Below are 107,773 nucleotides of genomic sequence, written 5' to 3'. Positions count from 1 at the left end.
AAAGGGAAAAAAAGAAATGAACTGGCTTTCCATTACTTGCTTAATTAAAGAATGACTAGTTCTTGCTTTTCTTCTTTTATCTCCATATCCTTTTGATCATGGTTATTTCATTGTTCCAGAAAGCTTGGTACAATCTTCCAGACTGACTTAAACTGCAAAGCTCATATCTATAGCATTTAGCTTAATTTTTGAGCTACTGCTCTTAATGTCTTTTCACCCTAATTTGTTTTCACATCACATGATGAAGAGTTATAGGCAATTCCAAGTATTACACACATGCCTTTGTGAAATTTTGGTTAGTTTGATTAAGATACCAAATAGACATTCTATGTTTGAGATTGTCCATTTGAGGGAGAAATTCCACTATATTGGTAGAATGCAAGATATGTCACCGCCATGTTTATCACTTGCAAAACATTACAGCAAAATCGTTTGCTGTAATTATTGTTTCTCCAGATTAGATCTTCCATCAGAATATCCAGAAATATGGATGGAGGCAGCAGCGCAATAGAGGAGCTGATTTTCATTGCATCTTGTATTTCTCCATAGTCCCATTAAAATATATTTTCATAGCAGCCTCAGAACTGGCATGAAACGTTTTCTTCCCATGAACTTCAATGGAAAGATATTTTTTAAAATCCATATATTAATGGATAGTTAGTCCATTTTCTGTATAACAGAACATAGAGAAAATATATACGACAAAGCAGCCAATGATAATGTACAAGCTATAATACATACATATCTTTGAGGAAAGTCCTGCTGAATTTTTGAATTTAGATCATGTGTCTGGCCAGGGAAGACCTCTTTGTAACCTGGAACCAAGGCTGAGTTTCTGACAGAAGGCAAGAGTGAGACAGATGCTATCCAGTATTCAGGATCCCTGAGGTAGTTGAGCCAAAGTACAATCACGAAACAGAATCAAAAAGTCAGCATGTGAGGATATTTGAGAATATGAGGAGATAACTAAACTCAAAGAGTCTTTGCTCAAGCAAGGCTCAACTGAATGAGAAAACCTTATACATTTTTACTCCCTGAAGGGTCCTTTTGCCAATCTTGATGAGAGGGATCAATCCAAAAGTAGATACTTTGGGGAGAACCTACTTTTGCAGGATCCAATCTGGGTTGGCCACTGGGACCAGAGGTTTAGTCTTCCAAGCTTTCAGACTTGTGTTGGAGCTCATCCTCAGGGAATATCTCTCTAGTAGAGTGTGTACTTTGGGCTGTTCTCTGTGTGGCATTTATATGGTGCCTGGTTGTATGTAGCTTTTTAGTTGTTGACTGGGGTGTTAATGTCTGGCTAGTAAGTCATTGGCTGTTGTTTTCTTGTGCTGTCAAGCCCTCACCTCCTAAATACTTGTTAAGCTGGTGGTAAATCAGCACTCCTGTTGACTGAGGAGGGATCCATTTCCCAGGCTTTCCCAGGATTTACTGTCTGAACATCAGATGGATGTTCCACCATAGATGGAAGCTGAACCTAGAGTCAACGTAATTGATTCAAGCGCTCTTGTGAGAATAAGTACCCTTTTGGGTAAGCCTCCACCTGTATCTAGTTCTAGGACTAGCACAACAGCCATCTTCTTTCTTCAGATGTCACATCTTGAATCTGATATCACAACTATGATCAGCAACACAAGACCAGCTAAACTAGCCGGCTGGAGCTTTTTACAGGATGAGACAAGTTCCACCTCTACAGGATAATGATCACTGATCTCTAAGGCCTGGAAAGTGAAGAGAGAGAAAAAAGGATCAGACATGGAAATGTTCCTATTTTCTGCTCTGCACCCAAGGGAAGAAATGCCTTCAATCACCAATTCATCACTTTAGCCCAATCTTTCCCACACCAGTGCTTTTCAGAGATGTAGGATTATAGCTTCCTTCATCCCAAATCAGCCTAATCATTGAGAAAGGTCTTGCAAGTGGAACTTAAATGAAGAAGAAAAAATAAGAGAAGAAACAGATAATCTCTCAGACATTATATGATTTAATTATGGGGGTCATGTAGCATATCTTGACGTTTTATAGAAATAATGTTCAGGGATTGATTTTGCAACCCCTGTGGCTTGAACATTTCTCTTTAAATATCTTTCTCCTATCGTAGTACAGAGAACCAGCGCCTTAACTACAAAATTTTTGGACCAATGCAAAAAAGTCACGTGGGGATTTTTACCTTTATTTTGTGGATAAAAGGTTTGCACAACAAACTTAAGCCAAAATTTAATTGGCCACACTGTGGCTTAATGTGTTGCCATTTATGCTCTTTTCTCCACTAAACTGATCTCTTAAAGCATCACACATTGTTTCTGAGCTCTATTCAAAGCACCATTTCCGTACTGCCGGTAAGTAGTTTCAGATCAAGGTATTTGAAAAAAATTACATCTTATGTATGATTTTCCTGTCTATTGTGCTGAGGATTGGCAGCCCAGAGTCATTGTGAGTCCAGCAGCATACACTTTAAGAAATGATGATGATATATCTCACCATCTTTAAACATACATTTGATATATAAAGATTTTCCTCTTTTTTAGAAAAAAATCACTGTACTTTCAATATAATTAAAATTTGTATTTTGGGGCTGCACCATTTTATCCTGCTCCTTTATTTATTGCACTTACGTAATCTTACTAGCATGAATTAACCTTGTTATGTTTTCTATACTTATTGGCTTTTTGGAAAGTTACTTTTCATGCCCTTTTTAGAGACAAAACTGACTAGACAAAGAAACAAACAGCTTTTTCTTCTTAAATGTAGTTACATCATTTCTGTCTCCCTTCCAAAAGTGACTGGTACCTCTTCCTCAGAAAGTCCAAATTCCTTGGGGAAATGAAATGGCCGAGCTGATCCAGGCACAACAGCACCTAGGCAGCGTTCACCATGAATCACAACCCTGTTGGGAAGAAGAAATGGATTATTAGCAGGATGGATCTTGCAACAAGTTCCCCTGACACAAGCCTAGGATGCTGGATCCTGCTGGTGATCCAATGAAATAATAACTCTAAAAAGTCAGGATGTTATAAGCTCCTGTTTTTTTTTCATGATAAGGGAACCCTACTGCATTTGGGCCCTCCTGATGAGCAGCACCCTGCCCATCAGAGCCAAAGTCCTGCACCCAAGCAGCCCTGATCTCACCTGTCATACGCACAGTGGGTCTTCTCTCGAACAGTGGTGTCAGCTTGGTCCCCAATGAGCCAATGAAAGCCAGGTTTCTGACGCAGGCGGATGTCTTTCCAACGTTTCTTGGCCACATATCCACAGTCTGCATTGAAATCACCCAAGAAAATCATGTCCTGTGTGGGAAGGAAGAGAAGTAACATCCTATCTTTCAAAAATTAGTTAAGTTACTAGTAGAATTAGCGACTTGGCATTATCTCAGCTGCAGCTATTACTGGCAGATCTTCACCTAGCAATGTCATGATGTTTTACGAGAATAATATGTAGCATTTGATATCAGCAAGTGGCAGCACATGGCTGACCTTGAAAAAATAATCAGGGTGGGGCCTCATTAGAATATGGATGGAAGACCACCAGGAAATCTTAAGATCGTAGGCTAAACTGGGAAGTGGGAAAAAATATCTACAAAAAGACAACAACAAAACACTTTTATATTGAGAACCAGATTGGAGTGACAGTTAAAAGGCTGAAATGGCATGGAAGCCAGCTGGGTGACTTTGAGCCAGTCTATCTCTCTCAGTCCACCCACCTACAGGGTTGTTGTGATGGGGAAAATAGGAGAAGGGGGCATAATGTATGCTACCTTGATTCGTACAAATAAAAGTGAGATATAAATCAATTAATAGATGCCAAGAAATATATTGTTTCACTGACATAGAAATATGTTATTTCACTGACATACCTCTGTGGCCCAGCGTTCCTGAACATTCAGGAAAACATCATAGAGAGCATCGATTTCAGCTTCTGCCTTGGATGGCATCGTGTGTTGTGGGATCAGCACCAGCTCTGGAAGCTCTTGAGAGAAGCGCAAATAGAAAAAGAGAAGTATAAGGATTAGCCACTCAATTTGGAAATGAAACCCAACACATTATTGTTATGAACTACTGAGGTACCTGGGCAGTCAGTACAGGATAAATTTTAAAAAGTAAAGAAACACATTCAGCCACAACAGCGAGAACAAGCTAAGCTTTGGAACCTCTGTTCGCTCTCCCCTGGTTATTCTGCTCAGACTTGAAACAAATCTCTGAATGCAGGTATCATGGAAAACTTTGAAACTCTTCTTTTAAAAAAACCTCTGGCCAGAGGTGCTGGAAAGCAAAGGGGCCCCACCACTGATCTACATGGCCCAGGAAAATTCTTGGGAAAGGAAAGAAAGAAGATGAGGCAGCAGGAAGAGCCAACTCACCTTCTAGCATGCTAGGTCTCCTAATCAAATTATATTGTATTAAAAAAGGAAACAAACATTGCAATTTGTGTATAAATGGAAAAAACAATTGACTGGTGGCATTAGGTGCCAGCAGAAGTTCTTGTTCTTCTTTCCATTATTGTTATCGTGTGGTGTGTTTTGCCTGGGGGAGTTAAGGATAAGGGAAATATTTGCCAAGGATGATTAGTTTTCCTTCTCCGAAATAAATATGATAATTATGTTGTGCTTTGTGAAGATGTATATACAAGTTAACAGTGCAGGATTAGATCCAATTGTACTCAATAAGCTTCTAGGCTAAATATCTTGTCTGCCACCTGAAATTAGTATTCTAGTAAACTGATGTTTTGTTATTTCTGGGAGTGGGAGGGCAGATATCTCATTAGGCATTTGAGGTCCCGACTTACTCAACCAATATCTTGTATATTGCTTGTAGAGCAGTCATTTCTCTACCATTTTATGAGAACCCCTGCTATTGACTCATTTCCTAAATTTGTCCCTGGATCCAATTAGACTGGACAATAGAGATTTCTGGGACAGAACATCTTGGTGGCTATAATCCTCTAGGACAGCAAGAGTCTTTGAAGTGGGACTTAAGAAAAAAAGGGATCATTCTCCTCCAGAGATCTGGATTATTTTTGTTGGAAATGAAACCTCATTTATAATATAGCACCATGATGGTGAACCTATGGCACGGGTGCCACAGGTGGCATGCAGCGACCCTCTATGGGCACACAAGCCGTCACCCCAGTTCAGCTCCGCCGTGCATGCGCATGCGCCTCCCACTGGCCAGTTTGTCATCAGGTCTCTGCTGTGATGCATGGGGGAGGGGGGGCAGCGGGGCACGTGCGGGGGGCCGAGCGCACATGCATGAGGGTGGTGGGAATGTGGGGGGCTGTGCACTCATGTGCAGGGGCAGGGTGTATGTTGGGGACTGCATATGCATTACATTTTGGGAGTTCAGGTGCAAACCTGCGCGCGCACAAATGGTCCGGAAAAGGTTAGCCATCACTGATATAGGATTTCACCTTTGTTTGCCATGCTGAAACGGGCAATAAAGGGTTCACGAGCAAAGACATCAGGTCGGTCTGGATGCATGTCTTCATATGTATAGTAATCCAGTATCTGAGTCTTCTGATTCCTACAGGAAGTGGAAAACACAGGAAAACAGGCTTGGTCCCAGGAAAGAGATGAAAGTTAGTGTTAAAGACCCAACAATAGATTTCTCTCCAAGCTGGATTTCTCTCCCAAGCTCCAAAAGAATTTTCCTTGGTCATGCAATGGAGGAAGGATTCAGTTTCTCTTTGCCATACCTTTTGTGTTCTCATTGATTTTTCTGGCTTTCCATTCCTCCACCTACCTTGGATGGACCACTGCATGTTTACAAGTAAAGAAGGGATTAATTTGGTAGCTCTGCTGATTTGGTCACTTTTATTTTTTTGACCCATATTTTAGATCTTATAAATATAAGATCTATGGGTATATTGTGTGCTCTGCTTAATGGATTATGCATTATGAAGGGGGAATTGGTGAGGTTATAAATTATAAGGCATAACTTGCTGACAAGTCCTAGCACACTGTTTTGTCCTTTATCCTTCTACCAATAAAAGCAGATTATTTGAAGACAAGGATAGGTCACATGGGGTCTATAAGCAACCCTGTTCCGCAAGATCTCCCTCGTGGGCTTATGCTAGCCAGGCCCATAAATCCAAATTATTTTCACATCCCGCAACTTACATTGTGAGACCTTGCTAGACGTGCAGTTTCTGGAACCTTACAGTTTCTTAATCTTGGGTTCCTCCAACTTTAAGGCCACGGGTGACTCTTAATGTGTCTGAAGGATGATAGTTGGGAAATAGCAGATGTATGACTCGGAAGGCATTTATTAATGTTTGGAAGTGAATCATGGTGGTGGATGGATCTGCTTACTAATCCATGTCTGCAGGTGACAGAGGATACAATGAAATGTGGATGGATGGATGCAGGGATAAAGATAGATGATAGATAGATAGATAGATAGATAGATAGATAGATAGATAGATAGATAGATAGATAGATAGATAGATAGATAGATAGATGATAGCTGCACAGATAGCTAGACAGACATAATAGTTTGATAGATAGATAAGACATGGATAGAGAATAGATTACAAGTGTGTATGTTGAGGTGGAGTATACATTGGATGAAAACAAAAAAATAAATGGATTCAGAATGCTTGTATGTGAGCATACCCGTGTGTGTTGGCCAAGGTCATCTCAAAGGCCTCATCTGGTTCCCACAAGAAATAACCCAGTTTTAGGAATTCAGAATTAGAATGGATCTGACATAGATGTTATAAAAATATGGCAACATCATTATTATCCTTATGTTCAATAACACATGTAGACCCAATCATAAATATGGCCACAAGTAGTTGGACTAGGTGAATATACCTGTATATGTATACATATCGTTCTTGATAATTTCCACGCCCCAGCAAAGGGCTGGTGAGGTAACTGTAGCTGTGTAGGTCATCAAACCTGGGAAAAGAAAACCCCATAGGATTTAAGCATGCTATATTTGCTGAACAAAGAGTACATGGCTATGGAAAGGTGGGAGAATTTTTACCCTTAGATAATCTCCTGATCTTGCCAAACTAAAGCAACTATTTGAATATGTCTATAATGATATTGTTGCAATTGCTAGGGAGGAGCTGTTTTAACTTTAAAAGGGTAATGAAAAGGAGGACTGGGGAGACAGGATACCAGTGCTCCAATATCTCAGGGGCTGCCACAAAGAAGAGAGGGGTCAATCTTTTCTCCAAAGCACCTGAGAGTAGAACAAGAAGCAATGGGTGGAAACTAATCAAGGAGAGAAGCAATTTAGAACTAAGGAGAAATGTCCTGACAGTGAGAACAATTAATCAATGGAACAACTTGCCTGCAGAAGCTGAGGGTGCTCCAACTCTGGAGGTTTTTAAGAAGAAATTGGGCAACCATTTGTCTGAAATGGTATTGGCTTTCCTCCTTGAGCAGGGGGTCCCTTCCAACTCCTGACCAGATTTTCCATGCTTCCGCCCCCCCCCCCTTCCTGGCAATCCAGACTACATTACACCATAAAGAGAAAGGCAACTCTTTGACTTTGTATATAATATACAAATGGATGAAGACTATTGCTTGACAAGTGTAAGCCGCCCTGAGTCTTTGGAGAAGGGCGGGATATAAATGCAAATAAAATTTTTTTTGCTACTTATCTTCTTCAAATATCTGGACTACCTTTCCTGCCTAAATGGGTCCTTTCTGCTTTCCTTTCTTGCATCTGATCACTCCAAATTCTCGGTCGCCCCTGACTACTCATCTATTTATGTCCCTCTGATCTTTTGGATCATGTTTCTTGTGCAGCCCTCAGACTCACTGGTGCAAGGCATTCATCAAAGCAGGCACTGCCTTTCCTTTTGCATCCATCACTTCTTGTAAGACTGAGATATCACAGCGAGCCAAGATCTGTAGACATTAAAAAAAAACAGGAATAGAGCAGAGGAATAGAATTAATCCCTTTGGATCCCTTGAATTTTCTTTGGGGAAAGCTTGCTGTGACTGAGTTAGCTCTGTAGGGCCCAGCTGATCTGACTGCAGCTTGTCCTGAAAGTTGGAATTCAGAAAAAGCAACAAAATGAGTTCATGTATCAGGCGAGAAGGATGGAGAGGAACATTGCTGCCAGCTGCTCCCATTGCTTTTTTCTTAGCTTGACTCAAATTAGAAATAAGCCCAACTTAGCAAAACACAATTTTGAGAAGGAATTGTATATGAGTACAATTCAACAAGGGAATCAAGAGGTTTGCATTGTTATGTATCCAACTCTTCTTCATTTAAAAGGGATTTCTAGCATTGGTATATGAGTATCCAGAGCTCTGGGGGAAGTGGCATCGGGCACATTATGTCATCATTGCACATATGATGCAAATTATGCACTGAGGGTGATTCATGCCACGAGGCAATTAATGCCAACTACATAAGACATGTCATTTGAGGGGTGATGTCATGGCCTCACTGGGATTTTCACAGGATGCATAGGATGAAATAACTTTTCCCAAGCTTTGTTTCCAGATGCTAGACTAGGCTAGAGCATGGTAGAAGGGTTGTGGTTTGGCATTTCACAGGAGCCTAGTTGACTTGGCATGTTGGGTAAACCAGGCCATCACATTCAACCACAAAGTGACTTATTTGTTTGGGTTTTGTATCATATGAGAATACAGAAATTATATTTGGCTAGCCCAGCTTAAGAGTTTAATTTATCATGTGGATACCTCTACCATGATGTATTCACATGACATATTTTTAAGGCAGAAGTCTTCTCCTATTCTAGAACATCTCTTTTAGGCAACATATGCACAAACAAGTGGCCTGGCTTGTTTTTGAAGTGCTTCTTTTCATTTTCGTTTTACAGGTAGGAGTTGGCATGGTCAACACTATGTTTCCAGTTCAAAACAAATTCCTTGCCCATATAAAATAATGATATTGTGAATTTAGTAAGATCGAAAATCTGTGTCAAGCCTATACTGCTTTAGATTGTAATTTTCCATAATCATTAATATACATATAAATCATAAAAAACTAGATGTGAAATAGTAGTCTTTGGCCCTGAAATCTACTTGGTGTTGTGTGTTTTTAGTCAAAACATTAATTTTTCATGTGAGCCCATGTCTGCTATTGTTTGCCACCCAAATACAAGCAGACTACCTTCCTATAGCTAGTCTATGATAACATTTTAAGCCTACCTCTTTTAGACCATTTTAATTTAAAAAGTGTGTATATGCTTGTAAACAGCATTCAAATATACAAGCCTTGTTGCGTAACATAATTAATTCTTGTGAAGGTGAAACAAAATAATTCCAAGACTCCTAATTTTGCAGCCTTTACCATTTTATGCTAATTAAACCAGTTTTCACTTGTTTTATATTTGGAGAGTTGATTTGCTTCTGATAGACATGAGAAGTCAGTCCCATTGTACTGATCTCAAGCTCTGAACGGATATTTCAGACTTTACCAATACCTTCATAAGGGCTAGAAATTTTATTTTTTAAAAAAGCAAAATAAATCACTTTTTCCATATTTTTTCTTATCAAGGGCTGCAAAGAGAAAGGGGAAGGAAACAGCTAGGGGACTCATGTGCTACCTTGCCACCTACCTTGACAAGTATGTCCACGACTCTTGGTTTGTTCACCTTTCCTTGAGCAAAGCGTTGAGCATTGAAGGCACATATCCGGAAGGCAGCTGCTCCTGAGCACAGCAGCAGGAGCAGCATGGCAGGCAGAGAGCTTGGCGGTTCCATCCTTAGGAATCTAACTCTGTATGTGAAAGAATGAAGGAGAGAAGAAAAGCAGCCTGCTTGAGAAACTGGAAGGGATAAGAGGAAGGGGAGGAGAATTATCTTTCCCAACAAACCTAAGCTAAAAATGGGAAGGAGGGCTACGAAGCAGAGACCAATCCAGACACTGGAAGTACGTCAATGCTTCCTGGGCCAATATAGTTTTTGGGCTTGGCCTGGATCTAAGTGACAGCCAGGATGGTGTAGTGGTTAAAGCAGGGGTGAATTCCAGCAGGTTCTGAGAGGTTCTGGAGAACCGGCAGTGGAAATTTTGAACAGTTTGGAGAATCAATAGTGGAAATTTTGAATAGTTGGAGAACCAGTAGTGGAAATTTTGAGTAATGTGGAGAACTGGCAAATACCACCTCTGGCTGGCCCCAGGAGTGGAGAGGGAATGGGGATTTTGCAGTATCCTACCCCTGGAGTGGGGTGGGAATGGAGATTTTGCAGTATCCTTCCCCTGCCAGGCCCACCAAGCCACGCCCACCAAGCCACGCCCACAGAACCGGTAATAAAAAATTTGGATTTCATCACTGGGTTAAAGGAACTGAAGAAATCCAAGAGATTGTGAACTAGGTCCAAATGGCAGTGGAATAATTTGGGGCCAGTCCCTTTCACTCAGCCCCTGGAAGAACGTAAGGGTAAACAAACCACTTCTAAAAGCGCTGCCAGCAAACTGCATAGACTTGTCCATTTAGTCCTCAGGAGTTAAGACTGACTCACAGGCACATATACACAAAAGTAAGAACCTGAGGATTGTTATCAGAGCCATGGCACGTGTTGTATCCCTTCTATATCATAGCCTTAATCTTGACAGAATGTCCATCCAGTTAATTATAATTGAACCCTGGATATATAATTTGTTTTATCGCTAAACTCTGGGGCTTGTCCTCAGACTAACTTGTTTGCACTCTTGCAAACGGCTAATGAGAGAGTGGAGAAGCCAAGAGTAGCCTTATGAATTAATAAATAATCCAAAACCCTTCCTTCCCGTTCCTGTTCACGGCATTTTAGGAAAAAAAAAAGCAGTTTCAGTACCGAAAGCGTACTACGGAAGGCAAGCACAAATGACGCGCTATCCAAAGTTGCCCAAAGTCTATCCGACGCGGACCCGCACGTTAATGGCTTGATAAAATCTACTGACTAGACTAGAGCAACCGAAGCAAAACATTCTTTGCGTGCCGGTTCTAATAAGGTTTACTACCAAGTAAGGCCACTGGAGAACCATAAATCCGAACTTGGAAATTGGGGCCGGCATTTGGTTTGACAGCAGCAGCAGCTCTTGCTGTACAGTAAAAGGGGAAGTAGAACAGGGCTGTTATTGAACCGGCTTGGGAGGGGACTGGGACGGATCTTGCGAGATTCCAGAGGGGATCCATAGGTCGCCGCATCTCGGACACCCGCATTTCAACCCTTAAAAGAGCAGGCTTGATCGCTCGGGCTGAACCTCGTCTGCCGTGACACGGACACCACAAATAGGAAGGGCGCCGGACATAAGGAGCGTGCATAAGCGCACTTGCGTGCCTACCGTCCCTGTCCTAATATTCCTTTTTACTTACTCTTTTCATGTATCTAAATTATGTTTATACTTTTACCTGGTATCTTATATATGATTGACAAGTAAATAAAATAAAAAATAAAACATTGCTCCAGCTGCGATTCCTCCCTCCCTCCCTTCACCGCAACTTTGTGCTTCGTACACCCGGCCCTCTCTTCCTCGCCCACGCACCCACCCACCCTCGATCGCCAAGCGCTTTACTTGCCACATTGAGTTCGGCGACCGCCAGCGCCGAGTCAATCCCACTTCTCGCCGCCGTCCCATCCAGGGCTGCAGCAGGCGGGGCGGGGGCTCGACGAATCCTCGAAACCGGGCGCCAACCCAGAGAGGGCGGGCGCTCGTGGACTCATCCCGGCGGCTTCGCCTCTTTTTGGAGGCCTTCTCATCTGTGCGCGCGCGCGCCCGGTCCCCTTTCTGGGTCGCTTTCTCTCGGAAATTCCCCCAGTTTTCCATGGCTTGCGAAGATGCAAGTTGGTATCAAAAGGGAGAGAGAGTCTTGTTTACCAAGGGTGCGTCAACGGAATCTACCCAAGCAAAGATAACCGTTTTTCTTGCCACAGTTTCTGTCTCTCCACCCGCCCCCTTTTCTAGCTTATCTGAGTTGCTTCCTTAGCACTTTTCATCTCAAACAGAACAATGGCGCTTCCGCAGGACTTTTTGTTGTTTCCTCCTGTACCCCTGTGCTCCTAGTTAGCCTGTGAAGTATTTCCACCCTTACGGAAAGGTATGCCAGGAGCCAAAAGACGTGTCCTAGCAAGAACAGGAATCTCTGGGCCTTGCTGAACTGGTTGCAAAGTGGTCCACTGCTTCTCGGCCATGGGTTTCAACAAACCATCCTTTTGAGGAGAATGGCAATGGGTGCTGTCCTGGGCTCAGCTCCCACCACCAGCTGCCAGGCACCAGTAGCTCTACCCTATCCACGCCAACTCTTGGGGGAATGGGGAAATGAGAAGTGGCTAGAGAACTTCAGGATGACAAGGAAGACAGTCTTTGACATGGCCAGTCAGTTGATCATTATGCGAAAGCCAATTTCTGTGAAGAAGTGAGTAGCCATTGCTGTGCGGTGGCTGGCAACCATGGCTTCCTACAGGGAGGTTGCCCAACACTTTGGTGTTTGGGAGATCAACAGTGGGCACGATTGTTCTCAAGGTATGCTTTGCCATAGAGCATGTTCTTCCAAAGGATATCATTTGCTTGGGTGAATACCAGAAGCTATGTTTCCAATGCACCCAATGAATGATCAAGGTTGACAAAGTTGGTTGGTTGGCCAGACAGGGGAGGAATATCCTTCTTCTGCAAGTGTCCTTGAAGCAAAACTGAACCTAACATATTCCTGCCTGCCTAAAGGTGCCAGTGTGGCAACTCTCAGTCGTCCTTTCCCATTTTTGATATTGTCTTCAGTGTCCTTAAGTTCCTAAAGTTGCATCTTCCAAATGTCTCAGATCATGTTGTGGTCCGCCAGCAGCCTGCAGACCTGGCAGCGGAGTCAGACAGTGAGGAGGCTGGGAAGGACAATGGGCCAGTCCTGGAGTCAGGGGAAGGCCCAGACGAGGGCTTTGCATCAGAGGCAGAGATGGGTCCGGGGCCATCTGGGAACGATGCGTGGACTCTAGAGCTTCCAGAGGCAGACAGCAGAGAGGCAGAGAAACAGGAGGACCCTGTTCCTAGTGCACACATGCGAAGAGCTGCCAGAAGGCAAGAGCAGCTGAAGCAAAAAGGACAACTCGGGAGTAAGGCCAGAAGATGATTGGCCCCTCCCATAAGGCTTAAAAGAGCAGCAACAAAAGCAATTCCAGTGCTTCTTATCAGAGTCTCTTGAACTTTGTGGGGGGTTTGCCAAGAAAAGTCTTTGGCAAGTTTTCAAAGACAACAAAGGTTGGTGGCGGAAGAATTTGTTTTGGACTAAAGCGAAGAATGAATTAATTCTCAGCTGTTGTAATAAACTAAGTTTGTTCAGGACTGAATTGTGTTTGGTAATCACTACTTGGGCCTCGGTCACAACAGATCATCACTGAGTGCATCTTTGCTAATCTTCCCTCCCTAATACTTCAGCTAGTCTCTCTTTTCTTTCCTAGATCATGGATGGCTTTGGACTGATGGGCTTTCCACCCTGTTATAGCAATGGATGATTGCCGCATACCAGTTTGTGCCCCCACTGGACAAGGGTACGAGTATACAAACCACAAGGAAGTGTTATAGTTCTTCCTTCAAGGGATCATGGATCCTTCTGGTTGCTTCACAAACATCAAAGTGAACTGGAATGATAAGAACCATGAAGACGTAACCTTAGTCCTTCTGTGAGGCAATGGATTCAGCTGATTTTGTGCCATCTAATCCAACTATTATACTTCATCTCCCACTTGTGTTGGCAGATGAAGCTTATCCAATTCATGCCTGGCTTATGAAATCTTCTGAAGGTTCAGGCCTAGTCTTCTAAAGATTAATTGCATTCTGATACACTTCAAAGACCAAGGGTGTCAAACCTGATTTCATTGAGGGCTGCATCAGGGTTGTGTTTGATCTCGGAGGGCTGGGGGAGGTGCATGGGCGTGGCCAGGGTGTGTGGCCATGGTAAGTGTGAGTTGGGATTCATGTCTGGGGCACCTGTGGTGGCCAAGTGCTAATGCAGGACTTCCCTGAGACCCTTCCTCATTCTCATTATAATCTTCCTTCCTTCCTTCCTTCCTCATCCTTCTTCCGTCCCCTCTTTCCTTATTTTTCCTTCCTTGCTCTCTTCCCATCTTCTTACTTTTTCTTTGTCTTTCCTCTTTCCCTTTCTCCTTTCCTGTCCCTTCTTGCATGCTCAAATGCAAAAGGGGAAACATTTCTCCTTTTGTTTTGCAAGATTGAAGGCCCACAGGCAGTGCTTAACAGCATGGTTGCCAGCTAGAGAGAAAAATGTAGTTCTGTGTTTAGTGTCTGTGCTGTTTTGCACCATATTTATGAAACACAATGGCATGAACCCAGTTGCAACCTTCTAGCACAGGAATACCTTGTCATTCCACATCAAAAAATCATTGTTGAACCAAAGGATGATCAAATTTTACTGGAAGGAAGGCATGTCTAGGATGCAATTGCTGATTTTCTGCTTGAGGTTCATTGACACAGCATTTCGGTTTACTGATGCATGCTGATTTTTGATATGATAATTCTCCTGCTTGTGTGTGATCACCCAGGCAGCTAACAAAATGTCTATTCCAGTGGATCAACTCTTATTCTTCCATTCCTTTGTGTTAGGACAGAGTTGTTAGAGGAAAAGAGCAGATTTCAGCAGAAGGATCTGGTTCATTTTACTGGACCCAACAACCAATTGGCAAAGTGAAAGAAACTCTGGGTTGCTGCAAAAGAGTCATAATGGAAGAGGAGACGGCATGAGTGCTAAAATCTTAACCGCAAGATGGCAAAATTACAAAGCCTACATCATGATGTCACACAAGCAAAGCTCCACCCTTTTGCACTTCTGTTACAGCTCATGTTTCCTGACTTCCTCTCTTTTGCCCTCCAAAAGATAGAAGGACTAAAATTAATATCATCTCAGCATGTATTAGAGAGCCAGTTTGGGGTAGTGGTTAAGACATCAGGCTAGAAATTTGGAGATCATGAGCTCTAGTCTTGTTTTGACCTTGGGCCAGTCTCTCAGCCCTAGGAAGGATGCAGTGGCAAACTGCTTCCAAAATCTTGCCAAGAAAATGGTAGGAAACCAGTCATAAAGAGTCAACATTGACTCAAAGGTGTACATACACACAATAGCATGTGCTGGTTATTCATGAAGTTAAGCAACATTATCTTGAGGTGTTTGGAGGTTTGAAGCTAGAACTTTTTAACTAAAGCCAGAAAAAGACCAATACTCACTGATAAAAACACAGGTAAAAAAAGGATCAATAATCCTGCTAATTATGCAATTTTATGCTAATCAAATGCAATTTCCAACTTGCTCCCAATTGAACAGTAGCAGTCATCTTTAAAAGTTGTAACTGAAATCCTACTGAGTTTCAGTAAATCTAACTCGCCGGGTCTCCTTGGGCAGAAAAAAGACCTGTAACAATGTGAAGACAGGCATATGCAGATGATATCATTTACAAAGGTAACATAAAAACACATCTTGTCTTTTCAACTTGAACCCACAACAATATGCTACGAGTTGACCAGCCTTCCCCAACCTGATACCCTTTAAAAATACTAGGTGAGGATTCTGTCCTGTTGCCATGTTGTCTAAAAATTCAAGCATCACTAAGTCTAAGGAACCAGGAAAAACAGTTTTAGTTGCGATTAGACTTAATTCTGCCATCATTATGTATTCTTTTCATACTGTGTACATTTGTCATTAAAGCATAATTCCCCCAGGAAGTCTGTAACTGAGTTCACTCACACATCTTGACAGCATTGCCTCAGGCTCATTAAATAGATGGAGAGCTCACACCTTGATATGTCATATTAAATTAATATAGGTATTAAACATGGTATGTATAATTGTATCTAACAAAGATGTGAATAGGACATCCAATAACAATGTTAGCCTGAAGTACATAGCAGGGCCTTCTCTTTTATTTGCAATATCCTTAAACTTCCTACCAAGTAAAACCCACCTCATAATAATTTTTCATAATTTAAGTAAAACACAGCTGCTTAAAAAAACAAACAAACAAACTCCCAACTGATCCTAGGATTGAAAAGCAATCCCCCCTCCGCCCCCCCCAAGCTGTTTTTTGTCTGGGAAGGCAGAGATATCAATGTTATTTTATTTGATTGTTTAATGCTTGGTGTCAAGTATAAATACATTTGAAGAAATAAAATCACCTTAGGTACTATAAAATTGGATTTTTAAATAATACGTGCTCCATTATTTATTTATTTTATTTTTATTTAATTAGATTTTTATACCGCCTTTCTCCCGAAGGACTCAGGGCGGTTTACAGCCAGATAAAAAAAATAACAACAATATAAATACAAGATAAAATACTATTTAAAAAACTTATTCAATTTGGCCCAGATTAAGATAAATTTAAAACAATAAAACCCATTAAAATTAAAATTAATTTAATTTAAATTAATTTAAAATTTAGTCAATGATATAGTTTTTATATAGTACTTTACACCTGAGAGGTGGGATGTGGTGGCTCAGTGGCTAAAATGCTGAGCTTGTCGATCAGAATGGTCAGCAGTTTAGCAGTTCGAATCCCTAATGCCAGGTAACGGGGTGAGCTCCCGTTACTTCTGCCAACTAGCAGTTCAAAGGCATATAAAAAAATGCAAGTAGAAAAATAGGGACCACCTGTGGTGGGAAGGTAACAGCGTTCAGTGCACCTTTGGCCTTTAGTCATGCCGGCCACATGACAATGGAGATGTTTTCAGACAGCCCTGGCTCTTCGGTTTTGAAACAGAGCACCACCCACTAGAGTCAGGAATGACTAGCACATATGTGTGAGGGGAACCTTTACCTTTACCTTTACGAACACGATAAATTCTTTATCATTTTATCTCAATGGCATGAACATACTGAAACATACGCAACACTGCATGCTGAACCAACTGATCAGATTAAAAGAGGACAGATATATTCTTTTTGAGAGCAAATCAAGTGGGAGGGAGGAATGCTCAACTTATCTTTTATAATCATCTCAAATTCATCATCCTGAAGAGCTGCCGCAGGGTCTCTATTACTACAGAATAACTTCTTTATGGATTCGTTTTGCATCAGGGTGTTAAAATTGTATAGAAACTTTTGCAATGGCTGGCCAGCTTTTCATTTGTTCCAGATTGTGTGATAGACTGTTCCCGAACTGTATCCAGTGTGTTTCTCAAGGTAGATCTAGTTCGTGCCATCCCCTAATCATCAAAACCATAGAAATTAGTAATATTTTATCCTGGCTGGTGAACATTTGCATATTGTCACTACAGAATCCTATCCTATATTTAAGAAACTATCCTATATTTAAAAAGAACTTGCGGTTTTGCAGCTAATGAGCTTGAGGAATGCAGCACAGAAATTGTATTTGATGGCTTAATATTTTACCCCATGCAGTTGAGTCAAAAATCACATGCATTTTCAACATATCCTTTTCAACTCACTTGAAAGATTTAAAAAAAGAGTACAGGTAGTCACTAAGATGAGGTAGCTCATCTTAGTGACTGTTCAGAGTTACAACAGCACTGAAAAGAGTGACTTGCGAACATTTTTCACACTTACAATCATTGTCATGTGACCAAAATTCAGATGCTTGGCAACTGGTTCATATTTAGACGGTTGCAGTGTCCTGGGGTCATGTGATCACTTTTTGTGATCTTCTGATAAGCAGTCAATGGGGAAGTCAGATTCATTTAACAACCGGGATACTAATTTAATAACTGCAATGATTCACTTAATAACTCTAGTATGAAAGCTCATAAAATGGGGCAAAATTCACTTAATAAATTTGTCACTTACCAGCAAAAATTTTGGGCTCAACTGTGGTCGTAAGTCGAGGACTACTGTATTTTGTCGTCTCTGACTGAAGTCATCCATTTGATACACATACCATAGTTAGAATAGCACCCCAAAAGGACTCCATAGTCTCCTTTCCTAGAAGATGTCAATTGTTCTAGCATCAGAAGAATATCACCTCCAATCTTTCACTTAGAAATTTCAATAAATGAATAATGAAAAAATTCAGAAACTGATGTCATCATAATAATTTTAACAGTGCCATTTCCTGCAGAGGTAAGTTTTGGGATTGACTTTCTAAGGGTGAAACTGACAAGCTCTGAATGTTTTAATCAGTAACGCTTTCTAAAGCTACAAAAGTGTTTTTGTCTCTGTCTATGAAGAACTGTGACCAAAACTGGAAATAGTGGTCACTGATAAAGTTGAACACATAAAAAAACAAGTGACAAATGGTGTCAGTTAAAGGCACAGTAAAAATCAGGTGTATCATTTGATAGGGTACTGTAGACACATGCATATCTCGGCATGTCCCCCTTTGAGAAATACATTTACTCCTCAGAGTTCTGCAGAACCTTCTCCATAGTCCAAGTTATTCTTTAGGATTGAGAACTGCCAAAAGGCTTACTGGAAATTGTTTGTGTCTGTGACAACATGGATCTCAGGCAACAGAGAAACAAGCTCATCGTATGAACTTGGCTCAAAAAACTCGAGATAGCAGATTCTCCCGTCAAGTGAATGGAATTGGTCCAGTGACATGGAACTTTCAGGGAACTTGATGTGTCCCCAACAGAGGTGGGTTTCAGCAGATTCTGACCAGTTCTGGAGAACCGGTAGCGGAAATTTTGAGTAGTTCGGAGAACCGGTAGTAAAAATTATGACTGGCCCTGCCCCCATCTATTTTCTGCCTCCCAAGTCCCAGCTGATCGTGAGGAAATGGGGATATTGCAGTAACCTTCCCCTGGATTGGGGAGGGAATGGAGATTTTACAGTATCCTTCCCCTGCCACGCCCACCCAGCCATACCCACAGAACCGGTAGTAAAAAATTTTGAAACCTACCACTGGTCCACAAATCTGCAATTATGTAACAATAAGAAGCAAAGATCAATCTCCTTTTCGGTCTGTATCACTTTACTAATTTATTCAAAAATTTGTGAGAAATAAAAGGAACGACAAAAACTTTAATATGACTGGAATCTGCTTCCTTACTGATGACAAAACAAAGAGTTAATTAATCCAGATTTCTTTGGTTATTGATCTGTTGCAGAGTTGCAGCTATGGAAAAGACTCTTGTGAGCCTCATAGTATTTGGAAACTTTCCATTCATTTGTAGCATGTCACCAGGCCGTTTGCAATATTTTCCTTCTTATCCGGCATCTTCACGCATTTTTTTCCATGGATTTTCTGCCATAGGAGAAACATTTCAACTAGCACTATATTCCTACATCTTCCTACTAATACATAAAGGTTTTAAAAAGCTAATGCAGCATGCAAAGAACCTATTAATTCTGTGTAGCCTATAATAAAAAAATTTGTATAAAATCTTGATTTAAAAAAAGTTCTAGGCCACAAGACTACACTGTAAAATATGAAAGCATGCTGACAAATTTGCTAATAAAAAAAAGAAACACAAAAAATGAAATATTTTAGCAATATTGGCTCTAATCCTGGTCTTCCTGGTTGAATTAGAGGTTCAGTTATTAAGTAGAATTGTGTGCTAAAAGTCCGTCTTTAAACTCCATATATATTACTTTTCCAAAACAGTCAAGATTGTTGAGTATGTTCATAGTGCTTTTGAATAGACCTTGTACAGTACTTTTGGATGGATTCTCTGCGTAGCTCAAGTGAAACTGAAATCAAATTGTGTTGGCAGGTTTATAGATATTTGGCAAATATAGTTAGTGGAAAACTTGGACAGTAAGGTGAATACACTCGCTTATACATGTGATTCAAAACAACTTTAATTATATTTAAAGAAATGGTTAAGGGATAGCAATTCCTCATTCTTAACCTGTAAATCAGGTGATTATAGAAAAAAAAATTACGAAAGATTCAAGTTAAACAAACATAAAAGCCGAGTTGTATTTAATGTTGAGGTTCCACCAGTTTCTTCTTCTTGTGCCATATCTGTCATCGGACACTGGCGATCATGTTGGCGATCCTATTTTTATCAACAGGCACGCGAAAAAAGTGCTGTTGAGTTTTGTCCAAACGAGTCCCTTAGATTTTGAAGCCATGATTTTCTTCTTCTGCCTGGACCTTGTTTGCCTAGTTCAATCTTACCTTAGAAGATTATGCCATATAATCGCGTGAGAGTATCCCACGGCAAGAGAGGTTTGTTTAACAGGCAAACAGTGGATACAATCAGCAGCATATGAGTCAGCCCTCAAAGGCGGAGAATTTTGAATAACTTTACCGTGATAAAGCTTTTTTATTTATTTATTTATTTATTTTGTCACAACATCATACAAAAAGATTATATAGTATATACACATATAAACATATATAGGAAGAAGAAAAGAAAAACAATAGGACAGGAACGGTAGGCACGTTTGTGCGCTTATGCACGCCCCTTATGTTCCTAGTGGTCCCGAGTAGATGCCTCGCTGCTTTGGCAGAAAGACGGGGGTTCCTGATCCCTGTCCTATCTGTATAAATCAGGGGTGTCCAAACTTGGCAACTTTAAGACTTGGCAACTTTAAGCAAAGCTGGCTGAGGAATTCTGGGAGTTGAAGTCCACAAGTCTTAAAGTTGCCAAGTTTGGACACCTCTGCTATAAATGGACGGACTCCCATTCAAACTAGTTACACATGACAAGAAGGGCCCCAGTGCTAGGGGTGATGGCTTACGCGGCAGCCTACACGCGAGTCACGGTGCTGCGTTAGATGTATCCACGAAGCCTTCTTCCTTGCCTGCATAGGTTGGGGAAATTGGGATGAGACCCGACACCCCACTTGAGCTACAAATGGCTTTAAGAAGCTCCTCTCATTTTCAGCAACGCGGAGAAACACGCCGTCTCAGCAATAGATTGCATTCTGATTTTCACCTCCCGCCCCTAAGGTCCCGCTATCCAAATGACAAAAACACCCACAGCTGTTTCCCAGATCAAGACCTGATCTCACCCCGTGGGAATGGAGATGCCGGCTGACAAGGCTACTGGGAAATGTAGTTTATTGAATACATGGCATGCTTATTTCTCGCGATAGTGCGCTTTTGGACTCATCACCCTAGATCTGTGTTTCTTAAAGTTGGCAGCTGGGGAATTCTGGACCCAACACGTCTTAAAATTGCTAATTTGGGGAAACACGGCCTTAGATTCTCACAACCAGTGTCCAAATGCATGCCTATTTACTGAAAGGCAAGCCTCTTGAATTCATTCTACTTCCTTCCCAATGTATAGATAACAGTAGAGCTTGTAACGAATAAGGTGTAAGTTCGATCATTGTTACAAAGGCGATATCCACTGATTTCACTCGATGTCCTTCTAAATAAGTATATATATATAATATTGAAGCTTGAAGTCACATAGACCAGAGGTCTCCAACCTTGGCCCCTTTAAGACTTGTGGACTTCAACTCCCAGAGTCCCTCAGCCAGCAAAGCAAGGTTGGAGACCCCTGAAATAGACATACCGAATCGGATGCAATGTTGGGCGACCTGAAAGACCAGTTTAGGGACAGATCCTCCTGAAGAATAATCTATGTGATCGCAAGGAGCCGAGAACGACTTGACGTTAAGTAGTCAAATGCTCCAATCGGAAAAGGGGAAAATTAAATAGCTGGGTAAGAATTACCTAGAGATCTTTTTTATTTATTAAATTTATTTCTATCCCGCCTTTATTATTATTATTATTATTTTTACAAATAACTCAAGTTCTTCATGCATTTATTTTATTTATTTATTTTTTATTTATTTTATTTATTTATTCAAAATGTATGTTGGACTCCCCGGCTCTTCAGTCATAAAACTAAACCCTTTATCGTTCCTCTTCCCCTGAAAACTGATCTGACGTTTACCAAGTCACCGCTCCCGAAGACAGTCCTTGGGGCGCTTACCATAGAGACGAGGAAAGCTAGAGCGAAACCCTTTCCTGCTCGCCTGGAGAGAACCGTGAAGCGAGGACCTTTTATAAAAACAAAACCATTACATATTGGACCGGAAACTCAGACTTTCTACCCCTCTATCCTTTTCCTCTATCTCCGCGGGCTCCTTCGAAAGTGCGTCACTTGGGAAAGCCTTTTCCATCAGCAGCCCGGGGGGCGGGATCGTGCGGGAATGTTTGATGGGGTTCCCTCCTTGGAAGTCCTATTGGGAAGAGACCGACGCGTGAAGAGAGGCTGCAAAACGGAGGCGCGCTGAGGTTGCGCGTGTCTTCCTTCTTCACCGCCGGAGAAAGAAGAGAGGAGGCTGACATCGGGGAAGCGGAGGTGAGTGAATGGGATTTGACGGGTTATCCAGGAGGAAGGAAAGAACGGACGATCCGATTAGAAGGCGTTTTCAGTAACCTGGGAGTGGTCTTTTGGACAGAGGTATCGTCTATGGGAATGGGGTGGGGGGGGGCTTGTATTGTGTTTCGGTGGTTGTAATCCTTGCATAGCAGATGGAGGTTCAATGGGAGAGGTGGACTCTTTGAATTTGTGGCGGGCAGCTGATGCATCGACACACAGATACAAGGTGGCAATCACCCCCGAGGAGGGTTGGTAGAATGGGAGAAGCAGGTAGAGCGTGTGTGTGTGTTTATGTGTGTGTGTATGAATAGAATAGAATAGAACAGAACAGAACAGCAGAACAGAACAGAATTTTTTATTGGGCAAGTGTGATTGGACACACAAGGAATTTGTCTTGGTGCATACGCTCTCCGTGTACATAAAAGAAAAGAAAAGATATATGTAGAAATTGGATGCTCTTTGTGATTCATTGCAAAATGATGAAAAGAGAGGGCTAGGCTTAAGCAGCTGGATAAGACAGGAGTTGAAGGGGGGGGGGAAAGCAAATGGAATTTGGTTAGGGGTGGGTGGGTGGCTGCCTGGCAACCTGGAGATGCAAGCTTTTTTTAAAAAAATCATATTGCAGAAGAAAATGGAGTTGCTCTCTACTGCAGTACTTTACTGTATCCTTGTTATGAAATGTGGGAAAGAAGGGTGACCAAAAAGCTTTATATTTCAGTACGTGAAGATGCTGCTGATGTTGAATGGCATCTGGGTGGAAAAATCTATTGTGGCTTCAGCTGGTTGATTCAGAAGGGCAGGAAGCGACAGGTTTACTGGGAAAAAAATCAGGATTGTCTCTGGGTGTGTGTGTGTGTGTGTGTGTGTGGGACAAAGCAGTAGTATGATTTCAACATTCTCTTTCCCCTGTCATACAGTATACAGTATTTAGCTTTACAAGGGATTTACAATCTTTAAAGGTTGCTGCTGTCAAAATTCCAAACTGATGCTCAGATAAAGTATTATTTATTTATTTGCATTTATATCCCGCCCTTCTCCGAAGACTCAGGGCGGCTTACACTATGTCAGCAATAGTCTTCATCCATTTGTATATTATATACAAAGTCAACTTATTGCCCCCAACAATCTGGGTCCTCATTTTACCTACCTTATAAAGGATGGAAGGCTGAGTCAACCTTGGGCCTGGTGGGACTTGAACCTGCAGTAATTGCAAGCAGCTGCTGTTAATAACAGACTGTCTTAACAATCTGAGCCACCAGAGGCCCTGGTGGCTGATTCTCTTCTGCAAAAACCCTACCATCAGCTTCTATTTATAGTTATGCATCTCTTCATTTTTCTTCTCCTGTAGCTCAAAACAATATTTTGGGCTGTGGGTATTTTCCTATGGAATGAATTGCATGCAAGCAACCAGAGTAAAAGTTGCAATGATACCTTTTTGCTTGGCTTGCTGCTCCAGCCAAATACTGAAGAAGTTGCCTGATTTCTCTGCTATCTTGAAAACATGCTTATTAACTCAGTTCCCAAAAAGGAAATGCTAAATAATGATGCTAAAAGTATGAAGTTAAAAAAATCTACTGGCAGGCTATGTATCTATCAACATTTTTGAAACATCTGAGACCCATATTTGGTACACTGAGGAGAGAGCTATGATAATGTAGAAAGAAAATGAGATTGGGAGTGTCTTGTTGCACCTGAAATTATTGAATACCAGACCTCTAAAGCTGTGGAGAACCAATCTAAAGATGAATGAATACATGTGGGCTTACTCCAGAGTGTAGTCTGTTGTACCTCCAATTATTTCCTATTTATGCCACATTTTATTCTTGATAAAATTTCATGTGATGTGCATCTCAAAATCTTTATTTCCCTAACAATAGTATATGTTCCTCATTTCATCCCCCAAACTGGTTTTTCTGGAGTTGGGGTGGATGGATCTATGACACTGACATGCTTTGTTAATAGTTTGCTTGGAGGTGTAATTATAATTAATATCAGCTTCTAAATGCCATGTATCTGTAATGTGTCATATAGTATCACCAATAAGCATGCCATTATATTTCAGTTGCATCTTTCAATTACATGGTTTGGCTTAATTCTGATGACTAATTTTAAATAAAATTAGCAAACGAGGTCCAGGCAGAAGAAGAACATCATAGCTTCAAAACCTAAGGGACTGGTTTGGACAAAACTCAGCAGCACTTTTTCATGTGGCTGTTGACAAAAATAGGATTGCCAACATGATCACCAATGTCTGATGATGGACATGGCACAAGAAGAAGAATTTTGAATAGAAAAAAGAACAATAATCTGCGGTGTTATAATTGTGGAACAGGGTTTTGGAGAGATGGCTTTGATGATGTTGGTCCAGCTTTCTGTTCTGTGGCTGTAGCACTTCTTGCAAAATATAGGGCAAGTTTTTTTAATGTTGTGTGGCGGTTCTTAGGCAAGATGATCCTGTAGGGGTGTGGTGCCAGTAGCAAGTTGAGACTGAAACATCTGAGCAGAGCAAGGATTCGGCACACATCTGTCAGCTGAGAAATATAATGAAAATCATTGGCTGATAAATAGTCTGCTGTCTCTCCATTCACAGGGACAGCTGACAGCATTGTCTTTAGAGGATCACCAGGGATGGGAAGATGCCCTTGGAGGTGAAATGGCCGTTTCCTCAGGCCCCAAATCTGCCATGGAATTTGGCCAGCAGGGTGATCATGGGATTGGTGGGTACCTATAGCTGCTTCTGGACCAGTGAGTATTTATTACCTCTCCTGTGTTTTGGCTGATTGAAAGATGCTTGACTGATCAAGCAAATCTGTGACTTGGGGCTTCCTTGGCTACATTATCAGGGAGGGTACCTGGAATGTTAGGAGCAGCAAAAAGCTCATGTTGTCACATGTCTTGGTTCTTCTATGTACAATGCAGATTTTGGAGAAGAGGTCCCATTTTTCTGAGTTCTGGAAATTGATTAGCAACCCCAGGAGATCAGGGGGCAAAAACATGAGGGTGGATACTAGCTCATGAATGGATTGATCAACATGTTCAATAGGTTTATGTACTTTGCCTTTTCCAATGGCCACTTTTGCCTGAGGACAAGAGCCACCAAAATTCTTGATTTGAGTCTCCTCATATCAAGTTCAACTCCAGGACATTTGTTTCCAGTTTTCTTGGCAACGGTGAAGAGATAATTTTCATTCCTTTCTTTTGGAATGTTTTTATAACATTTCTCTTATGACCTTGGGTCTCCTTCATAGACCTGTATAAATTCGTTGAACATCCAAAACATTCAGAAGTCTAAATTTCTGATTCTGTCTACCCTGTTCCAATCTGAATTAGTTCCTGGGAACTCTATAAGTGGAATTAATAAATAGAATCCATTTAAGTATTTTATCTAAAGTGTTGTAGTTGCTGCTTTTCACATTGTTGCTTTGTTGTACTTTGTTCAGGATATGTAAACAAGCTGAATATCCATAATGAAGAAGTTCTTTACGAGCTTATTGAGAAGCGCCAACCAGGAACCCCACTCTTGACTGTCTGCAACCATCAGTCCTGCATGGATGACCCACATCTTTGGGGTATGCTATGAGAAAGGAAGGGCTCCTATTTGAGACATTGGATCATTATTTTTTTAGGATTTGGAGTCAAACAAGCAAAATGGGATACTTCTCCCATTTCACAGATCTTCCATTAAGGTCTTTTAATTTGCTGTTATTAAGGGCTAAAAACATAAGCCTGTAGTCTTAAAATTATAATGCAAATAATATTGCTATGATGATAATTAATCATATATAGATGATTATATATAGATGATTATATTTCATGTATAGTAGCAATAACAGCAACAATAGCGACATAATACAGGCAAGGATGATTTGTGAATGCACTGAAATAGATGGGATGAGGGATGCATTGTTTTACATAAAAAAAGAAAGAGAAAGGAAATGAGGGAATTGCAGAGATCTGGAGCTTACATTGTTAATTTTTTTAGAAACAGGTGGTTTGGCCATAAGCAAATGAGAAAGGAAGCAGTATGGTATTTAATGGATCTTGTTTGGTCAAATATTTAATCATTTTCAAATTTTGAGTAAATTGATTGCTCTGTCTGGCTAATTTTGCTGCAAAAAGGCAGTTGAGGATTTCCAGTGCAGATAATCTTGAATCAAGCAATGCTAGCAAGGGCTGTGAAACAAAAGCACATCTAAAGAGTTTATTTGATTTCAGTTATTTCTGTCTTTCAAAATTTTCTCTGATACTTTTCCTAACACATCAAAAACTTGTTTGGTAAAAACACCATAATAGATTTCATATTTAAGTCTCTGAATCAATTGTTATTGTTTCTGTCAGCCCTTCAAGTTGAGCCAGGTCAGGAAACATGGACTACTGAAACTCTAGGGTATCTTGAAAGCTTGGCACAATATCCTTCTTCCCCATTTTATACCGAACAGAATCAAAGCAGATTTACCATAAATTTCTTTCTCAAGAGTTTTTTTTAACTTTCCCAGGAAAGTTGACATGGCTCTTGAATTCCTTTCTAAAGAATATCTTCACACTCCTGTTCATTGCCTCAAACAATATCTAGCAGTATTCAAATATATCTGTATTTATCTTTATCTACTACTCTGCTTTTTACAAATCATGATCAAATTGATGAGTCTATGGTACTTGTTTAATTTGTTACTACTTGTAATAAGTTCAGATCCACCTTGAACAAGAGTTTCCATCGTAGATTATTCACAGAAATATTTTTTCTTTCAAGAAAGTTTAGTGTGGTCAAACTTCTCTGCTTTCAACATTCCAACCTGTTTGAATGAGACAACTTGTACATCTCTAAAGTGGACAATCACCTAGGACCGTGATGGCGAACCTATGGCACACGTGTGCCACAGGTGGCACGCGGAGCCATATTGGTGGGCACGCGAGTGTTGCTCTAGCTTAGCTCCGGTGCGCATGTGCACACCGGGCAGCTGATTTTCAGCCCTTCTGGGCCCACTGGAAATCTGGAAACTGGCCGTTTACGGCCTCCAGGTGGGTGGGGCAGCCTGTTTTCGCCCTCCCCAGGCTCCAAGAAAGCCTCTAGAGCCTGGGGAGGGCAAAAAATCGGCCTACAGGGCCCACTATGCCATTGCGTGCCAAAAGCAGGGGGAGTGTTGGGGGGGTTGCATGCACAGCTCAGGGGGGACGGGGCATATTGAATTATGGGTGTGGGTACACGTGTGCATGACCGCTCTGCATTCCCCCCGCTTCTGGCACGCGATGGCAAAAAGGTTAGCCATCACTGACCTAGAAGTTAAAAATGGAATCTCAGTGAGGGTATTTTTTTTATTACAAGTTCACTTTTGAAAATTAAATACTAACAATGCTGCAATACCACCAAATGGGAGGCATAAGAGAGCCTCTTGGGGTGCTAGCCTAGAAACCAAGAAATTGTGAGTTCTAGTTTTCCCTTAGATATGAAAGTTGGCTGTGTAAGCTTCAGGCAAGTCACGGGATTGTTGCTGCGGGCAAATTACAATGCCAAAGTATTAGGGTGTGCATACTTTCTTGAATTACATATAGAATAACAGAGTTGGAAGGGAACTTGGAGGTCTTCTAGTCCAACCTCCTGCTTAGGCAGGAAACCCTACACACTTTAGACAAATGGTTATCCAACATCATCTTAACAATTTCCGGTGTTGGAGCATTCACAACTTCTGGAGGCAAGTTGTTCCACTGATTAATTGTTCTAACTGTCAGGAAATGTCTCCTTAGTTCTAAGTTGCTTCTCTCCTTGATTAGTTTCCAGCCATTGCTTCTTCCCCTACTCTTAGGTGCTTTGGAGAATAGCAGGACTCCTTCTTCTTTGTGGCAGCCCCTGAGATATTGGAACACAACTATCATGTCTCCCCTAGTCCTTCTTTTCATTAAACTAGACATACCCAGTTCCTGCAACCGTTCTTCATATGTTTTAGCCTCCAGTCCCCTAATCATCTTTGTTGCTCTTCTCTGCACTCTTTTCTAGCGTCTCAACATCTTTTTTACATCGTGGCGACCAAAACTGAATGCAATATTCCAAGTGTGGCCTTACCAAGGCATTATAAAGTGGTATTAACACTTCACGTGATCTTGATTCTATCCCTCTGTTTATGCAGCCCAGAACTGTGTTGGGTTTTTTGGCAGCTGCTGCACACTGCTGGCTTATATCTAAATGGTTGTCCACTAGGACTCCAAGATCCCTCTCACAGTTATTACTATTGAGCAAGGTCCCACATATGCTGTACCTGTGTATTTGGTTCATAACAAAATAATATAAAAAGGTGGATCAGACTATAGTACACTACACAACATTGCACTCAAAAGTAGTGAGAGGAAAAATTCATTCCTGTTTTAAAAACAGGAATTTACCCACCTTTTCATGTTAAATCAAACTGGCTCTCCCCTGAATCACATTCCAAATAGTGATATGTATAAAAAAAAATTCCATTCTTAACTGCAAAACTACTTCAACAACTTTCCAACATCACCTATTTTTTATGATTCCATTTATTTTTATGTTTGGTAGAAATAGGTTTGGATTGGTCCCATTAATGTTGTGTCTCCTACAGGTATCCTGAGATTACGACACGTCTGGAACTTGCAGAAGATGCGGTGGTAAATCATGAGGAAGAGTGGCTTTCCCTGGAAAAAGAAGGGGCCCCATTCAGTCCCTGTTATGTGGGTTTGGTGAACATATGTCCGTACTGTGACATTTTTTTTATGGCTCTCTTAGGACTCCAACAGCTGCAGATATCTGCTTCACCAAGGAGCTGCATTCCCATTTCTTTAGCCTTGGGCGATGTGTTCCTGTCTGTCGGGGTATGTAGCTGGTTTACTTGATAGAGGAATATAGACAGTGTGAGTTCAAAAAATGCAATATTCCGTTTAGTGCTAATTGTAAAATTGAATGCAGATCATGTTTAATGCCACCCAAAATTCAGCTAATGGAAGACTAGGGTGTCTGCTATTGAAGGTAATACATGCACAGCTGCAATTGGGATTTTAGACACGGCTACTCTTCATGCGTGCAAAATGGAAAAAAATGAAGATTCCATCAGAGGAAAACAGTACAAGTTCAGAAAAGATGATTCTCATTATTACATTGGAGCAAAAATTTCATCTAACTGAAATGGCAGAAACGTGGCTAAAAATAGGACAAGATGTTGGAATGGCTGAATTTTCAGTGTGCAATATTATAAAAGACACAGAGGGAATAAAAGAATAAAGTAAAATTGTACCAGCCTTTTATGGTTTGCAAACATCTACAACATCTTCTGTGTTACAACCATAGAAACAAAACATGGATGTATGGATTAAGGATTGCAATCGATGTATGGATTAAAGTTTGCAATAAAAAAAGCACTCCTCTTGGCAGAGTAGCTATTCAGAACAAAATTTTAAGTTTTTTTAAGAGAGTAAAAGAAAAAAAATAATGAAATAGAACAAAGGTTTAATGAAGGTGTTGCTTGATTTGATTGATTTAAAAATCAAATCTAACACATGTTAAAATTACTGTAATATTTACATATACATATAAACCTTTATGAATATAAACATTTCAAGCTGGAACCAATTACCCTATTTTCCATAGAAATATCACTTCAAATAGTATGAATTAGAATAATGGGACTCTTTTGTGGGATTCATTAACCAAGGCAAGCAGCTCTTGGGATACAATTGGAGAGATGATATCAGGACCAAGGACAGAAGTGCCTGAAAAAACTGCAAAGTAATTTTCCATCTTGAGATCCTCGCTAAATATTGAGGCAGCAAGAGGTCTTTGGACCTTTATTTCCCAGTGTCATATTTATTTATTTATTTATTTATTTTGTCACAACATCATACAAAAAGATTATACAGTATATAAACATATATATGAGTAAATGTTAGGAGGTATAAGCATATATATATATATAGGAAGAAGAAAAGAAAAACAATAGGACAGGAACGGTAGGCACGTTTGTGCGCTTATGCACGCCCCTTATGGTCCTCTTAGGAATGGGGTGAGGTCCATAGTTGAAAGTTTTTGGTTAAAGCTTTTAGGATTATGGGAAGAGACCACAGAGTCAGGTAAAGTATTCCAAGCACTGATGATTCTGTTACAGAAGTCATATTTTCTGCAATCTAGATTAAAGCGGTTAACATTAAGTTTAAATCTATTGGTTGCCCTTGTATTATTGCAATTAAAGCTGAAGTAGTCTTTGACAGGAAGGACATTACAATAGATGATTCTGTGAGTTAAACTTAGGTCTTGTCGAAGGCGACAGAGTTCCAAGTTTTCTAAGCCTAGGATTTCAAGTCTGGTGGGATAAGGTATTTTGTTGTTTTCAGAGGAATGGAGAACTCTTCTTGTAAAATATTTCTGGACACGTTCAATTGTATTGATGTCAGAGATGTGGTGAGGGTTCCAAACAGGTGAGCTGTATTCTAGAATTGGTCTAGCAAATGTTTTATATGCTCTGGTTAGTAGTGTGGTGTTTTTGGAAAAGAAGCTACGCAAAATTAGGTTTACAACTCTTAGAGCTTTTTTTGCTATGTAGTTGCAGTGGGCTTTGGTACTTAGATCATTTGACATGAAAACTCCAAGGTTTTTAACGGGATGGGGGTCATCTGTAAGGTAATGTCCATCTAGTATGTACTTAGTTTTTGGGTTCTTTTTTCCTATATGTAAGACTGAGCATTTGCTGGTTGAAATTTGGAGCTGCCAATTTTTAGACCAAGCGGATAGATGATCAAGGTCATTTTGAATGATAGAAGTATTGTCTGTGGTGTTAAATAGTTTGACATCATCAGCAAAGAGAACACAATTACTTGAGATGTGGTCACAAAGATCATTAATGTATAGTATAAAGAGTGTTGGTCCAAGGACGCTGCCTTGAGGAACGCCACTCTTGACAGGAACAGGATTTGATAAAGCATTGCCAATATTTCTATAAAAATAATAGTGACCAATAATGTTTTTAATACTATATTAAAATTACAACTACAATAAAAATACCAATTAAAAAATAGGTACAAAAAAGAAAAATAAAAGAAAAATAAAATTATACTGTAGAGTCGTACATGAAGAAATGACTCCCTAACTTCATATACGTCTATATGTAGTTATATATAGTATACCGTATATACTCGAGTATAAGCCGAGTTTTTCAGCACGTTTTTTGTGCTGAAAAACGTCCCCTCGGCTTATACTCGAGTATATACGGCTTATACTCGAGTGTTTTTCTTTTCACATTATACCGGATGGTGCAAACTTGGCGGGCTTTTGCATTAGCGCGGGGAAGCCCTGCCGGTGCAGTGAGAGGGCGGGGCGGGGGAGCCGCCAGCCTTCTCAGCTGAGGGAGGGAGGCTTTCCCTGACCGGTAGCTGCCTCATTTCCCTCCCTCGGCTTATACTCGAGTCCCCAGTTTACCCCAGTTTTTTGGGGTAAAATTGGGGACCTCGGCTTATACTCGGATCGGCTTATATTCGAGTATATACGGTAACTCCTTTTAGAAACTTATCTCTCTCTTAAAAATATACTTTTGCAGAGTAAATTTGTCATTTCCCTCCAAAAGCTTACCTATCTTACTGTTGCTGAGTAGATCCACTAAAAATTGCCATTGCTTTACAGATGGAAAAAGGGTCTCTAAATAAAAATCTTACAGATAGATACTTATGTCTTTTTTTCCCTAGGGAGGGATGACAAGTAGTATGGCTGGGATATATGCTTTAGGAACCCTCTAAGTGTGTAGGTAAGAAGTTTGCATGTGAGATGAAAGAGTTTGACAGTGTTCCTTCTTTTCACAGGAGACGGGGTCTACCAGAAAGGCATGGACTATATATTAGAGAAGCTCAACCGTGGTGACTGGGTGCACATGTTCCCAGAAGGTAGCAGTAGCTGAAAGCTGTTCTGGGAGGTTGCTGGGGGTTAGAAGGCATGGATGCATTTCATAGCATCTTGCTGTCATACCTGGACTGTCAGATTCCCTGGGGGACTTGCAGTGCACCCAATTGCTCCACATATTCTCCCATCTTTCTTTTGCAGGCAAAGTGAACATGACCCAGGAGTTCATGCGCTTCAAATGGGGTAGGTATTTTCCTAAAAACGGAGATGCATTCTGGGGTAACTCTGTCGCCTTTAATTCTGCTTCTTTTTCTTTCTCCCAGGTATTGGGCGTCTTCTGGCTGAGTGCCGTCTGCACCCCATTATACTGCCACTCTGGCATGTAGGTGAGGCCTCAATCAAAAATGTGGGGTGAGGTGGAGAGAAGGGGAAGTAAAATTTGCACAGTGGCTACAAATTACAGTTGCCAGAACAAATGTGAGACAGGTCTCTATGACCTAATTTATCCTCTAACACTTACACAAGAAGAAGAATATGAGAAGAGGTGGCTCTTCTCATTCAGGACCATAATAGTCTTGAAAGCGAAACAGATGTGCTCAAGGAAGCTGGCAGGAACTCACAAGTCAGTTAACCATCTGATGAAGTAATTTGTGATAGCTTAGAGGATAATAAATAGTTTGAAGGTGCCACAAGATCTTTTCTGCAATAGAGTAACATGACCACGAGAACCTTTTCCTTATTGATTGACACTTTCCTTTTTGGAAATAGTTTTCTCAGAATGAGTCCAAGAGGATGATTTTAAAAGGTAAAGTGGCAAACCACCGTAGCAGGACCTTCTTGAACCTGCGAGCTCCTTCCGTGAGCAGGCAAGAAAGCACTGCAGCTGGAACAAACTCTTCCCTATCTACACATACAAGCTGAACTTCGAGAATTTTGTTCTTTGTCCAAGTGCCTTGGATGAATGCAGCTCTAGTACGGATCTGTTTCCTCAAAGCACATCCGCTCAGCTCCCATTTCCAGCTTGAGGATTCCTCATTATCTCATTTTCAGGACATATCCCCCGATGCAGCTTAAAGTTTGTTTTGTATTTTGTATTTATCTGATCTGATGTAAGAGTCGTATTTTCTGTTTTCTCCCACGTCTCCCTGATGTGTAAGATCTGCACAATGCCTGAAGCTGCTGGGGCTATAGAGCTGGTGATGTAGGAAGGCCTGGGATCTGTCCAGTTCCCGTTAGCCACTTTTGACTACCTCCCCTTCTCTCTCCCTCCCCTTCCTCCTGGTTTCCTGGTTCCCTTCCAATCATGCAAGAGTCCAATACTAGCCCTGCTGCATGTCAGATAAGATCCCAGAATATGTGTGTGTGTGTGTGTGTGTGATAATTAACACTGATTGAAGTGGGCCCACCATCATCCTCATACAAATTGCCAAGATGCCACAGGAGAATAGGGTGACCTCAAAGTCAGCATTATTACTGGGCTGCCGGCAGGTCATAAGAGAGCTAGTGCTGGCTGAAGCAGTCGGATTCTTTCTAAAGTCACTTTCCCTTCCCGGAGCCTGAGCAGCATAACAGCACGGGCTGAAACAAGAGAATTCGCTCTTGGAGCTTTCCCCTCCCAGATCTTCTCTGTGATCTGCCCACAATCCTTCTAGGAGGCTTGCACTTTAGCCAATGCTGCCCTCCCCTCCTCATGTGATCTGCCAACATGCTTGTCAGCAGACTGCAGAGAAGATGTCAGATGGGAAGGTAAATAAGACTGTGAAAATATATTTGCTAGAAAAAAATTTACTGTCACAAATACGCAGTACTACCTGTCTGCCCCTCCCACCTCCAACTGCATGTATCACCTGCAGTACCTGTTTCATGGGATGGAATGATGCTGTGTACTCGCTGTCTGCCCAGTGTGAATTAGGTGCTACAAGTGACCTTTGTTGTGGATAGGAGCAAGAGAGAACAGGAAGCAATAAAAAAAATTGTCAGTGTGGAATCCTGCCCCTCTTACCTAAAGGATAGTACTTGGTGCTTGTTTTTCCACATCCAGCAAATGGAAGTGAGAATCTTGGTGGGAGGGAAAATGCAGTCATAAATTGTTGCATCTAAAACTTGCTCCACAGTAAACTCTGAGGTCACTGCCACTTTCTGGCCTCATTACCCAAGCAGAAGGGAAATCAGCTTTCAGGACAGAGCAAGATATGATAGCAGGAAAGCACATTAAAACATCTAAATGGGTGTGTCCTCAGGTCCCAATTTCACGATAACAATGAAGTACGTTTTTACCTTTCTGTATTTTCTTTTGACTAGGTTTAGGCAATCAGTACGGAGAACAAAATAGTATATGTTTAATGTTGCTGCTGATGTCATAATTATTCTATCCTGTAGAATAGGCAGTAGCATCCATGGAAAGAATATCCAAATCAGCAGGATGGAGGATCATAATGGAAGCCTCACCCTTTTTTGAATGTGCAGGTTCAAATAGGGCAGGGCTTGCACTGCAGTGCTCCCCTCTTACCTTCTTGCCAATTTCCTCCTTCCCACCTCTCTAGATTGAGAATAGAATAGGAATAAGCATTGCAAAAGATCCCAGATATCAAAGGTCATGACAAAAATACTGGAAGCTGATCTCAACAAAATCTAGAGCAGGGGTCTCCAACCTTGGCAACTTTAAGACTTGTGGACTTCAACTCCCAGAAGTCCAGTGGAGTTCAACTCCCAGAAGCTTTGCTGACTGAGGAACTCTGGGAGTTGAAGTCCACAAGTCTTAAAGTTGTCAAGGTTGGAGACTCCTGATCTAGAGGACTGCACCATTCCCCAAGCTCCTGATTAGAATTCGCACAGTAAGGCCCAACCTGTGTGAAGATGAGAGAAACTGGTTTGCAGTGATCCTATTTAAATAGAATAACATTAAGAAAAACTTCTAAGAACTTCTGCATAATTAGTTGAGCACAGAGATATATAGCTATGTAAACTAGTTGCATTAAAAACATGGAATATAGGTAATCCTCAACTTACAACAGTTCATTTAGTGACCATTCAAAGTTACAACAGTACTGAAAAAAATTGACTTATGATTGTTTTTCACATTACCATTGCGGCATCCCCACAGTCATGTGATCAAAACTCAAAAGCTTGGCAACTGACTCATATTTATAACTGTTGCTGTGTCTCAAAGTCATGTTACCCCTTTTGTGACAAGCAAAGTCAATGGGAAAGCCAAATTCATTTAACAACCATGTTACTATCTTAACAACTGCAATGATTTCCTTAATAACTATGACAAGGGAGGTCATAAAATTGGACAAAACTCACTTAACAAATTTCTCACTTAGCAACATAAATTTTGGGCTCAATTATGGTTGTAAGTCAAGGACTACCCTGTTTGCCCGAAAATAAGACATCCCCTGATAATAAGCCCAAGCGGGCTTTTGAGTGCATGTCTTAAAATAAGCCCCCCTGAAAATAAGCCCTCCCCGAAAATATTTAAACTCATGCTCAGCCAGTCCCCACCATTTCCTCTGGTTTCCTCCACGCACCCCAAAACAATACGTCCTCCCTGAAAATAAGGCCAAGCGCTTATTTCGGGGTTCAAAAAAATATAAGACAGGGTCTTATTTTCGGGGAAACACGGTACCTGTACTGGGGGTTTAGAATTGCAGGTTCTTTCAGATTATATGTATGTATATATGTATATGTGTAGGAATCCTTTTTAATGTTGTCATTTGACGTCCCTGCAAGGTTCAGGGCTTGGATCAAAATTAAATATTCTGTCTTTCAATATCCCTAGGATTGAATGATGTACTCCCCAATGCACCCCCTTACGTGCCCCGAGTTGGACAGGTAAGGGGTTTGGGGTTGCAGGATGGAGGTAGGGTGAAGGGGTTCCAATTAGCATGGAAATTGTGAAAATGGAAAGCACTGAATCTAGCTATCCTCATTAGAAAAGTGTCATGACAGGGTATTTTCTTCCATACAGAAAATTACTGTGTTAATTGGGAAGCCATTCAGCGTCCGTCCATTGCTAGAACGGCTGCGGGCAGAAAACAAGTCGGCGGTGAGTGCAGAGAGAAAATCCTGGGGGAACTGCACTCCATGGGTGGTGATAGGACAAGTATTAAACGGCAGAGATTGAAAGCATGGGTGTCCACAGGCAACAACCACAAAAGCTCAAGACATTTCATGAACAAAATTATCTTTAAATCTTAATGCCAGTTGCTGAAGGGATTGCTAAAGCTGACTTTATTGTGGTCTCCTTAGCATGATTCACATTGGACTCTTGACAATACAATGAACATGCTAGATGGGCATGTTTAGATTTGTACCCTTTATCTGGCAAGCACCAGATTGGGAAAAGTTGTGCACTATGGCTGTAGCAAAACAGACTTGATGTGGCAAGGCATTAGCTGGATTCACACCCCTATATGGAGCCATAATGTAGTCTGTGTACTTTGGGCTCCGCAAAATGTGTGTACACAGCCAAACTAAAGCCAAAGTCTTGTTTATGACTTAACATGGTGTGCTGACCCAATCATTATAAGTATGCTTGCATTGCTTTGTTGATTTTGGCTCTTTCTGGTTGTAGATGGAGATGCGCAAAGCCCTGACTGATTTCATTCAGGAGGAGATCCAGACCCTAAAGGAACAGGCCGAGAGACTGCATCAGACTTTCAAGCTACAGGGCTAGTGTTGACTAGACTAAGCAGAAGCTCTGTTACTGAAACATGGATTATCCAATCGTGGTCTATGGCAAGACATGTAGTCTTTGCACGGACTACTTTTAACTCGTCGTTTTTAAGTTACATTTTCTCATTTCTCCACCTACCATCCACACCCTGCTACAGATGGAGTGTCATGGCATGCAGAAGATTGGATGAAAGCTCCAGTACCCCGTGTTGACCTTCATGCTCTCCTGACTGTACTGGCTTTGGTGTCTGCCTCCCAAAGGGAGGGACTTGCAATGGCTACTGTATGTAGTTCCCTCTTGTTAGAACCTAGAGGTGCTGGGACAACTGCTGGTAGTGCAAGAACAGGAAGAGGAGGGGATTGGAGGGGAAAATCCGTCTCCATCCTGTTCTTCCAAATATCTCCATTCATTGGAGGAATACATAATGCATTTTGAATATTTCCTCTTTTTGTAGACTATTGGTTTGCAAATGGTTTTATACTTGAAAACTTCCCCCTTCCCCAATAAATGATTCAGATCTGTTGCAGCCTGGGTTAATCTCTGAAGTGCCAGGGATTAAGGCTTTCTGCACATTTATTTATTTATGTATTTACTTATTTGTCAAACACAACAATATATATAAGTATAAGCATGAAATAACCATACGAATTGGATACAACCAAAGGGAACATTAGGACAGGAACGGTAGGCACGCTGGTGCTCTTATGCATGCCCCTTACAGACCTCTTAGGAATGGGGTGAGGTCAAGAGTAGATAGTCTTTGGTTAAAGCTTTGGGGATTTTGGGAAGAGACCACGGAGTCAGGTAGTGCATATTTCAAGTTTCTTCAGAAAAGAATGTGTTTCACATTAAAGTACCTAGGAAAAGGCCCTCCATTTGCTAACAGGTAAACCAAATACTGTAGCTTGTGACATAAACTTATCTGGATTAAATTTCATCAGTTATATGAATGTAACCCTGTACATACACTACAAGTACCATTACTATGGAGAAAGAGTGGATTTTAGACACTGAAGACAAAAAAACCCAAAATAAAATTAGAGACTTCTTTTTTCCCCCATTTAGTTGTGTCTGGTTTTGGGAAACTGTTTGGACAAGTCCCTTCAGTTTTCTTGGCATGGTTTTTCAGAAGCAGTTTGCTGTTGTTTCCTTCTTAGAGCTAGACTAGCGCAAGGTTACCTGTACCACAATATACAATACAATAATATAATTCTTTATTGGCCAAGTGTGATTGGACACACAAGGAATTTGTCTTTGGTGTATATGCTGTCAGTGTACATGAAAAGATATCAAACTGACTCTAATTATCCATTAATAATAGATATTCATAAAATCCTGAATAGTCACAGATGTTACAGTAATCTGCCAGTTTACATAAAATGTAATTAAAAACTTCAACTGTTAACCCGATTAAACCATAAAAGATGGAGTTAGATCAATACAATACTTTAGGGAACATTCAATAGAGCACTGTAAAGAACATTGTGTCTTCCTGTCTGATACTCAGCAATGCAAGAACAGCTTCTGGCAATTAAGAACAATCTTAAAAGCTAACTGTTACTTCTGCTTAAAAGCACAACCCTGTGAAAAGACACCTTAAGCAGCAGATGTTGTGTGTGGTTAGAGTGACAGAGTGAGAGTCAATGTACTGGTAGTAGAGAAAATTTATCCAGAGTAAGGCCTCTGAATATAATGAATTTATATAAGGGGAGTAGGGTTTCTTATCAGATTCTATTAATTAGGGACAGTGGGAAGAAAATGTCCCCTTCCCCCTTTCTTTGTAATGGCTGTTGAAGGTTTCTATCGTACTGGTTAATTACTGTTATTCCATTTACAAGTGCAGTCTCTTCATAACTGACATCAAGCATTGAGTATTTTGTAAATCTATTATTAGTGCAAATATAATATCAGGAATTCAGCATCACTGAGGTGTATGTTATGACCTGTGATTCTTCACATTTCAGCTCACAACTTGATACGTCTGGGTAAATCAACCGTTAAGCTTTTGGTAACTGCAGAAAAAAAAGAGACCATTTCCCCCCTCTCACCCCCATCCAGAGCTTGTCCATCTGTGTACTAATTTTAATAGGATTTACAAAAGATCTTTTGGGCTGGGAATTAAGTTCAGAAAAGCATGGTATATTGAAAAATCATTGGTGGTTCCTAGAGTAGACATGTAAATGAGTTAAGACATAATGGAATTAAGAGTACCTTCCAATGTATGCCAAAAGGATTAAAATCTTAGTGGCAGCTAAAAAGCAACACTTCTGAATTTTCTTATTTTTTTCTTTTGAAGGCGTTTTGCTTCTCATCCAAGAAGCTTCTTCAGCTCTTCTTCTTGGATGAGAAGCAAAAATGTCTTCAAAGAAAAAAAAAGAAAAGCACCTTTGGGTCTGCGTTCTTAATAAATGTCCAATATATAGGACGTTACAATGTTGTTTAAAGATTCCAGCACAGATGCTGATTCATTACAATCCTAACTTTCCTGCTTGGATCTTTCCATTACAACAATCTTTTGAGATATGTTGCCACAAGATACATGTAGTCCACAACTTATGACCACAATTGAGCCTAACATTTCTGTTGCTAAGCAAGACAGTTGAGTTTTGCCCCAATTTATGACCTTTCGTGCTGTTGTTAAGTGAACCACTGCAGTTGTTAAATTAGTAACAGGGTTGTTAAGTGAATCTGGCTTCCCCATTATCTTTGCTTGTCAGAAAGTGGCAAAATGTACCATGACAAATTCCTTGTGTGTCCAATCACATTTGGCCAATAAAGAATTCTATTCTATTCTATTCTATTCTATTCTATTCTATTCTATTCTATTCTATTCTATTCTATTCTATTCTATTCTAAAAGAGGATCACATGACCCCAGGACACTGCAACCATCATAGCTAGAGCCAATTGCCAAGTGTCTGAATTTTGATACTGTGACCCTGGGGATGCAGTAATGGTTGTATAAGTGTGAAAAACAGTCATGTCACTTTTTTTCAGTGCCATTGTAACTAAATGAAGTCTTTTAAGTCGAGGACTATCTTTAAAGTAAGTTACAAGCGCAAAACCTTTCAGTGAGTTTCTTGGTCAAAGGGAAATGTAAACCTAGCTCTCTCTTTTCACTCAGTCTAGGATTCTTAAATCAAGGCACCCCCTCAATGGTTAATGACTGGAGGCTTTGGGGATTATAGATAAAATATCCACACTAACAAATTACTTGTTACCTATATACAAATATATAGTTTATATATACAAATATTTAATTTCTGCATAATGTGATTTCCTCCACATACAGGGGAATGCACTCTGAACATGTTTAAAGTATATTCCTCGGAACCGGTAAAATTTAAGCAGAGAACAAGGTTACATTTTGCTTCTTCTCACTTCCCTCCAAAAGCCCCTTCTTTTTCCACCGAGGGCAGGGACTTCTAAAGGCCAATGACACTTTTTTTTATATAAGTATAAAATTCACATGTCCTGCTGCCTGGCCAGAAGACCATGTTGTATATTTTACGTGGTGTTTTATTCAGGAGGAAGACCCAGAGTCAAGTCTTTTGAGTGGGAGCCATTTCTGTGCCGCTGGTTGTATTTTTTAAATTAATTAATTAATAACAATAACAATAACAATAACAATAATAATAATAATAATAATACAAATGCTGGTACCAGTCAGCATCAGTCAATTATATTTGTGATAGATTTTTAAATGTTCAGTTGACTGAGATTCATGGTTAATGAGTAAGAGATAATATAATTATCATCATCATCCTCGAAGTGTACAATTTATTGATATTGCTGTACCAGGAGTCGCCAGTTGAAGAAAAAGAACTGGAAATGCCACCAGACTTGAAATCCTGAGTTTAGAAAATTTAGAACTCTGCCGCCTTCGGCATGACCTGAGTATAACTCATAAAATTATCTGCTATAATGTCCTTCCTGTGGAAGACTACTTCAGCTTCAATTGCAACAATACACGAGCACACAATAGATTTAAACTTAAAGTGAACCACTCCAGTCTTGATTGTAGAAAATATGACTTCAGTAACAGAATTGTTAATGCCTGGAATGCACTACCTGACTCTATGATCTCTTCCCAAAATCCCCAAAGCTTTAACCAAAGGCTATCTACTATTGACCTCACCCCATTCCTAAGAGGTCTGTAAGGGGCGTGCATAAGAGCACCAGCATGTCTACCGTTCCTGTCCTAATGTTCCCTTTGACTGTATACAATTTCATATAGTTATTACATACTTATGGTTATATATATGCTTATATATCGTATAGTTATTTCATGCTTATGCTTATATATAATGTTGCGACAAATAAAATAAATAAAAATAAAAAATCAACCATCAGCGCCCGTCAATGGTATTTGTGATAGATTTTTAAATGTTCAGTTGACTGAGTTTCACGTTTAATGAGTAAGAGATCATCATCATTATCATCATCAACCCGGCTGACCCAAAGTCTTCTTCAAAGAGATTACGGACTTTAATATAAACAGTCAAAATCGAATTTGGCTGAACTGGGAAGAGACTCCCAACCCCGCGAAAGGAAGTATCAGGCGGCCTAACGAAAATCCCCATTGGCTCTTGAAGGTCCCGCCTCTTCCTCTAAATGGATGTTCCCCTAATCCCGGTAACAGCCTTCCGGGTTCTGATTGGCTGCAGCGACGCCGGGAAAGCCGGAGAAGAACCATCCGTGAAGGGAACAGGAAGGAAGATGGCGTTGCGGTGGGTTGCTGGGGTTTTGCTGCTGAGCCTGGGGCTGGTGGCCGCACATACGGGACAGGTGCCCTTGCTCGCTTGGTCGAGTCACAGGTATGCGGGACTCTGAAATAGTCTACGCGGGTAATTGAGGTCATGGGGATTAGAGTCACGGGGGATCGAAGCCGGCGAAGGGATGGACTTGAGATTGCTTTGCGTGGATAGCCACCCGAGTCTTTTATTTTTGTTTTGTTCCTCCGCATAGAATAGAATAGAATAGAATTTTTATTGGCCAAGTGTGATTGGACACACAAGGAATTTGTCTTGGTGCATATGTTAACTTAATGTTAACCGCTTTAATCTAGATTGCAGAAAATATGACTTCTGTAACAGAGTTATCAGTGCTTGGAACACATTACCTGACTCTGTGGTCTCTTCCCATAATCCCAAAAGCTTTAACCAAAAACTTTCTACTATTGACCTCACCCCATTCCTAAAAGGACTATAAGGGGCGTGTATAAGAGCACCTGCCTACCGTTCCTGTCCTATTGTTTGCTTGTTTCTTTTTTTCTTCTTATATATATATGCTTATACTTCCTTATATTACCTCATATATATGTTTATATACTATATAATCTTTTTATGTGATGCTTATATATATTGTTGTGACAAAATAAATAAATAAATAAATAAAATAAAAATATGCTTTCAGTGTACATAAAAGAAAAGATACCTTCATCAAGGTACAACATTTACAACACAAATGATGGTCATAGGGTACAAATGTAACACTTAATGATACAACACTTAATGATAAGCATAGGGTACAAATAAGCAATCAGGAATAATCAATATCAATATAAACCATAAGGATTACCAGAACAAAGTTACAGTCATACAGTCATAAGTGGAAAGAGATGGGTGATGGGAATGACAAGAAGATTAATAGTGCAGATTTAGTAAATAGTTTGACAGTGTTGAGGGAATTATTTGTTTAACAGAGTGATGGCCTTCGGGAAAAAACTGTTCTTGTGTCTAGTTGTTCTGGTGTGCAATGCTCTATAGCATAGTTTTGAGGGCAGGAGTTGAAACAGTTTATGTCCTGGATGTGAGGGATCGTTCCCTTTATCTACACCTTACGAATATTTTAAACCATTAAAGTTCCCGAGATGCAAAACACCCATGCTGCAAACGCATGTATTTATTCGTATCCCCCTTGAGCATTGTCTGGAGACGAGTCTTGATTTGCTGCAGTTCTGGGAAACGTATGAGAGGGTCTCCTGCATGCGAGCAATTCTGGGAAATGTATGAGAGGTCTCACTCCAGATGCGTGCAATTCTGGGAAATGCATGAGAGGGTCTCACTCCTGCATGTGTGCAATTCTGGGAAACGTATGAGAGGGTATCACGATCGCAGATGATTCAGTACTTAGTTACTGTGGCTCAGGATTGTGAGTGAAATGGGTCCCTGAGTGTAATTTTGTGTTTCCTCAATGCAAAGCGGGGATTACTATTTGTGGGAACAATAAGAAATCCCCCCTTTTGCTATATAGCCCTGGAAGAATATTTTGAAATACAATAGTCTGCTTTGAACTGCAGTGTGCTTCAGATTTTGGAACTCTTGAGATGTGTGTTTTTAGTATAGGGTGAAAAATGGTTCTAAAGGTGCTATGGGGTTAAGGGGAACTGAGGTAATGAATAGCTTAATTTTTGTGGTATTAATCGTTTCTACCAAGGAGACTGTAACTTTGGCAAAAGTATTGTTTACAACTTATGTCTTAGTTCCAAGGTGCCAATGTGACATTTCTGATACCACATGGGCAGAGTATTTGACTTACATATAATGGCTTTTTTACTAAAGTAATCAGTAAAGTTTGATTCTTCAAGGAGGACTTCAAGAGCTATAGGGTTTTTTCCATCTGTATTGCAATGTACAGAAAAAGAATATTCCACACCCTTAGAAGAATTTATTTCCATCAGTTTTTAGGTATAGGAGAAGACTTTCCACATTGGTTTTTCCATTCTCCTTTCCATAATTTTCATTTTGATATATCAATCAGAATCTACATTCTTCATAATTTCCTCTCCTTTTTTAAAAAACACATTGCCCCCATTTGATTATATTTCCTTTTGTGTTATTGTTGTCCTTGCCTTGTGTGATATAATTGTATTGTGACCAATTGCAATTAGTAAAGGGGCATATTTAAAAAAAGCTAATGCAAAAATAAACAAATAAACCGGGTGATGTGATGGGGTTTCTACTTACACCTCTACTTAAATACTTAATATTTTTGAGACTTTGACAAATTAGGTGCCATTATATTTTAAAAATTCTGTGTGAATGTGTTGACATGAGATTTTTTTTCTCCCCTCAAAAAGACTTACTTTTTAGAATAAAACATGGCTGTACATAAAAGATACAGTAACCTATTATTTTGGTCTTTTATCATGGCTGCTAAACATTCTCATCTTACTGTTGCTGCAACTCAAACTAGAGGAATTTTCTAAATGAGCAGATGGGATTAAGCCAGTTGATATGCAATACTTGTACAAACTGAGCAGGTTGCCAAATATTGAACCTAAAAGCTCACAGAGCCTTTCTTTTTGGCTTGTGGTGGGCGAAATGCTAATTTTAATCATGCATTTTCTATCTGTGTCAGCCTCATTCCCTAAACTGGTGTCGTGTTGACCGTCAGTGCTTATAACGTCCTACCAGTAGGCAGTCTGAGATTTGTTTGGGTGTTGAAGTCCAGTACACAGCAGGCTGGAAAAAGACTGTGATACTGTAAGAGAAAGATAAAAGTCCCTGTGAAAGAAAAGTGTAGCTTTTCTGACTTTTTTCCCCTCTGTCTTGTGAGCACAGCTCCTTATGGTCCCCTTTGGCAGCTCCACATGAGGGTCATGTGGTGACAGAAGCTCAGCTCGCATCTTTACTGGACTCAGCAGTAGACGGTGGCCCTCACAATGTATTGCTGTTCCTTCAGGAGAAAGTAAGTTATGGAGACAGGCTTCTTCGTTGTATTTATGTCACTTCTTGCCAGTGGTTGCATGCTGGCCTGTTCTTGTAGACTCCTAAATCCTTCCTATTATAACCTATGGGAGTAGAAAAGTCTTTTGGAAATAACCATTTTACAAATAGTTAATTAATACTGTGGTATGGGTTTCATTGTCTGTATACTGATTTTGGTTCTTTTGGGGATTCAGAGTATGTGTGTGGTGGGGAAAGCTTCCTGTTTCTTGAGAGTGCACATGGCAATAAAAGGAAGCTTCTTTAGCTTAGTCATGTTTAATGGGAACCTTGTGATTGTGACATTTGATTACTTCTTCACTACGTTTATCAGGATCTTTGTTGGCCAGTGCTGTAGGGTGGGGTATTTCTCTTCTCCTTCCCATATTAACATGCTAAGAAAATAATAATGTGGGTTCTCCCTAAACTGGAGCAGCAGCAGCAGCATCTGTTGAAAGCTCCTTTTGCCCTTTTTTTCTTCTGATCTGTTCTGTAGGTTTGAACTAAAATCAAGATGACCTTGTCAGAATATAAAATGTTAAAAGTGCTGCTCACAAAGCCCTGTTGTTCACAGGGAGGTTTAAAACCATTTGTCTTCCCTTACAGCTTAGCATTGAGGATTTCACAGCGTATGGTGGAGTATTTGGAAATAAGCCAGATAGCGCCTTCCCCAATCTGGAGGTGAGCGAGAATAATTGAGAGTTATAAATTATGCTGCATCACCTATTTCTCTTACTGTGCATGTATTTGTGTACATCAACATATATCTCTGTGTATGTATATGCATAATTGTATACGGAGAGAGAGAGAAATCTTATTTAAGGTACTGATTGGGAGAAGGGGGATCCATTGCTCCTGAATGTCTGTTAAAGCTTAAATTATGTCAAGTTATGTTAATTATTCCAATTGTGTAGTGTCATAAAACTCATGAGTGAGATAAAATCAACTTGAAAATTAACATATATTTGACAGCATTAGCTGGACTTCCTCAGATACAATGCACTTGTTTAATTATTTCAGGATGGATGTTTAGCCTTTGCATCTGAAGTCTGAGTGGAGCTCCTTGAATTGAGTTTCATTATGAGTGTTTTTCCATTGCTGCTTCCAAGAAGTAGTAAAAAGAGGATCTTAAAAATACAGTCATAGAATTAACATTTCCATTGTGTCCAGTTACAATTTTTTTTCTTTTCCTTTTGGGTTTGTACTATATGCTGGAATGGTTTCTTGTTTCTTAAACATGTGGCAGCAAGGGACTGGAAGCCAGAAAAATAGGTCATTCCACTGTATTAAATAAAACGAAAAAGGAAGAGAAACCGTTTGGGGGTTTTGTTTAATAAAAAAGTAGCAGGACCGCTGGTGTGTTTTATTTTAAGTATGTTTGATCAGGATCTCCTGAGAGCTGCATTTATATTCTCTCTAAATTGTATAGCTTGCAAACCCTCCCCAGGCTAATCTTGTAACAAATTATGTGTGAGAGAAAATGTTAATTGGGGAGAGAGAAAACTTTTCCTAGCAGTCTTGAGCTTTTTAAGAAGGAAAAGAAATAACATGCAGATTTGATTTGAATTCTAGCTATAGTCTTAAAATCTAATTACCGTATATACTCGAGTATAAGCCGAGTTTTTCAGCACGTTTTTTGTGCTGAAAAACGTCCCCTCGGCTTATACTCGGATCGGCTTATACTCAGTTTTTTTCTTCTTTTTTTCACATTATACCGGATGGTGCAAACTTGGCGGGCTTTTGCATTAGCGCGGGGAAGCCCTGCCGGTGCAGTGAGAGGGCGGGGCGGGGAAGCCGCCAGCCTTCTCGGCTGAGGGAGGGAGGCTTTCCCTGACCGGTAGCTGCCTCATTTCCCTCCCTCGGCTTATACTCGAGTCCCCAGTTTACCCCAGTTTTTTGGGGTAAAATTGGGGACCTCGGCTTATACTCGGATCGGCTTATATTCGAGTATATACGGTACTTATTCAGCCTAGTGAACGGGTAAAGGTCTCTTAAAATGGGGAGATACTCAGATTTAGGCCCAATAAGGAGCTGTTTCCTATCTACTGTTCAGTTTTCCTATGTATGAAATTCAAAATCATGTAAAAGTAATCAACAATTTTCCACGTATGTGTTTGTATAAATAAGCTGGAATATATACAAGGACAAATGAAAGCCTTGTACTTTAATACCAATGCTATTTATTTCAGACTGTAAATTACAAATGGAAGCTTTAAAAGGTCCTAAATGTTTTGTTTATCCCTTCTTTTCCTAACCTTAACCCTTTCATGCAACAATAGGCTGTTTATAGACAGTCACTGAAAATTGTTGATGTGATTTCTTGCCAGATCCTGGTAATAAATGAAAAATGGGCTGTGGTAACTATTGAATTTGGGGGAGGATGCATTTGGCCTCTGACCATTAATCTACATTTAATTCTTAAATTCTAGGAAAAATATGTAATTTTAGAATTATCTATGATACACAAAGTCCTTGAGTTACGACCGCAATGGAGCCTGCCCATGGTGACTTAACCAACCTAATTTTATGACCTTTTATGTGGCAGTCATAAACATGGTCATTAAGTGAATCCATTATTTGCTATGGTGCAGTTTTGATAAAACCCAGAAGTAATTGCCACTTTTGGGGAAAAACGCCATAAAATGTGATCATGTGACCATGGGATGCTGCAGACAACCATAAATGCAGTCCTGTTGCCAAGTTCCCAAAGTTTGGTCATGTGACCATGGAGGTGTCTTGACTTTGAATCCAGGTCATGGGTTTTTTTTATGGGTCCATTTTAACTTCAAATGGCCACTAAGCCACCAGTTGTAAGTCAAGGTCTACCTGTAATGCTGAAATATTAGACTAGAATGCTGAATATTCAAGTAAACTCTGGCCATGGCTTGGATTGAAATCAGGTCAGTAGCTGTTGAAAAGCAAAATATTATAGCACTAAAAGATGCACTGTGGCAGCTCAAAATAATGAAAAAGTACCCATCCTTTTATTAACAACGTAAGAACATACACTGTTGGGCATAGAACCGACTATTTCATTCCTTCCCATCAGAATGCCTTAGGAACAGCTCCCGCTTCCTTGGTGCTTCCTTCTGTCGATTGGTTTGCAGCTGGTGCTGTGCCTGCCTTTTTGAAGGCCAAACTGGGCGTTTCACCTCTTCACGTGGACCAGAACACCTTGCAGGAGCTGCGACTCAATGCCAGCCTTCCTGCCTTACTGATGGTGCGATTGCCTTATACCACTGGGTAGGTATTCAGTCTTGTAGTCCTTTTTTTTGGTTACTGTAATATCCTCCCTCTTGCGCAAATGCGCACACAGATATTGCAGGGTGCAGGTGATAAAGGAATGCATTGACCTCTTTGGGGAAGGCATGAGAGAATAAGAATAAGGTTACCCAGTCCTGAAAAAAAAAGAAAGCAGGAGAAATGACCTCAAAATAACCCCACCTTGATTTTGTTTGGTATGAAATTGGAAAGAGCTTTCAGGAGTTTGCCTTGCCTATTTCTTGACTTGGCCTACTCCAAAGGGCTGACAACAATCTTGAAAGCTTGTTCAAGTTTTTCTCTGTTCCATCTTATACTAACCCAAGCCTAAGTTATTTCGAATTTCTTTCACATCCTTCCCTCTATCTCAGGGCTGTGAATGGCTCTCTCATATCTTTTCCCCAGTCAGTTTTCCAATCCTTTATATGAGCAGCAACTTCCTATTGATCATTACATGTTACTGTTTCTTGCTCTTGTGGATCCAGCGCATAGTATTCATTTCCCCCAAAGTCAACTTCTCCCAACTTACTTTGCAGTTCCTATTTCCCCTCTGTGTAGCTTATCTTGGTATTTCACCTTTTGTACTTTCCCCTTTGCCTTCTTCCCCATACCTATCAGGACACATGCATGTCATACTTCCTTCACATTTTTCAGTTGTTCTCCACTGCACAGTCTCAGAAGGCTGATCTGGACTCTATATGAGGTAGTGAGAAGAATGCGGCTACTGGAAATCTAGGCTAAACTTTTTCTTTCCAACTACATTGATAACTACAGGTAGTCCTTGACTTACGACCACAACCGAGCCCAAAGTTTATGTTGCTAAGTGAGACATTTGTTAAGTGAGTTTTGCCCCATTTTACAACTTTTTTGCCACATTGTTAAGTGAATCAGTGCAGTTGTTAAATTAGTAACACCATTGTTAAGTGAATCCGGCTTTCCCATTGATTTTGCTTGTCAGAAGTTCACAAAAGATGATCACATGACCCGGGATACTGCAACCCTCATAAATATGAGTCAGTGGTCAAGCATCCAAATGTAAATCACATGACCATGGGGATGCTTCAATGATCAGAAGTATGCAAAATGGTCCCTAAGTCACTTTTTTTTAGGGCCATAGTAACTTTGAACGGTCACTAAATGAAATGTTCTAAGTCGAGAACTATCTGTCAAATGAAAGAATCTAGATTCACAGAAAGGGAGACTGGAGACTTTTCTGTTAACAAGCTGTAATCTTTTTCTTCCTCTCTCCCCCTCCTTTCTTCTCCAGCTCTAGTCTTATGGCCCCAAAGGAAGTTTTGACCAGCAATGGTAAGCAACACCTTGAAAATCTCACTGGGGAAGAATGGCTTCTGATGGCATTTCAGGCAGACCTACAAAGCTAATCTGCTTGAAATGTCCTTGATTCTGGTTTTAGGATCAGCTCGTACAGGTATTCTTGACCTACAGCCATTTGTTTAGCGACCATTCAAAGTTACGATGATGCTGAAGAAAGTGACTTGGGACCAATCCTCCTGCTTATGACCGTCACAACATCCCCCACAGTACATGATCAAAATTCAGGTGCTTGGCAACCAGCAAGCATATACAATGGTTGCAGCATCTTGGGGTCATGTGATCACAATTTGCGATTTCTCAGCTGGCTTCCAACAAGTAGAGTCAGTGGGGAAGCCAGATTCGCTTAACAAGCATGTGATTCACATAGCAGCTGCAGTGATTTGCTTACCAACTGTGGCACAACGTATTGTAAAATGGGACATGACTCACTTAACAACCATCTTGCTTAGCAACAGAAATTGTGGTCCTAGTTATGGTTGTAAGTCAAGGACTACCAGTGTTTAGTTTACAGCAGCCAGCTTTGTGGAACTCTTAACAGCCGTTTGCTTTTTGCTCTATAGACTAGCTTATGCATAAGTTAGTCTCAAGGCAAATTCTCACTGACAAGGGACAGCAGCAGCTATATGTGAAGCAGGGAAGTAAAGAGCAGGCATGCAGGTTGAGCCAGATTCAAAGAAGGCAAAAAGTGCTGCTTGCTTTTCTGGGGCGGGTGGGGTGGTATTTACAGTGGGGTAAAAAAGTATTTAGTCAGCCACCAGTTGTGCAAGTTTTCCCACTGAAAAAGATGAGAGAGGCCTGTAATTGTCATCATAGGTATACCTCAACTAGGAGAGACAACATGAGAAAACACATCCAGAAAATCACATTGTCTGATTTGTAACGAATTTATTTGCAAATTATGGTGGAAAATAAGTATTTGGTCACCAACAAACAAGCAAGATTTCTGGCTCTCACAGACCTGTAACTTCTACTTTAAGAGGCTCCTCTGTTCTCCACTCATTACCTGTATTAATGGTACCTGTTTGAACTTGTTATCAGTATAAAAGACACCTGTCCACAACCTCAAACAGTCACACTCCAAACTCCACTATGGTGAAGACCAAAGAGCTGTCGAAGGACACCAGAAACAAAATTGTAGACCTGCACCAGGCTGGGAAGACTGAATCTGCAACAGGCAAGCAGCTTGGTGTGAAGAAATCAACTGTGGGAGGAATAATTAGAAAATGGAAGACATACAAGACCACTCATAATCTCCCTCGATCTGGGGCTCCATGCAAGATCTCACCCCGTGGGGTCAAAATGATCACAAGAACGGTGAGCAAATATCCCAGAACCACACATGGGGACCTAGTGAATGACCTGCAGAGAGCTGGGACCAACGTAACAAAGGCTACCATCAGTAACACACTACACCGCCAGGGACTCAGATCCTGCAGTGCCAGACATGTCCCCCTGCTTAAGCCAGTACATGTCCGGGCCCATCTGAAGTTTGCTAGAGAGCATTTGGATGATGCAGAAGAGGATTGGGAGAATGTCATATGGTCAGATGAAACCAAAGTAGAACTGTTTGGTAGAAACTCAACTCGTCGTGTTTGGAGGAGAGAGAATGCTGAGTTGCATCCAAAGAACACCATACCTATTGTGAAGCATGGGGTTGGCAACATCATGCTGTGGGGCTGTTTCTCTGCAAAGGGACCAGGACGACTAATCCATGTAAAGGAAAGAATGAATGGGGCCATGTATCGTGAGATTTTGAGTGCAAACCTCCTTCCATCAGCAAGGGCATTGAAGATGAAACCTGGCTGGGTCTTTCAGCATGACAATGATCCTAAACACACCGCCTGGGCAACGAAGGAGTGGCTCCGTAAGAAGCATTTCAAGGTCCTGGAGTGGCCTAGCCAGTCACCAGATCTCAACCCCATAGAAAACCTTTGGAGGGAGTTGAAAGTCCGTGTTGCCCAGCGACAGCCCCAAAACATCACTGCTCTAGAGGAGATCTGCATGGAGGAATGGGCCAACATACCAGCAACAGTGTGTGAAAACCTTGTGAAGACGTACAGAAAACGTTTGACCTCTGTAATTGCCAACAAAGGATATATAACAAAGTATTGAGATGAACTTTTGATATTGACCAAATACTTATTTTCCACCATAATTTGCAAATAAATTTGTTACAAATCAGACAATGTGATTTTCTGGATGTGTTTTCTCATGTTGTCTCTCCTAGTTGAGGTATACCTATGATAACAATTACAGGCCCCTCTCATCTTTTTCAGTGGGAGAACTTGCACAACTGGTGGCTGACTAAATACTTTTTTACCCCACTGTATGCCTGGGCTTTAGCCTTCAGGTTTTTTTTTTCCTTCTAACAAAATGTCTTCTTGCAGATGAGATCCTGGGGCAGGTTTTGAGCGCTCTTCATTCAGAGGATATTCCCTACACAGCCATCCTGACTGCTCTGCGGCCTTCCAGGGTACACGGTCCTTCTGATTGCCCTGTAGTTGCTCTTCTTGCTCTCCTCCCCAGTTCCTGGGAATATATTGTTGTCTTTAATCACATCAATTGGCTGCCTTTGATTCTGAGACAGCTTGATAATAATAGGCGCACGGTTCACATTACAAATGTTAAAGAAAAGTAAAACATAGTGATAATTAAATTATACACAAAGGTACGGTGAAATGAGGAAGACAACAAAAAGGGTTTCAGGACTCTTTTTAAAATATTAGACTTTTTGTCTAAAAGAACTATAGCAGTAAGAGAAGCTGAGTTAAATTGGATTCTGCCAAAGCAAAATTTTCCAAAGAATCCAATCCAAATTGGATTCTGCCAAAGAAAATGGATCCCTGTGTGGATATCTGGGAGAATTTATTTACCTGCTTACCAGCTTTATATTGTGCCTTCATTATATACAGTTCATGCTACATAATACTCCCTCTTGCTTTCCTTACACTAATAACTCTGTGACGTAGGTTGAACTCAGAGAAAGCAGCTGATCCAAAGTCATCTGTGCTTAAGACCGGAAGAGAACATGGTCTCCTGTTTCTAGCCCGGCTCCTAAACCATTGCACTAATCTGGTTCTCTAAAGCAATTGTTTCTGAGGTACCGGAGAGCTCCCCGTGACCTCTTCAACCTCTTCTAGAACCTGTGCTATAAGGAGTGAGTGAGCCAAGCAACATCAATTTAAACATTCATTTACATTCAGTAGCAGGAATGTGATTACTCCTTTAATACTTGATAATTTGTTCCTTGCCATTGCTATAAAATTTATACTTTGTGTTGTGTCCCACTCCTCCGCTGACGGCCGGGTCAGGGAAATCCGAATCAGGCTTGCCTCTGCAGCTCTGCCCAAAGTCCTAGCAAAGTCCTCAGTGCAGGCAGGAGACCAGTAAGTGACTTCAGCAAGATAAGTTCGACTTTGCCTGACTCAGAGACTGCCAGAAAGCAGATCCTTTATATAGGCCATGGGGTGTGGCTCCATGACTCAGCACTCATTAAGGCCTGCCCCTCCCTTCCTTCTGTTGCCTCCGCCTATCCAATCTTCTGATGCGAGGGTCACTCCAATCAGCTGTTGGAAGTAAACTTTCCTCAGGCTCACATGCTGAGGGGGAGGGGGAGGGGTCTAGCTGCTCCGTTTGCCTGGGCATGGAGCCAGGGCTGGGGCCGGGGGATGCTCCCTCCTCTGCAGCCTGCTTGGGCATGGAGCCAGGGCTGGGACCGGGAGGTGCCCCCTCCTCTGCAGCTTGTCTGGGCATGGAGCCAGGACTGGGGCCGGGAGGCATACATTCCTCCGTGTTCGGGAGCAGATAAGCAGACCCCGGCTGCGGTGAGAGCGGACAAGACACAACACTTTGATAGCAACTTTTGGAGGGCTAATATTGGCGAGCAGAGGGAGCTATATCCTTGTCTGCAAACCTTGTCTTTTCTGCCCCATTGCATTCTCTCCACCTTTATTTTTTCCTCTCCACTCTTTGATAAAGTGACTTTTGGTGGGGTTTTTTATATATAGTATTATAATTCTGTTTGTAAACTGTCTTGGGAAACACTGGTTGTATTATATAGCATATGAAGAAGGGAAAATTCCCCTGTAGGTTCTCCGGGATGTTTCTGACGTGGCTCCAGAGAAGCTAGGGAGACAGCTGCTTCAGAAAGAGACAGCATTTGCACCTGTTCGTTACCCCACAAATGGGACCGCAAATATACTCTTTTGGGCCAGCAATTTATCGGTGACCATCAACAACACACTGTTTGACCTAACCAATTTAACCTTTGGGCCTAATGCTGTGGTTAATGTGCAAGATTCTGAATGGAATTCCAGTGCTTCTAAGTAAGTTGGGGCAAGGGCTGTGAGGATGGTGTGTGTGTGGGGGGGGTCTAATGATGGGATAATATGAGCTGTTGAGGAAAATATGTATAGGTGGGGTGGAAAGTTGCTGGCTGCTAGGAGTTGGAGGCGCAAGTTGTGTGCGCTTTTACAAATGACAAGATTCACCTTCGAATCATTCAAGCTGGCATGTCAATCTAAACATTTGATGTGATTCTGTTTCTGCTAGTTAGGGGGTGTGGAGGATCCTAAATTCTGGCTTTCCTATATCATTACAATTGCTCTATTTTGCCTCATATCGGCAACTGCCTGCATTTTGCCCCCAGGTTCTCTCAGATTTTACAGATTATGAGTGAGATGTAAACACACACACACTCACTCACTTCAAAGGAAATAACCTCTGGGATTTTTCTGTGCCATGCCAAATTCTAAAATGACATACAGGTAGTCCTCCACTTACAACTGGTTGTTTAATGATGCAAGTTACAATGGATTTTTAAAAAGCTACTTACGAACCATTCTCAAAGTTGCAACTGCCGCATCTCACCCCATCCACCCTTTTGCCATCAGAAAACAGCAAAAAACAACATTGGATAAGCTTGATTCACTTAACCACATGGTTTGCTTAATGGCCACTTTCATAAAAATAGTTGTAAAATCAAATCTGGTTACATGCCTCGACGCAACTACAATTTAGGACTGAAATTCCAGGCTCCATTGTGGTCATAAATCAAAGACTACCTATGTTAGAATCATACTTAAAGCTTGGTCTGCATTAGCTAAATGTGAAGGTTATGTAAGTCTTTACTAAATATAGAGAGGGAATGTGTGGTTTGGGGCTAGTTAAATAAATAAAACTAACTCTGCTTTCTCTCCATAGATTGGTACTGAAATATCAAAATATAAATGGGAAACAGTTAAAAATCAGGTAAAGTTGGCACAGTTTCTGAGGTCCTGTTCTTAGAGCAGCATATATTTTACCAGTTGTTACTTGTCTTTTTCAATCTGGGAGTTAAATCACCAGGTTGTTCTCTATCTACTGCAGAGTTGTTCCTTAGATTTTGTGTGCAGTTTTTCCAATGTTGCTCCTGAGGTCTCATAGAGAAAGAGAGCCTTAAGTTATTCTTATCCACCCCACATGACTTCCAAGAAAACTGTGTGGACATCAAGAATTCAGCTTGGCCCAGATCTTCGTCTTTAAAGCCCTTTTTTACTACAATAGCCAAATGGTGGCATGGTTACCTACCATTTTGAGGGGGCAATATACAGAAATAATCTCTTTATTAAACTAGACTTAATACTTCGAAAATATGCAACTTCCTACTAGGTAAGTGTCCTCCAAAAAAAAAAATGGAGAAAAAGCAGAACATCCTGATTCAATCCATATATATATGAGCCAATGTTTTCCATTGGAGCCCTTACACACGCACACACAAATATTAAATGTGATCCTGAGTCTCAAGAAGATGCCAGCCCATCCTTTCTCTTTTAGCAGAAGTATTAAGGCTTGATGAACCTTTTAAGGCATTTTTAGAAATCCCATGTAAACTGGGAGACAAAGTGTTTTAATGAATATAAGATATGTGATATCTATATTAGATATGGAACCTGCCATGACTAGGCAGTTTTGGGCTAGTTTAATTCAAGCATTGACTCAGAGGATTACTAGTGGTTATTACTAAGGTTTAAAGAACTATCCAGGCTATTTTTACTTATTTTGTTCCTCCCCTCTCCCTCCCCCTCTCCCCTTGCCTCCCTCCTCTTGGTTTTTTTCTCTCTTCACAGTTTTCTAATGACAAATGGCAGTTACTCCATTTCTAAGCGGAACTGGTTTGTCCTCCACACTGTGGAACTGGTCAGACCTGGAGACCCACCTGCTGTCTTCAATGTTACCCAAATCACAGCCCCTACCAACTATTCCTTCAGCTGTGCTTGTGTCAGCAGTGAACCATCTTTGGGGGGCATCTTGTTCCCCGCCAAAAATGCCACCCAGTGGGATCTGACTATCATGAGATTTCAGGTATGCTGAGTGGGGAGAATACATCCTAGCTGGCTTGAAACAGTGACAGAAACCCCCCAGTCTTTTGTAAAGCCAAACTGTCACACCTTTCCAGAAATGTCTCGTTTTGTGCTTGTATCAATGGACCACCTTTCTTTCTAATAAATTATTCTGATATTTGGGAGAAGAATGGTTGCTTTCTGATTGGTAGCCAGGGATCAAGGCCAATCTCCCACATCCTCTAACTTCTGATAAGACTCTGTAAATGACACTGGGCTAGAACTGTTTCTATATACTGTAGTAATGCAATTTGTTAAGATCCTGTTGGGAATAATGAGGTATAAGGAGATTTAAAGCAGCCTGCAATACTAATGCAATCCATTCTGTCCTTGCAGATCCAAAGCTTCCAGCTGATAAATGAAACATTTTCTGATGCTAGTGACTGTGCTGGTTTCTTTTCTCCTGGAATATGGATGGGTTTGCTCACTTCATTGCTTCTTGTTGCTATCTTCACTTATGGCCTCCACATGATCATGAGTCTCAAGACTATGGACCGATTTGATGACCCCAAGGGGCCTACCATCTCTGTGCCCCAGACAGAATAGTGGTCACTTCACGTGAATCTCATTTTATTGAAAAAAGTGACCAGCTTGTATATACCATTATTCTGCCTATTCCATCACTCATCATCCCAATCCCTAACACGATATACTAAATTCTACTTGGTCCTGGACCTTTACCTTGTATAGCCACTCCCTGATTCAAATTCCCCTTATTTTTCTCCCCTCAATCTAATATTCCTGGAGACAAGCTTTAAGTAAATAGAGGTATTGTTTCCATACTGGATAGAGATGGACATCCTGTGTTTTGCACACTGCTGAGAATATCTACATTGAAGTTTGCTGAGGCTATATCTCAAAGAAAACAACCATTCCCTTTACATTTCTAGTGGACAGAAACCTTATCTTGTAATGTAAAGTGGTGTACATTTTCTCATTTTTGTTGAATGTTTTTTCCCCTTGCTTTACCGAGATTCCTTTTTGCACCCACACTGCTGTATTCCAAATAGTTTTCTCCCCATTGCCTTTATTTATTTGTGGTTCTTGTGATTAGTTCTGTTTACCATAACTCAAGTATTTGGGACTTTGTGCTGCTCATGATCAGGTTGGGTGGAATTTCCCTCCCATGACCCACTTGCTGTTCCAGCTCTTTGAAAGATGCAAATAAAGGAGAAAGAGTTGAATCTGTGTAGTGTGAGTTTTAAATATTAGGTAGCAGCCCCTTGTGAGCTATGAAGGACAACATATTCTGAAACACCTTAAATTTTAGTTGGATCCATGGAAAATGGTTTACTATTCAAATATATTATCTTTCTTTACTCCCAGAGTCTATTGTAAATGCCAGTTATGAATGCTGCTGTCTGCATTCTGACATACTGATTTTAGGTAAATCTTAAGGCAGGAGACAGCAACTTGCAGTCTTGGATTAATTTTAATAGCCCTCCGCTTAAATTCAATTTTTACAAGTGATTAATTCACACTAAAATTCAATCTTTTCCTCAGCACTTTTTGGTATGAAATCAATCATATCAATTAATTATACTCATTGGCTAGTGATTGATAGAACTTGGTATAGAAAACGTAAAATCAGATATAGCATCTGAAATGTGCTTAAACAACAAAAAAGGCAGTTCATACATGTATTGGAAGCAAATATTTTTTTATTTTTTTATTTATTAATTAAACTTTTATACCGCCCTTCTCCCGAAGGACTCAGGGCGGTGTACAGCCAAGATAAAAAGCAGTAAGTATACAAAGTTAAAAATCAATTTAAAATACCTATTCAATAGTGGCCGAATTAAAACCGTCAAATTGACCAACCTAAAATACCCCATATAAAATTACAGAAAATTTAAAAATTTAAAATTTAAAATTTAGAAATTTAAAAAATCTAAAAAATCAGTCCAGTCCCGCTTGGATGAATAAATAAGTTTTAATTCCGGCGAAAGGTCCGAAGGTCAGATATTTAGGCGCAAACCGGGGAAGGTCGTTCCAGAGTAGGAGCTCCAACAGAGAAGGCCCTTCCTGGGGCCGCCAGCCGGCATTGCTTGGCGGGCGGCACCCTGAAGACCCTCTCTGTGAGGCGTGCGGGTCGGTGGGAGGCATGTGGAAACAGCAGGCGGTCCCGTAAGTACCGGGCCCTAAGCCATGGGCGCTTTGAAGGTGGTAACCAAAACCTTGAGCGCACCGGAAGACCACAGGTAGCCAGTGCAGACTGCGCGGGAGAGGTGTTACCGGGAGCAGCGGTGCTCCTCAATCACCAGCAGCTGCATTCTGGACTAACTGCAGTCTCCGGTACACTTCAGGTAGCCCCATGTAGAGCATTGCAATAATCCAGTCGAGAGCATGAGTGACCGTGCATAAGGCATCCCGGTCAAGAAAGGCGCAACTGGCGGACCAGGCGAACCTGGTAAAAGCTCTCCTGGAGGCGGCCGTCAAGTGATCTTCAAGCGACAGCCGTTCATCCAGGAGAACGCCCAAGTTGCGCACTCTTTCCGTTGGGGCCAGTGACTCGCCCCAACAGTCAGCCGCGGTTGCAGCTGACTGTGCGGGATGCCGGCATCCACAGCCACTCCGTCTTGGATGGATTGCTGGAATTTGTAGCAATATGCCAAATTACTGTACAAGTAAAGGCACTTACAAATGTTATATATATACTGTCATTTTAAAGATTCTATAATTCAGTACTATTGTAATTGGTAGTTTGGCCTAATTTTAAAAAGTTTTGGGGATGCTATCAATTTACAACTCAAGCAAAGATGATAAGTAATAATAGTAGTAGCTGAGGAAGATAGTATCATTGGAATGAGAACTTTTCATGTTCTACCTTTAATAGAAAAAAAATCCCCATTCCTGGATTTCTACAACAAATAAAAATGTGCAGTTGCTGTTGTTACTAAGAAAGTAAGCAGATCGAGAAAAAGGAAGCTTGTTTCATTTTAATTTGTATTTCCCAGGGAATTAATGTGCAAAACTAGTCTGCTTTTTCCTTTTGTGTTCAAGAGAATTTAACAGAAGGAATTACGATACCTGAAGCTATTGTGGGTCTCAATTTCTCTTGTAATCGATCATGTAAAGGTATGTAAGTGCTGCTTTGTACTATGATTCTCATGGGGAGCCTTTGAATTAGATGCTTTCTACCTCTGTAGCTGAAAAGATAGAAGGAAGTGACATATCGTTGCATTTTCATGAATAGTGCCATGGGCAAGAGAGGAAATGGCTGCATCTGTTTTGACACTAAAGCTAGTAAACTAAACACTAATACAGAGTTTCTCAGCCTCAGCAATTAAAGAAACGCAGATCAACTTCCAGAATTCTGAAAGTTGAAAGCCCATACAGTCAATCATTATGTCTGATTTTTGCCTAGGGAGAGCATTGTCAGTAATGCCATTAGAACTGACCAATCCCTTGCATAGAATGCCTTTCTGCAAACAGCAAGAAGTAAAGACAAAGAGGCAGAATACAGCCTAAAGAAACTGTTTCTGGAGTTTCTTTAGACTGTATACAATAGTCCTGGGCCTGCCCTCCTGAAGCCAGGAGTGATACTGCTGAAGACAGAGACCCTCAGCAGTATTTACAGATTGGCAATGATTCTCTAGGCTCATAGAGATTTCTTTTACCCAGTCTTGGAGAAATCAGGGTCTGAACCTATTCTTTCTGAACTCAAAATGTTATGTATTAATGCTGTACCTTTAAATATTTGAGCGGGAAATCAGCACGTTGCTGATTGGTCAAACCCTCCAACAGAACTATATAAAAGGAGAGGGTTTTCGCCCAGCCTGTTGCTGGGTTCACCCTATATTAAAGAGCTGTTGTCACTACCCTGGTCTCCAGCCTCGTTACTTCCCGAACTTAACATTGGCGACGAAGGTGGGATCTCGAGGCTAAGGAGAACCAGAACCGAGCTGAAGCACGATAGTTCCGAACCCAGCAAACTCAGGGCAGAAACGCGGAAATGGCAAACACGCCACCCGCACCGTACAACCCGGTCAAGGAGAAATGGGAACGATATGACCCGTTTGAAAGCTTTCTAGAAGCCAACGAACTACAGGATCCCGGATAACCGCAAACGGGCTTACTTCTTAAGCCATTGTGGGCCGGAGGTCATCGAGATTGCGGAAGCCTGGCAGAGCCAACGCCGATACAATCGGTATCGTGGCCGACTCTGCAGACTTTGCTGAAGAACCATTTCGCACCGACGTCCCAAATACGTGCAGCGGTTTGAATTGGAGAACGAGACAGATGGAGGGCAGTCCATCGGTGACTACATGGCCGCTAAGAAGAGCGCCCAAGGACTGCGGATACCGAGACCTAGACGAGGTGCTACTCGAGCAACTCGTCCGAGGGGTCAAGGACATCCGCTGGCGGCGACGGCTGCTAGCCAAGAGCAACCTGACACTAGCCAACGCCTGGACGAAGCCAGAGCACACGAAATGTCTACTAAAGCAGCAGAGACCCTGCAAAAGCCTCTTCAATCCAAGGCGAGCTCAAAGCCAACGCCAGTACACCAGGAGGAGATTCAGTCCGAATCCGACGGTGAGGGCGAGGAGGAGGAAGGGGTCTGCCGGACCGAGAAACGCGACATTGAGGACCGTGACGAGTGCGGAAGCTGCGGAGGGCAGCATCAGCGCCAACGCTGCAGGTTTAAAGACGCAACATGCCGGCGGTGTGGGAAGAAAGGGCACTTAGCTCAGGTCTGCAGAGCGGCCCAACCTTCCCGCCGAAAATTCAAATCGGCCAATCAAAACGCGGAACCGGAAAGGCGGCCCGCGATTGGTTCAAACAAGAAAGCGCAGTCTAACCAAACGACTGTCATTATAGGCGCGCCTCAACCAAAGTGGAAAGAAGATTTTCACAAAGCCCAAGATCGAGGGAGTACGGTGCAGGCTTGAAGTAGACACGGATCAGCGACCACCTTCATGTCCTGGGCCACCCTGGGGAAGCCGCTGCCGCCCGTCGCGAAGCGCCACCTGCAAGCACAGCGGCTACGAGTGCACGACTACCAGGGGAATCGCATCCCTGTTCGAGGGACCACCTCCGTCCGAGTCGAGTATGGTCCACATAAAAAGACCCTGCCCATCACGATCGTCGAAGGAACTCTGCCCAGCCTGTTGGGGCTAGACTGGTTTCGTGCCCTGGGCATGGGAGTGACTGGCATCTACAAGTGACTGTAACCTGAAAGACATTCTCTTTAACGAGTTCAAGATGTCTTCAAGGACTGCCTGGGCAAGTACAAGGGACCCCTATTTCCTTCAACTTAGACCCCAGGTAGCCCCATTAGGCTTAAGGCGAGGAGAGTCCTTTGCCCTAAAACCAAAATTGATAAGGAGCTGGATAAGCTCATTAATCAAGGGATCTTGGTGCCAGTCGATCACGCAAGGTGGGAGACGCCAATCGTCACCCCATAAAACCGGACGGGTCAATTAGAATTTGCGCTGACTACAAGGCGACGCTTAACAAAGCCTTACAGAAAAGCGCTTACCGGTTCCGTGGTGCAACACTTATTGCACTCTTTGGGGCAAGGGCAAGTCTTTGCAAAGTTAGACTTGGCCCAAGCCTACCAACAACTGCCAGTAGACGCCCGCTGGCGAAGCCCAAGCGATTGTGACGCACAGGGGGCCTTCAAGTGCACCCTCAATCACCAGCGCAGCTGCATTCTGGACTAACTGCAGTCTCCGGTACACTTCAAAGGTAGCCCCATGTAGAGAGCATTGCAATAATCCAGTCGAGAAGTGGCGAGAGCATGAGTGACCGTGCATAAGGCATCCCGGTCAAGAAAGGCGCAACTGGCGGACCAGGCGAACCTGGTAAAAGCTCTCCTGGAGACGGCCGTCAAGTGATCTTCAAGCGACAGCCGTTCATCCAGGAGAACGCCCAAGTTGCGCACTCTTTCCGTTGGGGCCAGTGACTCGCCCCAACAGTCAGCCGCGGTTGCAGCTGACTGTACCGGGATGCCGGCATCCACAGCCACTCCGTCTTGGATGGATTGAGTCTGAGTCTGTTTCTCCCCATCCAGACCCGTCGGCCTCCAAACAACGGGACAGCACTTGACAGCTTCGCTGGGGTGGCCTGGGGTGGAAAAGTACAGCTGAGTATCATCAGCGTACAGATGATAACTCACCCCAAAGCCACTGATGACCTCGCCTAACGGCTTCATGTAGATGTTGAACAGGAGGCGAGAGAATCGACCCCTGCGGCACCCCACAAGTGAGGCGCCTCGCGGCGATCTCTGCCCCCTGTCAACACCGACTGCGACCGGTCGGAGAGGTAGGAGGAGAACCACCGATAAGCGGTGCCTCCCACTCCCAACCCCTCCAACCGGCGCAGCAGGATACCATGGTCGATGGTATCAAAAGCCGATGAGAGATCCAACAGGACCAGGGCAGAGGAACAACCCCTATCCTGGCCCTCCAGAGGTCATCCACCAACGCGACCAAAGCTGTCTCCGTGCTATAACCGGGCCGGAAGCCGGACTGGAACGGGTCTAGATAGACAGCTTCCTCCAGGTACTGAGGGAACTGCCGTGCCACCACACTCTCTACAACCTTCGCAACAAAGCGAAGGTTGGAGACTGGACGATAATTACCCAAAATAGCTGGGTCCAGGGAAGGCTTCTTGAGGAGGGGTCTCACCACCGCCTCTTTCAAGGCAGCGGGAAAGACCCCCTCCATCAAAGAAGCATTTATAATACCCCGGAGCCAGCCTCGTGTCACATCCTGAGTGGCCAGCACCAGCCAGGAGGGGCACGGGTCCAGTAAACATGTAGTGGCATGCAGCCTCCCCAGCAACCTGTCCATGTCCTTGGGAGCCACAGAATCAAACAAATATATGTCTTTCCTTTTCTAAGAGTGGCTGCATTTGAGAATCCATTTCATTTGAAAAAATGTTTCATTGTTGTAAAAAAAAAACTAATTTCAAAGTATCCTAATTAGATTTGGCACTATTAAAAGCACATTGTTAAACATTTATTACAGTTCTGGGTAGCCAGTATATTAGTGATACTTAGTTACACCTTTCTTTGTAAATATATAGAACTATAACTATACTGGGAACCAGGATTTCATATTAAATGGGAAAAGTTGGTTTCTTAAATCATGCTTATAACAAAAGTGGATGGATTGCTGGAATTTGTAGCAATATGCCAAATTACTGTACAAGTAAAGGCACTTACAAATGTTATATATATACTGTCATTTTAAAGATTCTATAATTCAGTATTATTGTAATTGGTAGCTTGGCCTAATTTTAAAAAGTTTTGGGGATGCTATCAATTTACAACTCAAGCAAGGATGTTAAGTAATAATAGTAGTAGCTGAGGAAGATAGTATCATTGGAATGAGAACTTTTCATGTTCTACCTTTAATAGAAAAAAAATCCCCATTCCTGGATTTCTACAACAAATAAAAATGTGCAGTTGCTGTTGTTACTAAGAAAGTAAGCAGATCGAGAAAAAGGAAGCTTGTTTCATTTTAATTTGTATTTCCCAGGGAATTAATGTGCAAAACTAGTCTGCTTTTTCCTTTTGTGTTCAAGAGAATTTAACAGAAGTAATTACGATACCTGAAGCTATTGTGGGTCTCAATTTCTCTTGTAATCGATCATGTAAAGGTATGTAAGTGCTGCTTTGTACTATGATTCTCATGGGGAGCCTTTGAATTAGATGCTTTCTACCTCTGTAGCTGAAAAGATAGAAGGAAGTGACATATCGTTGCATTTTCATGAATAGTGCCATGGGCAAGAGAGGAAATGGCTGCATCTGTTTTGACACTAAAGCTAGTAAACTAAACACTAATACAGAGTTTCTCAGCCTCAGCAATTAAAGAAAGGCAGATCAACTTCCAGAATTCTGAAAGTTGAAAGCCCATACAGTCAATCATTATGTCTGATTTTTGCCTAGGGAGAGCATGGTCAGTAATGCCATTAGAACTGACCAATCCCTTGCATAGAATGCCTTTCTGCAAACAGCAAGAAGTAAAGACAAAGAGGCAGAATACAGCCTAAAGAAACTGTTTCTGGAGTTTCTTTAGACTGTATACAATAGTCCTGGGCCTGCCCTCCTGAAGCCAGGAGTGATACTGCTGAAGACAGAGACCCTCAGCAGTATTTACAGATTGGCAATGATTCTCTAGGCTCATAGAGATTTCTTTTACTCAGTCTTGGAGAAATCAGGGTCTGAACCTATTCTTTCTGAACTCAAAATGTATGCTATCTTTATAAGATGCTGGGATCCTGTTGGATGAAAAATCCAAATCCAATTCCAATTCGGGAGTAACATGGATTGGAAAGATAGATTCTGTTTATTGGTGAACAGAACCAACACACACACACACACACACACACACAGAGAGTTCTGGGACAGCTAACAAAATCAAGTTGAGAGTAGGGTGGGTTTTTATATCTTTTATTTATGGGGTCATATAGGGGTCATGGCTGGCTCTATAGGCAAAAGGGGAAATACAAATCCTAGGTGTTTGTCTGAGCTAAACTTCTCTTGCCTAATTGCTTCTCTGAAGTTTCTGCCTGACCCAGTCTTTCTGAATGGATAACCAAAGCTACATTTCTAAAAGCTGGCTGCCTCAGTTTCTGCTTGGGGCAGGGAGACTGGTACTGGTTTCTGCCTCCCTTAAGATTTTTCCCCCATTTAGGAGAAATATTCTATCTATCCTGCCTTTTTAATATTCCCCAAAATATTTCATTCTCTTAGGAGGGTGGATGAGTGCTGACTTTTTACAATCCAAAATGGGATTCCTTGGTCTCCCCCTCCCCAAGTAGTTCTGTTTTAATACATATTGCAATGGAGAAAAAAAATGCAATACTGTCTGAGCCCCTTTCTCCCATTCAGACGCCTAAGATGAATCAAGTCAATGGGGCTTCCTTGGTAGCACAAAGCTTTGCGGTCCTGCACTGCACCGTCGACCCAAAGCCATTTTATGGCCGTCGAGGAGCGGGAATGCAGCTAGCAACTTCGTAACTGACGGAAATATTAGCCAGTAGCCGAAGCGACGTGAACCGCAGTCCTCGACACCATTAACATGCAAGCAGCGTGGGTCCAACTACCGCCCTTCCCCCTCCGCATCGCGGATCTCTTTTCCTTGGCGGAATCATCTTGGGAGTCGCTGTCATCACTAAAGCTTTTAAGATGTTTCTGACGGAGCCTTGAGGGTGGGATGGGGAGAGGGGAACTACACCTGGGGGAGGGGAATTGTTTGTCTCCTTTATTCAGAATTACGGACCCATTTACTTCCCGCATCGGATCGGTGGTGCCACCACCCGTTGCCATGACGACACGAGAGGCAGGGCCCCCGCGATTTGCAATCCCCCACCTTTCCCCACCCAAGCGAGCAGCCCCGGAAAAGCGGCTTCGGGACTTCTTTTTTTCTTTGCTTCAAAGCGTAGGCACCACTCTGGGAAAAGGGCAGGAACACCCACCCAGCACGCGCATCTCTCTCTCGTCTCGCGCACCGCCTCCCCTTGGCGTCTACGGCATCTAGGCAAAGCGAAGTTCGCCGGGGCGGTTCCCCGCGGCGGAGAGTTTCTCGAACGGGACTCGTTTCCGGCGGAGGGATCCAGGCGGGCTACGGTACCGCGGCCCATCTTGGCTCCTCTCGGGGAGGGGGGGGGAGGCGGCTCTGTAGCCGGCACCATGGACGAGGCCTACGACGTGATCGTGCTGGGCACCGGCTTGACCGTGAGTCCTTCGGAGCCGCTTACCGTGCGCCTCTTGCTCTTCCCCCATCCCGGCATCTTCCACCCCTCGCTTCCCTCCGTGCAATTTTGCATTCCATCCCCTCCGGCTCCTGTATCCTTGCCCGTCATCAGCAGCCCTGCCAGGTTCGGGTGGGGTTGTAATCCTTGCATTGCCCTTATGAAGCAGCTCGGTCTTTCCGAAAGCTCCCCCCACCTCCCGTTTCTTAAGGATCGCAGCAATGCTTCCCTAAATCCAGTACTCGGCGCCGCCACACACACGCATACACCATCACGCGCATAGATTATGCGGGAAGTGGGGGCTATTGTGCGCGTCTCCTTGCAGCCGCTGCACCCTCTTCTGTCCTTTTTCCTCAGTGTCTGTGGATGCATCTTAACACCAGTACCCTTTCTGAATTGCAATTGTTTTGTCCAGCCCTACATTTCATCCCGTTCTCTACTCCATAGTGAATGGTGTGTTTGGCCCCATTGCATCTCCTCTGATGCAACCTGGCGCCATCAGCGCTTCTCGAAAGCGGAAAAACGATAGGCACCAACTGCATGGATTCTTCATTTGTTCATTTAATTCTTACGCATATATTCTTCTTATTTGGGTCACCAAGTTATCAGTTAGAATCTCTAGTTGCATCTTTAATACAGGCATTAAGTTGGGGGGAACCTGTTTTGTAAAAAGCTTCTCTTGCAGAAATTATGTGATTATCTGATCCATGTATCTCTAATAAAGGAGGAAGCAGGAATAATATCACCGTGATTTCCAAGCTTTCTTTTGGATCTGGTAAATCTGTTACTCTTCCTGCTCTCAGATCCTATAATACCAATGGGAATAGTGATCCTGTCTCCCATCAGTGCCCAAGATTGAAGGCTCTGCAGTGCAGGATTTTGTGCCCCATCCTGAGCATTTCAGGAGATGTTGGTTTATCGCATGGAAACTCAAAACAATTCATCTTCCATGTACAATTTATTTATTATTGAGCTACCTTTATGGGTACCCTTTGAAAACGCACTGTAAATGCTTTTTCTATTGAGTTTAATTAGCAGCCCCCCTTCAAATCTCTTGGCATACAGTACAGACATACAGAAATTGTTTTTTTTGTACTATCTTTATAAGATGCTGGGATCCTGTTGGATGAAAATCCAATTCCAATTCCAATTCCAATTCCAATTCCAATTCCAATTCCAATTCCAATTCCAATTCCAATTCCAATTCGGGAGTAACATGGATTGGAAAGATAGATTCTGTTTATTGGTGAACAGAACCAACACACACATACACACACACACAGAGAGAGAGAGAGTTCTGGGACAGCTAACAAAATCAAGTTGAGAGTAGGGTGGGTTTTTATATCTTTTATTTATGGGGTCATATAGGGGTCATGGCTGGCTCTATAGGCAAAAGGGGAAATGCAAATCCTAGGTGTTTGTCTGAGCTAAACTTCTCTTGCCTAATTGCTTCTCTGAAGTTTCTGCCTGACCCAGTCTTTCTGAATGGATAACCAAAGCTACATTTCTAAAAGCCGGCTGCCTCAGTTTCTGCTTGGGGCAGGGAGACTGGTACTGGTTTCTGCCTCCCTTAAGATTTTTCCCCCATTTAGGAGAAATATTCTATCCTGCCTTTTTAATATTCCCCAAAATATTTCATTCTCTTAGGAGGGTGGATGAGTGCTGACTTTTTACAATCCAAAATGGGATTCCTTGGTCTCCCCCTCCCCAAGTAGTTCTGTTTTAATACATATTGCAATGGAGAAAAAAAATGCAATACTGTCTGAGCCCCTTTCTCCCATTCAGACACTTAAGATGAATCAAGTCAATGGGGTTTCCTTGGTAGCACAAAGCTTTGCGGTCCTACACTGCACCGTCGACCCAAAGCCATTTTATGGCCGTCGAGGAGCGGGAATGCAGCTAGCAACTTCGTAACTGACGGAAATATTAGCCAGTAGCCGAAGCGACGTGAACCGCAGTCCTCGACACCATTAACATGCAAGCAGCGTGGGTCCAGCTACCGCCCTTCCCCCTCCGCATCGCGGATCTCTTTTCCTTGGCGGAATCATCTTGGGAGTCGCTGTCATCACCAAAGCTTTTAAGATGTTTCTGACGGAGCCTTGAGGGTGGGATGGGGAGAGGGGAACTACACCTGGGGGAGGGGAATTGTTTGTCTCCTTTATTCAGAATTACGGATCCATTTACTTCCCGCATCGGATCGGTGGTGCCACCACCCGTTGCCATGACGACACGAGAGGCAGGGCCCCCGCGATTTGCAATCCCCCACCTTTCTCCCATTCAGACACTTAAGATGAATCAAGTCAATGGGGTTTCCTTGGTAGCACAAAGCTTTGCGGTCCTACACTGCACCGTCGACCCAAAGCCATTTTATGGCCGTCGAGGAGCGGGAATGCAGCTAGCAACTTCGTAACTGACGGAAATATTAGCCAGTAGCCGAAGCGACGTGAACCGCAGTCCTCGACACCATTAACATGCAAGCAGCGTGGGTCCAGCTACCGCCCTTCCCCCTCCGCATCGCGGATCTCTTTTCCTTGGCGGAATCATCTTGGGAGTCGCTGTCATCACCAAAGCTTTTAAGATGTTTCTGACGGAGCCTTGAGGGTGGGATGGGGAGGGAATTGTTTGTCTCCTTTATTCAGAATTACGGATCCATTTACTTCCAGCATCGGATCGGTGGTGCCACCACCCGTTGCCATGACGACACGAGAGGCAGGGCCCCGCGATTTGCAATCCCCACCTTTCTCCCATTCAGACACTTAAGATGAATCAAGTCAATGGGGTTTCCTTGGTAGCACAAAGCTTTGCGGTCCTACACTGCACCGTCGACCCAAAGCCATTTTATGGCCGTCGAGGAGCGGGAATGCAGCTAGCAACTTCGTAACTGACGGAAATATTAGCCAGTAGCCGAAGCGACGTGAACCGCAGTCCTCGACACCATTAACATGCAAGCAGCGTGGGTCCAGCTACCGCCCTTCCCCTCCGCATCGCGGATCTCTTTCCTTGGCGGAATCATCTTGGGAGTCGCTGTCATCACCAAAGCTTTTAAGATGTTTCTGACGGAGCCTTGAGGGTGGGATGGGAGAGGGAACTACACCTGGGAGGGAATTGTTTTGTCTCCTTTATTCAGAATTACGGATCCATTTACTTCCAGCATCGGATCGGTGGTGCCACCACCCGTTGCCATGACGACACGAGAGGCAGGGCCCCGCGATTTGCAATCCCCACCTTTCCCCACCCAAGCGAGCAGCCCCGGAAAAGCGGCTTCGGGACTTCTTTTTTCTTTGCTTCAAAGCGTAGGCACCACTCTGGGAAAAGGGCAGGAACACCCACCCAGCACGCGCATCTCTCTCGTCTCGCGCACCGCCTCCCTTGGCGTCTACGGCATCTAGGCAAGCGAAGTTCGCCGGGCGGTTCCCCGCGGCGGAGAGTTTCTCGAACGGGACTCGTTTCCGGCGGAGGGATCCAGGCGGGCTACGGTACCGCGGCCCATCTTGGCTCCTCTCGGGGAGGGGGGGGGGGGCGGCTCTGTAGCCGGCACCATGGACGAGGCCTACGACGTGATCGTGCTGGGCACCGGCTTGACCGTGAGTCCTTCGGAGCCGCTTACCGTGCGCCTCTTGCTCTTCCCCCATCCCGGCATCTTCCACCCCTCGCTTCCCTCCGTGCAATTTTGCATTCCATCCCCTCCGGCTCCTGTATCCTTGCCCGTCATCAGCAGCCCTGCCAGGTTCGGGTGGGGTTGTAATCCTTGCATTGCCCTTATGAAGCAGCTCGGTCTTTCCGAAAGCTCCCCCCACCTCCCGTTTCTTAAGGATCGCAGCAATGCTTCCCTAAATCCAGTACTCGGCGCCGCCACACACACGCACACACCATCACGCGCATAGATTATGCGGGAAGTGGGGGCTATTGTGCGCGTCTCCTTGCAGCCGCTGCACCCTCCTCTGCCCTTTTTCCTCAGTGTCTGTGGATGCATCTTAACACCAGTACCCTTTCTGAATTGCAATTGTTTTGTCCAGCCCTACATTTCATCCCGTTCTCTACTCCATAGTGAATGGTGTGTTTGGCCCCATTGCATCTCCTCTGATGCAACCTGGCGCCATCAGCGCTTCTCGAAAGCGGAAAAACGATAGGCACCAACTGCATGGATTCTTCATTTGTTCATTTAATTCTTACGCATATATTCTTCTTATTTGGATCACCAAGTTATCAGTTAGAATCTCTAGTTGCATCTTTAATACAGGCATTAAGTTGGGGGGAAACCTGTTTTGTAAAAAGCTTCTCTTGCAGAAATTATGTGATTATCTGATCCATGTATCTCTAATAAAGGAGGAAGCAGGAATAATATCACCGTGATTTCCAAGCTTTCTTTTGGATCTGGTAGATCTGTTACTCTTCCTGCTCTCAGATCCTATAATACCAATGGGAATAGTGATCCTGTCTCCCATCAGTGCCCAAGATTGAAGGCTCTGCAGTGCAGGATTTTGTGCCCCATCCTGAGCATTTCAGGAGATGTGGGTTTATCGCATGGAAACTCAAAACAATTCATCTTCCATGTACAATTTATTTATTATTGAGCTACCTATATGTGTACCCCCCCCCGACTTTTGAAAACGCACTGTAAATGCTTTTTCTATTGAGTTTAATTAGCAGCCCCCCTTCAAATCTCTTGACATACAGTACAGACATACAGAAATTGTTTTTTTCGTACTATCTTTATTAAATCAGTAATCCCCCTTTTCTCTCTTTTCTTACAAGACTCTAGTATTCTCATTACATCATTGGATCTTCTTTCTGTAACATTGAATGTTTTGAATTGTATATATTGGTAGAACCAAATTAGTTTCTAGTAAGGTTTTCCCATTGCTTGAGGTCCTTTGGTAAGACCGGGCAAAATTGGATTTTTTTTTCTTTGAAACTCAGCATAGGACAGTTTTTCTTGCCTTCTACTTTGGCTTTTTTTAATTTGAAAAAATGTGTATGTGTGGGGGCACTGTTGTATATGACTGTTCTGCAGTCTTAAAGGATCTTGTGTTTTCTCTGTTGGTTTTGCCCCCCAAAATGAAATAGATACAGCCCTTATATCTATATTATATTTTTTTTATACACAGCCCTTATTCTGGTTCTGTGATTCTAGTCATTCCTGTTGCTGGAATAAAAGCACCATCTGCAGTGGATCCCATGCATTTGTAATTGGGGTGGTGGTATTGATCCATTGCATACCTTTCTCAGTCTCTTACCTTTTCCTTTAATGAGCATTTAAGCAGGATTCCTCGTTTCCCTGGAACATAGGAAAAGATGTCTTTTACCAAGTCAGAGCATTGGTTAAGAATTGTTTGCATTAATAGCAGAGTTTCTCCAGCGCTTCAGATAGTTAGGAATCTTTCCTAACTCAACTTGAAAATGCCAGGGATTGAATTTGTGACATTTCACATTTAAGAGTGGTAATCTGTCGCAAAGCAATGGCCCTTCATAAGAGAATGTACCTATTCCCATATTGGAATGTATTGCAGAGCAACAATGGGAAGGTTCTTTTGCAGAGAAAAGACTGAATCTTCCTTTGATGTTTGCATCTATACTTTCTACAGGCTTTCATTCCCTAAATCAGTGACCCACTGATGACATCAAATTGACATCAGTGTTCAGTGTAGGCAATTTTCAAGGCAGGTACATCTCTGAATACTTTAGAAGCTCTGCCATTTTTGAAGGCATTGAGGAAATCTGATAAAGACCTTTGAACCAATGACCCCAGTGATGCTGAGGAAAGCACAAATGCAGAAGCTTCTTGGATAATGTGTGAGACATCACTTATGAGAAGTGATATGGTTCCCATGCACACATTCAGTAATGTCTGTACCATTTATAATTAGTGTTTAGAGAGTTACATATGATCGCAGCATTAGAAATGCTCTGTGTTGCTGAATCCATTTTACTCTGGTCTAGCAGTAAGTTTAGACAGTTTAAATAATAGGTGATGAACAAATCATGTAGACAATTTGTAAATTGGTATGTATACATCACACATTTATAGACTTGGTGGAATTTAAGTGTCAATGTCAGTATATTATCAGGATGGAACTCTACCAAGATGATCTAATACTGATAACTTAAGACAGACTTTGATTTTCACAACACAAAGAATCCTTTTGGAGCTTCTTTTGTTTATAGTCATGCACATTCATACATTTGTCTTTAGTTTATCTTTAGGTTTTGCCTTAAATTTCTGCCCTGCTAAGATGTATACTGACTGACAAAAGAACATTAATCTATTTGACTGCAGATCAAGACCAGGAAGCACCAAATCAGTTTTGCTTCAGTTACCTATTAATAAAATTCCAAGACAGATCTTTGTCCAGACATGGATGGGGAAGCTCTTATCAGTATCTCAGGCCTTGATATCAGTTTCTGTTACGGGTCAGCCCTTCTTTTTATACACACACTCATACACACGTGCACACAGGTACATATGCATATATACTTAGATAAATTCTATGACCATGATGGCGAACCTATGGCACGTGTACTACAGGTGGCATGCAGCTCTCTCTCTGTGGGCATGCCAGCAGTTGCCCCAGCCCAGCTCCCCCGTGCATATGTGTTCCTCCTGCCGGCCAGCTGGTCTTCGGGTCTCTGCCATGCATGTGAGGGATGCGGGTGCATGTGTATGGGGTGTAGGAGGCTTTCCATTTTGGGCCTGCACCAACCTGGAAGCCAAAATGGGGGACAGGGGCACAGTATGAGGCCCCCCCATGCCCAGTTTTGGGCCTGGAAAGCCTAAACCAACCAGGAAGCCAAAACGGGGTGCAGGGGGGCGCATGTGTGGGGGGGGGCGCATTGCAATTTGAGGGCATGCAAATGTGCATTTATGCACACACGCTTTTGGGCACTCAGTCTCAAAAAGGTTAACCATCACTGTTCTATGAAATAGATTGGGATACTCATGAAGGTACAGAATAGTCTCAAGTACACTCATGAGATGCTTATTTATGCATTTATGTTTCACTTTGGGGACTCTTATTGTGGAGCTTACCATGTAGTAGCAGCATGTTTGAATTTATTGTTGAGAAGGCATAATGCTACTCACTTTCTATTTTAGGAATGTATCCTTTCAGGTATCATGTCTGTGAATGGCAAGAAGGTGTTGCATATGGACCGGAATCCATATTACGGGGGTGAGAGCTCATCAATTACTCCCCTGGAGGAGGTGAGGATCCAGCCTCTGCATGTGCATACAGGTAGTCCTCAACTTATAACCACATTTGGGCCCAGAACTGCTGCTAAGCGACACAGTCATTAAGAGTTATGCCCAATTTCATGACCTTTTTGCCGCAGACATTAAGCAAATTATATGGTCGTTAAGCAAATCCAGCTTTCTCCATTAACTTATCAGAATCCCCCTAGGAAGGTCTCAAATGGCAATCACATGACCCCCAGGACATTGCAATACATCCTAATTGCCAAGCAGCTGAATTTTGAACCCATACCTGCAAGGATGTTGCAATATTTGTGTGAGGACCAGTTGGAAGTCACTTTTTTAAGTTCCATTGTAATTTCATGTGGTTGCTAAACAAATGTCATAAGTTGAGGACTACCTATATTTGTATTGAAAGTCGATTGAACACAGAATATGGAAACTGCATATTACAGTGCATTTACTGGATTATTTTCAGTAGACAGGGTACTGAATTCATGCAAGAAAACCAGAATTTCCTCAAATAATCAGTTATTTTCCTTGTATCCTTTTCATTCCTGCTTAGATGTGCTAAGCATATCCAAAGGCTTTTCACAATCTATCTCCTTAGTTTTCTAAGAAGATAGCAATTTTAAGGAAATTCTAAGGAAATTACATTGCCCATTTTCTGTGATGTGATCTAAATGCTACAGCAAAAAAGTTTGAACGCCATATGTGGTCTAGAATTTATTCCTTCTTTATAGGCTGTGCATGGACAACACATTGAACCACAACAGTTAAACATCTTGCAGTTCTGTTTGCACAAAGTTTGTCACTTGAATAATACAATGTGTCTTAGCACAAACCTAGTAGATTAATGTATGGTTCATTATATTGCAGTAAGCCAGGTATCTATGAACATTCCTATAATGTGTCTTAATTTACTAAGCGTGTTTAGAAATTTCCAAACAATTACTGATGTGCATCGAAATGTAAATGCAATGGGTACCCTCACCCACCTACAAGAAGTAACTATAAGACCCAGGTTGCAAGGTTATAAAAGTAATGTAATAATTATGAAAGAAAACATTTGCATTCTCCCTTCCCCATAGTAACAATGTTATTTACTTAGGCTTTTCCCCCCCAATCATGCTAGTTTACAACACAAAAAGGTGAAATTTATCTTTATGTGTGCCGGTTTTCCTTCTAAAATGGTATATATAGAGAGAGGAATTTTTTCACTAAGAAACTTGGAAAGTAATGGGTCACAGTAAAATAAGTTTGGGGTGATGAGGCTCATGTGATCACCTATCATGTGATCTCCTTTTAGAGAATTGACAAACCTTTTTGCTGTTCTGCTCCAAAGGAAGTAACAAGGAGTCTGTGTGGTGAATAAAACTGAGCTATAACTCCTATTTTGATGCCATTGATACACAGTGGTACCTTGTTACTCCGTTGCTTTGAAATTCATCGAATTTGGTACTTAATGTATTTTGACTCAAAATTTTTGTCCCAGTACTCATTGTTTGTTTGTTTGGTAGTCATGCACCAACTAAAACTTGTTGATGTTAGCTGCCTTGCTACATTATTCCTTATGGGAAAAATTTGTATGGACTCATCGCACCTCCCAGAAACAATTAAGGATGAGTACCGAGGTACTACTGTATTATGTTATGCTAGTATTTCTTCCATTAAATCGTGTCTGATTCTCAGGGTCTGCTTGAACAAGTCCCTGAAGTTTTCATGCCAAGGTTATTTAGAAGTGGCTTGCCAATGGTTCCCTACCAGGGCTAAGAGGGCAACTGACCAAGGATACCTATCTGGGTTTATGCCTAAGGCAAGACTAAAACTTAGTCTCCCAAGTTTTAGCTTTGATGCCTTAACCACTATAAAAGCTGGCTCTCTTAGATTTAGATTTAGATTTATTGGATTTTTATACCGCCCTTCTCCCGAAGGACTCAGGGCGGTTCACAGCCAAGATAAAACAGCAATAATATACAAATAAAACAATAATTAAAAAACTTATTAGATATAAGGCCAAATTAAAACATTTAAAACTGTAAAAATCCCCATAAAATTTATATCAAATATTAAAAACTATTTAAAAATTCCTATGCCAATCCTGCGCGAATAAACAGATATGTCTTATGTTAGTAGAGCAAGTTCTAATGGAAATGTCTCTTGCAAGTACAATATTTTGAAGCTTATTTTGTCCTTTCCACAATTGCCAGCTTTACAAACGCTTCAAAATTACAGAGGGCCCCTCTGAATGCATGGGGCGTGGCCGGGACTGGAATGTTGATCTCATCCCCAAATTCCTCATGGCCAATGGTAAGTCCCATTCTGTTTAGATGTTTTGGTCACCTAGCCAGAGATATGGTATATTTTCCTTGTAGATGAATAGTAATGAAGGAACAAAGGACATTACTACAAGAGAATGAACACTATTTTAAGTCACTGGGAATATATGCTGCTGAAACACTGGGACATGTATGCTGCTGAAGAATGCCAGGACTTTTGGCATTTTGTTGATTTACACTAATGAATAAATGTGCACACACAGCTTAGCAGCCCTTGGAGCTTTGTTCCTTATAGCTCAACTCATATTTTCCATGTGCACTTCCAAGTTTTTTATTTCTTGTTTGCAATTTCTTTGCATTCACTGAGTGGTACCTATTTTATTTATTATAAATTGTTTGAGTGCTGCCTTATTTCTACAATCTCCTGCATGCAGTGTGGGAACTCTAATGGAGGCAGGTGTAGGAGTTTCAGGAACCTCTTTTATCATTTTTCATATAGGCCAACTTGTGAAGATGCTGCTGTACACAGAGGTGACACGCTACCTAGATTTCAAAGTGGTGGAAGGCAGCTTTGTCTACAAGGCAGGAAAGATTTACAAAGTGCCATCAACAGAGACAGAAGCACTGGCTTCCAGTAAGTTAACTTGGTTTCATAAATGCTAAATCTGATGTGTTTGAAATTATAGGAAATTTCAGTTGCATATTTATTAGGTTTCATCATTTTAAGAGGTATATTCTATTTTATGCATTCTGTTTTACAATTCAACAATAGACCTGCAGTTGTTTAAAAAGATAAAGCAGCTGCCAAAGTACTGTCAAATTCATTCTGAAATGGTTCTAACCAGGGCCGTATATAATGGCATTGGGAAAATTCTAGAATGATATTTTTAGGACTTTGGATAGCCAAAACATACTTTTTTCTCTTGAATAAGTTTTTTTAGTTTGAATTTGAAAAAGGTCATTTGTGGAGAACCAGGTGTTCTCCACCCATTTTCTTTCTTTGTTCCCAAGTCAGTGGAATGGACATGCCTCCTTGGAAGGTAAAATCTATACCTATACAGGAATGATTAGTTCAAATATTAGCAACTATAGAACTAATAGGTTGTAAGGAAGCATGGTTATAACTGAGCTTCACCAGACAGCTTTCTCTACTGGTGATACTTGGATCTTTTTAATAATGTTTTTACAGTTAATCCCTTGCAGCATATTTTTTCAGATTTATATATTTATATGGGCCATAATTGGCTTCCTGAATATAAATCCTTTTGCGATATTTCAAGTATTGAGATTATGGAGTTCTGATGCTACTCTTTATATGTGTACAGATTCAAAAACATGATTCTGATATTTCATAATCCACCTTTTAAGTTTGAAGGAGGAAGAGAGGTGTTCTGTCTTCTTTTGAAGATGATGCATTTGCACTGTTTTCTTATGACTATAACTTTGGTGCTCGTGTCTTACTATTTATTTTAATTGTTTTATTTAATATCCTAGTATGATTTATATTGATTGCTTATTTAGTATCCTATGATTATTACTGAGTGTTATTTCTTACGATTTATGATAATGTATTATGATTATAATCATGATTTCTCACTTATTGCTTCTGTACAATGAGAGCTTATGCACTGGAGACAAATTCCTTGTGTGTTCAATCACACTTGGCCAATAAAGAATTCTTTTCTGTTCTGTTCTGTTCTGTTCTGTTCTGTTCTGTTCTGTTCTGTTCTAGTCTAGTCTAGTATACTCTACTCTACTCTACTCTACTCTACTCTACTCAATTCAAATTCTAGGGCTGTAAAAGTTCTATTTAGCTCTTTAACCTGCTATGCACCATCCCTCCTCTAACCCTCATTCTCTCACAGATCTCATGGGCATGTTTGAGAAACGACGCTTCCGCAAGTTCTTGGTGTTTGTGGCAAACTTCGATGAGAATGATTCAAAGACCTTGGAGGGAGTGGATCCTCATGTCACTACCATGCGTGAAGTCTACCGACGCTTTGACCTTGGCCAAGATGTCATTGATTTCACAGGCCATGCACTGGCTCTCTACCGCACTGATGAGTGAGTGATCGATCATAGCTTGCCTTCTTGCAATCGGCTGACCTATCTTCATGCCTCTTTATTTCTGATCATGCACCACACTGATTATGGTCCCATAGTTCTAATATACATTTCCTCTGGGAATGGCTGGGTCAGCTGAGAGTGAACTAAGGGTTCACTTAAGGCTTTTCAGGAGAGAGTTTATAGAAATGTCCTGCAAAATTCTTTTTTTCTCATTTCTTTCAGTTTCTTTAATCATTAATTAATGATTAATGAGCAGATCCCAGTATTTGTTTGTTTATTAAATTTTTATGCCACCCATCTCACGGATATTGGGTGATTAAAATATACCAGGTAATATAAATACCGGATCAATACAATAATCATAAAAATATCGGTGTGTCAAGCAGTCCATGACCACTGGGAACTCATGATTTTCCTATAACAACATCCATCACTCTTTCTTTAGGAAGCCCCCTATTTCCCCCTTTCTTTGGGGAGGAATGACATTGTCTGTTCTCTCTTTTCGCAGTTACTTGGATCAACCTTGCTTGGAAACCATCAATCGCATAAAACTGTACAGTGAATCCCTGGCCCGTTATGGGAAGAGCCCCTATCTCTACCCCCTGTATGGCCTGGGTGAGCTTCCCCAGGGCTTTGCCAGGTATGATCTGCCTCATGGACAGTCAACAATGTGAGGCAGCTTTTGCTTCTGATTTTATTCTTGGCCTAGAAGATAAATGTCTGTGGAGATTATCAATCATCCAGGTCATGTTTGTCCCAAGGGTGCTTTTCCAAACAGGCAACTGGACTTTCTTGGTCCAGTTGCTTGTTGGAAAAGCACCTTTGGGAGTAGAAGATAAGATACATTAAAAAGAAAAAAGCCATTTTATATCAATATTTTTCTAGCCTGTCACTCTCCAAAACTTCAATGCCTTGAATTCTCAGTGAGCATAGCCTTACTGTTCCTATATACTTGAGGGCTTCAAGATAGTTGATTTAATTTATATGAGGAGGGGGAGCTAAATTTTATTGAAAAAAGCAATAAAGTCCCTTAGTATGATACTTGAGACAGCTGAGACAGGGAAAATAATTCTTGCATATCTTTGGCATTGCCCAGCCTTATACAGTTATTTGGAAAAATGTGCCTTTGGGGGCAGGGGTGGTAGACGTAATGGTCTGGCCAGTGCCCTTCACCATTCATTCACTTCATGCCCCCAGGCTCAGCGCTATCTATGGTGGCACCTACATGCTCAACAAACCAGTGGATGAGATTGTCATGGAAGGTGGCAAGGTCATTGGAGTCAAATCGGAAGGAGAGGTGAGCAGTTGGCATTTTCATTCCATTTGGTTAAGGGCCATAAAATTGTTACTAAGGTTAATTATATAGGGAAGATGGTTCCTGAAATAGAATGTCTTTGAAAATTAGTCCATGATATAATGTAAGTACTTTCTGTTTTAAGAATTTCAGGATTGCTTTTCCTACCTAACTCCATTTAGAGGCTACTCTTTCTCATTAAAGCCCATCATGATAATCTTAAACTGGTCCATATTGACTGATAGCAGTGACTGGGAGCAGTTGGAATGGGGAATTTTCCTTTCTTGAATCTCAATTGTGACAATAAAATCAGGCCTGAGTATTTAATAAAGAAAAAATATCTTTATGCTCAGATATTTAGTTTCAATACCAGTGCTTTCATTTTATTTATCTTACGCCCTTTTCGGTGTATTATTGAGGAAGTTGGTGTTTCTTTTGCTATTTATTGCATTTCATGTATCTTCCCATGCCAAGTTACTCAATAAAACATGGACGGTACAAAGTCTAGAAGAGCAGAACTTTCATAAGATTGCTGATAATAGAATCTCAGTGAAAACTTCAGCATGATCAATGAAATCATCCATGGAGCATGGGTCCAAATCAGTTATTAATCAGATGGAATTCAGAAAGCTATGGGTTTCTGCCAGGGGTGAAATCTAAAAATGTTCCCTACCGGTTCTGTGGGCGTGGCTTAATTGGTGGGTGTGGCTTGGTGGTCAGATGGCTGGGTGGGCGTGGCCAATAACAATAAATAATAAAAATAATAAGCAAAGTATACAAAACAATAAGAGGTACCAAAAACCAACTTTCACACTTTACACACACACAACACAACACAACTTGACTCACACACAATGTAAAAGCAGCTGCACTTAACCCAAAATGGCCCCTGCAACAAGCAGGAACCTCACACAGCCACAAAAAGCTCAAAAACCAACTTTCACACTTTACACATACACAACACAACACAACACAACTGACTCACACACAATGTAAAAGCAGCTGCACTTCACCCAAACTCTTCTCGGCTGAAGAGCTTGCAGAAAACATGTTTTTTAAGGTTCTGATGATGAGGAATTCAGCTGGGATCGCCAGAGGAGCCTTTAAAAACTTTTTTTTTTTTGGCAACCTCTTCAGCCGAGTCGTGAGATCATCAAAGACCTTTTTTTTTACTTTTAAAGGCATGTTTTCGGCTGAAGAAAAACTGCTTTTAAAAGTTAAAAATAAAACTTCTGATGATGGCGAGGCTCAGCAGAGGCAGGGGGCAGGGCCAGGGATTTTTGCTACCAGTTCTCCGAACTACCCGCCACCATCGCTACCGGATCGGACGAGCCGGTCCGAACTGGGAGCATTTCACCTCTGGTTTCTGCTGACTGTTAACACAGATCTGTAAAACCAGATCTGCTCTTGGCTTCCCTAACCCTCAAACAAGAGGAAAGGAGATAGCATTTTACTTAACCGTTTTTCCCCACAGGCTTTGAATTTGTAGCACAAGGTATTTTTAGAACAAGGGAACTTCCTTGTCAGTGCTCTGTTTTCTTTAACGTTTCCTAACAATTAGCTTTACAGCTAGCTTCTTCTTTCCATTGCACCAGGCAGTGCACCAAAGCAAGCATCAAAGGCATGAAGTTGGTATATATGGTCTTTCCTCAATCCGCAAATTAAAGTGGGGTGGTGGGGGATCTGGCAATTTTTAAAATTCAGCCTTTCGACTCAATGCCTTCTCTTGACACAACCTCCATCTGTAAGCATATTCTGGCCCTTGGAAACATGATGAAGACAGTGGCAAGTTTCCTGATATAGCACCATTGACAGTACTCCTTCCTCCTTCTTGTTGGCTTTTGTTCCTGCTTCCTTGAGTTAAGCTTGCTGGGAGAAGACTGAGAGAGTGTTGAAGAAACTTTGGTGTCAGTAGTGAAGCTGAGTTCTCCCCTACAAATGTTTCTGCTTTTGTTTCAAGAGCTACAGAAGCTTTCTTCTGGTTTCTTAACTTTCATCATTTTCTTGTGCTACTCCTGGCTAAATTATTTTCATTCAGTCATTCCCACATAAGTCATCTAATCCTGTATGAAAGCTGATCTAGTTGAAAAGGATTGAAACATTAAAATCCTCATCTAAAGGGAGAGGATCAAATGAAAACATATGAATTTAAAAACATTCTTTAAAATCCTCAAAATAGTCAACATCAGTTACGTTTCCAGCAGGTTTTGTTTTTTCCCCCTCAATAAATACAACAGCTCTTTCATGGCGAACATTTCAGCAGACATGAGAATGCACATAGTATCAAGATCAATTTATATGCAGTTGTGTGAGGATACAGTATTTAGTCTACACTGCTACAAAATGAATTTCTGAATTAAACATTTAGGATTCTGCATTTAAGTCCACTGTCTTCAACCTGGCATCCTCCAAATGGGTTGGTAGAATTCTCAGCCTCAATACTTCTAGAGAGCACTGTTGAAGAAGGCTAGGAGTTCAGGGAAGACTGGTGAATCCAACATTTTCCTTTTGCTAATGCTGGTTCTCCCTCCAAGGTGGCACGCTGCAAACAGTTGATCTGTGATCCCAGCTATGTAACAGATCGAGTGCGCCCAGCAGGAAAGGTTGTACGCGTCATCTGTATTCTGAGTCATCCTATCCGTGGCACCAGTGATGCTAACTCCTGTCAAATCATCATTCCCCAGAATCAAGTGGGACGCAAATCTGGTGAGGGCATATTGATATGGGAGTTTAGAGATATGGGAATATGGAATATACTATGCTTTGGGCTACTTCTGCAGAATGGAGTATCACGCATCTGGTACCCTTCTTATGACCTTTAATTACACAGCAACTATATGAAATAGGGTAGGCTTAATGAAGGTGGGAATCCAGATATTTATTTTAGGGATACAAGAGGTTTTTCTGTACCAAGTCAGTGGGCATCCATCTAATTCCATATTGTCTACTACATCCTGATTGACAGCAGTTCCTCAAGTTTCAGAGCAGCTTCTGGATATAGTGGGCGGTATAGATTTGGGTGAATTTCAACAATCCTAACTTCTTTTCTTCATTCCCCAATCCCAGATATCTATGTCTGTCTCATTTCCTCTGCCCACAATGTGGCTGCCCAGGGCAAATACATCGCTATTGCCAGTACTACTGTAGAGACAGATTCTCCTGAGAATGAAGTGCAGCCAGCTCTTGAACTGCTTGAACCTATTGACCAAAAGTAAGTGATTCTGGGTTGATTGTGATGACAATTGGTCCAGTGCTATAACTTGGGACAATTTTCTAACATTGTTGACAATCCACAGTCTTGATGATAACATGTACTGTATATGTATTAAGGAGTCTCAAGGTGAGAGAAGAACACTGGGGCACAGCTGCAATTTATTAAGGGTTGCTAAATATGGACATTCCTGAGAGATGCTTTCCAGCTTTGCTTAACAATGAAAGCCTAAGGAAAAAAGCTGCAAATTTTTGAAATATAATGAGCAGTAGTAAAAGAAGAAATGAGTGAATCTTATAAACAGCAGCCACATGTGGTAGGCCTGTAATTTTACCATTTTAGATGGTTCCATCCAGGGAAGAAAATTACACATGGCAGAAAGAAAGGATGCAGTCTAAATCATCAACTTTGCACAGTAATTTTCTGTGAGTGGGACATTGCCTTCTGTGAATCCTACAGATTGCTGAATACTGGATTTTTGGAAGATTTTTTTTAACAAAGTACACAATGGTATAACAAACATTAAGCGCAAGATGATGTACAGATAATAAAAATAGCTTTATATCAGGTCCTGGAATGGCTAGAAGAATGGCAGAAGTTCTGATGGACATTGTAAAGTATGATAGCAGTAGTGGAACATGGGATGCAAAAATATTTGAAGATAAAGACCAAATATGGGTCTCAAAAATGGTTTGAAAAAATAATCAGTGCTGATGAGTGACCAATGATTGTGGTTGGCTGGTTTCTGCATCTGTAAATTACATTGATATGATTAGAATCAGGAGTAGGAACATAAATGCGTCCATACTAACTTTTTCCATTGATTTCTACTTCTTCAATTGAAATGATTTTAAACACTTTTCTTTCCTTACCAGGTTTGTGGCCATCAGTGATATATATGAACCCACCGATGATGGAACTGAAAGTCAGGTGAGATTTCTCAGGTTTGCTGAATTGTTTTAGAGCAGGGGTCTCCAAACTTGGAAACTTTTAAGACTTGTGGACTTCAACTCCCAGAATTCCTCAGCCAGCATGTGCACAATATCTTAAAGTTTCCGAGTTTGGAGACCGCTGTTTTAGAGTGTATTTTTCCAGAACTGGTTCTGGATCTTGCCCTTTTTTCCCTTTCCCCATTGACTCCAGTCTGTGAACTTGTATTTTGTTTCCCTTTTTTCCCCTTGCAGATATTCTGTTCACGATCGTATGATGCCACCACCCACTTTGAGACAACATGTGATGACATCAAAGACATTTATCGGCGCATGGCTGGGGCTCCATTTGATTTTGAAAGCATGAAACGGCGCCAGAATGATGTCTTTGGCGAGAACGAGCAGTGACCATTTCCTTTCTTTTTCCCCCGAACCCCACCCTCCCTGGGTTTTTCCCACGTAAGGGACCACACTCCCAGCTAGGGACTGGCTTAATTCCCACACCTCACTGAGATTGGCTCTTCCTCCAGATCCTCATCCAGGCTATGCCAGATGTCTAGTAACTTATTTCCATGGGGAAAATGTAGAATAGTTTTCCTCTCCCCCACCCCACTCGCTGGTTTTTTGTTTGTTTGTTTGTTTTTTTGCACACAACAAGACAACCCTCTCTCCAGGACTGAGGTTAGATCAAGTTAATGCAATCTCAGTCCTTTGAAGACAAGCCTCTTTCAGTTTTTCCAGTGCCTGTAGGGATTTGGGTCCAGATTATGTATTATATAGTTGGCTGGAATTGAGTTCTGCCCCCTCCTAGGAAAAAGCATCTTTGGAGACAGGAAATTCTGCCTACTTTTCTATTGCAACTTGGTTTCCATGAATGTGGTTTCCATGAATATAATAAGGAAAGGCAGAATTAAGTACATTTAATTTTCATTGTAGGTTGCTCCATCACTAGTCTATTCTAATTGAGGAAAAGAAAAACAGCCACTGGGTTTTAAAAGCATGCATGTAACATATATTTTGGCCTTAATTCTTGCTATTGATCTCCAACTGTTACCATCTGCTCACCTTTCTTCAGTTTCCCCCTGTTTCCCCTCCATTTGCTGGGTGTTTTCATCTCTGCCATCTGTGCCCCTCTTAACTCCTCTGAGCCTCACATTTCTCCCTTCCTGTGTATAGTGAATCAATTTGCTGCTTAACTTGCAAAGGACCATCTGGGACCATATCTTGCCATATGTATAATCAGTCTTTCCTCATTTTCCCATTTCTCCTGATCATGATGTGAAGCTGCATTCCTCTGTTTTGAGAGGAGACTGGAATTGTGTGAGGATGTGGGGGCACAAAGAGCCGTTCTGAACCATCTCTTCTAGACATGCTGCCCTTGCAGCTGGTCCCATGTCCCCCACCTTGCACTTGAGATTCCCACGGGCCTCTCTTGTTTGTCTTGCATCCATTTTGTCCCCTGAATTCCTTTTTAGTTTCTTTAGCCTCAAGCGTGAGAAGATTTGTATTTGTACGTGTGTATGTCTCTCTTGTGTGCTGGATATAGGGACAGGGAGACGATTCTGTCCCTTTCCACTTGCTGCCACCTGCTGTAACTTATTGTAACTTATTAATGAAGCAGGTTAATTATTTGTTGGCACTTCTGACAATTAATGAGGTTTGGGTGGGGGTTAGGCTGTGGCATGAGTACAGGGGCCTGGGGCCTGTCCTGCGTTAGAGCCTGCCTTCTTTCTGAAGCCAGCTTTATGGTTAACGATCTGTCTGTAACTAGGGGAATGTGAGGGGTCAGCTCTCTCCACCCCACAACTGCTCAGTTGTCTCAAGATAATAAATTCACTTAGTCTAGCCCTGGCTCTTGTCTGGTACCATTGCTGCAGAGGAGGGATTGGGGTGGGGGAGCAGGGGAATAAAGTCCAGGCTTAACTCACACTAGTGAGAGAAAAAGAGACCGCATTGAATTCAGGAAATGGAAAAAAAGATTTTTAAAAATTCAGAGAAGCACCTCAATTTGGTTATGAAAACTTTTCTGAAGGAGTGGCAGTATAATATCCAGAGAACATTGGACGATAAAATGTACTATTTTACATAGCTGATTCTGGCTTCAGACTCAGATAATGCATCTTTGTTACTGTTGAAGTCTTGAGGCAAGGAAGTGATGCTAAGAACAAGACAGCATGGGAGTCTATATGGATTTCTATAGCCAGATCTCCTCTCATTTTCCCTACACCAAACTATTGGAAATTGTGCTTGAACCCAGATGGCTTAGAAGAATTGAAAGACTAATCATACTGCATCCATTTTCTCAGTCCACATAGAATACCAAGGACCAAAAGTTTAGAAGGGGATTTGGGGGGAAAAAATCAATTCTATTTTGTATTTAATGCCTTAGTACTCTATATCTAATAAGACTACTATGGTTATATTAGTTGTTTTAATATCAAATTAGAACTGCCACTATTTCAACCATCCCATGCCTTTTAGCCTAATTGATTTATATCGTTTTCCAAGTATGTATGGCAGCAAGGCTAGTGTTCCACTTGTGAATCAATACTGGAAGTAGTTCTTAACACTTTCTTTGCCTGGTTCTCCTTTACAAATAGAACGTTGAAATTCTACTTTTCCTGCAGATCCTTCCTATAATTTTAAGCCCTTTTCCTGTAATTATCTTTCCCTCCTCTAGCTATACAGTTGTAAAACCTGGATAGCAATAAATAAAATGACCAGGAAGGCATTTCAAGGTGCCTTCTACTGAATATCATCTTTATTCATGAAAAAAACCCCAGAACTGAAGGTGACATTTACTTAATAATGCATCTCTGTCTTGAAAGATGCTCTGTATTTATGGGCTAGATTTTCGTTCGTCTGGCACAGTGCTTCTGCTATACATTAAAAAATGTGAAAAAAATCTCTTAAATCTAGCTTTAGTGATTATTTCAATTAAATTTAAATACTGCCCTCTGAAAATATTTGGTGTCAGTCTTTGAATGTACAACTGGCACAATGTAGCCGCTGAGGTAAATCAGATTCTTTCAGACATTAAACTTTTAAATGGCAACTTTCTATTGATCAATAAAAATGAAGAATGTGTATCACTTCTGTATATTTTAACTTGGCATCTTATGGGCAAGTTGAACATTCAGTACCTAATACAGCAAAGAAGGAATATTTCAAAACAATTTCTATAAACAATCAGTGCAAACAAAATTCAAATCAATAATATAAAGGAAACCAGGAAACATTCTTCCCAACTGAATTGCTAGCAAATAATGACAATATATTTCTCATTTAAGGATCATAAGAATACATTCGTCCATATTGCATACAACTATATGGGAAGACAATTCAAATGCTTTAAATTATTTTTCTTTATCCCTTTTGGCCAATAAGTGGACAGTTACAACCATGATAATAATCCTGCTTTTTTTAAAAAGGAAAATTAAAACTATTGTCACTGCTCATTCCCAATCGCAGTTCGTAACTTCCTCCACGCATACACTATATGGTAGCTTTTTTTTATCAATCTACAGTTGGTTTGTTGACACATCACCCCAGTTCACCAGATTTGTGTATCCTGCTAAACCAAATTTGGTAAACATGACACAACTACTTGTCAATTAGCACGTGTGAGTACAAAACGATTAAAAGGGTTGGTTTCGTCGCAACGCTTTTGAAACGCGGTTTTCCAGAAAGCGAGTGACGCCGATTTCGCCTTTCTCCTTAGCTTAGCGGGATCGCTTTCAATACAAGTATTGAGTTTCACACAAAGGATTGGCAAGCTTCAAACGCAGAAAACACGCTTACATTATCGACTGGAGGGGGGGAGCTTGTGCGTCCTACGTACGCTAGATTAGGTTTCCTATCTTCACAGAAGCTGCGCTAGTTGAAAAATATTTGCCACGTTACTCGACAAGGCTTAATTATTATTCACATAATTATATGTGACAAAGCAGCAGTGACTGGTCCCCGGGGGTGGGGGGCAGCATTAACTTCACGATAGAAAATGAAAAAAAGACCTCGTTTGCCAGTTAACAATTAAAAGCAGCAGCCACACTGGCATTTCCCCGATGCTTTAGCCTCTCACTATCAACTTCTTATAACTTGATTGTGCATGGCTGAGGTTTTTGACAGCTTGGTCGATTTTGCTCAAAATCAACCCAAGCCGATTTTGGGCACGTTCGTTCGTTAATACTTTTACCCTTTATCCTATATATGACTGACAAATAAATAAAATAAAAATAAATTTCCACGCCTCCTGCCAGCGGGCGAGGAAACGAACCACTAACGACGTGGAGAAACCAGCAATTTATTCTGGAATCTTAAAACCCAGTTATCTGGGGGAGGCGGTCCTATTTAATTCCTAGACAGACAAGTATCGGACTCTCTAATAAGATTGCATTTTCACTTTCTCCCAGGGAGGGAGAAGCGCAATCAGGGAGAGGCTTCCACTGAGATTTCTGTTCTATTTCTCCCTTTCTTTAGCATTTCTCTAGGCAGCTGAGTCGCCGCCTTTCGAGTAAGGAGATTAGTCGCGCTCCTACGCAAACCACGCCTCTTTTCCGTCTTGACTGACACTACCGACTTCATAAGCCCGCCTCGGCAAATAGAAAAGTCGTCTTTATCATAGAGGTGTCAAGGCTAGAACAACTTACAAGGCGTTTCTACCGGAAGTTCCGGCTGTGAATCGATTGAGTTTCCGAGTTTTTTTCCGTATATCGGCTGATCGTGGGAAAATAGGAGGTTAGAGTTCAGTTCTGTCCTGGTGCGTACAAGTGACGTGTGCGGAGCAGCTGGTGGGATTTGCGGTTAGAAGGTTTTTCTGAACGTTTTTTGGGGTGAAAAAGAAAGAAATTCCACGGCATTTTGACCAGGCAAGGATCACAGCGATCTCTCTATATATTGGGTTCCCCTTTTCCTTTCACAATTTCTCATCCCAGATCCAGAAATCCCATATCTTATTCTATATCTTCCCCTTGCTTTCCAGTCCTTGGATCTCTTTCTGTTTTAATGGGTTGTCTTCACGATTACCATTGATGATCAGTGGTAGATCATCTGCTTTTACAGGCACCCGATCCCAGCTTTGATGCAGCATCCATTAAAAGGACCATAAGGAGTAAGATGGGTTAGTTTCTGGAGAGCTGCTGCCTGTTGGAGAAGACAGTAAATGTACAACAGCTTCATGTATGTGTTTTGTACCTCACAGGTCCCATCAGTGATCATGGCACAATACAAAGGAGCTGCCAGCGAGGCTGGCCGGGCCCTTCAGTTGATGAAGAAGAGAGAGAGGCAACGTGAGCATATGGAACAAATGAGGCAACGCATCGCTGAGGTGATGAGAAGTAGAAATCATTGAGAGATTGGTTTTTGAATTCTTACAGGAGATAATACTAAGGAACACATGGTTGTTCCTTAGAAATAAGGGTTTGTTTGGAGTCATTCTGGCAAAGGTGGAGGTTTTAATGAAGGAATGGGAGAGAATGTTCTTTTCTGTAGTCAAAAACAAACAAGAGCAAAAGTTTCCACCGTTAATCATGAATATATTTCTTTTAAAAAGTGTGCATGTTTTAAAAAACGAGGTTTTTTTTAGTATATTTGCTTAGTTTTTCTGTGATATGTGTAGGCTTCATCATGCAGAATAAAAAAGCTAAAGAGAAGAAAAGCAAGTAGATATTCTACCAAATATTTGATGTCACATTCAAATAACATTCAGATAATTAATGTAGCACATAAGAGTGCAGCACACCAGGGTTTAAGCTGATTGTTATATTTCTGATTTGAGTACAATATTTCTTCTAGAACATATCTTCTTCAGACACTTGCCCTTTCTTGCCCTTAGAATTGTCTTGCAAATGGAAACTCTTCCTATGATTTTTCCTACCCTGTTTCTCCTAAAATAAGACATCCCCTGATAATAAGGGGTTTTGAGCGCATGGCAATAAGGCCAAGCACTTATTTCAGGATTCAAAAAAAATATAAGACGGTCTTATTTTCAGGGAAACACGGTATTTATTTTTCTGTGAAACAACTATGACTGAATGTTTAGTCTTAATGTGACTTTAAGAAATTTCTTATCTTCCTAAACATATTTTGTTGCCTTTTAAGAATATTTTACTCATACTCTCCAGAATATGACTATTGCTCTAATTTTCCTTTTTTATTTGAAAAATCATGTCTAGCACACTGATATCTGCTCAAGACAGTCACCATTTTCAGATGTCTTTTCTCTAGCGGAACAAGCTTATTCTGGTTATGTCCTGGTCATTTCATTGACTTTTTGAGAGAGAAAATTTGTCTCAAATGCACACCTGAATAGACTACACTTGCTTCATTTTCAGCAAAGAAGAGAGATGTAAGACATTTCTAAAAACGCCTGCAATTGATCCTTATTATTACCTTGCACATAAACTTACTATTTTGTGGCTTGTGTATTAAACATAAGTCTCCTAATACAGCAGAAGAATTTTTTCTGGACTTTTGGGGAAGAAATGACAAACTGAGGATTGCTCTGCTAAAAACAGAGACAACAACCAGGGCAGAATGAAGAGTAATGGGTAGACCTGCTCTTCATAATTCCTTTCTGGTAAGGAGAGGACTTGAGATCGCTCACAAGTGTTCCAGACCAGGGGTCTCCAACCTTGGTCCCTTTAAGACTTGTGGACTTCAACTCCCAGAGTCCCTGGGAGTTGAAGTACACAAGTCTTAAAGGGACCAAGGTTGGAGACCCCTGTTCCAGACAGTTGATCCTCATGAAAAAACCTCAGGACAGTCTTCAGTGGGTTTAGAGCTTGGGGAGACAAAAGAATAGCCATCTTTTTGCTCAAACCATAGTTGGTGTGCCTACTGGGTTTGCATACTTTCTTTTCTAACCATTTTTGAAATTTTGTTAGCTGCATTTTAGTGATTAGGAATCCTTGGATTAACAAATTTTACAGCAGTGGGTTGGTTTCCTTCAGCAAAATAAGTTTTAAACACAAGTTTAAGAACCTAAAAATTATTTTGAATAAACAGCAAAAGAGCACTTAGAACTTTGATTTCGGAAAATTACAAAGGGCCCAGTTGAATTAGAAATAAGATTTTGGAATTAATTATAAAATTCCTTCCTGTGGGAAAATGCTTTTTTGAATTATCTTTCAAAAATAGAATACAACTTTGAAGGTTGGACTCTAGAGAGAACCACAAGGAATTAAAGATTACAATTAAAGAAGAACACTTACAAATTTGACTAACTAATACAGAAAGAAGAAAATATTAGAACATTGGAACAGGGGAGGATATTTGGTAACAAGGACTTCAGAAGTTAATTTTAAGAGTATCTGTCTCTATAGATAGACTGTATTTAGAAAATATTATGAAAGAGGAACAAGTTTTACTGGAAAAACTGAGACTGATCTAAAAGTAGAGTTAAAAATGACAGGGTACAAGAATGATATGGAAAAAGATGCTACACTGGACATACAAATGAAACTGGCTGATGTCTTAATAATCAAAAGGAATATACACATAATGAATCAAAGAAAAGGGCCCTGGATAACTTTCCTATATTGTATTTACAAAAGATACCCATTAAGCCCTTGAAAACAAAAAGTTGTAGTACATAATTTGAAGGGACTAAAGATCAAAATGGTTAAAAGAAAAAGGAAGGAATATAAAGTTGGTTTATCTGATCAAAGTTAAAATAGAATTGTTATCTCTGGTAAGCCTTAAATTATTTTTGCTGATCAGGATTAAATAATGAGGTTTGAAGGATTGCTTTATAGATAAGAGATGGGATACTGGAACAAGATATCATTTCTTGTATTTTAAGAAAAGGTGATAAGTTATTAAAATTGTTTATACTTGTGACTAAGCAATCTTTATATATTTATTTTGCTTATTATATTCATATTTTTTCTTTACTATTTTTCTTTCTAGTTTTTCTTTTTTGCACTTTCTAGTTTTTCTTTTGATTTTTTTTTACTTTGTATTAGCTTTTATCTTCTTAATTATAATTTTTAATAAAATTACTGTAAAAATATTTTGTGACTTTTGCCTGTGCTGACACCTGTCTCTGTATAGCTTACTATGTTCTGTTGCTGTTTCATGCTGAATTGTAAGCGGGCGTCATCCTTAAGATTAAGTAACATGTTTTCCTCTTTTGCATGATGGGATTTTAAGTTATAAATCTGGTATGGAGGTTTATATTTTAATCACTTTATTCTGAGTGGCTAATCAAAAAAGAAATTTCATTATAAACAGAAAAGCTAAAATTCTGCAGCCTTTCTGGGAGCAAACTATAGTAATTCAGAACACCTCACCTACTTGATTGATTTGCAGGACTACAGTATATTCATACTGGCTATTCACAGATTAGACATTCTCTTACATCAATACTTAGTTGACTCTTTATTTTTCTGTAATATCCTTTTTTTTTTACTTTACTTTTTTACTGTAATAAGATGTATTCCAGCTTGTGAACTTTTTTTTACCAAATGTTGATACTGACAGATAATTCTGCTTCTTCTAACAGTGTTGGGTTGAGCTTGCTCCCTTGTGTTCGCTGTGTAATTGCTGCATAAGTGCTTTCCCAGTGCCTTGCTTGGGGTGTACTCAGCCAGACATATGTTTCTTCCAAATGCAATAACAAATCCCCTATTTGACACTAACATCTGTTGTTCATATAATATTTCTTATCCTGATGGCCCAGGTAATTCTTGAGGATCCCTCAGTTTTCATAAGCACCACCTCATCTTTGTTGGCGGTCTTTTATCCCGCAATCTAATGTAATATGCAACCATATGTTCTGCTTGAGAATTTGCCCATCCCCACATGAACACTTACTCTTGATGAGAAGAAACATGTTTTTTTATCTTACCTTGCTAATTGAAATTCATAGAAAAAAATTATGTAATCTATCCTGACTTCTGTGGTTAGGTTAGGTTGTAATCTACATTTGCCTAAATACTAAAATGGATAGAAATCCCTGTGTTTTCTATCTGCTGTTTTTTACTGGGTTGAATCAAAAAATGGGAACTGAAACGTCATCAGGGTCTACAATCCTTCTTCTCTGCTCTGTTCTTTGCCCGTGGCAGGAGAACATCATGAAGTCAAACATCGATAAGAAATTCTCTGCCCATTATGATGCAGTGGAAGCTGAGCTGAAATCTAGCACCGTTGGTGAGTCTGGATGTAGTTAAAGAGTGACCTATGTTTTAGAAAGAGGCCCCAAGCCCTGGCCTCCATTCCTTAGCTTGTGTGAATTACCTTCTCTCCTGCATAGTGTTTGGGCCTATTTCCAGCACAGCTTCTTCCAATAGGTTTGGTGACCCTCAATGACATGAAGGCCAAGCAAGAGGCCCTTGTAAAGGAACGGGAGAAGCAGCTAGCCAAAAAGGAACAGTCCAAAGAATTACAACTGTAAGTTTGTGAGTGTGCATGAAATTCTGGGCAGGATAACTTGGGTCTTGGAGAATAGCTTCCATTACTTGGGAATGGGCAACCTTGTATCTTTCAGCTCTTTTGACCCATAGCTTACATAATCCCTTGATATTAGGTGTGCTGATTTGGAGTAATTGGAGCTGAAAACATCTGGGAAGAACCAGTTTACCTATTTGATAAAACTATTTTTGTGTATGAACAGGCGAGCCCCTTAAGAAGAATGAAGGACAGCAGGTTTAGGCCATGTAAAAAAAATGTGATTTTCATGCCTCCAAATTTATGGAATTTACCATCTAGTTAATTAAACTACTCTAGAATGAATTTTTAAAGGATTTCACTAAGTAACAGAACAATCAAGGAAATTCCAGAGATAAACTAACAAAGATGTATTTGTCTTCATGCTTTTCCTGTCAACATCCCAGGGATATCTGACAAGAGTTCAAAATGAACATGTTGAAATAGGCAGATCTTCTATTTTATCTAACATGATATTCTTAACATCAGCTACAAAGTCTCCAGGCCACAGGTTACTCTTCACTAACTTTAGAAAGAGACATTTCATGATAATGTTCATCTTTTTTTTTAATTATAAGAATAATTTTGAACTCTTATCGGTCCTTTGTATACAGTTTCCCTTCATTTGTAATTTGATTTATTAAAGTGTTATTTTAAGAACTGAATGAATATCACAAATAGAATAAGGAAAAGTTTCATCAAACAGTAATTTCCTAAATGTGGGAAAACGTCAACTGTTTGAAAATGGCATACTTAAATATAATATAACAATTGTATTTTAAAATTATAATATAAAATAGAATATAACAATTGCATGATTTGTCCAAATAGTGATTGTTTGAATACTATCATAGTGATAAGTCACCATTGGCCTTGAAAGTCATTTTTCTCTCGAAACCAACTATATACTATTGCTTTGGATAGCATAATAGTTCCTTTAAAAAGCTTCCCTCTTCCTTCTAAGAAATGAGGTTGAATCAATTTTGTTTCAGATTTTTTTCCCCCCTTCAGTGGTCTTATGTTTTTTCAACACTCTGCCTTTCTTAGAAATCTTCTAAGAGCTCCCTCAAGTGTGCATTTCATGCCAAACTGATTTTTTTTATTTCCTTGTCATAGAAAATTGGAACGGATGCGGGAGCGGGAACGCAAGCAGGAACAAAAACGTAAGATCTCAAGCTTGTCCTTCACTCTGGATGAAGAGGAGGAAGATGATGCTGAGGAAGAAGATGAGGAAACAGACTTGGAACGAGAAGGTGAGGAATAATAGGCTGGATGCGTTGCAGAAAGTGAAGCCGAAGTAGGCCTGGTGTGATGATAGCAATAGCAGGGGAGAGAAGTGTAGGGCAGCGACTGTTGAATTCAAGAAACAGAATGTTAAAGGTAGCTCCTCATTCATTCATGATTCTCCTGCTTTTCTTAGAGTTGCCTCCCAAAAAGAAGAAACTTGGGAAGAACCCAGATGTGGATACTAGCTTCCTCCCTGACCGTGACCGTGAGGTATAGTGATTACTTGTCCTGCAGGTGATTCTGATTACCATATTTTTCAGAGTATAAGACGCAGCTTATTTTTTGGGCAGGAAAATAAGAAAAAAGCTGATTGGCAGGTGAATTGGCCTCCCAGAATTCCCCAAATCAGCTGTTCCCAGAGGTGAATTTTAGCAACAGGTTCCTTGGTTGTGAGCTCTGTGCCTTGCTTTTTTTTGCTTTTTTTCCCTGCCTCTGAAACTTTGTTTCAGAAAAAACTTTTTTCTGCCTCTGAAAGCCTCTGAAACATAGCTTCAGAAAAAAAGACTCTGAAGCTCTGTTTGGGAGCTTCTTTTCTAAAGCTCTGTTTGGGGGCTTCGTTTCTGAAGCTTCATTTCTGATGCTTTTTTCAGTCTCTGAAACCTCCGTTTGAGAAGCTGGGCGAAGCTACATTCAGAGTATAAGACACATCCAGATTTTCACCCTCTTTTTGGAGGGGGAGGAAGGTGCGTCTTATACTCCAAAAAATACGGCAACTCCCATAAACTACAGCGGTCAAGAGTAATGGAGGCTGAGAGTTATACTTCACCAAAATCTGGAGGGCCACAGATTGCTTCATCCTTTTCTTTTCCACATCCTGGATTTCAGGAAGAAGAAAACCGCCTGCGAGAAGAGCTTCGGCAAGAGTGGGAGGCCAAACAAGAAAAAATCAAGAGTGAGTGATGGAAAGTGAAGCTGGTCTGGCATGCCTTCCAAGTGGAGGGGTGACAGTTATAATTGTGTTTAAAAAGAGGAGTCTCCCATCCTTTTCATTCTTTTCTTTCTTTTGTCTTTGGCCAGGTGAAGAAATTGAGATCACATTCAGTTACTGGGATGGCTCTGGGCACCGCCGAACAGTGAAGGTGAGCTTTGCTCCCAGCCTGCTTGGATTCTGTTCTCAGCTTCGGAAAGCCAGTGGGTGGTTTAATGCTTGGGTATAGAATACAAGGACTCAGGTTGTTGGCTTTTTCCATAAAGTACACTGATTTTTATTGTGTGACCATCTATATGTATTCTGTGTCCAGCTTCTTAAAATGGCTGATGCAAAATGCTACTTCATAGCTGTTTAGCATTCCATCAAGTGTTCAGCTTTGTTCATTCTTAGTTCAAGACAGGAAATATAATAGATTTATTTATTTATTTATTTCCTGCCTTTATTATTTTATAAATAACTCAAGGGAGTGAACATATTTAATACTCCTTCCTGTTTTCCCCACAATAGCATTCTGGGCTGAGAGAGAGTGACTAGCCCAAAGTCCCCCAGCAGCTTTCCTGCCTAAGGTGGGATTAGAACTCAGAGTCTCCTGATTTCTAACTAGGAGCCTCAATCACTAGATCAAAATGGCTCTCAGATGTGCAGTGAATCATAGCTTTTTTCTTATTTTAAAATACTATTGTGCTAAAGTGTGGTTCCCAGTTGTCTCTCGTCATAAGAGTGGTTAGGCCCACAGTTGTTTCCACCCAGCAATACGATAACCTCAGATACTCACAGGCCAGGAAAAGAAACATTTCTTTTTGTTCCACACCAAAACTTTTTAAAAAATCCTCCATATAAACAATTGTCCCCTTTAACCTATAACCTCTCTAAAGAAAAATCACCCTCACAAAATCTGGTAAAGGTTTCACTGACTAATCTTTTAGTTAAAGGCCAGGCTTCTAAATCTTTTATATAAATAAACGTGGGAGTGTAGGGGATAGAAATTACTCACAGGTTGGCTGAATGTTTAGAATGTCAAACTAGTTCTGGAATGTTCCAAATTCCACTTTCCACGTAAGCATGAGGCGTTGAGGAGTCACCATTCTTAGACTAGCCAGGTTTACATGATCAAGTATTTATTGAGATGAAGATGAAAAATGGATTCCTTGAGTTTTTTGGAGGAGATAAAGTAAACTAAGATATATGACTCCGCAAAGAACACTGTGAGCTTTTACTTGTGGGGGTTGTCTGAGAGAAATCCATTCCCAACTGACTCTTCTTTTCCCTCAGTGTAGATGAAAAAGGGCAACACCATTCAGCAGTTCCTGCAAAAGGCCCTGGAGATCTTGCGCAAGGACTTCAGTGAGCTTCGGTAAAGGACTTTGTGGAGTTTTACTTTCCATGCAGCTGGCTGAAGAGAATTCGTTTCAATTTGCATTCATTTGTGAGTGCAAGTTGTTACCATCTGGTGAATATTACGGTTAGCCCTGGTAGACAGATCCTGGCCTTGTGCCAGCGGATGGTATCAGCCTCATCGACTCGATTGCAATTGGGGGAAAAGTTTTTTAATTCAGAAGTCACTACAGGTGGTCCTTGACTCACAACAGTTTATTTAATGACCGTTCGAAGTTACAGCAGCGCTGAAAAAAGGGGCATGACCATTTTTCACACTTACAACCATTGCAGCCACACTTACAACCATTGTCCCTACGGTCCAATGAACAAAATTCAGACACTTGGCAACTGGTTCATATTTATGACGGTTGCAGTGTTCCAGGGTCACGTCATCCCCTTTTGCGACCTTCTGACAAGCAAAGTCAATGGGGAAGCCAGATTGCCTTAACAACCTTGTGACTAACTTAACTGCAGTGATTCACTTAACAACTCTGGCAAGAAAGGTCGTAAAATGGGGCAAAACTCACCGATGTCTCAGAAATTTTAGGCTCAATTGTGGTCGTAAGCCGAGGACTACCCATACATGAAGCAGGCGTTATAAAGGCCAATATCTAATGTAGATGGCAAGTGAGGATCGGCACCACTGACCTGTAACACAGCTGGCCGATGTGGATTGGAAAAGTGAGCAAACTTCAGAAGGAACATACGCTTAGCCATTTTCTTTTCTAAAGAAGGAGACTCAGGGGTGCCCGAGTCAAAAAATGTGTTTTGTTTCATTGATGGAACAAACCTCTTGTGACTTGGAAGTTCAGCCAAGACCTTCCAGGTGTCTTCCGGGCTGGCGGAACTGAAACCCCAAAGATGTTATTGTTTAGATTTTTGTCCAGGAAATCCCAGAGGATGAACATGGCAAGGCTGATGTGCCTTGCCTCTCTCCTGTCCTCTTTTGCTGACCTTGTCTGTTCTCTTAGTGAGACAGCTCACTAAGCCCGGGGGTCTCCAACCTTGGCAACATTAAGACATGTGGGCATTGAAGACCCTTTGCACTAATCAGTGCTTACCTGACTGATCCTTACGCTGGTCTTCCTGACCTTCCCCATGCCTTCCCTTCATGTCCACTGATTGGGTTGCCCACCAACCCGCCTTATCCTTCCTGACCAGCCCATTCAGCTTCTCCCTCACCCCCATATTTCTAGCTTTCACTTTATCCTTGCCATCCCGTTGCTTCCCTTTAAAAATGAGCCACATTCCACCAGCCTGCAACAACACCCCCCACCCCCGCACTTTCCTAACTCTTACGTTTGCTTAACTGCTGCTACTAGTGAACGCAGCACCTCCAGAGGCTTTGTATTTTCCTGACTATCGCCCACCTGGGAACACGTCTGCCTAGTACAGGCCAAACTGGATACAGTCCATGCAGGCCACATGCCCACCCCTGCTCTGCAAAGGCAAAAAAAAGAACAACATCGCGATATGACACAATCTGGCCCACAACACAATCAAGTTTGATCCCCTTGCCCTAGTACATATTCTCTGCTCTGGACATGCAGTAGCCGCTGGGCCCAAAACATTTGATGCATCTCCAGAAAGACTTGAGAGGCTAAATGCACATCTTTCCCTACAGGTCAGCCGGTGTGGAGCAGCTCATGTACATCAAGGAAGATCTCATCATCCCACATGTAAGTAGGAGGCTCTGTCTCATTGTGCCACCAGCATTCCCTGCAGTGTTCCCCTACTTTACTCTTATGCCCTGTTATGCCTGTTATGCCCTGTTATGTGGTCTAGAAGTTCTGGATCATTAGATCTAATTCTCTGGCTACAAGAGGAAGGGATCATTGGAACCTTCCTCTAGTACACAAAAGTGATTTGGTCTCAAGCAGGGGATAAGTGCAGAAGGGAGAATTCCATTTAAAGCAGCCCATGGTTAGGGTTTGCGTTTTTTCATTGAATAAAGCCCATCGGTGAACTTGAATGCTTTTCACGGCACCTCAGAGGAAACCAAACCCCCCAGTCTAGATATTTTGCCACTGCTAGATTTTTAGAGTTATGCTCAGTGGTGAAATCCATTTTTTTTTACTACTGGTTCTATGGGCGTGGCTTAGTGGGCGTGGCAGGAGAAGGATACTGCAAAATCCCCATTCCCTCCCCACTCCTGGGGGAAGAATATTGCAAAATCCCCATTCCCACCCCACCCTGGGGCCAGCCAGAGGTGGTATTTGCTGGTTCTCTGAACTACTCAAAATTTCCACTACCGGTTCTCCAGAACCTGCAAGATTTCACCCCTGGTTGTGCTAGCCCCAATCCCCATTGCCTTTGGGACCAATTGGGAGTTTTCCAAGCACCAGTGCCCCTGATTCCAAATAGGAAAGCCCCATGCCCACTTTAGGAACAATGGACTTCAAGAGAAAGAAAGAGAGAGCCACCTCCCAAAGGGGTATCTAAAATGAAATGGGCTAAGGTCAGTGCTTAGCTGGAAAAAAGCAAAGCAGTTAAAGTTTTGCTCGGGAAGGAAGAAAAAAGAAGAACAGTATCTCACCACTCTGCTTAGGATATCAGGCCAGACACTGTTTGTTACAATTCCTTTTGGTGGGTGTTATCCTTCTCAGTGCTTTTTGAAGCAGCTGCCCTCTGCCCTTAAAGGTAACGATTCCAAGTGGCTTGCTCAGGTTTGGTTGGGGGAATCTTTTTGTGATGTAGCTTCCTCAGCTCTTTTCTTCTGCCCACCCAGCATCACAGCTTCTACGATTTCATTGTCACCAAGGCTCGAGGGAAAAGCGGTGAGTTGTCTTCTTTTGTTCCTCCTTCCTTTTCGGCTTTTGTCTTCCTCCTATCAAAGCCCTCTGGGAGGTTGGGGGTAGGGGAGCGCGAAGGTGGCTGCTATTAGGGCAGGCAACTGGGCTGAACTTTTATCCTGCCTGAAGCGAAAGGGAAAAATCCAGGCCTTGAAATGGGAGCCCAGTTGTTCTGTAAATCTCCCCTCTCTCATATATACTCTCCCTAATTCAGGCCCGCTCTTCAATTTCGACGTCCATGATGATGTCCGGCTGTTGAGTGATGCAACAGTGGAAAAAGATGAGGTGAGAAAAGAGGTTGCCACTGAATTAATTGGTCCCAAAAGCCTATTTGCTGAGAGGACCAACAGTTGCAAAAAAGAAACACAGATGACCTTGACGTCCACTTGCTATTTTTTGCTTTTATCTAGACACATACTGAACCTTGCAAATACGCTTCCCCCCCACCCCCATTTTCCTTACCTCTTAAAAAAACACAAGCTGCCTTCCCCAAACTGGTGCTATCTAGAAGTATCCATAACCTCCAGCCAATCGTGAAAGGTCTGGTTTATACCCTAATTGATCCAGCAGCTAAGAGGCAAGCTAACAGAAAGAATTTGTCCCCATGAACTGCACTGGACAAATTCTTCCCTTTCTGTTTTGAGTGTTCTGCATCATCTTTCATTGGTTCTTTGGGAAAACTTTCCTGTTCCCATCTGAGCTGATTGGGAAGATTGTTTGGAAGTGGTTTATCAAGTGCTTTGACTTCTGATTCCTCTCTCGTCCCCCTTCAGTCCCACGCTGGTAAAGTTGTACTTCGCAGCTGGTATGAGAAAAACAAACATATTTTCCCCGCGAGCCGATGGGAGCCTTATGATCCAGAGAAGAAGTGGGACAAGTATACGGTAGGGAGGGAATGGAACTCTCTTTGGTTGTGGGATGGTGTCCAAAGAGGATGGGATCATTCGGGGGAAGGTCACGTGAGCATAAATGTCTGTCCTTTTATTCTCAAGCTATGGGCTAAAACATAATTTTGATGAATATCCAAAAAGCTTGCAGTCACACATTTCATGCCTTACCCTGCAGATGCATAGATTTCACGTGTAATGTGTCTAAAAGATAAGCCATCGTTTTTCTGCCTGTACTATATATCAGAAGGGGGCCAACACTGAATAAAAAAGAGTGACAAGTTCATTTGTACCCTTTCCAACCAATCATCCTTTCCTTCAACTGTAACATCCATCCAACTCAACAAACTATTCTTCACAATCTCTCTGTCTCTAAAACTTGACTTACTTCTACAGAAAACATATGGATGCATTCTTTCCCCTATTATTTAATCATGCAAATTGCATTGTTTCTCAGTTGTGAGAGAGATCCAGGTTAAACTCTTCTGCCTGCACAGCATTGAAAAATGTAGAAACAACTTGAGATGGGAGCATTAATGAGGCTTGTAAAAGAACATTTCTTAGGGCAAAAGATGATGGAATCTAATTGCAGTCAGACCCATCCAGCACCGCCTTGGGTCAGGCTGGTGCGTGCAATAGTTTAGCAATATCGGGAGATGACAAATTGTCTTCCTCATCCCAGCAACGGGACAGAGCCAACCTCAGCTATGGTGCCCAGTTCTGACAGTGCTGTTCAAATTCTTGAAAGGATGTGACCCAGAAGGTCAAGACTGACTCCATTTCTGAGTGCAGGACACTGAATAATGGGTTGAAGTTACAGGAAGGCAGATGTTGAGTGAATGTTCTAAAACAAAAAAACATTTCTGACAGTAAGAGCAGTTCAATAGTGGAAATGTTTCTCAGAAAGGAGGTGGTCCCCTTAATTGAATACGTTCAAGCAAAAGCTAGAGGTCCATCTATCTGGGGTGTTTCCAGTTGGATTCCTGCCTTGACCAGCGGGTTAGACTTGATGGTCCAAATGAGAGCTTCCGATCTGAGGATTCTGTGATCCTAGTGGATTATGTCTCTTCTAAACACTGTAGTAATACAATAATACTCCAAGACCTAAGCGTACGGTGTATTTCTGGCAGAAAGCTTCATTTCTTATTGATTCAAAAATTAGGCCTAATCTATGCCGCAGCTGCTTGCATAATAATTGGATTGCTGCCATTTGCTTTTCTAGGTCAAAGAAAGGAGGCCTCTTCCTCGCTCTTAAATGTGGGCTAACAACCCCAGTCTAATCCTTAAATGAAAGGGTGCCGTATGCAGAATACTGTGCGATGCTTTCCGCTTGCGCTTCATATCTGGCAGAATTTTTGCCTCCTGACTCCTGCCTAAAATTTGCTTTCCCTTGCCTGGGTGAAGAAGAAAGGAGACCCCCTTCTGAAGGGCAGATTCATTTCATGAAGTGATTTTTTTTTCCCTCTTCAAAAAGTGAGGAGCTTATAAGAATCTTTGACCATTATAAAAGTAGAAGGAACCGCAGACCTTACACTTCATATGAGTCAGAGATTTCTGCAGCCAAATCATATATCCTTTGCCGCTCCTGGAGTCATTTCTGTGGAGCAGATTCTGGTCTGCACACATTAAACCAAGAAGAGAAAGTCCAGCCCATGGACCTTCCTCTGGCCTCTGGGTCTTCCTAGCAGCATGATTCATGTCTGTCTGTCTATCTGTCTGTCTGTCTGTCTGTCTGTGAGTGTTTCTCTGTTTCTGTGTGTATGTATATCTGTTTTTGTCATACATTCTGATATGTTTCGTAGAGATTTGAGGAAAATTCCTAAAGTGAATGGAAATTTTGTGGCATTCTAACAAATGCTGGAGACAAACAGCATAATCTTTAGGCCTTGCATTTCAATTTCCAGAAGCTATTTGAAATGGATTGAGTGTCCAAACAATGCTGGGAACCCTCTAAAACAAATGATTGTGCCCTCTCCCTTCCACTATTAGACAATATTGTATTATTATTTTGGAAGCAAATGAGGTGTGAAGAATTTAAGGGCCAAGTTACGTATGAAATATAGCCTTGTGTACAACTGAGGAAGTCAGATACCGAGATTGAACAGGTATCCGCTGCAATTAAAATAGGAGAGACACAATTGCACCTATAAAAATAATCCAAATAAAGCCATCAATTGACCCCTTTTTAAAAAAACATACAGTACGTGTACATAATCCTCCAAGGAACTACAGTATTTGGGAGTTTGAGCTTCAATGGAGGAGTGATTTTATTTATTTATCTGTTTGTTTTATTTATGGTTTTTATGCACTACCTCCTTCCATTCAACTTCAGGCAATTCAGAATACAGTATGCAATAAAATAATGAAAACATTAAAATTAGGTATAAAACCATAATAACAACACCCAATCCAATATTGGCCAATGGTATTCAGCTTAACCAAGCAATCCGTCCAGCATCAGCCACTGAAAGCGTCATAGAACATCTCCGCTTTTAGCTTCTCAAAAGACAGTGGGGAGGTGACATTTGGACCGCTGGAAGCTACCCTAGATGAGAGAGCTCTACCAAATTCTGTCTTCTCCCTTCATCCTGCCCCCAGCCACCTTTCCGAAGAGAAAGTATTCATAGGATCCCCTCAAGGACAAAATGAACAGAGTAGGCAGGTTCAACTTGGACACAGTTCTGAAACTATCAGAACTAAGCCCCACAGGTTAAGGCCAGCGTTTGAACTGCGCCCAAAAACATGGTAGCCAAGGTAGCATCCACAAAATCATTTTCACATGGTTGTGACAACTATCATTCTCCAGGAGATGGGCTGCTGCCATTTGCACCAGTTATAGCTTGTGTATCATTGTTAAAAGGCAGCTCCGTATTAAAGTCTCTTACAGGTAGTCCTTGACCTATGACCATTTGTTTGATGATGGTTCAAAATTATGATGGCCTGGGAACAAATGACATCCGTTTCACCATCCCCGTGGTCATGTGATCACAATTTGGGCACTAGGCAACTGGCTCAAATTGACAACAGTCGCAGCATCTTGCAGTCAAGCAATCGCTGTTTTCAATCTTCCCAGCTGGCTTTCAACAAGCAAAGTCAAATTGGGAATGCTAGATTTAATTAACAACCTTGAGATTCACTTAAGGATCTCAGTAAAAATGGTCATAAATGTCTGATGACTCACTTAATGACTGCATCACTTAGCAACCAAAATTCCAATCCCAACTGGTCATAAATTGAGGACAACCGGTACAGTAATCCAGTCTAGAGCTAATAAAGGCATGAGTTATTGCTGCCACTCTAGAGAGAGCTGCTACTGATGCAGCGAAAGCTCCTCTCATAACTGTATTCCTTGATGGCTTGTGACTGTACATAGGTTTGGTTTCTTGCTAGATTACTTGCCCCGTTGTCAGCAAAAATGATGATTTTTTAACCCGCAAGCCCACGGCCTTGTCCTTTGGCATAATTTCTTCTCTCATGGTTTATTGCTGTGGTCTATGAGGTCATTCCACATTCTCTATTACTAATTTTGTTGTTCTATAATCATTTTAAGCCACTATATTAAACAAAGCAAGGAGAGCACTTAGAGGCAGAGAGCATCTACTCTGGTTGTCCAGGGACCAGAGGTAGCAAATTGCTGATGAAATGAGACTAGTCTGGGGCAGGAATAACACTTATTTCTCTACCCTTCCCCCACAGATCCGCTGAGCCACCAATGTTGGAGCTCCTGATCCTCTCGGTGCGTATGTGTGTGTGTGTGTATGTCGAATCTGGCTCTTGCCACCCCAGATCTCCTGCAGTATTTTTAGACCTTCCACCTCTTCAGCTATGCCCTGTCCATATTTGTACCACCCTTCGGTGAAATAAACCTTTGCTTTTCCCAACCCTGAAGAGACTTGTTGATTTTAGGGTTATTCATAGCTTATAAGATCTGATGGTCCAGCTATAAAGCCACCAAGTTAAAACCCAGCTTGAGACCTAAATTGATACTGCAAAATGCTTTCAGTAGCGAGGCTTGGAATCTAAGGTGTAGGGTAGTATTCTAAAAATCTAGGCAGTCTGTTTACTGGTAAGGAACCACATTTCAGAACCAGTCATTTTATAGTTTTATACTGCTTTATTCTAGATATTTTTAAAAAACCCACATAACATTTTAATCCAGAAGGTAAAAAAATGGGTTGTGGAACTCCTAATTGGTGTAGGAACTCTGCAATTGTGTAGTTCTTTGGGCAACCTCCTCTGATGAATTTCCTCAGATGAAATGAGATACTGACATTTTCATCCTGTCCTCTTGGTCAACAAGAAAGCTCAATCTGAGAAAACAAAAAGATAAGTTGGCAATTGGCTAGGGATACACTGGCTGGAGCTATACAACAGTTAGATCCAGCCCCCCCCCCACCATTTCTGATAAACCTCTCCTATTCTCCTCCCCCCAACTAATTTCAGTGTGAAATATAGGGAATAAAAGACTGGCATGATCTAGCTCTCTGTTGACTTTGGTACAGATCAGCCAATCACTGCTAAGGGAGTTTACATCATCATCATCATGGTCAGTTGTCTTTTTTTAAAAAAGTTTTAGATATTTTCTGATGTTTTTTGGAACCAGAGCAGTTTGGGAAATGAGGCACATGAATTATTTACTTTCATCAATCATCATAAAATGGTAAGCAAAAGAAAAAAAAATTGGGAGAGGTTTTTTTTAAATTAAAAAAATGCAGGGTTGTTAGCAATACGGAATTCAAATGATTTCCTAGCCTAATGTCACAACATGTCATTCCTAGCCTAATGTCACAACAACTGCATGATACAGTAATGGGATTACGCTGCATTTTGTTAAAAAGGGTTGCTCTGCATTCATACCTGAGCCCAAGCAAATAACGCTATTGGGAAAACTATGTTGTTTAATACGGGCATCGTATTGCTTCCTAACACAGGTTAAAAAAAAGTCCCATTTGCTCCTTTATCTAAAATTATCTTCTCTGCGCAGGAAAATTGCAAGGTTCCATCGCTCTAACTTTCCTGAAGATTTTTCTTCTCCATGCTTCACCTTTGATTCATGGGTCAGTCAAGGAGGACTGTGCCACTTAAATCTTGATGAACTCATTCCTTGGCTCATAATCACAATCTTACAACATAAATGCTGGAATTGGAAACAGCTGCAGAGTCATCACCACGAAAGGCAGAATCAAGTATCCAGACAAAATAATAGGAAAAGGGGTGGGATGATAGAATGGTGCCCCCTCCTCCAAATTATCCCAATTAGCTGAGCTTCAGCTTCCAAGATTCCTGAGCAACATACAGTAGCTGTAATAGAAATGTATAGCCCTGCTAAATTTCAGTACTGAGAAACAAGGAAACACGGAGGGGCAGTTAAGAAAGAGAGTGAGAGTCCTTTGTATTGTATAGAAGCTGCAGCATAGAAGAGTCATGTAATTATATGGAGTAAGCTGACCAGCTGCCTCACTGCAGGTCGTGCAAATCTTTTACTGGGTTGGTGCATTCACGTATGTGAATCCAATAAGGGCTTGGACCAAGGAAACTCATGCCTGCTTTAATCTATTTGCTCCTTTCATTCCACAATCAGAAAAAAAGAGACTTCTCCGTTTCCCTTGTAGGTATTCCTACGACATGTTTCCCGGTGGGGAATCATGATTTAATCAATCAGCTTTCTGTGCACATTAGAGCTGGAATCGCACAACATGCTAGTTTAAAAATCTGCTCAACTAGTTTGAGTTTGATGCGTTTTGTAAACCTAGCTGTTGTGGGTAAGCTTGAGTTGGCAAGGCTCTGATCCCAGAATTCGTTTGGTCAGAAAAAGGGCTCCAGTGGAGAGCTAGGAGTCATGAGCATTGCTTTTTTGCTTTTAAATTGCTGTGGGGAAGAGTCATGACTCTTGGATATCAGATTTTACAAGCTTTTATTCCAGAGCTTTTCTGGAGAGAGAAGAGTGAAACTGTTGAGAGGATCATGATTTAGGGAAAGTGGCTTGCAGCAGCCCTTCTGCTGTGTGGGCACCAGATGGCACTGTGATTGTGCAGGAACCCATCTAGTTTAATCCATTCCCTCCCTTCCCACCCCACCACTTACACAGGAGGGAAATGGGCCCCTCCATAGGCAGGTATTAAAACAATTCATCCAGGGTGTTGCCACAAGCTGCTTAAGAAGGAAGTCAGATTATGTCATCTGAATATGACACCTCCATCCACCGTAGCTCAGGCAACTTTTTGAAATAAGCTTTGAAAAAACTTCCCTATATGTTCATTTATTTCTGAGGAATCCCCAGATGTGCAGCCATGTTTGAGCTGCCTATTTCTGTCTTCCTTACCCAGAGGCTGCAGATTTGCTTCAACCTAGCTTTGAATGATGTCTTTTGCACACATTCAAGCAAAGCAGTACACCTGTTTGTATCTCGTGTACCCACACTGGTGGGCATGTCCTCTGTTGTGCACCTGCACCCAGAAATATTCCAGTCACCCATCACTCTGGCCTCCAGTTCTTTATAGGTTCTCTTGTGAACAGGAAAACTTAACACGCCCCAATTGCAGCCTCTTCAAGACCAGCAACAATGCATGGCCTCATGGGCCTCCCTGGCCGGTTTTGTAGCCTGCTTCACTGAATGCATGGAATATTTTGCTGACAGATTAACAATGCCCCATGTGTCTGATGAAGTGGGCTACAGTTCATGAAATCATGCACCATAATAAATGTGCTGGCCTTTGCCTCAAGATTGTTTATTGGTTTTGCTGCAACTGATGAATGCTGGAAATTAATACTGTATTAGCCAGCAGTTTCATAGCGCGTTATGCAAACCAGAAGATTCTGGAAATCTAAAGCATGGTTGGGAAACCTATGCCATCTGCATAGGGTTGGATTCCAGTTTCTATCCGAAATGTCATAGATGCGACGTCGTGTAAACCCATTAATTTTTAGCCCTCCCATTGACACGTCTGCCTTCTAGCTTTGTGTGTGTACATCCCGACACGCTCCATTGTTTCTCTTACAATGGATGAATGGGAATTGTACCTCTGGAACATACTTGATTGCAGCATATCCAGGATCTCCATTTTCTCCCCCCTTTGGGATTTTAAGGGCCACAAATGGAGATTTGATCTAACATCATTTGGGTAGCAGAGGGAAGATTGGGCGGTGAAAATGTTCTCTCCTTAATATAGAAGCTGTAGACCTCTATTATTGGAATGGAGATGAAGTTATGGAGCTGGCTGTTGGGAAAAACAAATTATTCTAGCCACCTGTTTCTTATTTTGTATGAAAATGTACGATTACTAAATAAAGAACACTCTCTCGAAAATAAGAAACGTATGGCAAGCCTAGAACAAGTAACACTACCTGAAATAAAATATCACAAATCCTATCAATCCTGAACACCTAATAAACGTTTTACTTTTAAATGAAAGCAAGAAGAGTAATGCTGGCTGAAATGGAATTTTGCTAACTTTCATGGAGGGAAGCCGGGGTCACAGTTGACTCAGCCTTCCATCCTTCCAAGGTGGGTTAAATAAATTGTTGGGGGCAATATGCTGACTCTGTAAACCGCTTAGAGAGGGTTATAAAGTGGTATATAAGTCTAAGTGCTATTGCTATTACTATTAAACCCGGTAAGAATTTGTATCGGAGCCTATCAGGAAATCCCAAATTGGTGGGATTATTCTGCTCCAAAGGGCAGACTGTTATCTCCCGGATTTAAATTCCAGAGAAGCAAAAACAATGTAAGACTGCAGGATGACTGAAAGTCCAATGTGACTGAATTTCTCATACAAAAATATTTGTCATTATTTGTAGTATTGGGAAAAAATCCAGGTACGAATCGTTTGTATTCTATCCTGTGAATCTTCACGTGAGATCGTAAGAATCTTGTGGGATCCTATTCTGGGATAAGCTTTTGGGACATAGCATCCATTTCCCTGGATTGTGAAGTCCTTGGTGCTCTCTGAGCTCAGTTTTTGCTTGCAAAAGTTTCATTAACCAATTAGGCAACATCACCAGTGCTAGAGAGTGTGGGGTTTATTCTCTGTTTCTCAGTAGCTGCCAGTAAGGGTGGGGGGTGGGTTTCTCCTTGATAACTCCATACTCAGTAGCCCTGATGATGTTATCTAATCGGGTAGTGAAACATTTGTAAACAGACAACTAAGCTCAGAGAGTACCAAGGACTCCACAATTCAACCCTGAAAAGTTATCCTGTTACTGCTAGACATACACAGTGGAATCTGCAGACAGGATTGTAAACAGGGATATTAGATGGAACTTTGCTGCAGATTGATGAAAAGTGGAAAACCACTATTTCTTTTTAAATTTATTTTTATTTATTAAACTTCTGTGCCACCCATCTCATTGTCAAGCAACCTTTTGCATTCCATCCTGTTTACAACCTGTGGCCACTCTCATGGCCATTTAGGGAGAATTTGGCCTCTGAGAGAAAAACCTTCTTTTCCAGCTACTGATTACACTAAATATTGCTTTTGCAGTACCATGCAGCTTTCCATGCATTTGAGCTTGGCTTGAGACCTTTTGATCATGGATAAAATTGCTTCCAAACCTGGAACAGAACAAACAATCTTTAGATCAAATCAGCATTGAGAATGATGCTTCCAATGTTTGTGGTGCATGAAGAATAAAACAAACCCCTAGCAAGACGGGAGGAAACCTCTTTTATGTATAGGGGAAAATACTATCCTGCTGTTGTGTGTTTATATGTGCTTTGAGGATTTCTCTATTGCGCACACTAATTTTGAACCATCCCAATTTTGTTATATAGACTCTTTTCGGCCTGTCTTTGCTGCTACATAGTCTTGATTTTCCTTTATCAACTCCTTTTGGTTGAACTAATCTGCTTCCTGCATTGTTGAATGGAGTTCAGATCTGTAAAAAATAATCGTTTTTAAATTAGATACATACAGACAATTCAATATCTAAAACTTCCGACCTTGTTGCAAATTTGTGTGGGTAGCAATTGCTACTATCAAGTGCTACAGAACCATCGAAAGGAATGTGCTGTCCATATGTTCAAGGCAACCTCTCCATGAATGATGCATTTAATTTTCCT

The 107,773-nt window shown here is 41.4% G+C and overlaps 5 protein-coding genes across 10 annotated transcripts in view; 4 read left to right on the top strand and 1 right to left on the bottom strand.

Annotated features, from left to right (window-relative positions):
• The window catches only part of DNASE1L1 (deoxyribonuclease 1 like 1), a 14,764-nt gene extending 3,134 nt beyond the window's left edge, over positions 1 to 11,630 (bottom strand). The window contains exons 1-9 of one of the 3 annotated variants that reach the window (XM_058171001.1): positions 11,487 to 11,626; positions 9,544 to 9,703; positions 7,770 to 7,858; positions 6,809 to 6,895; positions 5,404 to 5,516; positions 3,854 to 3,966; positions 3,130 to 3,287; positions 2,791 to 2,887; positions 1 to 1,721 (exon numbers count right to left, since the gene is read on the bottom strand). The exon at positions 1 to 1,721 is cut by the window's left edge and continues 3,134 nt beyond it. In XM_058171001.1, the coding sequence (XP_058026984.1) occupies positions 1,587 to 1,721; positions 2,791 to 2,887; positions 3,130 to 3,287; positions 3,854 to 3,966; positions 5,404 to 5,516; positions 6,809 to 6,895; positions 7,770 to 7,858; positions 9,544 to 9,687 (936 nt within the window). In that variant the 5' untranslated portion in view covers positions 9,688 to 9,703; positions 11,487 to 11,626 and the 3' untranslated portion in view covers positions 1 to 1,586. Of the gene's footprint in view, positions 1,722 to 2,755; positions 2,888 to 3,129; positions 3,288 to 3,853; positions 3,967 to 5,403; positions 5,517 to 6,808; positions 6,896 to 7,769; positions 7,859 to 9,543; positions 9,704 to 11,486 lie in introns of all 3 variants that reach the window. The other 2 variants (XM_058171002.1, XM_058171004.1) reach the window with 2 other exon arrangements.
• A 10,078-nt stretch (positions 11,631 to 21,708) lies between these two features.
• TAFAZZIN (tafazzin, phospholipid-lysophospholipid transacylase) lies at positions 21,709 to 37,183 on the top strand. The gene is made up of 11 exons (XM_058171167.1): positions 21,709 to 22,126; positions 24,738 to 24,892; positions 25,588 to 25,716; positions 28,723 to 28,768; positions 28,887 to 28,972; positions 31,943 to 32,023; positions 32,181 to 32,222; positions 32,303 to 32,365; positions 35,761 to 35,813; positions 35,950 to 36,027; positions 36,556 to 37,183. Exons 2-11 carry the CDS (start codon positions 24,784 to 24,786, stop codon positions 36,655 to 36,657), a joined length of 789 nt encoding a protein of 262 aa, XP_058027150.1. The 5' UTR covers positions 21,709 to 22,126; positions 24,738 to 24,783; the 3' UTR covers positions 36,658 to 37,183.
• Positions 37,184 to 41,255: 4,072 nt separating this feature from the next.
• On the top strand, positions 41,256 to 56,525 carry ATP6AP1 (ATPase H+ transporting accessory protein 1). The gene is made up of 10 exons (XM_058171295.1): positions 41,256 to 41,473; positions 44,222 to 44,348; positions 44,972 to 45,046; positions 47,415 to 47,608; positions 48,894 to 48,934; positions 51,349 to 51,434; positions 53,051 to 53,286; positions 54,164 to 54,211; positions 55,069 to 55,303; positions 55,678 to 56,525. The coding sequence occupies exons 1-10, from the start codon at positions 41,271 to 41,273 to the stop codon at positions 55,885 to 55,887; spliced, it is 1,455 nt and encodes a 484-aa protein (XP_058027278.1). The 5' UTR covers positions 41,256 to 41,270; the 3' UTR covers positions 55,888 to 56,525.
• Positions 56,526 to 64,929: 8,404 nt separating this feature from the next.
• Positions 64,930 to 83,860, top strand: GDI1 (GDP dissociation inhibitor 1). Of its 3 annotated transcripts, none has more exons than XM_058169374.1 (11): positions 64,930 to 65,029; positions 72,140 to 72,247; positions 74,446 to 74,545; positions 75,014 to 75,148; positions 76,380 to 76,578; positions 77,090 to 77,221; positions 77,779 to 77,878; positions 80,410 to 80,581; positions 80,942 to 81,086; positions 81,962 to 82,016; positions 82,271 to 83,860. In XM_058169374.1, exons 1-11 carry the CDS (start codon positions 64,985 to 64,987, stop codon positions 82,421 to 82,423), a joined length of 1,344 nt encoding a protein of 447 aa, XP_058025357.1. In that variant the 5' UTR covers positions 64,930 to 64,984; the 3' UTR covers positions 82,424 to 83,860. The 3 variants fall into 3 exon arrangements, with proteins under 3 accessions (XP_058025357.1, XP_058025356.1, XP_058025359.1); XM_058169373.1 differs by lacking the exon at positions 64,930 to 65,029 and adding an exon at positions 68,488 to 68,630; XM_058169376.1 differs by lacking the exon at positions 64,930 to 65,029 and having other exon boundaries at positions 72,149 to 72,278.
• A 1,773-nt stretch (positions 83,861 to 85,633) lies between these two features.
• Positions 85,634 to 102,596, top strand: FAM50A (family with sequence similarity 50 member A). 2 transcript variants are annotated; one of them, XM_058169378.1, is made up of 15 exons: positions 85,634 to 85,761; positions 86,495 to 86,774; positions 87,216 to 87,341; positions 91,081 to 91,165; positions 91,306 to 91,405; positions 92,558 to 92,694; positions 92,862 to 92,938; positions 93,554 to 93,620; positions 93,746 to 93,807; positions 94,937 to 95,013; positions 96,661 to 96,715; positions 97,765 to 97,813; positions 98,043 to 98,113; positions 98,602 to 98,712; positions 102,412 to 102,596. In XM_058169378.1, the coding sequence occupies exons 3-15, from the start codon at positions 87,231 to 87,233 to the stop codon at positions 102,418 to 102,420; spliced, it is 1,011 nt and encodes a 336-aa protein (XP_058025361.1). In that variant the 5' UTR covers positions 85,634 to 85,761; positions 86,495 to 86,774; positions 87,216 to 87,230; the 3' UTR covers positions 102,421 to 102,596. The 2 variants fall into 2 exon arrangements, with proteins under 2 accessions (XP_058025361.1, XP_058025360.1); XM_058169377.1 differs by having other exon boundaries at positions 85,635 to 85,761; positions 86,495 to 86,883.
• The last annotated feature ends 5,177 nt before the right edge of the window (positions 102,597 to 107,773 follow it).

The sequence above is a fragment of the Ahaetulla prasina genome, chromosome 2, assembly GCF_028640845.1.
Source record: "Ahaetulla prasina isolate Xishuangbanna chromosome 2, ASM2864084v1, whole genome shotgun sequence".
Classification (NCBI taxonomy): domain Eukaryota; kingdom Metazoa; phylum Chordata; class Lepidosauria; order Squamata; family Colubridae; genus Ahaetulla; species Ahaetulla prasina.
The sequence above is the reverse complement of the archived record's forward strand: the minus strand, read 5'-3'. Positions and strand labels throughout refer to the sequence as shown.

What these genes read in the sequence shown, in the direction of transcription:
- TAFAZZIN (XM_058171167.1), top strand. Translation starts at nt 24,784, where the DNA reads ATGCCCTTGGAGGTGAAATGGCCGTTTCCTCAGGCCCCAAATCTGCCA. An exon ending in GGTGCACATGTTCCCAGAAG is followed by an intron (nt 32,024 to 32,180) that starts GTAGCAGTAGCT and finishes TTTCTTTTGCAG; the next exon opens with GCAAAGTGAACATGACCCAG. An exon ending in ACTGCCACTCTGGCATGTAG is followed by an intron (nt 32,366 to 35,760) that starts GTGAGGCCTCAA and finishes CAATATCCCTAG; the next exon opens with GATTGAATGATGTACTCCCC.
- ATP6AP1 (XM_058171295.1), top strand. Translation starts at nt 41,271, where the DNA reads ATGGATGTTCCCCTAATCCCGGTAACAGCCTTCCGGGTTCTGATTGGC. An exon ending in TGCTGTTCCTTCAGGAGAAA is followed by an intron (nt 44,349 to 44,971) that starts GTAAGTTATGGA and finishes CTTCCCTTACAG; the next exon opens with CTTAGCATTGAGGATTTCAC. An exon ending in CTGCTCTGCGGCCTTCCAGG is followed by an intron (nt 51,435 to 53,050) that starts GTACACGGTCCT and finishes ATTCCCCTGTAG; the next exon opens with GTTCTCCGGGATGTTTCTGA.
- GDI1 (XM_058169374.1), top strand. Translation starts at nt 64,985, where the DNA reads ATGGACGAGGCCTACGACGTGATCGTGCTGGGCACCGGCTTGACC. An exon ending in TGCTGGGCACCGGCTTGACC is followed by an intron (nt 65,030 to 72,139) that starts GTGAGTCCTTCG and finishes TTTCTATTTTAG; the next exon opens with GAATGTATCCTTTCAGGTAT. An exon ending in GACAGAAGCACTGGCTTCCA is followed by an intron (nt 75,149 to 76,379) that starts GTAAGTTAACTT and finishes ATTCTCTCACAG; the next exon opens with ATCTCATGGGCATGTTTGAG.
- FAM50A (XM_058169378.1), top strand. Translation starts at nt 87,231, where the DNA reads ATGGCACAATACAAAGGAGCTGCCAGCGAGGCTGGCCGGGCCCTTCAG. An exon ending in AAGATCTCATCATCCCACAT is followed by an intron (nt 96,716 to 97,764) that starts GTAAGTAGGAGG and finishes CTGCCCACCCAG; the next exon opens with CATCACAGCTTCTACGATTT. An exon ending in CAACAGTGGAAAAAGATGAG is followed by an intron (nt 98,114 to 98,601) that starts GTGAGAAAAGAG and finishes GTCCCCCTTCAG; the next exon opens with TCCCACGCTGGTAAAGTTGT.